This window comes from Aphelocoma coerulescens, unplaced genomic scaffold (genome assembly GCF_041296385.1).
Source record: "Aphelocoma coerulescens isolate FSJ_1873_10779 unplaced genomic scaffold, UR_Acoe_1.0 HiC_scaffold_39, whole genome shotgun sequence".
Classification (NCBI taxonomy): domain Eukaryota; kingdom Metazoa; phylum Chordata; class Aves; order Passeriformes; family Corvidae; genus Aphelocoma; species Aphelocoma coerulescens.
In genome coordinates, this window is record NW_027183733.1 from 253,321 (window position 1) to 391,379 (window position 138,059).

The 138,059-nt window shown below is 53.5% G+C and overlaps 2 protein-coding genes across 2 annotated transcripts in view; both read left to right on the forward strand.

Moving 5' to 3' along the window:
• Positions 1 to 15,461: 15,461 nt before the first annotated feature.
• LOC138101660 (centrosome-associated protein CEP250-like) lies at positions 15,462 to 73,503 on the forward strand. The gene is made up of 34 exons (XM_068999434.1): positions 15,462 to 15,476; positions 16,363 to 16,410; positions 16,557 to 16,804; positions 17,261 to 17,414; positions 27,602 to 27,795; positions 29,091 to 29,218; positions 29,408 to 29,577; positions 30,313 to 30,492; positions 31,102 to 31,236; positions 31,513 to 31,656; positions 32,113 to 32,393; positions 33,592 to 33,751; positions 34,330 to 34,573; positions 35,185 to 35,339; positions 36,272 to 36,610; positions 37,016 to 37,171; positions 52,149 to 52,196; positions 52,343 to 52,590; positions 53,047 to 53,200; positions 55,358 to 55,501; positions 55,958 to 56,238; positions 57,437 to 57,596; positions 58,175 to 58,384; positions 59,295 to 59,382; positions 59,982 to 60,136; positions 61,069 to 61,410; positions 63,388 to 63,581; positions 64,877 to 64,967; positions 67,314 to 67,442; positions 67,899 to 68,179; positions 69,378 to 69,537; positions 70,116 to 70,359; positions 70,971 to 71,125; positions 73,348 to 73,503. Exons 1-34 carry the CDS (start codon positions 15,462 to 15,464, stop codon positions 73,501 to 73,503), a joined length of 5,991 nt encoding a protein of 1,996 aa, XP_068855535.1.
• Positions 73,504 to 86,911: 13,408 nt separating this feature from the next.
• The window catches only part of LOC138101661 (centrosome-associated protein CEP250-like), a 57,800-nt gene continuing 6,652 nt past the window's right edge, over positions 86,912 to 138,059 (forward strand). The window contains exons 1-28 of the mRNA XM_068999435.1: positions 86,912 to 86,926; positions 87,813 to 87,860; positions 88,007 to 88,254; positions 88,711 to 88,864; positions 99,052 to 99,245; positions 100,541 to 100,668; positions 100,858 to 101,027; positions 101,763 to 101,942; positions 102,552 to 102,686; positions 102,963 to 103,106; positions 103,563 to 103,843; positions 105,042 to 105,201; positions 105,780 to 106,023; positions 106,634 to 106,788; positions 107,721 to 108,062; positions 108,468 to 108,623; positions 123,355 to 123,402; positions 123,549 to 123,796; positions 124,253 to 124,406; positions 126,564 to 126,707; positions 127,164 to 127,444; positions 128,643 to 128,802; positions 129,381 to 129,590; positions 130,501 to 130,588; positions 131,188 to 131,342; positions 132,275 to 132,616; positions 134,594 to 134,787; positions 136,083 to 136,173. Coding sequence (XP_068855536.1) covers positions 86,912 to 86,926; positions 87,813 to 87,860; positions 88,007 to 88,254; positions 88,711 to 88,864; positions 99,052 to 99,245; positions 100,541 to 100,668; positions 100,858 to 101,027; positions 101,763 to 101,942; positions 102,552 to 102,686; positions 102,963 to 103,106; positions 103,563 to 103,843; positions 105,042 to 105,201; positions 105,780 to 106,023; positions 106,634 to 106,788; positions 107,721 to 108,062; positions 108,468 to 108,623; positions 123,355 to 123,402; positions 123,549 to 123,796; positions 124,253 to 124,406; positions 126,564 to 126,707; positions 127,164 to 127,444; positions 128,643 to 128,802; positions 129,381 to 129,590; positions 130,501 to 130,588; positions 131,188 to 131,342; positions 132,275 to 132,616; positions 134,594 to 134,787; positions 136,083 to 136,173 — 4,869 coding nt within the window. The remainder of the gene's footprint in view (positions 86,927 to 87,812; positions 87,861 to 88,006; positions 88,255 to 88,710; positions 88,865 to 99,051; positions 99,246 to 100,540; positions 100,669 to 100,857; positions 101,028 to 101,762; positions 101,943 to 102,551; positions 102,687 to 102,962; positions 103,107 to 103,562; positions 103,844 to 105,041; positions 105,202 to 105,779; positions 106,024 to 106,633; positions 106,789 to 107,720; positions 108,063 to 108,467; positions 108,624 to 123,354; positions 123,403 to 123,548; positions 123,797 to 124,252; positions 124,407 to 126,563; positions 126,708 to 127,163; positions 127,445 to 128,642; positions 128,803 to 129,380; positions 129,591 to 130,500; positions 130,589 to 131,187; positions 131,343 to 132,274; positions 132,617 to 134,593; positions 134,788 to 136,082; positions 136,174 to 138,059) is intronic.

A 138,059-nucleotide genomic window follows, 5' to 3' on the forward strand; every position in this document is an offset into this window, starting at 1 on the left:
GCCACATCCCAGAGTAGAGCGGCACCCATGTCCCATTGCGAGCCCAGAGCAGCAGCATCAGTTCCTGCAGCTCCTGGGCCACTGCCACGCAGGGGCCGCAGCTGCAGGGGCTGTTCAGAGGGCTCGCAGGAGCACGTGGCCGCTTGCGAGGGGTCACCCGAGGCCTGGAGGACCTGGGAGCCCCAGGGGCTCCTCGCTTCCTCCGTGAGCCTCTGGGCTCCACCCCGGGGCGCTTGCGCCTCTTCGATGTCCGTGCCTGCCGCCTCCGTGGTTGCCAGTGGCCAACGGCCCACCAGACAGCCACAGTGGCCAGCAGCAGGACAAGCACAATCACCAGGACACCACCGTCACACATGGCTCCGGCGCGTCCCATCGCGACTGCACTGGCAGCTGCAGGTGCTGGCAGTGTTACGTAGCGACTGCGCGGTGATGTCACAGTGCTGTTGGCCAGGACAGCCGGGTGACATCCCAGCCCTGCCTCTCGCCAGCGCTCAGCCCCTTTGTGCCATCACAGCCCTGACTCACCCCAGCGCTCTCCAGTGCCACAGTGGGCACTTGAGGGCCCTCTGGAGCAGAGTGGGTGGAGGATTCTTGTCTAAGTAGGACACGGGGATGAGGAGGGGAACAATGGTGGTGTCACCTCCTTGCTGGCAGAGCATGGGACATGGATTTCCCAATGGGACACTGTAAAGTCCTTGGGGAGAGCAAGCCCTGCTCAGCAACATCCAAACCACCAACATGCTATCCACCGCATTCCCATCCTGAATCCAAATCCAACTCTGTCCCACTTCCTGGGAAGAAAATGGATCCTATCCTATTGAAAACCAGTACATCAACCAGTTCTTCACCCAGCACACCCTGTCCCTGCTCATCTCATCTGGACACCTGCTCCAGAAGGATTCTGTGAGGGACAGGATCAAAACTCCTCTTAAAATCCTGAAATACAACCTGCAATGCCTTCCCATCACCCATGAGACAGGTGACCTTATGGCGGCAGGATAATCAATCAGTTAGACCAGAATTTCCCTCTGTTATCTCACGCTGCCCATGGCTGACACTGGCACTGTCCTCCCATCACTTCCCAGTAGTGCCAAGTATGACCTTCTCCACCATTTTTCCTGCTATCTAGATTAAGAGGGCTGGAGTTTCCTGGAAAGTCCAAGCACTTGCTGTCAAGTCGCATACAGCTGGAGAGCATTGAGCCAGCATGGACCTCCTTAGGCTTTCAGGAGCTTGGGTAGATGATTTAGGGGGTTCCTTCTGGGACATACTGGGATGAATCCCATCCAATGCCACAGCCTCATGGATATTGTTCTGGTCCAAGCTGTCCCCAGCAATCCCAAATGGAAGATCACTGTCCCTCGCACCACTCTGCCTCCCCCGTTGGACACCCTTCAGCACCCAGAGAAGCCGGTGGTACCTAGCAGAGCCAGGGTCTGTGGGACAAGGACACTGGCAACAGCTAAAAGCAGAGAGGATGCCCAGAGAGCCCAATTCCCACAGGATTCTGCCATCCTGAGTGGGTCAGCCTGTCCTGAGAGGATGCTTGCCATGGCTTTGGGCATCGCAGTCCTGCTGGCCCTGGTGGGCTGCACAACCGTGGAGGGCTGAGCTGAGTGTCAGCCACCCACGAAAAGCTGGGAGAAAGACTGCGGACAGGACGTGGGATCCCAGTGACCTCCGGCCCCCAGTGCAAACATGGTGGCCACACCTGTCCTTCCAGTGGCCCCACAACAACTGGTCTTCCAGTTGCTTCAGTGCCTGGAGGGACCCCTCAATCCCGACAAGGTGCCAAACCCCAGCATCCTGCCATGGACCTGTCTGGGGGTCTCCACTGAGAGTCCATCCATAAGTGGCTGCTCCAGGAGGTCAAAGAGGAGGCAGTGAGGAGAGCCCAGCAAGACAGGGAGGGGAGATGAGGGGCTGGGAAGGGAAAGGGAGGACCACGCACTTGGTCTCAGAGGACCAGGCACTGCAGGCTCAGCACTGCTGGCTCTCAGAGTGCCCTGGATGGGCAAGGTGGTGCCAGGTGCCATCCCACCATGTTCCCCGGCTGTCCTCTTGTCCTCACAGCCATGACCTTGGGACAGATGGCTCTGCACATCCTTGTCCTCCTCTTCTGCCAACACAGTTCAGGGAAAATACTTCCACTACTCCACCTCAGTAAGGGTCCCAGGTGGCTCCATGCTGCTCAGGGTGCTGGAGGTGGTGGCAGAGGAGAACCCTGAAACCTTTAGGTGAGAGCCAGAGGGGCTGTGGCAGTGGGGTTGGGCATCCCACCACCCAGCCCGGAGCCCACTCCATCTTCCTGGCAACTTCCTAACATCCTGGGGCCCCATGGTGGTGGTCTCCATCCACGAGCTGGCTTCCAGCATGGATGACAGGACATACTGGCAGTGCCACAGTGCTGGGGACACCCTCGATGAAGATGGGTGGCCGAGGGTGGGGGAGCACCTACAAACCACCAGCTGGGGAGCACATCCAGGCCATCTTCAGCTCCTACTGATGCCACTGAAAGACACTGGGAGCTGCCATGGAGCAAGGAAGTGTCATTCCAGCATGTCCCTGGGTATCTCTGTGTGACCCTGGGAGTGGCAGACAGTGCCACAAAGTAGGAGGTCCGTTGTATCCCCAGCTTCCAGGGCAGGGAAAACAAGGAGGTATTGTTCCTACAGTCCCACCCTGGCATAACTGGAGGGGGAAGCCAGTACAAGACATCAAGAGCCCCTAGGACACAGGTGGCAGGGATCCAGCAGATGACCCTGCACCAGGTTGGCTTGTGGGGCCAGGGTGGAGGATTTGGGTTATAAACCTCAGGGATCAAGAGGACCCCCAGGATCCAGGGGACGGGGTGGGCAGCACAGAGCAGAGCCGATCGAAACCGCGATGGGGAAGGGATCAGTGCCATCTGCAGGGCAGAAGGACACTGGACGCGGGAGTGACCGCAGAGCCACCGTTTGATGGAAATGGATTGGTAGGGGTGTCAGGGGCTCCCATCGTACCAGGGACTCACCACACTGGGGCCCTTGCTAACAGGCAGGGTTGGTGCGGACAGAGAGCAAGTCAGTTCCCTGGGACACACGGGACCTCTCGATCCACTTGCAACTTTAGGCCTAAGGGGGGAAAGTGTCAAGAAGTTCTTTGATTATTCAGGGACCAAGTGGGATAGAGGAGCAGGTGCATTTTATTCAACCACTATTGGTAAATGCAGGGGATAGGTTTGAAAGGCATGAATTTCTGTTTCTACCTGATTGTGATTGTAATTTACTGGGAAGGGATTTGATGGCTAAACTGGGAATGTAAATTAATATTGTGAAAGGTGATAAGGAAGCTACCACTGCTGTAACTGTCTGTCAAATGCCTGAGAAGACCTATGTTGAAGTAGACCCAGAAGTGTGGGTAGTCGCAGGGAAATGTGGAAAATTAGATATGGAACCTCTCCAAATCACTTTGAAGCCACCAGGACAAGTGGTGTTTAAAAAGCAATACCCTCTTTCAGGAGGGAAGGAAGGGGTTACTGAGTCCCTGTTAAAGGCAGGTCTTTTGGAGCCATGGATGGTTCCCTATAACACTGCTATCCTTCAAGGTGAGAACCTGGCAGAATTTTAAAGTGTTAAAAAGCAGATGAACTGAGGCTCCTGCCCTAGCCCTTCCAGACAGGGAAGAAGTATTTGCATTTTATGTGGATGTTGAACAGGACCACGCCAGAGGAGTTCTAGTGCAAGAACACCACGGGGCGGTACTTGAAGACCGATGGCCCGTTCTTCTGAAATGTTAGACCCCTCGGCGAGGGGTGGCCCCATTGTTTGCAAAATTGTGCAGCCACGGTTTTCATGGTAACTGAGGACGGCAGGAGGCTCTCTAACCCTTAAGCTTCACATCAAGTTAAGGCTTTGTTGACCAAAAGAGCCTCTCATGGAACAGGAGGATTTAGAATTAAGTAGGGGGGAAGGGTTTAACCCCACCTCCTGTTTAACTGGTCCCGAGGGAGGAGACCTGAAGGAAACTCCTGACTGGATTCAGGTAATAGATCTCCAGATGCCGAGGAGATATTAAATTATCCCCCTTGGAATTAATGTTTGGGATTTTTCTTTTTCTGGAGCAGTAAATCAGGATGTTGATGGAGGTCTCTGGTTCTGTTCCCAACAGGGCAGCCATTTGGCGCAGCCCAGGAACGCGGCATCGGAGTCCATGGAGGTGTAGGACAGATCTTTCCCTCTCCCACTCCCCACTGCCACCAGCTCCCCCTGGGCAACGAGGGGGCTCCCGGCTGAGCGAGGGCAGCGCGAACGTGCAGCAGCTCAAGGATCCGCTCCCTGCGCACTTCCCGGGACAGGGCTGCCCTGGGCCTTGGCATGGACAGAGGGTCCTCCTCTGCTCGGCGTGACCCTCCTGCCTCAGCCTCGCTCAGTTCGATTCATGTGCCTCCCGTGAGGGACACCCTCCACACAGATCCTGCTTCTGATTCCTTGGATCCACAGCACTGTTTTTCCTGGATTTTAGCCACGGCTTCCCCTGTGTAAAGGATAGGGATACATAGGAGGAGTGTGTTGGGCTCCCCCCCACCACTGTTAGTGGTTTCAGGCCCCCAAGAGCTCTTGTGTCTCCCTTTTTCCCAACAATATCCCTCCATCCCCTCCTTCCCGACGCTGCCCCTCAGCAGCACCGAGCCTTTTCCCCGCCCTTTTTCCCCTCAGCGCTGGCCCCGCCCCCGCTCAGACCACGCCCCCTCGGCGCCGCTGAGGCCTTGGCCACGCCCACCGTCCTGGTGGGACCGGCTCCCCGCCCTCCCTTCCCTAATTAGCGCCCTTAGTTCGTCCCTCGTTAATACGTCCCTAATTAGGCCCCTGGCGGCCAAGAGCAGGGGTTTGGAGGAGCTCTGTGGGACACCCTGGCTGCGTGGGGCAGGCCAGAGACGCCCAGTGTTGTCCCTCCACTCAGGGCAGGGATCCGGGGCACCGCGGCCACCCGGGGAAGATGCTCCGTTGCCAGCCCACACCTCCACGAAAGGGAGAGGAGGAAAGCAGGGTGCCAGAGACACAGAACCCCTCAAGACTTCCCCAGCTGGGTCTTCTCCGCCCCGCCCCTTCCAGCTGTATGCCGTGTTTACAGGAGCTCAGAAAGAGGAAAAAAAAGAGAAACGAGAAAAAGAGAAACTCCACAGTGAATTCCTGAAAGAAAAATCCATCAATGGCCAGGAGACTCCTGTGGCTCCTTCCTGAAAACCAGGGCTGTGGGGAACAGGGTGCAGGGTGTCCCAGGACACAGAGCTGGACACTGATCCCTCCTGGATCTCCTTGGCACCCCTGTCCCAGGCAAGGATGGTCCTGAATATCCTCTTGGAGCTGTCCCAGGAAGGTCCTTGCTCCCTGGTGCAGGATGGGAGGGGTAGAGGTGGTCCTCTCACACACATCCCACTATCCCCCTGCGCTGACTTTGCCCCTGGGGTGCTCACCCCCCTTTTTAGGGTGTCCAGCCCTGTTCTCATGGGGAACCTTGGCAGCACCCATGAGCATAACCAACCTTTCTGGGAGGCTGGGAGCACTGGTGAGGGAGGGGGCTGTTTCTGGTGACCTGGAACTTGGCTCCTGCTGTGAGCCAGCGGCTTTCTGCCTGCTGGGCTGGGGGAACACCCTCTCTGAGCTCTGTGACAGCCCCAGCCCCACACCCACTCCTTGCCACAGCTCATCCCAGACAGCATCTGCTACGGACATGTCCCCTGCTACTGTCCTTTGGCCAGGGGCCTTGTGGCTCATGCCACACCCTTCTTCCTCCCCAGGGAGCCTCCTCCCAGGTAAGGGGGGAGCCCCCCACAGCCCAGGACTCTCCAGCTCAGCCCCCCTGGAGCCAGGCCGCCGTCTGAGTCCCACGTGCCCTGAGCCAAATGGGGACTAGTGGCCGTCTTGGCCACTTGGCCACAGAGATAAATCGACTTTCCAACCTCTGACAAGAGGAAAAGGGCCAGCAAAACCTCAGTTCGGGGCATGAGGAGAGCAGACTTCAGACTGCTCAGGGAACTGGTAAGCAGGGTCTCCAGGGACAATGTTTTTGCAGGTGCTGGGGTCCATCCGTGCTGGTCAATTTTGAAACATCACCTCCTAAGGGCACAGGAGCAGGAGAGTCCCAAATGTTGGAATCCAAGCAGACGAGGCAGAAGGCATCTTCTCTGGGAAAGAGGATGGAAAAGAAAGCTGTGTGCCCAGTGGAAGCAAGGTCAGCAGAAGAATACAGATGTCAGGAAAATTAATCCACAAACACCACAGGTTTATGTCCAAACAAGAGACAGAGCAGTCCTGTTACTTTATTCGAATAAAGGGAGAGGCCATGGGCATTTCCCATGGGATCTCTCAAATTGTTAGAGGACGCAGCTTCCTTTTTCTTCTAATTTCCCGGCTGCATTTTCCTCTCTCCTTCCCCACTGGCTGAGGTACTTGAGAGGTACAGACTTCCCAAATGGCTTAATACAAACCCCCTTTCTAATGTGCACCCCCCACCCTCATTCTTTTCCTTGTGTCTCTGTTCTTTTTCTCTAAATCCAGGGATTAGCAGAGCCTTGAGTGAGTAACAGTCTGTGTCAATTAGTGGAATTCCTATGGAATTTATGGTTCCTCCCTTTGCTTCTTTCACCTATCAGTATCTGGCTTTATCTACCATCATGCCCACAGATAGTTTGTAAAGACACCTCCTTCTCATTCCTTCCACAGAGATGTCTCTTGCCACTGTAGGGAGAACTTTGGTGCAGTGAAAGCTCAGCTGGAGAGGAAGGTGGCCAGAAATGTGGGGCACAATAAAGAGTGGTTTTAAATATATTAATGGAAAAAAACATTGTAGAAATAACATTGTCCCCTTCCAGGATGTGGATGGTCACCTCACAAACAGGGACAGGGACACATCACAGGTGTTTAATGCATTCTTTGCCTCTGTCTTCAACACTCCTCCCTCCCTTCCCAGTGGAAAACATGCACTGTACCAAGGGACACTGCAAAGTCCTTGAAGAGGGCAAGCCCTGCTCAGCAGAAACCAAACCACCCCTGTTTGATCCACAGCATTCCCATCATGAATCTGAACCCAGCGTGTGCCAGCAATTGGGAAAAAAGGAGCCCTATGCCCATCAAAACCAGAGCAGTGGGAGCACCATGAGCACTCCTTGGGAAATCCTGACTTATTTAGAACAGAGGCAACGCAGAAGTCGGTGAGCTGTTACAGAAAACTCTTCCTGCCCTCGACAGCCAGTTCAGGAGAGCTCCCCAGAGACACAGGAACTTCAAATCCCTTTGTCTCTGGAAGATCTTCTCAGGCAGAGAGTGTTTCCAGTTGGTACCGCTGCAGTGTCCTGGGAGCCATGGGCTTGACACTGGTGGCAGCAGCACTTTTCCTGATGTGCCACTTGCTGCAGGGAATGACTCACTGCAGCAGGCTGAGCTGTTCTTACTGCCAGGCTTTTTCTGGCCATGTGCATCTTTAGAGATGAGCTGGTTCTGCTGATCCCTGAGGTGGGCACAGGGCTGTGATGGCACAAAGGGGCTGAGCGCTGGCGAGAGGCAGGGCTGGGATGTCACCCGGCTGTCCTGGCCAACAGCACTGTGACATCACCGCGCAGTCGCTACGTAACACTGCCAGCACCTGCAGCTGCCAGTGCAGTCGCGATGGGACGCGCCGGAGCCATGTGTGACGGTGGTGTCCTGGTGATTGTGCTTGTCCTGCTGCTGGCCACTGTGGCTGTCTGGTGGGCCGTTGGCCACTGGCAACCACGGAGGCGGCAGGCACGGACATCGAAGAGGCGCAAGCGCCCCGGGGTGGAGCCCAGAGGCTCACGGAGGAAGCGAGGAGCCCCTGTGGCTCCCAGGTCCTCCAGGCCTCGGGTGACCCCTCGCAAGCGGCCACGTGCTCCTGCGAGCCCTCTGAACAGCCCCTGCAGCTGCGGCCTCTGCGTGGCAGTGGCCCAGGAGCTTCAGGAACTGATGCTGCTGCTCTGGGCTCGCAATGGGACATGGGTGCCGCTCTACTCTGGGATGTGGCAGGCGTTGTGGAAAGAACTGGAGGAGCTGGTGAAGCGAGGCCACCTGCCCTGCTGTGGCTCGTCCAGCTCCTCCAGGAGCCTCCATCCCTTCAAGAGGCTGCTCCCAGCAAGATTCTCCATCCCTGGGAGAGCCTCAACCCTTGCAAGGACGGCACACCATGAGGGACCCACCATCCAGGCAAGAAGCTCAGGCTGTCAGAGATCCTCCATCCTGCCACGAGCCTCCGCTATCTCTGACAGCCTCTATCCCCCGCAGACGCTCAGTGAGACCTGTCAGCCTGAGGTCCTAGACTCCCCAGGACTCTGTATCCCACATACTCCTCCCATATCTCCCCCTAGATCCCCTCCCAGCCCTTCCCAGTACCCTCCCCAGGCACCCCCCTATATGTGGCAGTAGAGGGCTGGTGCCCCCCCGTAGACGAGGAGGGTTTGGGAGGAGGGTGGAAGACCATGGAGTAGCTGGTGGGGGGGGAGGGGGGGGCTTCCCCCCCACCCCTAAACCCCAACCACTCCCACAGATTCCCTCCCCCCTCCAGCGGGAACTGGAGCAGCTCAGGAGAAAACGTCCTCGGGTGTGCAGCCTGGGGACAGGACCCCCAAATCAGGGGGAAACCCCATGTTATAAACAACCCAGATCCAATATGGAAATGAGTTATTAAAAATTTTATTGAGAACTATAAAATTCAGCAAAGCAAAAGGGATTGTGCTGGGAGCATGGCCAGGGACCAGAGGCTCAATCACAAAATGGTGGTGCTACCTTTTATACCCCTGTGGCTGCATCAGCCTTATGCACACTGATGTACAGTTTTGCATAGTCTCACCCCACGTCACTCTTTTAGGAGCCGGCGCAGTTCTGTTGCTGTGCTCGTCGGGGTCCTCGTTGGATGGAATCCCACTCCTTTTGTGAAAAACGAGGTTCACTCTGCTGTTAGGATTTAAAAGTTTAATAAAGGACAATAGGGGACAAAGACAATAAAGCAAAAGTCACGGCGCTGGGTGCTTTGGCACTCAGCCAAGAGCGCACCTGCTATTGCGGAGACACCCTTTACACACCTGTCCTATTGCATCAGCCTAATGCATATTCATAATCAATCATGCCAATTCAAACTTCCCCCCCAAACTAGTTTACATGTTCCAGGAACTGTTTAGCATGGCTCCTCCTTGGATCTGCCTTTTTAGAGCACGCACATTTCCTGGCTGTGGTTTCAGTCAGTTTTTATTATCACCTCCAGGGTGGGCTTTGGTCGATGGTTTCTGCAGACGGCAGTTGCCGATAGCTGGCATGTCAGTAGCAGGGGTCTTCATCATCCGTTCATTGGATGTTATCCAACCAAGCAGACAGTTCAATTATCGCAAGCATAACTGTATCAGCTATTTCACTGTTATGTCTAAGTTTAGTTAATGGCAGAAATAAAGGCATTAGTTATTGTTGCAAAACTGTATCTTTATAACAACGATACTTTAACATTAAATACTTTAACATTGTTATTTAAATACTTTAACATTATACATATAGCATCCATTTTAACATTTGCGGAAAGCCAATATTATAGTATGTATTTATCACACATTTATGGCTGTGTCTTCGAAGTTTGGCTCGCAACAGCGTGTCCCACTTACAGAACTGACATTACAGCACACAAACTCATGCAGCCCTTATAAAAAAACAACTTTACAACCAGACTATTTTAACAACATTAAACATTTTAACATATACCATTGTCTTAATATTTCCCAAGGAAAATATCATAATATTTAATATTATAACTCATAATGTAATTCATAACCCATAAACATATGGCAAAAGCCAACTCTCAATAAGTTGTTTGTAACACCCCACAAGAGTAGATGGGACCCCCAGATCCCCCAGACCTCCCAAGATGGGAGATCCCCAAGACCTGCCCACCCCCTCAGATGCAAGGAGAACATGTCCTGTGGGGGACCCCAAAATCAGGGGGCTTTAAAATTGGGGGACACCCCAAAATCATGCTGTAAGACCCCAATATCAGGGTGACGCCCCTGCCAAAGAAGCTGGGACCCCCGAGCTCCCCCACATGGGAGGAAAATGTAACTGGGGGAGCATGAAATCAGAGGAAACCCCAAAATCAGGGGAACCCCCCCGAACGCTAGATGGGACCCCAGAACACCAAGACTCCCACAGAGCCTCCCCCCCTACCCCCCCCCCCCCCCCCCGGGTGGAAGGAGAACACGTCCTTGGATGTGTGGCCTGGGGGTGTCACCAAAACTGTGGGAAAAACAAAGCCCTCACACAACATTTTTAATGTTAGAGAGTCAAGGCATTACTTTATTCTGGCCAGGATATTGTTCTGGCCAGGATGTACCCCAGAAATCATCTCATCCACACATAGCCCAGGTGTGCAGAGAGAATCATTCCATGACACATGGCTTCTACTAGATTTTCCAGATCTTTTATACAGTCAAAAGTCATAGAAACAAATTGGGTCAGTGTTCATTGGTCCCAAGTGAGTGTAGTTCTTAGCAATTGCTCTCCTATGGAATCCAGATTTCTTCTCTTCTGATGTTAATTAGATCTTCATTCCTTGATTTTCTTATCAGTCTTTTCTGGAGGAGATGTCTCCAACTCTGCCAGAGGCAGAGTCTGGGGTAGATGTTCATAGATGGCCGCTGATGTTCTGTTGATGTTCCGTCGATGGCCTTCATCTCTTTGGGGCTACTCCCAGTCTGTTGAAATGCTAAGCCCATCTCAGGCCTCACCTAGAGAAACAATGCCCTGGAAAGAAGCTTCAGTTCCCTTCCCCGGGGCAAAGGTGAAGAAACCTGGCTAAAGTTATATAAAAAAAGTGGTTTTAAACTGGTTGGTTTTCCAACAGGGGGGGTCCCTTGGGCGTTTCTAGGGGCTAACAGGGGGGTTTGGGGTGGCTCCGGAGACATTCTGGGAGTCTGTGGGAGGTGAGATGGGAGTTTGGGGGGCTCTAATTAGCTTTTAATCCACCCTAGGCAAAGATATTAATATTCATAATCCTATAAAGTCTTTGTTCTTCTTCCCAAAGTTCAGGACTTCAGCATGACTTTGGCTGAGCAGCAGTCCGTGCCAATTAGTAAAGCTTACTAAAATAGATCATTTGATTTAGCTAATTGTAATGCTCATGGATCGTGTGTTTTACAGGGGGCACATACTAAGGGGGGACACGGATAGGTGGATCGGGAAGTCCCAAGTACCTTCCAAGTACCGCAGCCAACAGGGAAAGGGAAGGAGGAGAAAATGCGGCCAGGAAATGAGGAGAAAAGAAGGCTACTTGCTCCAACTAATTGGGAGAGACCCCGTTGGACACACACCTGACGGACTTTCTCCCTTTCTCCAAATCAAGGCAATTTTACAGGACTCCTCGGTCTCCTTTGTGGACACGAACTTCTAGTGAGGTGAATTTTACCCACTGCGGGGTGGGGGGCACAGGAGCTCCTCTGCCTGGGGAGGGGGGAGTATAAAGCAGTATAAACCAGTCCAGACTGGGGCAGGTGGGGAAAATTCAGAGTCACAAGGGGCCAGTGGCAGCGAGGCAGGGAGGGGCGGGAGTGATCGGCCGGGGAGGGGGAGAGGGGGAAGTTCCAGCCTCAGCCGGACCCCCCTCATTGACTGACAAGTGGGGAGCGGCTCCCGCCCAACCGGCGGGCGGGGAAAAGCGCCCTCAGTCATTGGCTGGGCGGGACAGGGGGCGGGGCGAGAGCTGTTCCCGCCTCAGACCAACTCCCCTCAGTCATTGGCTGGGCGGGACAGGGGGCGGGGCGAGAGCTGTTCCCGCCTCAGCCCAACTCCCCTCAGTCATTGGCTGGGCGGGACAGGGGGCGGGGCGAGAGCTGTTCCCGCCTCAGCCCAACTCCCCTCAGTCATTGGCTGGGCGGGACAGGGGGCGGGGCGAGAGCTGTTCCCGCCTCAGCCCAACTCCCCTCAGTCATTGGCTGGGTGGGTACCGGAAATGACCCAACAAAGCCTCAAAACCTTTTCAAAACTTAACAAAACTGACAAAAATGGAATAAATTTGTATAAGTATAGAAAAATTTAAGGCTATATTTGTTACATTTAAAGAATGGAGGGTTGAAAAGGCGGACTGTGCACAAAAACGTGGCAAAACCAAGAAAACCCCCAAAACCCCTTTAAGAATCCCTCGGGATTAAGTGAGATTAAGTAGAAGCATAATAAATATGAATAAAGAAGTTAAAGCTATACTTAACATATAATTAAAAAATGGGGCGGTGTGAAAGGGGCTTCGGGTGCTAAAATGCTTCAAGAAGGCATCAAAAAACCCCAGGTGTTATAAACGAGGTGGGAAACCTTTTGGCAGGCTAACTTGTTTATTAATTAGCAACTGAGAACGAGGATCCAAGATAAGCTCAGACCCTACACTACAAGCCAGAAAAATGAACAATGTGACACATCGAGTACTCCCTTGGACCACAAGTTTCCACCAGAGAACCTGGTACAGAGCACTTGGTCAGTTTTTATTGTCTCTTGTCACCTCCAGGACTGGTGCGCTTTCAATCTCACTGATTGGCCACTTTCCGGTGTTCTGATTGCCTTTTAACATGGTGCATCCTTGACCAATCATTTCTAATTGGATCCATTCTATTGGTCAGCTCCTTTTCCAGTCAGGGTCTTGGGTACTGATATCGTCTCATGGGGTAATGGTTCTAAAAGGATCCTTCTATAAAGTCCATCAGGTTCCTGTTGTACCTGCCTCTAATGGTTATACCCATGCATTGCTTCCTGTACACACGCGCACTTAACTCATTAGCTTATAACTATTTAAATTCATAGTACATTAATTAGGCACTTTATTTAACAATTCATCAACTAATTATCGATATATAGGTAACCAGCCCGGGAAAGCCAACCTGCTATAACACAAGCACCAAATTCCCCTCCTGCCGGGGCTGGCTGTCCAGCAGCTCAAGTAGGAGAGTCCTCCAGGAGCTCAGGGGAGCTGAGGCCCCCGTGCTGAGGCACAGCCCGTGGAGAAAGGGGTCAGTGGCCCGAATGCGTGCTTTGGGAATCAGAGCTGGGTTCCTAAATCCTGTCGGAACTCTCTCTCCCCGACCTGTGGTGGCTGAGGGTTGTATGAGGGAAGGGTTTGCCAGCCATGAACTGGACTTGTTGATCATCTGAGCTCCGTTCAGGGGCAGTGTGGGAGCCTGTTCCTTTCCCCTTCCCCAAGGGCAGAGTGTTGGTGAGGGCTGGAGTTGGAGGCTGTGTCTGCCCCCACAGCCGGTACCGTGGGGCTGCGGATGCTCCTGCCCACGTGGGCTTGTCTGAGCTGGGCTTTCTGCCTCTTTCAGGTGTCCTTGCTGCAGTCACAGCTGGCCTGAGACCAACAGCACTGGCAGAACTACACTGAGAGCTGTGCAAGGACCAGCCAGGAGCTCAGACCTTCACCGGGAGCTGTCCTGCTCCTTTGCAGCTGTGCTCAAGGAGCCCAAAGCTGCTGTTCTGGAAGCAGAGACTCGAAGCTGCATCGGTCTCTGAAGCTGAACTTGGCAGTGACATCCCTGGGCCGTCAGTCTCTGGAGAGAGTCTGGAGAGGCCCTGGAGAAGGCAGGTGCCGCTCTTCTCTTCCCCAGACGATTTGTACCCTGCCAGAAACCAATTCCTGTCAACTGGGGCACAAAAATTCTCCCTAGGACACAGATGAATGTTCTCAAAGATGAAGGAGTAAAATATCTACCAAAGCTTTTCCAAGCATTTGGTTCTGGAAGGTCTGTTCCTAGCGAGGTGTTCCGGCCAAATTTAGAAATATATCCTCTGAGAGAAGGCACAACCACCCCTCCCCCACCAGGTTTGGGAAAAAATAAATTTTCCTTGAAGGAAAGTGAAGGAGATAAAACTATTTATTGAACAAACACACGGGAAAAGGAAAATAATGCTAAATAATAAAATCTCTCGCTGTGGAGAAAAAACCTGGGAAAGTGTTAGAGTCCTCCTGTTGGTCTCCTCGGAGCTGGGGCTTGGCCCAAGGCCAGGCCCTCTGCGCTCGGTGGAAAGTCCTCCTGATGTGTTCTAATATTGTAGCAGTCCAGTGGAAAAGGGAGAAAGTCCGAAATTCCAGGGAAGGAAAAAAAAATTCACCTCTCTCTCCGGAGAAAAAGAAGCTGAACAACTGGCCAAAAGCTGACCGGGAAGCCGCAAGCCAGGTGCCTCCTCCCTCCCCTGCCGCAGCTGGAAAAAAACCCCGCTATCTGTGTGTGACCTTGAACAAGCTGCAAACTGCTTTGAAAAAGTTGTGCTCAGTTTAGAGGCATAGAAATTAATTTCTGGGCATAGGCAGCGATATGGGCTACACATCATAAGGTCACCCCAAGACACGAGGAATCTTTGAAATAAGCAGCAAGACTTTTCTTCTGCCTAGAAGACCTAGTGATATGTTGCCAAACAGAGAGCAGAGAAAAAAATGCACTCGTGTCTGTCTCGGGATTCTGAATCTCTTTTATGAGCCTTAAACACTGCAACTCCTGGCATTTCTCTGTAGGAATTTGAAAAGACCCTGAAACACCATTTTTCCTCCTCATGTGGCTGTTCTAGATGCAGAGCTTTACTTTCCATGAATATTTGTAAGCACCAAGAACCTTTTGAGGCTTTTTCTTACACCTCCCCTTTGTCAGGGGAGACAGACAAATTCCTGTGACTCAGGAACTAAGCGCATCCCTAAAGAGCATGCGGGTCTCAGGAATGCTGAGCCTTAAAACTGATGCTGTCTGGGCCAGCAACTTTGAACTCATGTTATGAGCCAGGTCCCTGCCCAGCTGCCCAGCTGGGCTGTGGGGATGTGGGGGTGCTGGTGCAGGTGCCGGGCAGCAGTGAGCTGGGATGGGTGGAGAGCCAGGGGAGGGCCTCTCCAACAGCCCCTGGAATGTTGGGGTTTGCAGCCTGGCAACCATCAACAGCCCATGGAATGTTGGGGTTTGGAGCCTGGCAACCATCAACAGCCCATGGAATGTTGGGGTTTTCGCCCTGGCAACTGTCAACAGCTCCTGAACATTGGGGCTTTGACCTTGCAACTGCCAACAGCACTTTGATCTTGTGCTCTTGACCCTGCAAAGGCCAACGACCCTTGGATATTGGGGTTTGACCCTGCAAAGGCCAACGGCCTTTGGACATTGGGGTTTAGACCCTGCGAAGTCAAACAACCTTTGGAGATTGGGGTTTGACCCTACAAAGGCCAACGGCCTTTGGACATTGGGGTTTAGACCCTGCAAAGGCCAACGGCCTTTGGACATTGGGGTTTAGACCCTGCGAAGTCAAACAACCTTTGGAGATTGGGGTTTAGACCCTGCAAAGGCCAAAAGCCTTTGGAGATTGGGGTTTAGACCCTGCAAAGGCCAACGGCCTTTGGAGATTGGGGTTTAGACCCTGCAAAGGCCAACGGCCTTTGGACACTGACATTTGGTCACTGCTCGTGCCAAGGGGCAGATGGAGACCCGGCGGGTGAGTGAGAGAGCTGCTGCCCTCTTTGTGCCAAGCCCAGCAGGGGCCTGGGTGGGCCTGGGCTGTGCCACTGGGAACAGTTCCCTTTGGGAATAGCAAGGGATTAACAGTTGGCTGTTCCAGAGCTAGCAGCAGCTTTGGTGCTGGCCATGGGGACAGGCCTGGGAGGGAATGGGGGGGCTCCTGGCCATCCCAGAGCACACCCACATCTCCTCCTCCGTCCTTGTCCCACTGGAGGGTGTGGGCACAAACAAGGGAGCAGCTTTCACTGCCTTCCCCTCAGCCCAATTCACAGCGCAGCCTGAGCGCTTCCCAGAGACAAGAATGGGTTTCTCCCAGACATCTCCAAGATGATCCCCAGTGGTGCAGAGGAGGCCACGAGGATGATAGGAAGATGCTCCAAGGGCTGAAGCACCTGTGCCAAGGGAAAAGGATGCAAGAGTTGGGGTTGTCCAGCCTGGAGAAGGTTCCAGGGTGACCTTCCAATGCATGAAGGGGCTGGAAGAGAGCTGGAGAGAGTCTTAAGCCAGGGGCCTGCAGGGAAAGGACAGGGTCTAATGGGATATTGGGAGGGAATTCTTCCCTGTGAGGCTGCTGAGGCCCTGGCACAGGTTGCCCACAGAAGCTGTGGCTGCCCCTGGATCCCTGGCAGTGTTCAAGACCAGGTTGGATGGGGCTCTGGGCAATTCCCCTTGTGGTGTTCTAAGAAGTGATGAGACACCTTCCAGCATGTTTGTTTGTGCTGCTGTCAACCTACTGGGCTGAAAATATTCCCAAGGAGGGGAGGAAGGAGCTGAGCTGGAATTCCAGGCTGGGAAGCATTTAGAGGCGACTGCCTCAGGGGCAGCCATGCAGTCTGAGTGTGCTCTTCCCTGTGCTCTTCCAGGGAGCTCGAGGCCTTTCTCACCAGGGACGTTTCTCCAGAGCCCCTGAGGTGAGTAAACTGTGCTGAGCTGGCTCGGATTTGAAACTGGTCCTCCACAAATGGACACTGGTTCTTGTGGAATCAGAAGAGGCATCTCAGTGGTACTTTGGAATAGGAACAGAGTACCTGACTAACAGCTGGATGTGGGCTTTCAGGTGCTGTTAGACGGCAGTGACAGCATGGCCAGTTCCATCACCGGCGCTGACCGTTCCCAGCATGCAGCCTCCAGGAACAGCCTCTCAACTCTGACATCCACTGATGCACAGCATCCCTTGGAATTGGTTTGGGAAGCCACAGAGAATTGTGGGCGCTTACAGCGATGTTTTGAGAAAATGGAGGAGCAATGCAAGAGGCTCAGTAGCCACCGGGAGCACATAGACTCTGTGATGGAAGAAATCAGAAGGTGAGTGTTTCTTCCTCCTCCTCCTGCGTTCCAGAGGCAATCTGCGTCCAGGTCTGGGAGTTCAGAGGTGTTCTGGGCAAAGAACTCACCTGCCCTACCATGTGTAGGCCTCAGTGTGGCTCTTGAGCATCGTCCTGTCAGGGCTTTTCATGCTCTACTGTGACTCCCAAGGCTGCCTGGGAGATGCACAGCGATGTTGGAATAGAAGACTCCTTCCTCTCACCGTGCTGCTTCCCTGAATTCTGTTCTTTGAGAGCCCCTGTCCAGCCACTGCTTCTCACTGAAGGAAGGCAAAATCCTGCCTTCCTTTCCCTTTGCCTCTGGAGGATTTCCTTGGGAGGGAAAGAGCAAGGTCTTCCTTAGCCCACTGCCCCCAGCTCCATTGTGGAGGGCTGAAAATGGGATCGATGGCTCTTCAGGCCTCTTCCTTCTTCTGACTGAGCCTTGTCTCTGCAGTGACTGTGAAAACCTTGAGAAGTCCAAGGAAAAGCTGCAGCAATGCACTGGAATCCCGGAGCCAGGAGCCTTGAGTCTGCGCCAGAAGAACAGCAAGCAGCTGAAGGAAGCGTCAGCCCAGGCGGAAAAGGCGGAGCAGCAGCACAGGATGGAGGTTGGTTTTGGAAATGAGGCTGGTTTTCCGTTGAAAACTTGTCTTGCCCCTTCTTGTACAGTGGAGGACTTGGCTGCACTCGAGGGAGAAGACCCATCACTGCAGAGGGAGCTGGAAGTCAACAGGCAGGCACTGGAGGAATTGCAGCTTCAGAGGGAGCTGCTGGAGCAAGAGGGGCATGATGTTACCGTGGCTCTGGACACCTTATTCCTAGGCAGCACCTGTGGGAGTGGGAGTTGTGCCAGCCAGATCAGGCCAGATGCTGTTTCTGGCAGTAGAAGAGAGGGACACTGCTGTGCACACCTGGCTCAAGATGGCACATGCATTTATTAGCCAGGCATATGCATGTTCATCAGCAAAGGGTTACATGCTTCTGCAAAATTTGTTCCTTTGGGCAGCCCCAGAGCCTCTAAAAGAGGGAACGGAGCTGGGGAAGGGTCTGGAGCACAGGTGTGACAAGGAGTGGCTGAGGGAGCTGGGGGGGCTGAGCCTGGAGAAAAGGAGGCTCAGGGGACACCTTCTCGCTCTCTCCAACTCCCTGTGACAGGAAGGTGCAGCCAGGTGAGGGTTGGTCTTTGCTCCCAGGGAACAAGGGACAGGACAAGAGGAAACGGCCCCAAGTGTGCCGGGGGAGGTTTGGATTGGGTGTTACAGGAGAGCTGTGAGAGAAGGGTTTGTTTCTGATGGTCTCTGTCAGACAGTCTCAGTTCTGGAGTATGTGGTAGGTTTGGCAAATACCCAGCAGAGGTTTTGCTTTTGAAGAGAAAAGCTCAAAACCACAGTGTAGTCTTCAGGCTTGAATACCAGCAAGGGCCATGAGACACCTTCTTTGTGTAAGACAAGTAAATGGTATTGTCGGTGTGAACTGCTGCACAAAGAGAGTCTGCTTTGGCCACATCAGCCAGACTGCCATCAGTCACTAAAGGACTGCTCACCACAAGAGCCGTTTCCCTGCCAGGCATGCCCTCGTTGCAGAGAGCTGCTTTGCACACTGGAGGAGGGGACACTTTGATGTGGGTTTTGTCCGAGAAGGAGAAACCCTGTGAATTTTCACTTGCTTCAGCAAGCAAAATTGCTTTCCTCAACCATCCTGAAAATGTCCAGCACAGGAATAGATCCTGATAGACATTTTGTTGGTAAGGGAGTGTGCAAGGAGAACTGGTGTGATTTTTTGCAAGGCTGGAGCTGTGGGAGATGACAGGCTATGGGGCTGTGTGGAGCATGCCCTCCATGCCTTCTACATTGAATTTGGGGAGGTGAAAGGTGAACAGGGCTATCTTTGGGCCCAGGAATGAGCCCTCTCACAGGAAGCCCGGCAGAAACATCAGCTTTCCGTTGGGATTTTTGTGCTGCTCTTGTGCTCTGTTTTCCTAAGACTTACCTCGGAGGATCTTCACTGTTCTCTTAAGGGTCCTCTTTTGGTGTGTACTGGTCGGTGTCCATAGCCAAACTGAGTTTGTAGGACTTTTCTTTTGTGGGCACAGGGAGGGCGCAGCAGGAACGCTGACAAGAGACAAATCTTTTTAAAGACTCGCCTGGAGTATTTCTGAACAGCAACCCAGAGATGTCTCCTGGGCTGTGTTCTAAGTCACTCTCTGGGAAGCTGTGTCCCCCCCAGGGCAGACAGTGGCCCAGGGGAGCAGCAGCCGAGTGCTCTGAGAGCGCGTGAGCCCATCAGTCTTTGCCTCTTGCCACACAGAGTTTGCAGGGGAAGTGTCAAGCCCTCTGCTCTTTCCTTCTGTGCAGGTCCTGCTGGAAAAGCAGAAGGAGAAGAATTCTTTATCAGAGACACTGCTCCAAACTCGGGGACAGCTAAGCCAAGCCTGCCAGCAGGTGCAGCAGCTCAGGCAGGAGGTGAAAGAGCAGCAAGAGAAGGGGCAGGTAAGTCTGAGCAGGCAGGGAACAGAGTGCAGGGCAGTGGCAAGGGCACAAAAGGCAGGTGCTGGGAGTCAGGAGGCAAGGGCTGCTTCAGGCCCTGGCAGCACAGAGCCTGGCAAGCTCCAGAGCTCAGGCCCGGGAAGCAAGGCTTGCAATGGAAGCAGAGCTGGGTAGAGAAGCCAAAAGAAGTCGCTGAAGGAATGGGATTTTGAGAGAGCAAGTGGGAAAAGCTGAGCCTGAGGGCAGGTCGCAGGAAGTTGCTCTGCATTTTGTTGCCAGACCATCCAGGCAAAGCTGCAAGCTGAGCTGCAGGAAGCTCGGGGGGAGATCCAGGCAGCGCAGAAGAGGCACAAGGAAGAATTACGAGGCATCAAAGAGGAAATGAATCTCCTCCTTGAGCAGAGGGAGGCTCTACAAAAGCAGGTGAGTGAAAGAGCAGTGGCACCGCAGCATCCAGCAGGGGGTCTGTGCCCTTCTTGCTTTTCCATGGCAGAGCAGCAGCTGCTGGGGTGGTCCCTGGGGCTGCCTCGTGCTCTGGGCTCCTTGGCAGCTGCTCTGAAGGACCCTCGGTGCTCTGCTGAATCTCAGCTGCTGCCCTGGACAGCTGGGCTAGTCCTCTGGGCTGTTGGCCAGCAACCATCAGCACGGATTCCTGCTGGCCTCTTCTTGCTGGCCTTGGTGTGGGAGGTGCTTTTTCAGGTGCCCTTGGTGGGCCACGTAGAGATTGAAACAAGTTGTCCGTATGCATTGTGAATCTGGTGCTCTGAGGACAGGGAGAAATGGAAAGTTGGCCTTTGCCTTTTCTCACAGCCTCTGCTGTGGCTGACAGTGACAGGCTGTGGCTGTAGCCTCTGACTGCTTTGTTCTGTTTGACTGGAGGTGGGAGAGTTGACATCTCAGCTGGCAGCCTCCAGAGAGTCCCAGGCAACGATTGTTCAGAGAGCCCGGCAAGATGTGAGGGAGGCCCAGAAGCAGTCAAGGCAGAAGCTGTTGCAGGTTGAGCAGCTCCAGAAGATGCTGGAGGAGGCAGAACATCAGAACAAGGAGCTGCAAGTGCACCTGAAGAACTTGGAGATGGAAAGGAGTCAATGGGAAGAAGTGGCACGCCAAAATTCGGGACTTTGGGCTTCCTTGAACACCCTAGAGAAGGAAAAAGCCAGGTAAATGAAAGCCTGTGGGACTCTGCCTTGTGGGAATGGATTCCCTCTTTGCCATCTTTGCACTGGCCAGGGGCTCTGGCAGCATTTCCTATGTGGCAGAGTTCTGAACTCTCCGTGCAGACGCGTCTCGTTGTCTGGATGTTGTGTTTCATTTTCTTTTCTTTCAAGCCTTCAGTTAGAGTTTTTCTGAAGACAAAGGCTTTTGGAGTAGCTCTTTCCCTCTAGGGGTGTGTTCTGTTGTGAGGTGGGTGTGCTAACACTGCCCAAGCTGCAGTGTAAGGAGCTGGACACATCCAGCAGCTCCGCCTTGGGTCCTGTAACTTGAAGCCTTTGGGATCTGGAGCAGCCTGGCATCCTGATGCCTTTGCTTGGCAGAACCATCTCAAGGCCCTGATTGCTGACCTAGGCCAGATTCCCCTCAAAGGCACCCAAGAACCAAGAATGTCTCTGTTGCATCGTTCCTCAGAAAATGCCCCCAGGTGCCTGGGGGGGCTCAAGCAGGGTCCCTGCCAGCCTCCAGAGTCACAGGCAATACTGACTGTGCAAAGAATGCAAGAGACAAGACCAAGGTTAACGGGGCCCCTCCAGCTGACCAAGTCCTGCCGGTCTTCAGTGCCACAGGATTCTTCTTTCGAGAAGAAGACAAAGAAAGGGCAGGGCCCTCTTGCTTGCCTGCAGGTTTCTGCATCTTCCATCAGGTTGTGCTCCAAGGCTCTGTTGCCACTTCTGCTATCGGCCTTTGTTTCTCCAGCTGGAAGTAGGATGGGTGCTGGTAAATCTTAGGGAACTTCCCCGAGATCCTCTGGCTGTAGGGTGCTGCTCCTCCTACCTGGACATACAAGATGGGGCAAGGAAATGTCTCTTCCATGTTGACCAAACCTTTCCCCCTTGGAGCCTGGGTAGTCAGAAGAAAACTCTTCCTCTCCCCTAATCTCTTCATGGCAAGACTTTGTTAGGTCTATATTCACATTCCCATCTCAAGAAGAAGGTAGGACATGTAGGCAGGAACTCCCCATTCTTTCATGAATAAAAGCAGAGTGGGCACATGCTGGGCTGTGACTGCAGGGGGAACAAACAAACAGCCACGTTGTTTAGACAAACCTCATCAGACAGAGCAGTTTTCCCCGAGGTGGTGCGAGTCCTAAGAGTTCCTAAAATGTGATACCGTGTAGTAATGAGTTGCATGCTTCCCTTTTAGGCTGCTTCTGTCTCTGGAGGAAAAGAACCTGTGCCTCAGAACACTGGAAGAAAAGAACCAGGCACTGAACAATCAGGTGTCTCAATTTCGTTCTGCTCTTCGCGAGGCCGAGCAGCTCTGTGCAAACCGCACAGGACAAGTGCTGAAGCTCAACGCCCAGGTAATCTGTGCCCTGGCGTCCTCTTCTCCAGGGACACACATCATCACCTTTGGCTTGGAGGCCCCAACTGCTTTCTCCTCCCAGCAGCATCCACTGCTGCCGTGTTCTGCCCCGGGGTGCTGCTGCACCCACAGGCCAAGGCTGGATCTGGTGTCTGCTGCCGATGTTTTCCTCCGTTCTCTCTCGGGTCCCAGCAGGAAATGTGGGAGGAGAAGCAGCAGCAGACTCCTTTGGAGCTCCTCCATCCCTCTGTTAGCAGTGTTGTCCCAGATGGAGTTGGTGCCTGTGCTGGGCACCGAGCAATGTGGGCACACAGACGTGGCTATGGCAGGCTGGGGAGGGCACTTCCAGCGCAGCCAGTTCAGCCGGTGTTCAGAGCTGCAGCCTCAAGGATGCCCATTGGCTCCCTTTCCCTATTTTCAGGACACTTGTTTCCATTGGAATCCTTGGCTCTGTGCCTTCTGTTTTGGGCATGTTTTTTTGCCTGAAGTCATTTCTCCTTTGTTGCTTGCTCTACTGCCTGCTCTGCTGCCTCAGGAGCAGCCCTGTCCCTGAGGCTCTGTGCATCCATCTTCCAGATGCGGGCCCTGCAGAAGGCAGTGCTGGAGATGGAGGCTACCCAGGCAACTCGAGAGAAGCAGCTGCTGCAGGAGCTGGAGGAGTCCCGAGCAGGAGAACGGAGCTTGAGGGACTCTGTGCAGGTGCTGGAGGCTGAGGTGTCTGAGCTGCGTAGGAAGCTCCAGAGCTCTGAGAACAGAGCAGAGGCCTTGGCCACAAAGTGTCAGCAGGCCAGTGGTGCTCACCAGGAAACTCAATCCCAGCTGGACAAACTGCTCCTGGTTCTCCACCACGTGATCAGGGATAGCAGAGACTTGGTCACCTGGAGCTCAGGCAAGTGTGGGAGGCTGGGAGAGCAGGTGGAGCGAGGGGGTGGTTCCTGGTCATCCTGGTATGACACACTCACCCTGTCAGTTCAGGCTGACTCAGGCCTTGGGAAGTCTTGTCTCCCTGCAGAGACACAAGTCCATGTTTGTTTGTAGAGAAGTGATTAGAGTCAGAAGGGAGAAGGGCCCAAGTCCTGTCAAGCCACAGGGCCCATGCAGTTGTCTTTGGGGCAGTGCTGACATTAGTGGTCATCAAAATAACGTCAGCCTGTGACACACATCCTGCTGCAAGGCGAGCTCTAGGACAATGACAAAGGCACCTCCTCCTAGGTAGAAAGAGGCCTTGTTTGTTGGAGACTGTTGGATTAAATCTTGAAAGAGAATGTCTTCTCTTTTCAGAAAAGGGTCATGTCTTGGGCCTAAGTGCTTCTCAGGATGGGGATGTCCCCGCAGAGCTCACAGTGGACAGAGTGTCAGCAGCTCTGCAAGACCTGCAGCAGCACCTGGAGCATTCCCAGAAAGATCTGGTAATATGCACCCAGAAATCCTGTCCTGCTGCTGGGCTGCTGGACAAGCAGAGTGCCAAGGCCAGGATGGGTGGAAGTTCTTGTAGGGGGGTTGTCTCACTAGCATGGGGAGGAAGGAGGATCACGATCACATCTACCAGTACGGTCCAGCTGCCCTCTCCCACCTGGGCTATTTCTGCTTTAGTGTTTGTAGCCCTTTGTCTCCTGCCAGCAGTGGCACTGACAGGTGATTCTGTTCCTCTTGCCTCTTCCAGAATGATGCAAGGAAGAAGATACAGGCCTTGGAGCTGGAGCTGGGCATGGGGCAGGCTGAGAGGGACAATCTCAGAGCCAGCAATCAGGAGCTGCTGAAACAGTTGGAAGAAATTCAAGCAGGTACAGCTTCACCTCTCCCACCCGCTGCCCCATCCTGTCCCAGCAGGGATCTCTGATGCCACACAGAGGAAAAGGGCAGTGCCCAGAGATGGCAGAGGGGAAGAACAACCAGCAGGAGATTTCTCCATCCAGTGCCAGTGAAAGCTTTTTCTCGAGGAAGATGCCGTGGCTGGCAGTGCCATCTGGCTGTGCTATGGCTGATCCCGTGCACAGGTGGTGCCTTTCAGGTGCTGTGTCTGTGCTGAGGAGCTGTAGCTGGATGCCTCAGCTCGATTCCCCCCAACTCCAGGCCCTGCCAGAGCCCCCAGGCTATTGGCCTCTCTGGAGCAGGGCTGCACAGGCATCCCCGCTCCTTTGTCTCTCTTGGACTGCTCACTCTGCACAAGCCCAAGAGTAAAGACACTTTCCTATTCCTCTGAACCTTGCCCCTTGGAGTCCTGCTTTTTTCTCCTTCATTTCTGTCAGCTTTGGAAGCCCTTGCGGCCTTAGGGGCTGGCAAACACAGGCAGGCCAAGAAGACAGTGCTGTTGTTCCTGCAGGATGCACATCAGTTTGCCTTTGCTTTGCTGTTCTCATTCTCCTTCTCCTTCCTGCTGCAGCGATGTGGAGGGCAGAACACCAGAAGACCTCTCGAGAAACTGCCCTGGAGAAAGAGGCCATTGCCCTGAAGGAAGAGGGTGTGACTCTTTGTCAGGAGGTGGCATCTCTGCAGAGGAAACTGGAGAGCCTGGAGAAGGAAAGGAAGGATGTGCTGGTGAGAACGGCAGATGCCATGAAGGGCCATTTCCTAGCTATGTTTGGCCCTTGTGTTAATAGTTCTAAGGAGCACCTCTTTCCAGCTGAGCTTTTCAAACTGCATTCTTCTGAATAAGGAGGAAAAGATGTCGTAGTCATGTCAAAGCCAGTTAGTGCTGAGGCTGCTGGTTTTCCTCCATGCTGGAGTTTTGTGCCCTCTAGTTCTCAATGTCCACACTGTCTCTATGGACATTGCATGGTCTGGGCAATTCCTCGTGTCCAAACCCACGTCCAGATTTCAAATACCTGGACCTGGAACGAGAGGTGAGAAGGCCAAGTTTGCTGTTAATAGAAAGGTGTTTGGCCTTGGCCATCAGAGAGCAGCCAGTGGGGAGAAAAGAGAGAAAAGCAAAGTGCTGATGCAGATAAGGACGTGTGCCTGCAAGGGGAGAACTCGTCCTGAGTGGCAGCAGAGAATGACAGACTGATGTGGCCATTGCTGCTCCAAGAGAGGGCAGTGGGGCTCTCGGGGATGGTGCCATGGAAACTCTACACAGGAGAGCTCAAAAACCACTCCTGTCACCCCAGCTGCAGGGAATGAAATGTTGGGGGTGTCTGCTCTTCCCTTTCTCCCTGCTGGAGAGCACATCCTCATGGCACCGCCTAAATCCTGCTTAGCGTGGACTTGGAATCCTGGCTGCAGTTCTGGCAGCTGCTCCCCAAAGGAACACTCGAGTGGAGCTGCAAGAGGTCGGGGAAGGGCAGAAAGGGAGCTGGGATGGGCTGAGTGAGCTGGGAAAGACTCAGCGTCAAGGGCGGTCCCAGCAAAGGTCTGAGGCATCCCGAGAGGCAGAGAGAGAGGGGCAGCCTTTGCCTGCCTGTGGCAGGAGTCCCGATCTGGTATGAAAAGCAAACTGAGAGAGGGAATGAGTGACCTCCCTGTTTTGGCAGCGTGAACGGGAATTGTACGAGGAGCAGATGAGAGATCTGAAAAAGAAGAATGAAATGAAAACACCGGAGATGCGAAGTGTCAAGGAAAACACCCAACAACTGGAAGTGGAGAGGGAAGCCAAGCAGGAACAGTTGGAGCATGGGGCTGCTGCTTTGAAGGAATGGCAAGAGACCGCTCAAGTCCTGAGTGTTGCACTGACCAAGAGTGAAATTTCCAAAGGGGCTCTGAAGAAAGACCTGGACATCTTGAAGGAAAGGCTTTGTCTCCAGGTAGGCACTGGCACTGATCTTCAGTCCACTGCAACGTCTCTCAAAGATTCCAATGAAGTTTCCCATGAAGAGGTGGGATTCTAAATCCCTGTCAGTCTAGGCCTGCTTGGGCAAAGCAGCCCGGGCTGCAGCAGGCAGCCTTGTTTGTCTGCCTGGCTCCAGCCAGAGACCATTGGCTGCCAGATTGTTTGCTGGCATGCCTGGAATGACTGAGGCAGCTCTGGAGCTGCTGTTCAAATCAGCTCCAGGCCAAAAGCTGGGCATGGGGAATTGCTTCTCCCGTGCCCAGGCAAGGGGAGGCAACAAGTGTGGGTTGGATTTGGTGTGGAAAGGAATGGAGCAGGTGAGCAGAGTGATGGACTGAAGTGAGCAGAGTTCTGTAGCGAGGGCTGAAGAGCAGCTGCACTGCTGGAGCTTCGAGGATGCTTCCCGAGATGGAGATTTCTGAGGGACAGCTCTTGTGGTGTTTGAAATAAGGGAATCATCTCCTCTCTGAATACCCAGCAGGCTGTTGGAGCAGAGGGCAAGCGGCTGTCTGAGCACTCCAGGAGGGGTGTGGAATGTGTGCGGGACCAGGTTGCAGCAGCAGCAGCAGACAAGCCAGAGAAGCGTGAGCTCAGGAGAACTTTTGAGGTAAAGTGGGCTTTCACTGCCTCTGCAGAGCCTCAGGCTCCTCTGGATCATGACTCGTGTGCCCAGGCAGTGCTTTGGAGTCCTCTGCTTGTTTCCTTGCCTCTCCCTGTCCCTGCTGTGGGCACACCACTTTGTTTGTTCTCTCTGTTGTGGCAGCCCATGGCTTTCACAAAGGCACCTTCACTCCGCTGCCTCCCTCCCTGGCCCCGTGTCCCCGGACACACACTGGCCTCTCCTGCACAGCCCCCAGCGAGAGCTCTTTGCCCCCAGTGCTGTCTGGTGCAATTGAGGGTCTGTGAGCAGAGATCTCCTTGCCTTGATGTCCAGAGGTCCTTTTGCCCCATGTTTGCTGACAGGTTTCTGTGACCCTTTCTCCCATCCAACCTGCAGGTGGAACCTGAAGGGAGGAGTGTCCAGAGAATCTTTGGGAATGTTTACCTCTCGGATACCATTAGAGTGGATGCTCCCCCGTCTTCCCAGCACAGCAGGTCGACTTCTGGACAGGTGAGAACATCATCTTCCTTGGTGGGAGGAACACAACCCTTGGCAAGGCACATGTCCCTCAGAAAGCAGAGTAGCAGCTGTGAGCTGAGCTGTTTTCCCCAAGCCAGGCAAGCCCTGAGCGCTGCTCCCAGGGCTGGCAGCTCCTCTGCTCCAGAGCAGACAGAGGGCACCGTGCTGGAGCTGCTGTGGCTGCACCCGCTGCAGAGCCAGCAGGAGGTGGGAGCAGCTGGCTCTCTGCTGCCAGCCAGCCCAGCAGCCACAAGCCCGTGGTGTCAGGAAAGAAGAGTTGGAGGAGTTTCGTGGCCTCAGCAGTGCTTGAAGGCTCATTCTCCCCGTGGGCTTCGTTGCCCACATTGCGCTCTGCTCCCATGTGGAATGCTCTGAAGTTTGGGAGAAGGAGAGTTTGCTCCCTGTCCCTGGGCTGGCTGTGCAGGAGCTTGCTGTTCAGATCAGCTCCAGGCCAAAAGCCGGGCATGGGGATCTGCTTCTCCCTTGCCCAGGCAAGGGGAGGCAACACGTGGGGGTGAGCAGTGATGGACTGAAGTGAGCAGAGTTCTGTAGCGAGGGCTGAACAGCAGCTGCACTGCTGGTGCTTAGAGTCAAGTGTATTGGCAGTTGTGGAAGATGCAGTATTTTTGGGTGACAACACAGAATTTGGGGCAGGGATGTTTGTTGGGAAGGAGCAATCTGGTGCCAGGCAAGCCAGCAGGGCCTGACACAGCACTTCCAAGGTAACAGTGCCAGAGGCTTTTGGCAGCCCAGGGTATCGGAGCTGCAGAGGGCAGATGCTGTGAAACTTTGAGCCCAGAGCATGGGAGCTCCCTGTCCTCTGGCTGCCTGCGAGGTGGCACTGGCTGGCTCTGCACAGGGCTCCTGAGGAAGGGCTCGAGCTGTACCTTGTCCTGCTTCCAGGTTTCCCAGGAGCAAGAGTCATTGAGCAGGGCTCTGGAGCAGCTGCACCAGGAGCCCTCTGGCCAAGGGCACGCACTGGCCCAGGTGTGCAGAGAGAAGGAGCTGCTGGGCCGGGAGAAGGCTGCCCTTGAGGGCCGACTGGCAGCCATGGAGCGTCACCAACAAGACCTTTCCAAGCAGCTGGCAGAGACCAGGTAAAGGCAGGGAGGAGACCCTTTCCGGATGCTTTTACCTTGCATGGACAGAAAATGGAAGTCTCAAGAAAAAGAAATATGCCACAATGTGAAGGTTATTTTTCTGACATCTAAAGCCAGCAAAGCTGTTGTGAGCCTTGGGCTCCTGTTTGTGCCGCCAAGCACACTCGTGTGGGAAGTCAAAAGCAAGCCACCCGGCCCTGAATTGAGTAGTACTTAAACCATGCAGCTGTTGAGTGAAACCTCAAGTTTCTCTTGGGTTTAGTTCCTTGTGCTGGGCATTGAACATCCCTCTTTCCTTCCTAAGTAGCTTGACACAATCCTGATCTTCAGAACTGAAGCTTCATCTTCAGAACTCCAGGCTCTGACCTTGGGATGTTGGCAGTAGCATGCTGCCATTCAGGGGGAAGCCAGAGGCTCCTGCTGAAAATGCTGAGGGCCTTCTGCTTCCAAGCACACTCTTGAGAAGTGTGAGGCAGGACCTAGAGCTGCTTAGAGAGCAGCAGGGAAACCTCTTTGGAATTGTTGACAGCCCCTGGGGATTCTTGCTGTGTTGATGGGCACCCACCTGTCAAACCTGCCAAGGTCCTTTTGGATGGTCCCTCTCACTCTCCAAAGAAGGACAAGACTTGGGCTACTGCCTGCTTAGCTGGCAACACTAAAAGAAAGGTGGCAAGTCTATTCCTTGACCGTGCAGGAGCTTAAACTGCAGTCTCTGCATTCAGGTAGTTGTTGTTCAGACAACATGGTGTTCTGAATTTTTACAAGTGCTGCCATGACCATGAGATTTTACTGTATCATGCAAAGTAGTTCTGAAGTCTCTTAAATACAGAGTGTCTGGAAAATTATGTACCTTTATGTCCATGATGAAGAGAGTTAACAAGTCAGGAGTGAGCCAGGACGAGAGTCTGTTCTGTCCCCCTGCAGAGCAGCTTGGAAGTGCTGATGAGAGAAGGGCTGTGAGCAGAGGCTGGGCTTTTGCTCCTTGGCCCAGCCTGTGTGGGCACAGCTAGCCAGGGTCATAGGTCAGGAAGAGCAGCTGAAGGTTCGGCTGTTGAGGTCACGTTGGGCTGGGCTGTCTGTGCTGTGCCAGGCCATAAGGAAGGCCTGGGCACTCCCTCAGAGGGCCCTGCTTTGCTACTGAAATGGCACAAATGGGCCTTCTCTGTACAAGTTTCCATGCGACCCGTTTTGCATTCTCAGGCCTGGGCATCTTGAGCCACGTTGTCCTGGAATAACTGCCCGGGAGTGTCAGGAGCGAGCAGCTCATGTCTCTCCGTATTTGCAACCTGTAGGTCAGCGAAGGAGAGCCTGGAATCCAGCCTGTTTGCTGCTCAGCAGCAGATATCCCAGCTGGAGATCACCAGCAACCATCTGGAGGCTCAAGTGCTCACAGTCACACAGGCCAAGGAGGCGCTACAAGGTGAGAACCTCGTGTGCTTTGTTTGTGGTGCCGCCCCACCTAGAGAAGCTGCTGTAAAGCCTCCTCTGTCTGCAGGGCTTCTGAGGAGCGGTGGCGCTGGAGGCAGGGCCCTCCTACGCTGACACTGAAAGGGCCTGAGTCAGTAAAGGCAGTAAAGACTCTGAATCTTGCTGTTGGTCGTGTTTGCAGGAGAAGTGAAGTGCCTCCAACGTGAGCTGGAAGCAGAGAGAGCTCTCAGGAAGCAGGAGCAGGAAGACACAGCACAACAGCTCTTGCAGGTAGAGCAGCAGTGTCACAAAAGCCTCAGGCTTCAGGGAACTGCTCAGCAGGTGGAAATAAACAAGCTCCTGCAAGACCTGGTAGGTGACAATACGCTTCTGAATTGTCCAAGCTGGCCCTGGGGGCTGGTTTAGCACCAGCAGAGCCTGAGGGTGTGAAAGGGCAGCAGTCCTCTGCCAGAGGCCTCCCGCTGCTGGGCCGGGCAGGAGAGGCGGCGGCTCGGACTTGGAGGCGCGTGAAGACCCACAGGATGGTGCTGGGCCAGTAAATGCAGCCACGGCTTCCGTGAGGGCGTAAGGCGAGTTCCAGAGCAGCTTGGGCAGTGCCCACCCAAAGCGTGGCGGCCCAGGGCAGGATCTTCCCCGAGTCCCACCTGCCACGGAGCAGATGCCAGCGTGGAGCAGATGCCAACAGTGCTGCTGGCTGCAGGCGTGGGAACTCGGTTCCTGTCTTGCTGTGCTCCCACGGTGGACAGAGGGATTAGCTTTGGGCTGGAAGCAAATGGAACAGGCCCCGGTCCTTCAGTCCTTGTGACTGGGGCATCAGGGTGCCAGAAGGTGACACCTCCTTTTCTGAATGGTTGGACTCAATGCTTGTGCAGGTCTTTCCCAACAGAAATGATTCCATGGTTCTGGGATCCTTGCACCTGCTGAGCCTCCTTTTAAATTCCCTGACAGGACACGGTTTCTGGAGAGCAGAGAGCCAGTGCTGTTGTCTTTTCAGGTTGGGGTTTGTGGGAGGGATGAAGCTTCACGTTTTTCAGCGAGGAGCTTGCCTGGGGACTTCAACTTGAAGATTTTTCCTCCCCTCCTCAGGCAATTGAGCGGGAAAGGTACCATGCAGACATACAGGAGATGCTGCAGCAATGGGGAAAAGAGAAGGCAGAGAGAGAGCAGGAGCACCAGAAGGTGCTGTTTGAGATGAGGCAGAAAGTTGCCACCCTGCAGGCTCAAAGACAAGAGGAACAAACTAGATTTGAAAATGCCAAGCGAGAGGTAATGATTGTGCAAGGAGAATTGGTGTGATTTTTTGCAAGGCTGGAGCTGTGGGAGATGGCAGGCTATGGGGCTGTGTGGAGCATGCCCTCCATGTCTTCTACATTGAATTTGGGGAGGTGAAAGGTGAAGAGGGCTATCTTTGGGCCCAGGAATGAGCCCTCTCACAGGAAGCCCGGCAGAAACATCAGCTTTCCGTTGGGATTTTTGTGCTGCTCTTGTGCTCTGTTTTCCTAAGACTTACCTTGGAGGATCTTCACTGTTCTCTTAAGGGTCCTCTTTTGGTGTGTACTGGTCGGTGTCCATAGCCAAACTGAGTTTGTAGGACTTTTCTTTTGTGGGCACAGGGAGGGCGCAGCGGGAACACTGACAAGAGACAAATCTTTTTAAAGACTCGCCTGGAGTATTTCTGAACAGCAACCCAGAGATGTCTCCTGGGCTGTGTTCTAAGTCACTCTCTGGGAAGCTGTGTCCCCCCCAGGGCAGACAGTGGCCCAGGGGAACAGCAGCCGAGTGCTCTGAGAGCGCGTGAGCCCATCAGTCTTTGCCTCTTGCCACACAGAGTTTGCAGGGGAAGTGTCAAGCCCTCTGCTCTTTCCTTCTGTGCAGGTCCTGCTGGAAAAGCAGAAGGAGAAGAATTCTTTATCAGAGACACTGCTCCAAACTCGGGGACAGCTAAGCCAAGCCTGCCAGCAGGTGCAGCAGCTCAGGCAGGAGGTGAAAGAGCAGCAAGAGAAGGGGCAGGTAAGTCTGAGCAGGCAGGGAACAGAGTGCAGGGCAGTGGCAAGGGCACAAAAGGCAGGTGCTGGGAGTCAGGAGGCAAGGGCTGCTTCAGGCCCTGGCAGCACAGAGCCTGGCAAGCTCCAGAGCTCAGGCCCGGGAAGCAAGGCTTACAATGGAAGCAGAGCTGGGTAGAGAAGCCAAAAGAAGTCGCTGAAGGAATGGGATTTTGAGAGAGCAAGTGGGAAAAGCTGAGCCTGAGGGCAGGTCGCAGGAAGTTGCTCTGCATTTTGTTGCCAGACCATCCAGGCAAAGCTGCAAGCTGAGCTGCAGAAAGCTCGGAGGGGAATCCAGGCAGCGCAGAAGAGGCACGAGGAAGAACTACGAGGCATCAAAGAGGAAATGAATCTCCTCCTTGAGCAGAGGGAGGCTCTACAAAAGCAGGTGAGTGAAAGAGCAGTGGCACCGCAGCATCCAGCAGGGGGTCTGTGCCCTTCTTGCTTTTCCATGGCAGAGCAGCAGCTGCTGGGGTGGTCCCTGGGGCTGCCTCGTGCTCTGGGATCCTTGGCAGCTGCTCTGAAGGACCCTCGGTGCTCTGCTGAATCTCAGCTGCTGCCCTGGACAGCTGGGCTAGTCCTCTGGGCTGTTGGCCAGCAACCATCAGCACGGATTCCTGCTGGCCTCTTCTTGCTGGCCTTGGTGTGGGAGGTGCTTTTTCAGGTGCCCTTGGTGGGCCACGTAGAGATTGAAACAAGTTGTCCGTATGCATTGTGAATCTGGTGCTCTGAGGACAGGGAGAAATGGAAAGTTGGCCTTTGCCTTTTCTCACAGCCTCTGCTGTGGCTGACAGTGACAGGCTGTGGCTGTAGCCTCTGACTGCTTTGTTCTGTTTGACTGGAGGTGGGAGAGTTGACATCTCAGCTGGCAGCCTCCAGAGAGTCCCAGGCAACGATTGTTCAGAGAGCCCGGCAAGATGTGAGGGAGGCCCAGAAGCAGTCAAGGCAGAAGCTGTTGCAGGTTGAGCAGCTCCAGAAGATGCTGGAGGAGGCAGAACATCAGAACAAGGAGCTGCAAGTGCACCTGAAGAACTTGGAGATGGAAAGGAGTCAATGGGAAGAAGTGGCACGCCAAAATTCGGGACTTTGGGCTTCCTTGAACACCCTAGAGAAGGAAAAAGCCAGGTAAATGAAAGCCTGTGGGACTCTGCCTTGTGGGAATGGATTCCCTCTTTGCCATCTTTGCACCTGCCAGGGGCTCTGGCAGCATTTCCTATGTGGCAGAGTTCTGAACTCTCCGTGCAGACGCGTCTCGTTGTCTGGATGTTGTGTTTCATTTTCTTTTCTTTCAAGCCTTCAGTTAGAGTTTTTCTGAAGACAAAGGCTTTTGGAGTAGCTCTTTCCCTCTAGGGGTGTGTTCTGTTGTGAGGTGGGTGTGCTAACACTGCCCAAGCTGCAGTGTAAGGAGCTGGACACATCCAGCAGCTCCGCCTTGGGTCCTGTAACTTGAAGCCTTTGGGATCTGGACCAGCCTGGCATCCTGATGCCTTTGCTTGGCAGAACCATCTCAAGGCCCTGATTGCTGACCTAGGCCAGATTCCCCTCAAAGGCACCCAAGAACCAAGAATGTCTCTGTTGCATCGTTCCTCAGAAAATGCCCCCAGGTGCCTGGGGGGGCTCAAGCAGGGTCCCTGCCAGCCTCCAGAGTCACAGGCAATACTGACTGTGCAAAGAATGCAAGAGACAAGACCAAGGTTAGCGGGGCCCCTCCAGCTGACCAAGTCCTGCCGGTCTTCAGTGCCACTGGATTCTTCTTTTGAGAAGAAGACAAAGAAAGGGCAGGGCCCTCTTGCTTGCCTGCAGGTTTCTGCATCTTCCATCAGGTTGTGCTCCAAGGCTCTGTTGCCACTTCTGCTATCGGCCTTTGTTTCTCCAGCTGGAAGTAGGATGGGTGCTGGTAAATCTTAGGGAACTTCCCCGAGATCCTCTGGCTGTAGGGTGCTGCTCCTCCTACCTGGACATACAAGATGGGGCAAGGAAATGTCTCTTCCATGTTGACCAAACCTTTCCCCCTTGGAGCCTGGGTAGTCAGAAGAAAACTCTTCCTCTCCCCTAATCTCTTCATGGCAAGACTTTGTTAGGTCTATATTCACATTCCCATCTCAAGAAGAAGGTAGGACATGTAGGCAGGAACTCCCCATTCTTTCATGAATAAAAGCAGAGTGGGCACATGCTGGGCTGTGACTGCAGGGGGAACAAACAAACAGCCACGTTGTTTAGACAAACCTCATCAGACAGAGCAGTTTTCCCCGAGGTGGTGCGAGTCCTAAGAGTTCCTAAAATGTGATACCGTGTAGTAATGAGTTGCATGCTTCCCTTTTAGGCTGCTTCTGTCTCTGGAGGAAAAGAACCTGTGCCTCAGAACACTGGAAGAAAAGAACCAGGCACTGAACAATCAGGTGTCTCAATTTCGTTCTGCTCTTCGCGAGGCCGAGCAGCTCTGTGCAAACCGCACAGGACAAGTGCTGAAGCTCAACACCCAGGTAATCTGTGCCCTGGCGTCCTCTTCTCCAGGGACACACATCATCACCTTTGGCTTGGAGGCCCCAACTGCTTTCTCCTCCCAGCAGCATCCACTGCTGCCATGTTCTGCCCCGGGGTGCTGCTGCACCCACAGGCCAAGGCTGGATCTGGTGTCTGCTGCCGATGTTTTCCTCCGTTCTCTCCCGGCTCCCAGCAGGAAATGTGGGAGGAGAAGCAGCAGCAGACTCCTTTGGAGCTTCTCCATCCCTCTGTTAGCAGTGTTGTCCCAGATGGAGTTGGTGCCTGTGCTGGGCACCGAGCAATGTGGGCACACAGACGTGGCTATGGCAGGCTGGGGAGGGCACTTCCAGCGCAGCCAGTTCAGCCGGTGTTCAGAGCTGCAGCCTCAAGGATGCCCATTGGCTCCCTTTCCCTATTTTCAGGACACTTGTTTCCACTGGAATCCTTGGCTCTGTGCCTTCTGTTTTGGGCATGTTTTTTTGCCTGAAATCATTTCTCCTTTGTTGCTTGCTCTACTGCCTGCTCTGCTGCCTCAGGAGCAGCCCTGTCCCTGAGGCTCTGTGCATCCATCTTCCAGATGCCGGCCGAGCTGGAAGCAGTGATCGAGAAGGCGGCTCCCCAGCCTACTCAGGAGAAGCAGGAGCTGGAAACTGAGGGGTCTGAGCTGCATGTGAGGCTCCAGAGCTCTGAGGAAAGAGCAGAGGCCATGGCCACGCAGTGTAAGACTTTGGAGCTGGAGCTGAGGGAGGTGCAGGCTCAGATAGACCATCTGAAGGCTCGCAACCAGGAGCTGCAGCAGGAGTTGGAGGAAAGTGAGCAAGGTAGAGCTTCTCCTCTCGCACCCACTGCCCCATCCCGTCTTGCCAGCAGGGCTCTCTGATCCCATGCAGAGGAAAAGTGCCCAGAGATGGCAGAGGGGAAGAACAACCAGCAGGAGATTTCTCCATCCAGTGCCAGTGAAAGCTTTTTCTCGAGGAAGATGCCGTGGCTGGCAGTGCCATCTGGCTGTGCTATGGCTGATCCCGTGCACAGGTGGTGCCTTTCAGGTGCTGTGTCTGTGCTGAGGAGCTGTAGCTGGATGCCTCAGCTCGATTCCCCCCAACTCCAGGCCCTGCCAGAGCCCCCAGGCTATTGGCCTCTCTGGAGCAGGGCTGCACAGGCATCCCCGCTCCTTTGTCTCTCTTGGACTGCTCACTCTGCACAAGCCCAAGAGGAAAGACACTTTCCTATTCCTCTGAACCTTGCCCCTTGGATTCCTGCTTTTTTCTCTGCCTTGAAGTTTCCTTCATTTCTGTCAGCTTTGGAAGCCCTTGCGGCCTTAGGGGCTGGCAAACACAGGCAGGCCAAGAAGACAGTGCTGTTGTCCCTGCAGGATGCACATCAGTTTGCCTTTGCTTTGCTGTTCTCATTCTCCTTCTCCTTCCTGCTGCAGCGATGTGGAGGGCAGAACACCAGAAGACCTCTCGAGAAACTGCCCTGGAGAAAGAGGCCATTGCCCTGAAGGAAGAGGGTGTGACTCTTTGTCAGGAGGTGGCATCTCTGCAGAGGAAACTGGAGAGCCTGGAGAAGGAAAGGAAGGATGTGCTGGTGAGAACGGCAGATGCCATGAAGGGCCATTTCCTAGCTATGTTTGGCCCTTGTGTTAATAGTTCTAAGGAGCACCTCTTTCCAGCTGAGCTTTTCAAACTGCATTCTTCTGAATAAGGAGGAAAAGATGTCGTAGTCATGTCAAAGCCAGTTAGTGCTGAGGCTGCTGGTTTTCCTCCATGCTGGAGTTTTGTGCCCTCTAGTTCTCAATGTCCACACTGTCTCTATGGACATTGCATGGTCTGGGCAATTCCTCGTGTCCAAACCCACGTCCAGATTTCAAATACCTGGACCTGGAACGAGGGGTGAGAAGGCCAAGTTTGCTGTTAATAGAAAGGTGTTTGGCCTTGGCCATCAGAGAGCAGCCAGTGGGGAGAAAAGAGAGAAAAGCAAAGTGCTGATGCAGATAAGGACGTGTGCCTGCAAGGGGAGAACTCGTCCTGAGTGGCAGCAGAGAATGACAGACTGATGTGGCCATTGCTGCTCCAAGAGAGGGCAGTGGGGCTCTCGGGGATGGTGCCATGGAAACTCTACACAGGAGAGCTCAAAAACCACTCCTGTCACCCCAGCTGCAGGGAATGAAATGTTGGGGGTGTTTGCTCTTCCCTTTCTCCCTGCTGGAGAGCACATCCTCATGGCACCGCCTAAATCCTGCTTAGCGTGGACTTGGAATCCTGGCTGCAGTTCTGGCAGCTGCTCCCCAAAGGAACACTCGAGTGGAGCTGCAAGAGGTCGGGGAAGGGCAGAAAGGGAGCTGGGATGGGCTGAGTGAGCTGGGAAAGACTCAGCGTCAAGGGCGGTCCCAGCAAAGGTCTGAGGCATCCCAAGAGGCAGAGAGAGAGGGGCAGCCTTTGCCTGCCTGTGGCAGGAGTCCCGATCTGGTATGAAAAGCAAACCGAGAGAGGGAATGAGTGACCTCCCTGTTTTGGCAGCGTGAACGGGAATTGTACGAGGAGCAGATGAGGGATCTGAAAAAGAAGAATGAAATGAAAACACTTGAAATTTCAAGAAAGGAAACAACGCAACAATTGGACGCTGAAAATGAAAGAAAACAGGAGGAGTTGGAGCATGGGGCTGCTGCTTTGAAGGAAGGCAGAGGAAATGCTCAAGTCCTGTGTGCTCCACTGGCCAAGTGTAAAATTGCCAAAGAGGCTCTGAAGAAACACTCAGCCTTTCTGCAGGGAAAGAGTCATCCCCAGGTAGGCACTGGCACTGATCTTCAGTCCACTGCAACGTCTCTCAAAGATTCCAATGAAGTTTCCCATGAAGAGGTGGGATTCTAAATCCCTGTCAGTCTAGGCCTGCTTGGGCAAAGCAGCCCGGGCTGCAGCAGGCAGCCTTGTGTGTCTGCCTGGCTCCAGCCAGAGACCATTGGCTGCCAGATTGTTTGCTGGCACGCCTGGAATGACTGAGGCAGCTCTGGAGCTGCTGTTCAAATCAGCTCCAGGCCAAAAGCTGGGCATGGGGAATTGCTTCTCCCGTGCCCAGGCAAGGGGAGGCAACAAGTGTGGGTTGGATTTGGTGTGGAAAGGAATGGAGCAGGTGAGCAGAGTGATGGACTGAAGTGAGCAGAGTTCTGTAGCGAGGGCTGAAGAGCAGCTGCACTGCTGGAGCTTCGAGGATGCTTCCCCAGATGGAGATTTCTGAGGGACAGCTCTTGTGGTGTTTGAAATAAGGGAATCATCTCCTCTCTGAACACCCAGCAGGCTGTTGGAGCAGAAGGCAAGCGGCTGTCTGAGCACTCCAGGAGGGGTGTGGAATGTGTGCGGGACCAGGTTGCAGCAGCAGCAAAAGACAAGCCAGAGAAGCGTGAGCTCAGGAGAACTTTTGAGGTAAAGTGGGCTTTCACTGCCTCTGCAGAGCCTCAGGCTCCTCTGGATCATGATTCGTGTGCCCAGGCAGTGCTTTGGAGTCCTCTGCTTGTTTCCTTGCCTCTCCCTGTCCCTGCTGTGGGCACACCCCTTTGTTTGTTCTCTCTGTTGTGGCAGCCCATGGCTTTCACAAAGGCACCTTCACTCCGCTGCCTCCCTCCCTGGCCCCGTGTCCCCGGACACACACTGGCCTCTCCTGCACAGCCCCCAGCGAGAGCTCTTTGCCCCCAGTGCTGTCTGGTGCAATTGAGGGTCTGTGAGCAGAGATCTCCTTGCCTTGATGTCCAGAGGTCCTTTTGCCCCATGTTTGCTGACAGGTTTCTGTGACCCTTTCTCCCATCCAAGGTGCAGGATGAACATGAAGGGAGGAGAATCAGAACTTTTAGGAGAGTGTTCCCCCCAGACTACTTTACATTGCCTGTCTCCCAGTCTGACCAGAAAAATGCATCAACCTCTGAAAGACAAGAGTCCTCCAGTAGCTCAGGGGAGCTGCAGCCCCCGTGCTGAGGCACAGCCTGTGGAGAAAGGGGTCAGTGGCCAGAATGCGTGCTTTGGGAATCAGAGCTGGGTTCCTAAATCCTGTCGGAACTCTCTCTCCCAGACCTGTGGTGGCTGAGGGTTGTATGAGGGAAGGGTTTGCCAGCCATGAACTGGACTTGTTGATCATCTGAGCTCCGTTCAGGGGCAGTGTGGGAGCCTGTTCCTTTCCCCTTCCCCAAGGGCAGAGTGTTGGTGAGGGCTGGAGTTGGAGGCTGTGTCTGCCCCCACAGCCGGTACCGTGGGGCTGCGGATGCTCCTGCCCACGTGGGCTTGTCTGAGCTGGGCTTTCTGCCTCTTTCAGGTGTCCTTGCTGCAGTCACAGCTGGCCCGAGACCGGCAGGAACCCCTGGAGAGCTGTGCAGGGAGCAGGCAGGAGATGCTCTCGTTGAGTCACAAGGACCTCCTTACTTCCTAGGCTTGTCAGAGAGGAGACAGGGTGCAGCTGCATGCAGTCGTAGCCTCAGATTTTGTCCATAGTTTATGTTTAAAGGATTGCAGGTGTAATTGTAGGATTGTAGGATAATAGGTGTAATTGAACCTTTATACAACTGTGTTCCATAGGATGAAGGATATATTTATAGAAAAATAAAGTGTTTATTACGACTACACAAAAAGACCTTTATCAGAGTTATTGACTACCCAGTACAGAGAACTATAACTTCCGGTAGAGTGCATTATATTTGAAGCAACATGGAAGCAGTTATATTCAAGCCAGCAAAACCAATTAATAATTAAAGATTGATGCTTCTCACCCAAACCAATGACCGTGGGCAAATATTTCTGTCAGCCTCAAGGAGTGACCTTGAGGGGCATCCTCACTCCAGGGAGGAATCTGCAGATGGGAGACACGTGACATGAACCACTTTGGTGAGGGCAGGAGAATCCTGCCACATGTGGAGCTTTTGCATTTGTCCTTAGGAAACTGCAACCTGTTTTTTCTCCGAGTCACAGAATCTCAGGCTGGGGGAGGCTGGAGGCACCTCTGGAGGTCACCTTGCCCAGCCCCCTGCTCCATCAGGGCCACCCAGAGCTGGCTGCCCAGGAGGTGTCCAGGCGGCTTTTGAATCTCTCCAGGGATGGAGACTCCACCACCTCCCTGGGCACCTGCACCAGTGCTCGGCCACCCTCCCAGTGGGAGGAATTCTTGATCCTGGAAACACTCAAGAACTGGCTGAGGATGAGAAGGTCAGGGGTTGAGGTCCTAGTTTAGAATAAGGTAACTTAGCAAGGTGAAAAGCAGAATCACAGCCCTGGCTGACAGGAGATCAACTGAGCGGGGAACTTGTGATCAACCTCATCTCAGAAAGGAGGAATGTGGAAGAAAAAATTGTGGAAGAAGAATCAAGTTATCCAGAAGGAGTGAACAGACATTGCTGTGGAAGCAGTAGGGGAGGGGGAGAATAGTCAGGGAGCTCTTGAGCCAGGCATCCACCAGGTCTGAGGACCAGAGGAAGCTACAGGAGCTGTCTGTCATCTTCAAAAAAGCCTGGCCATTGAAGGAGGTTCCTGAGAACAGCAAAGAGTGTTACACCAGTCTTAAAGATGGGCACAGAAGAGGATCTGAAGAACTACAGGCTAATCAGCTCCTTTGGAATCCCTGGGAAGGTGATGGAGCAAATGGTCCTGGACACCCTTTCAAGCAACTGCGAGGGAAGGGCACTGGGAAGAGCCAGCACAGATTTACCACGGGGGAAATCATGGCTGGCCGACCTGATGGACTCTGTGAATAATGGGGGACCAGGGAGGGTTTTGCTGACACTGCAAACCATTCAACAGCCACACAGTCTCCTTACAGCCGGACTGGTGAGGTACGGACCGAGTGAGCGGCCAAGTGAATGGAAAACTGCCCGAGCCAGCAGGCTCAGTACTGCTGGATCAGGTGCAGGAAGTGGCCAGGCTGTGGTGACACCACTCACTGATCCTCCCTGGAGCCGGTATTACTGTTGATTAACGACTAATATTTACATGCAGAGGATGTCTCCTCTAAGCAGATGTGTGTCATGAAACTTTACACCGGGTGTTTATTCCGTCAGGATCATACACATTCATTACAAGGTGCTTCCGGGCTAATACATAAACATTACTTTCCTAGAACTAATTTACCCACCTCTGCCCCTTACTGGAAGTCCTTTTATGGTCTTAGAGGGTTGTCTAAAGGGGTCTCTGGTGGTCGTATTCGCTGAGAGCCCCCAAAATTGGAAGTGACCTTGCCTTGAACTTCTCTTAGGGCATGCACTGGTGTTTCTTGTTACATAACTTTGTCACAAAACCCACTTAGGTTCCTTATTATCTGTTTGTCCACTGCTTTCAGCTCTGTTTAGCATCCTGTGTGTCTACTTTTACATTCTTTTATCTAATTTGCTAGTTAGTCTTTAAGCTCTATTTTGCAACCGAAAATTTCTATTCTCCATGTTGTCTGTCACAGTGAGTGGCAGCGATGCATCTTCTGGAGAAGATGCATCTGGAGCCAGCCCCCATTTCTATGGTCCCTGAGGCTGACGGATGTGTCACGCACTGATGTCACGTCCAGCCTCAGCTCAGCTTGCATCCCTTGCCCAGACAGGGGAGACCCACAGGCAGGAGAGACAGAAGCCGTGTGCTCAGGCTACCCTGCCTTGAAGGCACATAAGCCTCCGCTTTCTACAGCTGCTCAAGGGTCAGGGCACCTGGCAGTGAGCCTTCAGCACCGAGTGATGGCATCCCACTTTTGCAGTCTTGGCCCAACTGGATGACCTGGTCTCCTCAGGAGCTGCCCTTTGGCCTTGTCAGGGACCACCCAATGGACATGATGCCGTGGCAGCTTGGCACTCCCTGGATTCGCCATCCCTAGCGTGATGTTTCTCCTCAGCATAGAATCCCCGACTGGTCTGGGATGGAGGGACCTCAAAGCTCATCCTATGCCACCCCTGGCCGTGGGCAGGGACATCTGCCTCCAGACCAGGTTGCTCCAAGGCCCCTCCAACCTGGCCTTGGACACTTCCAGGCATGGGGCAGCCACAGCTTCTCTGGGCACCCTGTGCCAGGGCCTCCCCACCCTCCCAGGGAAGAACTTCTTCTAACCCTGCCCTCTGGAATGGAAAGCCATTCCCCTTGTCCTGGCATTCCAGGCCCACTCCCCGCTCTCCTGGAGCCCCTTTAGGCACTGGAAATGGCTCTAAGGTCTCCCCGGAGCCTTCTCTTCTCCAGGCTGAACACCCGCAGCTCTCCCAGCCCGGCTCGGAGCAGAGGGGCTCCAGCCCTTGGAGCATCTCTGCAGCCTCTCTGAACTCACTCCAGCAGCTCCACATCCTTCTGATGCTGGACCCCAGGGCTGGAGGCAGCTCTGCAGGTGGGATCTCACCCAAGCAGGGCAGAGGGGCAGAATCCCCCTGTCCCCTGCTGCCCACGCTGTGAGGTCAGTCCAGGACATTGGGGGTTTCTGGGTGACAGTGCAAGGGGCTGGGGCACGTTGAGCTTTTTATGCACCAACACCCCCAAGTCCTTCTCCACAGGGCGACTCTCGATCCATTCTCCGCCCAGCCCGAGTCTGTGCTTGGGATTGCCCTGATCGCTCTGCCCCGCCCCTTTCTTCACCCGCCGGCCAATCAGCGCGCGGCTGCCCTTGGCAACAGAAGAAGCGCGGCAGCAGGGGCGGCTAACGCCAATCAGCGCGTGGCTCGGGAAGGGCTGAACCAATGGGAGCGCAGCGCGCCTCACGGCGACGACCAATCAGAGTGCGGTGGCCGTGAGGGACGGGCTGGGGCGGGGGGGGAATGGCGGCAAGAGAGGGAGAGGGGAGGAACATTGGGCGGCCTGGTGGGGCCCGCCCGCCGTTTCGGAGGCTCCCAAGCGCTTCAGCTGCCGTCGCACGGTCCCCCCTCCGCACCGATTTGCTTGAGAAGGGAGGGGCGGCTCCTGCCGAAACCGCGCTCGGGGAAAACTCCCCACAGGGGTTGGCTGTGCGAGGGGAGGGCGTGGGTGTGCACCAGCCGTCCCCGCCTCAGCAAAACGTCCCCTCAGGGGTTGGCTGGGCGGAGTCACGACAGGACGGGACGCTTCAGAAGGACCCAGAAAAGACCCCAAACCCCTTCGGAATGTCAGGAAAACTGACCCAAAACCACTGGAGGTTTATGTCCAAAAAGGAGACAGAGAAATCCTGTTACTTTATTCACATAAAGGGAGTGATCATGGTCATTTCCTGTGGGGTCTCTCAAATTGTTGGAGGATCCAGCCTTCTTTTTATCCTAATTTCCCGGCCACATTTCCCTCTGTCTTTCCCCGTTGGCTGAGGTACTTGAGAGGTACAGACTTCCCGAATTGCCTAGTAACATACCCCCTTCCAATGTGTACTCTCCCCTTCCCTCTCCCCCCCTCCCCCCTGTTTTCTTTTGCCTTGTGTTTCTGTTCTTTTTCTCTAAGTCCAGGGATTTAAGGCAGTCTTGAGTGAGTAACACTCCCTGTCAATTAGTGGAATTCCTATGGAATTTTTGGTTCCTCTTATTGAAGAAGGGGCAGTCAATAACTACCTCATGTAAGCACAAGTTAACTATTGGGAGACAGCAATGTTAGTTCAGACGGAAGATGTTCATTACAAAGCCTGAGAAGCCGAATTCACCCTAATCTTGTCAAGATAGAGGGGACAAGGATCATCTCAGAGATTGCTGAATCATCCCTCAAAGGACTACGCATGCCCAGGGAGAAAGGTGAAAAAGTTCACTGCGAGGATGACTACTGGCCTCCATCAGAAAGACCCCCGAGGAAGAGGAGAGGCCTTCCTCAGCGCGACCACCAGGACACACAGCGCATGCGTGGCCCATATGCTAATGACTTCCGAGAAATAATTTGTGTAACCACACCTGTCCCAAGGAATGTGATGAATATTCATAATTTAACCCTTAATACTGTGTTGTAGAGAGCACCAGGTGTGTGTGTTTGGAGGAGCGATCCCCACACACCCGGCGCGCCGAATAAAGCAAATACCCGCTTCTCTGACTCTGTCTCTGAAGTGTCTCCTGGCCCGGTTGCGGCACGATTCATTATTGCTTCTTTTACCTCTCAGTATGTGGCTTTATCTACAGCAGGCCCACAGTTTGTAAAGACAACTTCTCATTCTTGTCAGGAATTTAAACAAAACGGACGAAAATGGGAGTAAATGTGAATAAATATGAGTAATTTAGGATGATATTTATGTTGTATTTCAAAAGTGGAGGGTTAAAAGATCATTTGGGCATTAAAACACCTCAAAAAGACACAAAATGCCTCAACCACATTGGAAAATTTTAATAAATGTAACTAAAATAGATCTAAATTGACTGAATTTGAATAAATTCAGGACATGGCATTATTTCTGGAATGTGGAGGATGAAAAGGCAATTTTGGTCCTAAAATGCCTCCAAAAAGCCCTGAAAAAGCACCCAGAAGCCTTAAGAGTCCCGAAGGAGAGCTCAGCTGCTCTCCAAAGGCCACAGGTTTCTGGGGGTTCTTATGGATTTGGGGGTGTCCCGGGGATCTCACCACAGGCCACCATGAGTCCCCAATGCCGGTGGCTCTGGGGAAGGCGCATTCCCGGGGTTCCCGAACCCCCCCACACCCGAACCCTGCAGGGGGGGTCCAGTGGTGCCGATCCACATGGAACAGGTCGGTGCAGTTCACCCGGACACTGAACCTGCACAGGCGAGAGAGCGTGGCAGGGGTGGGGCAGGTGAGGGGCAGAGCAGGGCAGGGGCCAGGCAGGGGTGAGACAGGGTGGGAAGGATGAGGGGAAGGGTGCGGCAGGAATGAGCAAGGGGTGGGGCAGGGGTGGGGCAGGTGAGGGGCAGCCCAATAAGTGCCCCCAGAGACCCCGAGAGCTGTCGCAGGATCCCGTAACTCACCTCATGTCCCCCTGCTGAGGACCACCCAGAGACCTCCGGGACTCTGTACCCCCCATATCTTCCTCCCCAGCGCCCTCAGGACCTCCCAAGAGCCTCCCAGGACCCCCCCAGGATGCCCCGTACCTGTCAGTGGAAGGCTGCTGCCCCCCCTATCTCCCCACCAAAGACCCCCAGGACTCTGTACCCCCCATATCTTCCTCCCAGACCCCTCCAGAGCCCCCTTAAGACACCCCAGAACTTGGCAGATACCCCCCCCAACCTGTCAGTGTAGGGCCCATACCCCCCAAGCCATCCCAGGGCCCCACAAAACTCCCCCCAGACCTCCCCGGACCCTCCACCCGACCATATCTCCCTCCTAGACTCCCCAGGACTCTGTATCCCACATACTCCTCCCATATCTCCCCCTAGATCCCCTCCCAGCCCTTCCCAGTACCCTCCCCAGGCACCCCCCTATATGTGGCGGTAGAGGGCTGGTGCCCCCCCGTAGACGAGGAGGGTTTGGGAGGAGGGTGGAAGACCATGGAGTAGCTGGTGGGGGGGAGGGGGGGGCTTCCCCCCCACCCCTAAACCCCAACCACTCCCACAGATTCCCTCCCCCCTCCAGCGGGAACTGGAGCAGCTCAGGAGAAAACGTCCTCGGGTGTGCAGCCTGGGGACAGGACCCCCAAATCAGGGGGAAACCCCATGTTATAAACAACCCAGATCCAATATGGAAATGAGTTATTAAAAATTTTATTGAGAACTATAAAATTCAGCAAAGCAAAAGGGATTGTGCTGGGAGCATGGCCAGGGGCCAGAGGCTCAATCACAAAATGGTGGTGCTACCTTTTATACCCCTGTGGCTGCATCAGCCTTATGCACACTGATGTACAGTTTTGCATAGTCTCACCCCACGTCACTCTTTTAGGAGCCGGCGCAGTTCTGTTGCTGTGCTCGTCGGGGTCCTCGTTGGATGGAATCCCACTCCTTTTGTGAAAAACGAGGTTCACTCTGCTGTTAGGATTTAAAAGTTTAATAAAGGACAATAGGGGACAAAGACAATAAAGCAAAAGTCACGGCGCTGGGTGCTTTGGCACTCAGCCAAGAGCGCACCTGCTATTGCGGAGACACCCTTTACACACCTGTCCTATTGCATCAGCCTAATGCATATTCATAATCAATCATGCCAATTCAAACTTCCCCCCCAAACTAGTTTACATGTTCCAGGAACTGTTTAGCATGGCTCCTCCTTGGATCTGCCTTTTTAGAGCACGCACATTTCCTGGCTGTGGTTTCAGTCAGTTTTTATTATCACCTCCAGGGTGGGCTTTGGTCGATGGTTTCTGCAGACGGCAGTTGCCGATAGCTGGCATGTCAGTAGCAGGGGTCTTCATCATCCGTTCATTGGATGTTATCCAACCAAGCAGACAGTTCAATTATCGCAAGCATAACTGTATCAGCTATTTCACTGTTATGTCTAAGTTTAGTTAATGGCAGAAATAAAGGCATTAGTTATTGTTGCAAAACTGTATCTTTATAACAACGATACTTTAACATTAAATACTTTAACATTGTTATTTAAATACTTTAACATTATACATATAGCATCCATTTTAACATTTGCGGAAAGCCAATATTATAGTATGTATTTATCACACATTTATGGCTGTGTCTTCGAAGTTTGGCTCGCAACAGCGTGTCCCACTTACAGAACTGACATTACAGCACACAAACTCATGCAGCCCTTATAAAAAAACAACTTTACAACCAGACTATTTTAACAACATTAAACATTTTAACATATACCATTGTCTTAATATTTCCCAAGGAAAATATCATAATATTTAATATTATAACTCATAATGTAATTCATAACCCATAAACATATGGCAAAAGCCAACTCTCAATAAGTTGTTTGTAACACCCCACAAGAGTAGATGGGACCCCCAGATCCCCCAGACCTCCCAAGATGGGAGATCCCCAAGACCTGCCCACCCCCTCAGATGCAAGGAGAACATGTCCTGTGGGGGACCCCAAAATCAGGGGGCTTTAAAATTGGGGGACACCCCAAAATCATGCTGTAAGACCCCAATATCAGGGTGACGCCCCTGCCAAAGAAGCTGGGACCCCCGAGCTCCCCCACATGGGAGGAGAATGTAACTGGGGGAGCATGAAATCAGAGGAAACCCCAAAATCAGGGGAACCCCCCCGAACGCTAGATGGGACCCCAGAACACCAAGACTCCCACAGAGCCTCCCCCCCTACCCCCCCCCCCCCCCCCCCCCCCCCGGGTGGAAGGAGAACACGTCCTTGGATGTGTGGCCTGGGGGTGTCACCAAAACTGTGGGAAAAACAAAGCCCTCACACAACATTTTTAATGTTAGAGAGTCAAGGCATTACTTTATTCTGGCCAGGATATTGTTCTGGCCAGGATGTACCCCAGAAATCATCTCATCCACACATAGCCCAGGTGTGCAGAGAGAATCATTCCATGACACATGGCTTCTACTAGATTTTCCAGATCTTTTATACAGTCAAAAGTCATAGAAACAAATTGGGTCAGTGTTCATTGGTCCCAAGTGAGTGTAGTTCTTAGCAATTGCTCTCCTATGGAATCCAGATTTCTTCTCTTCTGATGTTAATTAGATCTTCATTCCTTGATTTTCTTATCAGTCTTTTCTGGAGGAGATGTCTCCAACTCTGCCAGAGGCAGAGTCTGGGGTAGATGTTCATAGATGGCCGCTGATGTTCTGTTGATGTTCCGTCGATGGCCTTCATCTCTTTGGGGCTACTCCCAGTCTGTTGAAATGCTAAGCCCATCTCAGGCCTCACCTAGAGAAACAATGCCCTGGAAAGAAGCTTCAGTTCCCTTCTCCGGGGCAAAGGTGAAGAAACCTGGCTAAAGTTATATAAAAAAAGTGGTTTTAAACTGGTTGGTTTTCCAACAGGGGGGGTCCCTTGGGCGTTTCTAGGGGCTAACAGGGGGGTTTGGGGTGGCTCTGGAGACATTCTGGGAGTCTGTGGGAGGTGAGATGGGAGTTTGGGGGGCTCTAATTAGCTTTTAATCCACCCTAGGCAAAGATATTAATATTCATAATCCTATAAAGTCTTTGTTCTTCTTCCCAAAGTTCAGGACTTCAGCATGACTTTGGCTGAGCAGCAGTCCGTGCCAATTAGTAAAGCTTACTAAAATAGATCATTTGATTTAGCTAATTGTAATGCTCATGGATCGTGTGTTTTACAGGGGGCACATACTAAGGGGGGACACGGATAGGTGGATCGGGAAGTCCCAAGTACCTTCCAAGTACCGCAGCCAACAGGGAAAGGGAAGGAGGAGAAAATGCGGCCAGGAAATGAGGAGAAAAGAAGGCTACTTGCTCCAACTAATTGGGAGAGACCCCGTTGGACACACACCTGACGGACTTTCTCCCTTTCTCCAAATCAAGGCAATTTTACAGGACTCCTCGGTCTCCTTTGTGGACACGAACTTCTAGTGAGGTGAATTTTACCCACTGCGGGGTGGGGGGCACAGGAGCTCCTCTGCCTGGGGAGGGGGGAGTATAAAGCAGTATAAACCAGTCCAGACTGGGGCAGGTGGGGAAAATTCAGAGTCACAAGGGGCCAGTGGCAGCGAGGCAGGGAGGGGCGGGAGTGATCGGCCGGGGAGGGGGAGAGGGGGAAGTTCCAGCCTCAGCCGGACCCCCCTCATTGACTGACAAGTGGGGAGCGGCTCCCGCCCAACCGGCGGGCGGGGAAAAGCGCCCTCAGTCATTGGCTGGGCGGGACAGGGGGCGGGGCGAGAGCTGTTCCCGCCTCAGCCCAACTCCCCTCAGTCATTGGCTGGGCGGGACAGGGGGCGGGGCGAGAGCTGTTCCCGCCTCAGCCCAACTCCCCTCAGTCATTGGCTGGGCGGGACAGGGGGCGGGGCGAGAGCTGTTCCCGCCTCAGACCAACTCCCCTCAGTCATTGGCTGGGCGGGACAGGGGGCGGGGCGAGAGCTGTTCCCGCCTCAGCCCAACTCCCCTCAGTCATTGGCTGGGCGGGACAGGGGGCGGGGCGAGAGCTGTTCCCGCCTCAGCCCAACTCCCCTCAGTCATTGGCTGGGCGGGACAGGGGGCGGGGCGAGAGCTGTTCCCGCCTCAGCCCAACTCCCCTCAGTCATTGGCTGGGTGGGTACCGGAAATGACCCAACAAAGCCTCAAAACCTTTTCAAAACTTAACAAAACTGACAAAAATGGAATAAATTTGTATAAGTATAGAAAAATTTAAGGCTATATTTGTTACATTTAAAGAATGGAGGGTTGAAAAGGCGGACTGTGCACAAAAACGTGGCAAAACCAAGAAAACCCCCAAAACCCCTTTAAGAATCCCTCGGGATTAAGTGAGATTAAGTGGAAGCATAATAAATATGAATAAAGAAGTTAAAGCTATACTTAACATATAATTAAAAAATGGGGCGGTGTGAAAGGGGCTTCGGGTGCTAAAATGCTTCAAGAAGGCATCAAAAAACCCCAGGTGTTATAAACGAGGTGGGAAACCTTTTGGCAGGCTAACTTGTTTATTAATTAGCAACTGAGAACGAGGATCCAAGATAAGCTCAGACCCTACACTACAAGCCAGAAAAATGAACAATGTGACACATCGAGTACTCCCTTGGACCACAAGTTTCCACCAGAGAACCTGGTACAGAGCACTTGGTCAGTTTTTATTGTCTCTGTCACCTCCAGGACTGGTGCGCTTTCAATCTCACTGATTGGCCACTTTCCGGTGTTCTGATTGCCTTTTAACATGGTGCATCCTTGACCAATCATTTCTAATTGGATCCATTCCATTGGTCAGCTCCTTTTCCAGTCAGGGTCTTGGGTACTGATATCGTCTCATGGGGTAATGGTTCTAAAAGGATCCTTCTATAAAGTCCATCAGGTTCCTGTTGTACCTGCCTCTAATGGTTATACCCATGCATTGCTTCCTGTACACACGCGCACTTAACTCATTAGCTTATAACTATCTAAATTCATAGTACATTAATTAGGCACTTTATTTAACAATTCATCAACTAATTATCGATATATAGGTAACCAGCCCGGGAAAGCCAACCTGCTATAACACAAGCACCAAATTCCCCTCCTGCCGGGGCTGGCTGTCCAGCAGCTCAAGTAGGAGAGTCCTCCAGGAGCTCAGGGGAGCTGAGGCCCTCGTGCTGAGGCACAGCCCGTGGAGAAAGGGGTCAGTGGCCCGAATGCGTGCTTTGGGAATCAGAGCTGGGTTCCTAAATCCTGTCGGAACTCTCTCTCCCCGACCTGTGGTGGCTGAGGGTTGTATGAGGGAAGGGTTTGCCAGCCATGAACTGGACTTGTTGATCATCTGAGCTCCGTTCAGGGGCAGTGTGGGAGCCTGTTCCTTTCCCCTTCCCCAAGGGCAGAGTGTTGGTGAGGGCTGGAGTTGGAGGCTGTGTCTGCCCCCACAGCCGGTACCGTGGGGCTGCGGATGCTCCTGCCCACGTGGGCTTGTCTGAGCTGGGCTTTCTGCCTCTTTCAGGTGTCCTTGCTGCAGTCACAGGTGGCCTGAGACCAACAGCACTGGCAGAACTACACTGAGAGCTGTGCAAGGACCAGCCAGGAGCTCAGACCTTCACCGGGAGCTGTCCTGCTCCTTTGCAGCTGTGCTCAAGGAGCCCAAAGCTGCTGTTCTGGAAGCAGAGACTCGAAGCTGCATCGGTCTCTGAAGCTGAACTTGGCAGTGACATCCCTGGGCCGTCAGTCTCTGGAGAGAGTCTGGAGAGGCCCTGGAGAAGGCAGGTGCCGCTCTTCTCTTCCCCAGACGATTTGTACCCTGCCAGAAACCAATTCCTGTCAACTGGGGCACAAAAATTCTCCCTAGGACACAGATGAATGTTCTCAAAGATGAAGGAGTAAAATATCTACCAAAGCTTTTCCAAGCATTTGGTTCTGGAAGGTCTGTTCCTAGCGAGGTGTTCCGGCCAAATTTAGAAATATATCCTCTGAGAGAAGGCACAACCACCCCTCCCCCACCAGGTTTGGGAAAAAATAAATTTTCCTTGAAGGAAAGTGAAGGAGATAAAACTATTTATTGAACAAACACACGGGAAAAGGAAAATAATGCTAAATAATAAAATCTCTCGCTGTGGAGAAAAAACCTGGGAAAGTGTTAGAGTCCTCCTGTTGGTCTCCTCAGAGCTGGGGCTTGGCCCAAGGCCAGGCCCTCTGCGCTCGGTGGAAAGTCCTCCTGATGTGTTCTAATATTGTAGCAGTCCAGTGGAAAAGGGAGAAAGTCCGAAATTCCAGGGAAGGAAAAAAAAATTCACCTCTCTCTCCGGAGAAAAAGAAGCTGAACAACTGGCCAAAAGCTGACCGGGAAGCCGCAAGCCAGGTGCCTCCTCCCTCCCCTGCCGCAGCTGGAAAAAAACCCCGCTATCTGTGTGTGACCTTGAACAAGCTGCAAACTGCTTTGAAAAAGTTGTGCTCAGTTTAGAGGCATAGAAATTAATTTCTGGGCATAGGCAGCGATATGGGCTACACATCATAAGGTCACCCCAAGACACGAGGAATCTTTGAAATAAGCAGCAAGACTTTTCTTCTGCCTAGAAGACCTAGTGATATGTTGCCAAACAGAGAGCAGAGAAAAAAATGCACTCGTGTCTGTCTCGGGATTCTGAATCTCTTTTATGAGCCTTAAACACTGCAACTCCTGGCATTTCTCTGTAGGAATTTGAAAAGACCCTGAAACACCATTTTTCCTCCTCATGTGGCTGTTCTAGATGCAGAGCTTTACTTTCCATGAATATTTGTAAGCACCAAGAACCTTTTGAGGCTTTTTCTTACACCTCCCCTTTGTCAGGGGAGACAGACAAATTCCTGTGACTCAGGAACTAAGCGCATCCCTAAAGAGCATGCGGGTCTCAGGAATGCTGAGCCTTAAAACTGATGCTGTCTGGGCCAGCAACTTTGAACTCATGTTATGAGCCAGGTCCCTGCCCAGCTGCCCAGCTGGGCTGTGGGGATGTGGGGGTGCTGGTGCAGGTGCCGGGCAGCAGTGAGCTGGGATGGGTGGAGAGCCAGGGGAGGGCCTCTCCAACAGCCCCTGGAATGTTGGGGTTTGCAGCCTGGCAACCATCAACAGCTCATGGAATGTTGGGGTTTGGAGCCTGGCAACCATCAACAGCCCATGGAATGTTGGGGTTTTCGCCCTGGCAACTGTCAACAGCTCCTGAACATTGGGGCTTTGACCTTGCAACTGCCAACAGCACTTTGATCTTGTGCTCTTGACCCTGCAAAGGCCAACGACCCTTGGATATTGGGGTTTGACCCTGCAAAGGCCAACGGCCTTTGGACATTGGGGTTTAGACCCTGCGAAGTCAAACAACCTTTGGAGATTGGGGTTTGACCCTACAAAGGCCAACGGCCTTTGGACATTGGGGTTTAGACCCTGCAAAGGCCAACGGCCTTTGGACATTGGGGTTTAGACCCTGCGAAGTCAAACAACCTTTGGAGATTGGGGTTTAGACCCTGCAAAGGCCAAAAGCCTTTGGAGATTGGGGTTTAGACCCTGCAAAGGCCAACGGCCTTTGGAGATTGGGGTTTAGACCCTGCAAAGGCCAACGGCCTTTGGACACTGACATTTGGTCACTGCTCGTGCCAAGGGGCAGATGGAGACCCGGCGGGTGAGTGAGAGAGCTGCTGCCCTCTTTGTGCCAAGCCCAGCAGGGGCCTGGGTGGGCCTGGGCTGTGCCACTGGGAACAGTTCCCTTTGGGAATAGCAAGGGATTAACAGTTGGCTGTTCCAGAGCTAGCAGCAGCTTTGGTGCTGGCCATGGGGACAGGCCTGGGAGGGAATGGGGGGGCTCCTGGCCATCCCAGAGCACACCCACATCTCCTCCTCCGTCCTTGTCCCACTGGAGGGTGTGGGCACAAACAAGGGAGCAGCTTTCACTGCCTTCCCCTCAGCCCAATTCACAGCGCAGCCTGAGCGCTTCCCAGAGACAAGAATGGGTTTCTCCCAGACATCTCCAAGATGATCCCCAGTGGTGCAGAGGAGGCCACGAGGATGATAGGAAGATGCTCCAAGGGCTGGAGCACCTGTGCCAAGGGAAAAGGATGCAAGAGTTGGGGTTGTCCAGCCTGGAGAAGGTTCCAGGGTGACCTTCCAATGCATGAAGGGGCTGGAAGAGAGCTGGAGAGAGTCTTAAGCCAGGGGCCTGCAGGGAAAGGACAGGGTCTAATGGGATATTGGGAGGGAATTCTTCCCTGTGAGGCTGCTGAGGCCCTGGCACAGGTTGCCCACAGAAGCTGTGGCTGCCCCTGGATCCCTGGCAGTGTTCAAGACCAGGTTGGATGGGGCTCTGGGCAATTCCCCTTGTGGTGTTCTAAGAAGTGATGAGACACCTTCCAGCATGTTTGTTTGTGCTGCTGTCAACCTACTGGGCTGAAAATATTCCCAAGGAGGGGAGGAAGGAGCTGAGCTGGAATTCCAGGCTGGGAAGCATTTAGAGGCGACTGCCTCAGGGGCAGCCATGCAGTCTGAGTGTGCTCTTCCCTGTGCTCTTCCAGGGAGCTCGAGGCCTTTCTCACCAGGGACGTTTCTCCAGAGCCCCTGAGGTGAGTAAACTGTGCTGAGCTGGCTCGGATTTGAAACTGGTCCTCCACAAATGGACACTGGTTCTTGTGGAATCAGAAGAGGCATCTCAGTGGTACTTTGGAATAGGAACAGAGTACCTGACTAACAGCTGGATGTGGGCTTTCAGGTGCTGTTAGACGGCAGTGACAGCATGGCCAGTTCCATCACCGGCGCTGACCGTTCCCAGCATGCAGCCTCCAGGAACAGCCTCTCAACTCTGACATCCACTGATGCACAGCATCCCTTGGAATTGGTTTGGGAAGCCACAGAGAATTGTGGGCGCTTACAGCGATGTTTTGAGAAAATGGAGGAGCGATGCAAGAGGCTCAGTAGCCACCGGGAGCACATAGACTCTGTGATGGAAGAAATCAGAAGGTGAGTGTTTCTTCCTCCTCCTCCTGCGTTCCAGAGGCAATCTGCGTCCAGGTCTGGGAGTTCAGAGGTGTTCTGGGCAAAGAACTCACCTGCCCTACCATGTGTAGGCCTCAGTGTGGCTCTTGAGCATCGTCCTGTCAGGGCTTTTCATGCTCTACTGTGACTCCCAAGGCTGCCTGGGAGATGCACAGCGATGTTGGAATAGAAGACTCCTTCCTCTCACCGTGCTGCTTCCCTGAATTCTGTTCTTTGAGAGCCCCTGTCCAGCCACTGCTTCTCACTGAAGGAAGGCAAAATCCTGCCTTCCTTTCCCTTTGCCTCTGGAGGATTTCCTTGGGAGGGAAAGAGCAAGGTCTTCCTTAGCCCACTGCCCCCAGCTCCATTGTGGAGGGCTGAAAATGGGATCGATGGCTCTTCAGGCCTCTTCCTTCTTCTGACTGAGCCTTGTCTCTGCAGTGACTGTGAAAACCTTGAGAAGTCCAAGGAAAAGCTGCAGCAATGCACTGGAATCCCGGAGCCAGGAGCCTTGAGTCTGCGCCAGAAGAACAGCAAGCAGCTGAAGGAAGCGTCAGCCCAGGCGGAAAAGGCGGAGCAGCAGCACAGGATGGAGGTTGGTTTTGGAAATGAGGCTGGTTTTCCGTTGAAAACTTGTCTTGCCCCTTCTTGTACAGTGGAGGACTTGGCTGCACTTGAGGGAGAAGACCCATCACTGCAGAGGGAGCTGGAAGTCAACAGGCAGGCACTGGAGGAATTGCAGCTTCAGAGGGAGCTGCTGGAGCAAGAGGGGCATGATGTTACCGTGGCTCTGGACACCTTATTCCTAGGCAGCACCTGTGGGAGTGGGAGTTGTGCCAGCCAGATCAGGCCAGATGCTGTTTCTGGCAGTAGAAGAGAGGGACACTGCTGTGCACACCTGGCTCAAGATGGCACATGCATTTATTAGCCAGGCATATGCATGTTCATCAGCAAAGGGTTACATGCTTCTGCAAAATTTGTTCCTTTGGGCAGCCCCAGAGCCTCTAAAAGAGGGAACGGAGCTGGGGAAGGGTCTGGAGCACAGGTGTGACAAGGAGTGGCTGAGGGAGCTGGGGGGGCTGAGCCTGGAGAAAAGGAGGCTCAGGGGACACCTTCTCGCTCTCTCCAACTCCCTGTGACAGGAAGGTGCAGCCAGGTGAGGGTTGGTCTTTGCTCCCAGGGAACAAGGGACAGGACAAGAGGAAACGGCCCCAAGTGTGCCGGGGGAGGTTTGGATTGGGTGTTACAGGAGAGCTGTGAGAGAAGGGTTTGTTTCTGATGGTCTCTGTCAGACAGTCTCAGTTCTGGAGTATGTGGTAGGTTTGGCAAATACCCAGCAGAGGTTTTGCTTTTGAAGAGAAAAGCTCAAAACCACAGTGTAGTCTTCAGGCTTGAATACCAGCAAGGGCCATGAGACACCTTCTTTGTGTAAGACAAGTAAATGGTATTGTCGGTGTGAACTGCTGCACAAAGAGAGTCTGCTTTGGCCACATCAGCCAGACTGCCATCAGTCACTAAAGGACTGCTCACCACAAGAGCCGTTTCCCTGCCAGGCATGCCCTCGTTGCAGAGAGCTGCTTTGCACACTGGAGGAGGGGACACTTTGATGTGGGTTTTGTCCGAGAAGGAGAAACCCTGTGAATTTTCACTTGCTTCAGCAAGCAAAATTGCTTTCCTCAACCATCCTGAAAATGTCCAGCACAGGAATAGATCCTGATAGACATTTTGTTGGTAAGGGAGTGTGAAAGGAGAACTGGTGTGATTTTTTGCAAGGCTGGAGCTGTGGGAGATGACAGGCTATGGGGCTGTGTGGAGCATGCCCTCCATGCCTTCTACATTGAATTTGGGGAGGTGAAAGGTGAACAGGGCTATCTTTGGGCCCAGGAATGAGCCCTCTCACAGGAAGCCCGGCAGAAACATCAGCTTTCCGTTGGGATTTTTGTGCTGCTCTTGTGCTCTGTTTTCCTAAGACTTACCTCGGAGGATCTTCACTGTTCTCTTAAGGGTCGTCTTTTGGTGTGTACTGGTCGGTGTCCATAGCCAAACTGAGTTTGTAGGACTTTTCTTTTGTGGGCACAGGGAGGGCGCAGCGGGAACGCTGACAAGAGACAAATCTTTTTAAAGACTCGCCTGGAGTATTTCTGAACAGCAACCCAGAGATGTCTCCTGGGCTGTGTTCTAAGTCACTCTCTGGGAAGCTGTGTCCCCCCCAGGGCAGACAGTGGCCCAGGGGAGCAGCAGCCGAGTGCTCTGAGAGCGCGTGAGCCCATCAGTCTTTGCCTCTTGCCACACAGAGTTTGCAGGGGAAGTGTCAAGCCCTCTGCTCTTTCCTTCTGTGCAGGTCCTGCTGGAAAAGCAGAAGGAGAAGAATTCTTTATCAGAGACACTGCTCCAAACTCGGGGACAGCTAAGCCAAGCCTGCCAGCAGGTGCAGCAGCTCAGGCAGGAGGTGAAAGAGCAGCAAGAGAAGGGGCAGGTAAGTCTGAGCAGGCAGGGAACAGAGTGCAGGGCAGTGGCAAGGGCACAAAAGGCAGGTGCTGGGAGTCAGGAGGCAAGGGCTGCTTCAGGCCCTGGCAGCACAGAGCCTGGCAAGCTCCAGAGCTCAGGCCCGGGAAGCAAGGCTTGCAATGGAAGCAGAGCTGGGTAGAGAAGCCAAAAGAAGTCGCTGAAGGAATGGGATTTTGAGAGAGCAAGTGGGAAAAGCTGAGCCTGAGGGCAGGTCGCAGGAAGTTGCTCTGCATTTTGTTGCCAGACCATCCAGGCAAAGCTGCAAGCTGAGCTGCAGGAAGCTCGGGGGGAGATCCAGGCAGCGCAGAAGAGGCACAAGGAAGAATTACGAGGCATCAAAGAGGAAATGAATCTCCTCCTTGAGCAGAGGGAGGCTCTACAAAAGCAGGTGAGTGAAAGAGCAGTGGCACCGCAGCATCCAGCAGGGGGTCTGTGCCCTTCTTGCTTTTCCATGGCAGAGCAGCAGCTGCTGGGGTGGTCCCTGGGGCTGCCTCGTGCTCTGGGCTCCTTGGCAGCTGCTCTGAAGGACCCTCGGTGCTCTGCTGAATCTCAGCTGCTGCCCTGGACAGCTGGACTAGTCCTCTGGGCTGTTGGCCAGCAACCATCAGCACGGATTCCTGCTGGCCTCTTCTTGCTGGCCTTGGTGTGGGAGGTGCTTTTTCAGGTGCCCTTGGTGGGCCACGTAGAGATTGAAACAAGTTGTCCGTATGCATTGTGAATCTGGTGCTCTGAGGACAGGGAGAAATGGAAAGTTGGCCTTTGCCTTTTCTCACAGCCTCTGCTGTGGCTGACAGTGACAGGCTGTGGCTGTAGCCTCTGACTGCTTTGTTCTGTTTGACTGGAGGTGGGAGAGTTGACATCTCAGCTGGCAGCCTCCAGAGAGTCCCAGGCAACGATTGTTCAGAGAGCCCGGCAAGATGTGAGGGAGGCCCAGAAGCAGTCAAGGCAGAAGCTGTTGCAGGTTGAGCAGCTCCAGAAGATGCTGGAGGAGGCAGAACATCAGAACAAGGAGCTGCAAGTGCACCTGAAGAACTTGGAGATGGAAAGGAGTCAATGGGAAGAAGTGGCACGCCAAAATTCGGGACTTTGGGCTTCCTTGAACACCCTAGAGAAGGAAAAAGCCAGGTAAATGAAAGCCTGTGGGACTCTGCCTTGTGGGAATGGATTCCCTCTTTGCCATCTTTGCACTGGCCAGGGGCTCTGGCAGCATTTCCTATGTGGCAGAGTTCTGAACTCTCCGTGCAGACGCGTCTCGTTGTCTGGATGTTGTGTTTCATTTTCTTTTCTTTCAAGCCTTCAGTTAGAGTTTTTCTGAAGACAAAGGCTTTTGGAGTAGCTCTTTCCCTCTAGGGGTGTGTTCTGTTGTGAGGTGGGTGTGCTAACACTGCCCAAGCTGCAGTGTAAGGAGCTGGACACATCCAGCAGCTCCGCCTTGGGTCCTGTAACTTGAAGCCTTTGGGATCTGGAGCAGCCTGGCATCCTGATGCCTTTGCTTGGCAGAACCATCTCAAGGCCCTGATTGCTGACCTAGGCCAGATTCCCCTCAAAGGCACCCAAGAACCAAGAATGTCTCTGTTGCATCGTTCCTCAGAAAATGCCCCCAGGTGCCTGGGGGGGCTCAAGCAGGGTCCCTGCCAGCCTCCAGAGTCACAGGCAATACTGACTGTGCAAAGAATGCAAGAGACAAGACCAAGGTTAGCGGGGCCCCTCCAGCTGACCAAGTCCTGCCGGTCTTCAGTGCCACTGGATTCTTCTTTTGAGAAGAAGACAAAGAAAGGGCAGGGCCCTCTTGCTTGCCTGCAGGTTTCTGCATCTTCCATCAGGTTGTGCTCCAAGGCTCTGTTGCCACTTCTGCTATCGGCCTTTGTTTCTCCAGCTGGAAGTAGGATGGGTGCTGGTAAATCTTAGGGAACTTCCCCGAGATCCTCTGGCTGTAGGGTGCTGCTCCTCCTACCTGGACATACAAGATGGGGCAAGGAAATGTCTCTTCCATGTTGACCAAACCTTTCCCCCTTGGAGCCTGGGTAGTCAGAAGAAAACTCTTCCTCTCCCCTAATCTCTTCATGGCAAGACTTTGTTAGGTCTATATTCACATTCCCATCTCAAGAAGAAGGTAGGACATGTAGGCAGGAACTCCCCATTCTTTCATGAATAAAAGCAGAGTGGGCACATGCTGGGCTGTGACTGCAGGGGGAACAAACAAACAGCCACGTTGTTTAGACAAACCTCATCAGACAGAGCAGTTTTCCCCGAGGTGGTGCGAGTCCTAAGAGTTCCTAAAATGTGATACCGTGTAGTAATGAGTTGCATGCTTCCCTTTTAGGCTGCTTCTGTCTCTGGAGGAAAAGAACCTGTGCCTCAGAACACTGGAAGAAAAGAACCAGGCACTGAACAATCAGGTGTCTCAATTTCGTTCTGCTCTTCGCGAGGCCGAGCAGCTCTGTGCAAACCGCACAGGACAAGTGCTGAAGCTCAACGCCCAGGTAATCTGTGCCCTGGCGTCCTCTTCTCCAGGGACACACATCATCACCTTTGGCTTGGAGGCCCCAACTGCTTTCTCCTCCCAGCAGCATCCACTGCTGCCGTGTTCTGCCCCGGGGTGCTGCTGCACCCACAGGCCAAGGCTGGATCTGGTGTCTGCTGCCGATGTTTTCCTCCGTTCTCTCTCGGGTCCCAGCAGGAAATGTGGGAGGAGAAGCAGCAGCAGACTCCTTTGGAGCTCCTCCATCCCTCTGTTAGCAGTGTTGTCCCAGATGGAGTTGGTGCCTGTGCTGGGCACCGAGCAATGTGGGCACACAGACGTGGCTATGGCAGGCTGGGGAGGGCACTTCCAGCGCAGCCAGTTCAGCCGGTGTTCAGAGCTGCAGCCTCAAGGATGCCCATTGGCTCCCTTTCCCTATTTTCAGGACACTTGTTTCCATTGGAATCCTTGGCTCTGTGCCTTCTGTTTTGGGCATGTTTTTTTGCCTGAAGTCATTTCTCCTTTGTTGCTTGCTCTACTGCCTGCTCTGCTGCCTCAGGAGCAGCCCTGTCCCTGAGGCTCTGTGCATCCATCTTCCAGATGCGGGCCCTGCAGAAGGCAGTGCTGGAGATGGAGGCTACCCAGGCAACTCGAGAGAAGCAGCTGCTGCAGGAGCTGGAGGAGTCCCGAGCAGGAGAACGGAGCTTGAGGGACTCTGTGCAGGTGCTGGAGGCTGAGGTGTCTGAGCTGCGTAGGAAGCTCCAGAGCTCTGAGAACAGAGCAGAGGCCTTGGCCACAAAGTGTCAGCAGGCCAGTGGTGCTCACCAGGAAACTCAATCCCAGCTGGACAAACTGCTCCTGGTTCTCCACCACGTGATCAGGGATAGCAGAGACTTGGTCACCTGGAGCTCAGGCAAGTGTGGGAGGCTGGGAGAGCAGGTGGAGCGAGGGGGTGGTTCCTGGTCATCCTGGTATGACACACTCACCCTGTCAGTTCAGGCTGACTCAGGCCTTGGGAAGTCTTGTCTCCCTGCAGAGACACAAGTCCATGTTTGTTTGTAGAGAAGTGATTAGAGTCAGAAGGGAGAAGGGCCCAAGTCCTGTCAAGCCACAGGGCCCATGCAGTTGTCTTTGGGGCAGTGCTGACATTAGTGGTCATCAAAATAACGTCAGCCTGTGACACACATCCTGCTGCAAGGCGAGCTCTAGGACAATGACAAAGGCACCTCCTCCTAGGTAGAAAGAGGCCTTGTTTGTTGGAGACTGTTGGATTAAATCTTGAAAGAGAATGTCTTCTCTTTTCAGAAAAGGGTCATGTCTTGGGCCTAAGTGCTTCTCAGGATGGGGATGTCCCCGCAGAGCTCACAGTGGACAGAGTGTCAGCAGCTCTGCAAGACCTGCAGCAGCACCTGGAGCATTCCCAGAAAGATCTGGTAATATGCACCCAGAAATCCTGTCCTGCTGCTGGGCTGCTGGACAAGCAGAGTGCCAAGGCCAGGATGGGTAGAAGTTCTTGTAGGGGGGTTGTCTCACTAGCATGGGGAGGAAGGAGGATCACGATCACATCTACCAGTACGGTCCAGCTGCCCTCTCCCACCTGGGCTATTTCTGCTTTAGTGTTTGTAGCCCTTTGTCTCCTGCCAGCAGTGGCACTGACAGGTGATTCTGTTCCTCTTGCCTCTTCCAGAATGATGCAAGGAAGAAGATACAGGCCTTGGAGCTGGAGCTGGGCATGGGGCAGGCTGAGAGGGACAATCTCAGAGCCAGCAATCAGGAGCTGCTGAAACAGTTGGAAGAAATTCAAGCAGGTACAGCTTCACCTCTCCCACCCGCTGCCCCATCCTGTCCCAGCAGGGATCTCTGATGCCACACAGAGGAAAAGGGCAGTGCCCAGAGATGGCAGAGGGGAAGAACAACCAGCAGGAGATTTCTCCATCCAGTGCCAGTGAAAGCTTTTTCTCGAGGAAGATGCCGTGGCTGGCAGTGCCATCTGGCTGTGCTATGGCTGATCCCGTGCACAGGTGGTGCCTTTCAGGTGCTGTGTCTGTGCTGAGGAGCTGTAGCTGGATGCCTCAGCTCGATTCCCCCCAACTCCAGGCCCTGCCAGAGCCCCCAGGCTATTGGCCTCTCTGGAGCAGGGCTGCACAGGCATCCCCGCTCCTTTGTCTCTCTTGGACTGCTCACTCTGCACAAGCCCAAGAGGAAAGACACTTTCCTATTCCTCTGAACCTTGCCCCTTGGAGTCCTGCTTTTTTCTCCTTCATTTCTGTCAGCTTTGGAAGCCCTTGCGGCCTTAGGGGCTGGCAAACACAGGCAGGCCAAGAAGACAGTGCTGTTGTCCCTGCAGGATGCACATCAGTTTGCCTTTGCTTTGCTGTTCTCATTCTCCTTCTCCTTCCTGCTGCAGCGATGTGGAGGGCAGAACACCAGAAGACCTCTCGAGAAACTGCCCTGGAGAAAGAGGCCATTGCCCTGAAGGAAGAGGGTGTGACTCTTTGTCAGGAGGTGGCATCTCTGCAGAGGAAACTGGAGAGCCTGGAGAAGGAAAGGAAGGATGTGCTGGTGAGAACGGCAGATGCCATGAAGGGCCATTTCCTAGCTATGTTTGGCCCTTGTGTTAATAGTTCTAAGGAGCACCTCTTTCCAGCTGAGCTTTTCAAACTGCATTCTTCTGAATAAGGAGGAAAAGATGTCGTAGTCATGTCAAAGCCAGTTAGTGCTGAGGCTGCTGGTTTTCCTCCATGCTGGAGTTTTGTGCCCTCTAGTTCTCAATGTCCACACTGTCTCTATGGACATTGCATGGTCTGGGCAATTCCTCGTGTCCAAACCCACGTCCAGATTTCAAATACCTGGACCTGGAACGAGAGGTGAGAAGGCCAAGTTTGCTGTTAATAGAAAGGTGTTTGGCCTTGGCCATCAGAGAGCAGCCAGTGGGGAGAAAAGAGAGAAAAGCAAAGTGCTGATGCAGATAAGGACGTGTGCCTGCAAGGGGAGAACTCGTCCTGAGTGGCAGCAGAGAATGACAGACTGATGTGGCCATTGCTGCTCCAAGAGAGGGCAGTGGGGCTCTCGGGGATGGTGCCATGGAAACTCTACACAGGAGAGCTCAAAAACCACTCCTGTCACCCCAGCTGCAGGGAATGAAATGTTGGGGGTGTCTGCTCTTCCCTTTCTCCCTGCTGGAGAGCACATCCTCATGGCACCGCCTAAATCCTGCTTAGCGTGGACTTGGAATCCTGGCTGCAGTTCTGGCAGCTGCTCCCCAAAGGAACACTCGAGTGGAGCTGCAAGAGGTCGGGGAAGGGCAGAAAGGGAGCTGGGATGGGCTGAGTGAGCTGGGAAAGACTCAGCGTCAAGGGCGGTCCCAGCAAAGGTCTGAGGCATCCCGAGAGGCAGAGAGAGAGGGGCAGCCTTTGCCTGCCTGTGGCAGGAGTCCTGATCTGGTATGAAAAGCAAACTGAGAGAGGGAATGAGTGACCTCCCTGTTTTGGCAGCGTGAACGGGAATTGTACGAGGAGCAGATGAGAGATCTGAAAAAGAAGAATGAAATGAAAACACCGGAGATGCGAAGTGTCAAGGAAAACACCCAACAACTGGAAGTGGAGAGGGAAGCCAAGCAGGAACAGTTGGAGCATGGGGCTGCTGCTTTGAAGGAATGGCAAGAGACCGCTCAAGTCCTGAGTGTTGCACTGACCAAGAGTGAAATTTCCAAAGGGGCTCTGAAGAAAGACCTGGACATCTTGAAGGAAAGGCTTTGTCTCCAGGTAGGCACTGGCACTGATCTTCAGTCCACTGCAACGTCTCTCAAAGATTCCAATGAAGTTTCCCATGAAGAGGTGGGATTCTAAATCCCTGTCAGTCTAGGCCTGCTTGGGCAAAGCAGCCCGGGCTGCAGCAGGCAGCCTTGTGTGTCTGCCTGGCTCCAGCCAGAGACCATTGGCTGCCAGATTGTTTGCTGGCATGCCTGGAATGACTGAGGCAGCTCTGGAGCTGCTGTTCAAATCAGCTCCAGGCCAAAAGCTGGGCATGGGGAATTGCTTCTCCCGTGCCCAGGCAAGGGGAGGCAACATGTGTGGGTTGGATTTGGTGTGGAAAGGAATGGAGCAGGTGAGCAGAGTGATGGACTGAAGTGAGCAGAGTTCTGTAGTGAGGGCTGAAGAGCAGCTGCACTGCTGGAGCTTCGAGGATGCTTCCCGAGATGGAGATTTCTGAGGGACAGCTCTTGTGGTGTTTGAAATAAGGGAATCATCTCCTCTCTGAACACCCAGCAGGCTGTTGGAGCAGAGGGCAAGCGGCTGTCTGAGCACTCCAGGAGGGGTGTGGAATGTGTGCGGGACCAGGTTGCAGCAGCAGCAGCAGACAAGCCAGAGAAGCGTGAGCTCAGGAGAACTTTTGAGGTAAAGTGGGCTTTCACTGCCTCTGCAGAGCCTCAGGCTCCTCTGGATCATGACTCGTGTGCCCAGGCAGTGCTTTGGAGTCCTCTGCTTGTTTCCTTGCCTCTCCCTGTCCCTGCTGTGGGCACACCACTTTGTTTGTTCTCTCTGTTGTGGCAGCCCATGGCTTTCACAAAGGCACCTTCACTCCGCTGCCTCCCTCCCTGGCCCCGTGTCCCCGGACACACACTGGCCTCTCCTGCACAGCCCCCAGCGAGAGCTCTTTGCCCCCAGTGCTGTCTGGTGCAATTGAGGGTCTGTGAGCAGAGATCTCCTTGCCTTGATGTCCAGAGGTCCTTTTGCCCCATGTTTGCTGACAGGTTTCTGTGACCCTTTCTCCCATCCAACCTGCAGGTGGAACCTGAAGGGAGGAGTGTCCAGAGAATCTTTGGGAATGTTTACCTCTCGGATACCATTAGAGTGGATGCTCCCCCGTCTTCCCAGCACAGCAGGTCGACTTCTGGACAGGTGAGAACATCATCTTCCTTGGTGGGAGGAACACAACCCTTGGCAAGGCACATGTCCCTCAGAAAGCAGAGTAGCAGCTGTGAGCTGAGCTGTTTTCCCCAAGCCAGGCAAGCCCTGAGCGCTGCTCCCAGGGCTGGCAGCTCCTCTGCTCCAGAGCAGACAGAGGGCACCGTGCTGGAGCTGCTGTGGCTGCACCCGCTGCAGAGCCAGCAGGAGGTGGGAGCAGCTGGCTCTCTGCTGCCAGCCAGCCCAGCAGCCACAAGCCCGTGGTGTCAGGAAAGAAGAGTTGGAGGAGTTTCGTGGCCTCAGCAGTGCTTGAAGGCTCATTCTCCCCGTGGGCTTCGTTGCCCACATTGTGCTCTGCTCCCATGTGGAATGCTCTGAAGTTTGGGAGAAGGAGAGTTTGCTCCCTGTCCCTGGGCTGGCTGTGCAGGAGCTTGCTGTTCAGATCAGCTCCAGGCCAAAAGCCGGGCATGGGGATCTGCTTCTCCCTTGCCCAGGCAAGGGGAGGCAACACGTGGGGGTGAGCAGTGATGGACTGAAGTGAGCAGAGTTCTGTAGCGAGGGCTGAACAGCAGCTGCACTGCTGGTGCTTAGAGTCAAGTGTATTGGCAGTTGTGGAAGATGCAGTATTTTTGGGTGACAACACAGAATTTGGGGCAGGGATGTTTGTTGGGAAGGAGCAATCTGGTGCCAGGCAAGCCAGCAGGGCCTGACACAGCACTTCCAAGGTAACAGTGCCAGAGGCTTTTGGCAGCCCAGGGTATCGGAGCTGCAGAGGGCAGATGCTGTGAAACTTTGAGCCCAGAGCATGGGAGCTCCCTGTCCTCTGGCTGCCTGCGAGGTGGCACTGGCTGGCTCTGCACAGGGCTCCTGAGGAAGGGCTCGAGCTGTACCTTGTCCTGCTTCCAGGTTTCCCAGGAGCAAGAGTCATTGAGCAGGGCTCTGGAGCAGCTGCACCAGGAGCCCTCTGGCCAAGGGCACGCACTGGCCCAGGTGTGCAGAGAGAAGGAGCTGCTGGGCCGGGAGAAGGCTGCCCTTGAGGGCCGACTGGCAGCCATGGAGCGTCACCAACAAGACCTTTCCAAGCAGCTGGCAGAGACCAGGTAAAGGCAGGGAGGAGACCCTTTCCGGATGCTTTTACCTTGCATGGACAGAAAATGGAAGTCTCAAGAAAAAGAAATATGCCACAATGTGAAGGTTATTTTTCTGACATCTAAAGCCAGCAAAGCTGTTGTGAGCCTTGGGCTCCTGTTTGTGCCGCCAAGCACACTCGTGTGGGAAGTCAAAAGCAAGCCACCCGGCCCTGAATTGAGTAGTACTTAAACCATGCAGCTGTTGAGTGAAACCTCAAGTTTCTCTTGGGTTTAGTTCCTTGTTCTGGGCATTGAACATCCCTCTTTCCTTCCTAAGTAGCTTGACACAATCCTGATCTTCAGAACTGAAGCTTCATCTTCAGAACTCCAGGCTCTGACCTTGGGATGTTGGCAGTAGCATGCTGCCATTCAGGGGGAAGCCAGAGGCTCCTGCTGAAAATGCTGAGGGCCTTCTGCTTCCAAGCACACTCTTGAGAAGTGTGAGGCAGGACCTAGAGCTGCTTAGAGAGCAGCAGGGAAACCTCTTTGGAATTGTTGACAGCCCCTGGGGATTCTTGCTGTGTTGATGGGCACCCACCTGTCAAACCTGCCAAGGTCCTTTTGGATGGTCCCTCTCACTCTCCAAAGAAGGACAAGACTTGGGCTACTGCCTGCTTAGCTGGCAACACTAAAAGAAAGGTGGCAAGTCTATTCCTTGACCGTGCAGGAGCTTAAACTGCAGTCTCTGCATTCAGGTAGTTGTTGTTCAGACAACATGGTGTTCTGAATTTTTACAAGTGCTGCCATGACCATGAGATTTTACTGTATCATGCAAAGTAGTTCTGAAGTCTCTTAAATACAGAGTGTCTGGAAAATTATGTACCTTTATGTCCATGATGAAGAGAGTTAACAAGTCAGGAGTGAGCCAGGACGAGAGTCTGTTCTGTCCCCCTGCAGAGCAGCTTGGAAGTGCTGATGAGAGAAGGGCTGTGAGCAGAGGCTGGGCTTTTGCTCCTCGGCCCAGCCTGTGTGGGCACAGCTAGCCAGGGTCATAGGTCAGGAAGAGCAGCTGAAGGTTCGGCTGTTGAGGTCACGTTGGGCTGGGCTGTCTGTGCTGTGCCAGGCCATAAGGAAGGCCTGGGCACTCCCTCAGAGGGCCCTGCTTTGCTACTGAAATGGCACAAATGGGCCTTCTCTGTACAAGTTTCCATGCGACCCGTTTTGCATTCTCAGGCCTGGGCATCTTGAGCCACGTTGTCCTGGAATAACTGCCCGGGAGTGTCAGGAGCGAGCAGCTCATGTCTCTCCGTATTTGCAACCTGTAGGTCAGCGAAGGAGAGCCTGGAATCCAGCCTGTTTGCTGCTCAGCAGCAGATATCCCTGCTGGAGATCACCAGCAACCATCTGGAGGCTCAAGTGCTCACAGTCACACAGGCCAAGGAGGCGCTACAAGGTGAGAACCTCGTGTGCTTTGTTTGTGGTGCCGCCCCACCTAGAGAAGCTGCTGTAAAGCCTCCTCTGTCTGCAGGGCTTCTGAGGAGCGGTGGCGCTGGAGGCAGGGCCCTCCTACGCTGACACTGAAAGGGCCTGAGTCAGTAAAGGCAGTAAAGACTCTGAATCTTGCTGTTGGTCGTGTTTGCAGGAGAAGTGAAGTGCCTCCAACGTGAGCTGGAAGCAGAGAGAACTCTCAGGAAGCAGGAGCAGGAAGACACAGCACAACAGCTCTTGCAGGCAGAGCAGCAGTGTCACAAAAGCCTCAGGCTTCAGGGAACTGCTCAGCAGGTGGAAATAAACAAGCTCCTGCAAGACCTGGTAGGTGACAATACGCTTCTGAATTGTCCAAGCTGGCCCTGGGGGCTGGTTTAGCACCAGCAGAGCCTGAGGGTGTGAAAGGGCAGCAGTCCTCTGCCAGAGGCCTCCCGCTGCTGGGCCGGGCAGGAGAGGCGGCGGCTCGGACTTGGAGGCGCGTGAAGACCCACAGGATGGTGCTGGGCCAGTAAATGCAGCCACGGCTTCCGTGAGGGCGTAAGGCGAGTTCCAGAGCAGCTTGGGCAGTGCCCACCCAAAGCGTGGCGGCCCAGGGCAGGATCTTCCCCGAGTCCCACCTGCCACGGAGCAGATGCCAGCGTGGAGCAGATGCCAACAGTGCTGCTGGCTGCAGGCGTGGGAACTCGGTTCCTGTCTTGCTGTGCTCCCACGGTGGACAGAGGGATTAGCTTTGGGCTGGAAGCAAATGGAACAGGCCCCGGTCCTTCAGTCCTTGTGACTGGGGCATCAGGGTGCCAGAAGGTGACACCTCCTTTTCTGAATGGTTGGACTCAATGCTTGTGCAGGTCTTTCCCAACAGAAATGATTCCATGGTTCTGGGATCCTTGCACCTGCTGAGCCTCCTTTTAAATTCCCTGACAGGACACGGTTTCTGGAGAGCAGAGAGCCAGTGCTGTTGTCTTTTCAGGTTGGGGTTTGTGGGAGGGATGAAGCTTCACGTTTTTCAGCGAGGAGCTTGCCTGGGGACTTCAACTTGAAGATTTTTCCTCCCCTCCTCAGGCAATTGAGCGGGAAAGGTACCATGCAGACATACAGGAGATGCTGCAGCAATGGGGAAAAGAGAAGGCAGAGAGAGAGCAGGAGCACCAGAAGGTGCTGTTTGAGATGAGGCAGAAAGTTGCCACCCTGCAGGCTCAAAGACAAGAGGAACAAACTAGATTTGAAAATGCCAAGCGAGAGGTAATGATTGTGCAAGGAGAATTGGTGTGATTTTTTGCAAGGCTGGAGCTGTGGGAGATGGCAGGCTATGGGGCTGTGTGGAGCATGCCCTCCATGTCTTCTACATTGAATTTGGGGAGGTGAAAGGTGAAGAGGGCTATCTTTGGGCCCAGGAATGAGCCCTCTCACAGGAAGCCCGGCAGAAACATCAGCTTTCCGTTGGGATTTTTGTGCTGCTCTTGTGCTCTGTTTTCCTAAGACTTACCTCGGAGGATCTTCACTGTTCTCTTAAGGGTCCTCTTTTGGTGTGTACTGGTCGGTGTCCATAGCCAAACTGAGTTTGTAGGACTTTTCTTTTGTGGGCACAGGGAGGGCGCAGCGGGAACGCTGACAAGAGACAAATCTTTTTAAAGACTCGCCTGGAGTATTTCTGAACAGCAACCCAGAGATGTCTCCTGGGCTGTGTTCTAAGTCACTCTCTGGGAAGCTGTGTCCCCCCCAGGGCAGACAGTGGCCCAGGGGAGCAGCAGCCGAGTGCTCTGAGAGCGCGTGAGCCCATCAGTCTTTGCCTCTTGCCACACAGAGTTTGCAGGGGAAGTGTCAAGCCCTCTGCTCTTTCCTTCTGTGCAGGTCCTGCTGGAAAAGCAGAAGGAGAAGAATTCTTTATCAGAGACACTGCTCCAAACTCGGGGACAGCTAAGCCAAGCCTGCCAGCAGGTGCAGCAGCTCAGGCAGGAGGTGAAAGAGCAGCAAGAGAAGGGGCAGGTAAGTCTGAGCAGGCAGGGAACAGAGTGCAGGGCAGTGGCAAGGGCACAAAAGGCAGGTGCTGGGAGTCAGGAGGCAAGGGCTGCTTCAGGCCCTGGCAGCACAGAGCCTGGCAAGCTCCAGAGCTCAGGCCCGGGAAGCAAGGCTTGCAATGGAAGCAGAGCTGGGTAGAGAAGCCAAAAGAAGTCGCTGAAGGAATGGGATTTTGAGAGAGCAAGTGGGAAAAGCTGAGCCTGAGGGCAGGTCGCAGGAAGTTGCTCTGCATTTTGTTGCCAGACCATCCAGGCAAAGCTGCAAGCTGAGCTGCAGGAAGCTCGGAGGGGAATCCAGGCAGCGCAGAAGAGGCACAAGGAAGAACTACGAGGCATCAAAGAGGAAATGAATCTCCTCCTTGAGCAGAGGGAGGCTCTACAAAAGCAGGTGAGTGAAACAGCAGAGGCACCGCAGCATCCAGCAGGGGGTCTGTGCCCTTCTTGCTTTTCCATGGCAGAGCAGCAGCTGCTGGGGTGGTCCCTGGGGCTGCCTCGTGCTCTGGGCTCCTTGGCAGCTGCTCTGAAGGACCCTCGGTGCTCTGCTGAATCTCAGCTGCTGCCCTGGACAGCTGGGCTAGTCCTCTGGGCTGTTGGCCAGCAACCATCAGCACGGATTCCTGCTGGCCTCTTCTTGCTGGCCTTGGTGTGGGAGGTGCTTTTTCAGGTGCCCTTGGTGGGCCACGTAGAGATTGAAACAAGTTGTCCGTATGCATTGTGAATCTGGTGCTCTGAGGACAGGGAGAAATGGAAAGTTGGCCTTTGCCTTTTCTCACAGCCTCTGCTGTGGCTGACAGTGACAGGCTGTGGCTGTAGCCTCTGACTGCTTTGTTCTGTTTGACTGGAGGTGGGAGAGTTGACATCTCAGCTGGCAGCCTCCAGAGAGTCCCAGGCAACGATTGTTCAGAGAGCCCGGCAAGATGTGAGGGAGGCCCAGAAGCAGTCAAGGCAGAAGCTGTTGCAGGTTGAGCAGCTCCAGAAGATGCTGGAGGAGGCAGAACATCAGAACAAGGAGCTGCAAGTGCACCTGAAGAACTTGGAGATGGAAAGGAGTCAATGGGAAGAAGTGGCACGCCAAAATTCGGGACTTTGGGCTTCCTTGAACACCCTAGAGAAGGAAAAAGCCAGGTAAATGAAAGCCTGTGGGACTCTGCCTTGTGGGAATGGATTCCCTCTTTGCCATCTTTGCACTGGCCAGGGGCTCTGGCAGCATTTCCTATGTGGCAGAGTTCTGAACTCTCCGTGCAGACGCGTCTGGTTGTCTGGATGTTGTGTTTCATTTTCTTTTCTTTCAAGCCTTCAGTTAGAGTTTTTCTGAAGACAAAGGCTTTTGGAGTAGCTCTTTCCCTCTAGGGGTGTGTTCTGTTGTGAGGTGGGTGTGCTAACACTGCCCAAGCTGCAGTGTAAGGAGCTGGACACATCCAGCAGCTCCGCCTTGGGTCCTGTAACTTGAAGCCTTTGGGATCTGGAGCAGCCTGGCATCCTGATGCCTTTGCTTGGCAGAACCATCTCAAGGCCCTGATTGCTGACCTAGGCCAGATTCCCCTCAAAGGCACCCAAGAACCAAGAATGTCTCTGTTGCATCGTTCCTCAGAAAATGCCCCCAGGTGCCTGGGGGGGCTCAAGCAGGGTCCCTGCCAGCCTCCAGAGTCACAGGCAATACTGACTGTGCAAAGAATGCAAGAGACAAGACCAAGGTTAGCGGGGCCCCTCCAGCTGACCAAGTCCTGCCGGTCTTCAGTGCCACTGGATTCTTCTTTTGAGAAGAAGACAAAGAAAGGGCAGGGCCCTCTTGCTTGCCTGCAGGTTTCTGCATCTTCCATCAGGTTGTGCTCCAAGGCTCTGTTGCCCCTTCTGCTATCGGCCTTTGTTTCTCCAGCTGGAAGTAGGATGGGTGCTGGTAAATCTTAGGGAACTTCCCCGAGATCCTCTGGCTGTAGGGTGCTGCTCCTCCTACCTGGACATACAAGATGGGGCAAGGAAATGTCTCTTCCATGTTGACCAAACCTTTCCCCCTTGGAGCCTGGGTAGTCAGAAGAAAACTCTTCCTCTCCCCTAATCTCTTCATGGCAAGACTTTGTTAGGTCTATATTCACATTCCCATCTCAAGAAGAAGGTAGGACATGTAGGCAGGAACTCCCCATTCTTTCATGAATAAAAGCAGAGTGGGCACATGCTGGGCTGTGACTGCAGGGGGAACAAACAAACAGCCACGTTGTTTAGACAAACCTCATCAGACAGAGCAGTTTTCCCCGAGGTGGTGCGAGTCCTAAGAGTTCCTAAAATGTGATACCGTGTAGTAATGAGTTGCATGCTTCCCTTTTAGGCTGCTTCTGTCTCTGGAGGAAAAGAACCTGTGCCTCAGAACACTGGAAGAAAAGAACCAGGCACTGAACAATCAGGTGTCTCAATTTCGTTCTGCTCTTCGCGAGGCCGAGCAGCTCTGTGCAAACCGCACAGGACAAGTGCTGAAGCTCAACGCCCAGGTAATCTGTGCCCTGGCGTCCTCTTCTCCAGGGACACACATCATCACCTTTGGCTTGGAGGCCCCAACTGCTTTCCCCTCCCAGCAGCATCCACTGCTGCCGTGTTCTGCCCCGGGGTGCTGCTGCACCCACAGGCCAAGGCTGGATCTGGTGTCTGCTGCCGATGTTTTCCTCCGTTCTCTCCCGGCTCCCAGCAGGAAATGTGGGAGGAGAAGCAGCAGCAGACTCCTTTGGAGCTTCTCCATCCCTCTGTTAGCAGTGTTGTCCCAGATGGAGTTGGTGCCTGTGCTGGGCACCGAGCAATGTGGGCACACAGACGTGGCTATGGCAGGCTGGGGAGGGCACTTCCAGCGCAGCCAGTTCAGCCGGTGTTCAGAGCTGCAGCCTCAAGGATGCCCATTGGCTCCCTTTCCCTATTTTCAGGACACTTGTTTCCACTGGAATCCTTGGCTCTGTGCCTTCTGTTTTGGGCATGTTTTTTTGCCTGAAATCATTTCTCCTTTGTTGCTTGCTCTACTGCCTGCTCTGCTGCCTCAGGAGCAGCCCTGTCCCTGAGGCTCTGTGCATCCATCTTCCAGATGCCGGCCGAGCTGGAAGCAGTGATCGAGAAGGCGGCTCCCCAGCCTACTCAGGAGAAGCAGGAGCTGGAAACTGAGGGGTCTGAGCTGCATGTGAGGCTCCAGAGCTCTGAGGAAAGAGCAGAGGCCATGGCCACGCAGTGTAAGACTTTGGAGCTGGAGCTGAGGGAGGTGCAGGCTCAGATAGACCATCTGAAGGCTCGCAACCAGGAGCTGCAGCAGGAGTTGGAGGAAAGTGAGCAAGGTAGAGCTTCTCCTCTCGCACCCACTGCCCCATCCCGTCTTGCCAGCAGGGCTCTCTGATCCCATGCAGAGGAAAAGTGCCCAGAGATGGCAGAGGGGAAGAACAACCAGCAGGAGATTTCTCCATCCAGTGCCAGTGAAAGCTTTTTCTCGAGGAAGATGCCGTGGCTGGCAGTGCCATCTGGCTGTGCTATGGCTGATCCCGTGCACAGGTGGTGCCTTTCAGGTGCTGTGTCTGTGCTGAGGAGCTGTAGCTGGATGCCTCAGCTCGATTCCCCCCAACTCCAGGCCCTGCCAGAGCCCCCAGGCTATTGGCCTCTCTGGAGCAGGGCTGCACAGGCATCCCCGCTCCTTTGTCTCTCTTGGACTGCTCACTCTGCACAAGCCCAAGAGGAAAGACACTTTCCTATTCCTCTGAACCTTGCCCCTTGGATTCCTGCTTTTTTCTCTGCCTTGAAGTTTCCTTCATTTCTGTCAGCTTTGGAAGCCCTTGCGGCCTTAGGGGCTGGCAAACACAGGCAGGCCAAGAAGACAGTGCTGTTGTCCCTGCAGGATGCACATCAGTTTGCCTTTGCTTTGCTGTTCTCATTCTCCTTCTCCTTCCTGCTGCAGCGATGTGGAGGGCAGAACACCAGAAGACCTCTCGAGAAACTGCCCTGGAGAAAGAGGCCATTGCCCTGAAGGAAGAGGGTGTGACTCTTTGTCAGGAGGTGGCATCTCTGCAGAGGAAACTGGAGAGCCTGGAGAAGGAAAGGAAGGATGTGCTGGTGAGAACGGCAGATGCCATGAAGGGCCATTTCCTAGCTATGTTTGGCCCTTGTGTTAATAGTTCTAAGGAGCACCTCTTTCCAGCTGAGCTTTTCAAACTGCATTCTTCTGAATAAGGAGGAAAAGATGTCGTAGTCATGTCAAAGCCAGTTAGTGCTGAGGCTGCTGGTTTTCCTCCATGCTGGAGTTTTGTGCCCTCTAGTTCTCAATGTCCACACTGTCTCTATGGACATTGCATGGTCTGGGCAATTCCTCGTGTCCAAACCCACGTCCAGATTTCAAATACCTGGACCTGGAACGAGGGGTGAGAAGGCCAAGTTTGCTGTTAATAGAAAGGTGTTTGGCCTTGGCCATCAGAGAGCAGCCAGTGGGGAGAAAAGAGAGAAAAGCAAAGTGCTGATGCAGATAAGGACGTGTGCCTGCAAGGGGAGAACTCGTCCTGAGTGGCAGCAGAGAATGACAGACTGATGTGGCCATTGCTGCTCCAAGAGAGGGCAGTGGGGCTCTCGGGGATGGTGCCATGGAAACTCTACACAGGAGAGCTCAAAAACCACTCCTGTCACCCCAGCTGCAGGGAATGAAATGTTGGGGGTGTTTGCTCTTCCCTTTCTCCCTGCTGGAGAGCACATCCTCATGGCACTGCCTAAATCCTGCTTAGCGTGGACTTGGAATCCTGGCTGCAGTTCTGGCAGCTGCTCCCCAAAGGAACACTCGAGTGGAGCTGCAAGAGGTCGGGGAAGGGCAGAAAGGGAGCTGGGATGGGCTGAGTGAGCTGGGAAAGACTCAGCGTCAAGGGCGGTCCCAGCAAAGGTCTGAGGCATCCCAAGAGGCAGAGAGAGAGGGGCAGCCTTTGCCTGCCTGTGGCAGGAGTCCCGATCTGGTATGAAAAGCAAACCGAGAGAGGGAATGAGTGACCTCCCTGTTTTGGCAGCGTGAACGGGAATTGTACGAGGAGCAGATGAGGGATCTGAAAAAGAAGAATGAAATGAAAACACTTGAAATTTCAAGAAAGGAAACAACGCAACAATTGGACGCTGAAAATGAAAGAAAACAGGAGGAGTTGGAGCATGGGGCTGCTGCTTTGAAGGAAGGCAGAGGAAATGCTCAAGTCCTGTGTGCTCCACTGGCCAAGTGTAAAATTGCCAAAGAGGCTCTGAAGAAACACTCAGCCTTTCTGCAGGGAAAGAGTCATCCCCAGGTAGGCACTGGCACTGATCTTCAGTCCACTGCAACGTCTCTCAAAGATTCCAATGAAGTTTCCCATGAAGAGGTGGGATTCTAAATCCCTGTCAGTCTAGGCCTGCTTGGGCAAAGCAGCCCGGGCTGCAGCAGGCAGCCTTGTGTGTCTGCCTGGCTCCAGCCAGAGACCATTGGCTGCCAGATTGTTTGCTGGCACGCCTGGAATGACTGAGGCAGCTCTGGAGCTGCTGTTCAAATCAGCTCCAGGCCAAAAGCTGGGCATGGGGAATTGCTTCTCCCGTGCCCAGGCAAGGGGAGGCAACATGTGTGGGTTGGATTTGGTGTGGAAAGGAATGGAGCAGGTGAGCAGAGTGATGGACTGAAGTGAGCAGAGTTCTGTAGCGAGGGCTGAAGAGCAGCTGCACTGCTGGAGCTTCGAGGATGCTTCCCCAGATGGAGATTTCTGAGGGACAGCTCTTGTGGTGTTTGAAATAAGGGAATCATCTCCTCTCTGAACACCCAGCAGGCTGTTGGAGCAGAAGGCAAGCGGCTGTCTGAGCACTCCAGGAGGGGTGTGGAATGTGTGCGGGACCAGGTTGCAGCAGCAGCAAAAGACAAGCCAGAGAAGCGTGAGCTCAGGAGAACTTTTGAGGTAAAGTGGGCTTTCACTGCCTCTGCAGAGCCTCAGGCTCCTCTGGATCATGACTCGTGTGCCCAGGCAGTGCTTTGGAGTCCTCTGCTTGTTTCCTTGCCTCTCCCTGTCCCTGCTGTGGGCACACCCCTTTGTTTGTTGTCTCTGTTGTGGCAGCCCATGGCTTTCACAAAGGCACCTTCACTCCGCTGCCTCCCTCCCTGGCCCCGTGTCCCCGGACACACACTGGCCTCTCCTGCACAGCCCCCAGCGAGAGCTCTTTGCCCCCAGTGCTGTCTGGTGCAATTGAGGGTCTGTGAGCAGAGATCTCCTTGCCTTGATGTCCAGAGGTCCTTTTGCCCCATGTTTGCTGACAGGTTTCTGTGACCCTTTCTCCCATCCAACCTGCAGGTGGAACATGAAGGGAGGAGAATCAGAACTTTTTGGAGAGTGTTCCCCCCAGACTACTTTACATTGCCTGTCTCCCAGTCTGACCAGAAAAATGCATCAACCTCTGAAAGACAAGAGTCCTCCAGTAGCTCAGGGGAGCTGCAGCCCCCGTGCTGAGGCACAGCCTGTGGAGAAAGGGGTCAGTGGCCAGAATGCGTGCTTTGGGAATCAGAGCTGGGTTCCTAAATCCTGTCGGAACTCTCTCTCCCCGACCTGTGGTGGCTGAGGGTTGTATGAGGGAAGGGTTTGCCAGCCATGAACTGGACTTGTTGATCATCTGAGCTCCGTTCAGGGGCAGTGTGGGAGCCTGTTCCTTTCCCCTTCCCCAAGGGCAGAGTGTTGGTGAGGGCTGGAGTTGGAGGCTGTGTCTGCCCCCACAGCCGGTACCGTGGGGCTGCGGATGCTCCTGCCCACGTGGGCTTGTCTGAGCTGGGCTTTCTGCCTCTTTCAGGTGTCCTTGCTGCAGTCACAGCTGGCCCGAGACCGGCAGGAACCCCTGGAGAGCTGTGCAGGGAGCAGGCAGGAGATGCTCTCGTTGAGTCACAAGGACCTCCTTACTTCCTAGGCTTGTCAGAGAGGAGACAGGGTGCAGCTGCATGCAGTCGTAGCCTCAGATTTTGTCCATAGTTTATGTTTAAAGGATTGCAGGTGTAATTGTAGGATTGTAGGATAATAGGTGTAATTGAACCTTTATACAACTGTGTTCCATAGGATGAAGGATATATTTATAGAAAAATAAAGTGTTTATTACGACTACACAAAAAGACCTTTATCAGAGTTATTGACTACCCAGTACAGAGAACTATAACTTCCGGTAGAGTGCATTATATTTGAAGCAACATGGAAGCAGTTATATTCAAGCCAGCAAAACCAATTAATAATTAAAGATTGATGCTTCTCACCCAAACCAATGACCGTGGGCAAATATTTCTGTCAGCCTCAAGGAGTGACCTTGAGGGGCATCCTCACTCCAGGGAGGAATCTGCAGATGGGAGACACGTGACATGAACCACTTTGGTGAGGGCAGGAGAATCCTGCCACATGTGGAGCTTTTGCATTTGTCCTTAGGAAACTGCAACCTGTTTTTTCTCCGAGTCACAGAATCTCAGGCTGGGGGAGGCTGGAGGCACCTCTGGAGGTCACCTTGCCCAGCCCCCTGCTCCATCAGGGCCACCCAGAGCTGGCTGCCCAGGAGGTGTCCAGGCGGCTTTTGAATCTCTCCAGGGATGGAGACTCCACCACCTCCCTGGGCACCTGCACCAGTGCTCGGCCACCCTCCCAGTGGGAGGAATTCTTGATCCTGGAAACACTCAAGAACTGGCTGAGGATGAGAAGGTCAGGGGTTGAGGTCCTAGTTTAGAATAAGGTAACTTAGCAAGGTGAAAAGCAGAATCACAGCCCTGGCTGACAGGAGATCAACTGAGCGGGGAACTTGTGATCAACCTCATCTCAGAAAGGAGGAATGTGGAAGAAAAAATTGTGGAAGAAGAATCAAGTTATCCAGAAGGAGTGAACAGACATTGCTGTGGAAGCAGTAGGGGAGGGGGAGAATAGTCAGGGAGCTCTTGAGCCAGGCATCCACCAGGTCTGAGGACCAGAGGAAGCTACAGGAGCTGTCTGTCATCTTCAAAAAAGCCTGGCCATTGAAGGAGGTTCCTGAGAACAGCAAAGAGTGTTACACCAGTCTTAAAGATGGGCACAGAAGAGGATCTGAAGAACTACAGGCTAATCAGCTCCTTTGGAATCCCTGGGAAGGTGATGGAGCAAATGGTCCTGGACACCCTTTCAAGCAACTGCGAGGGAAGGGCACTGGGAAGAGCCAGCACAGATTTACCACGGGGGAAATCATGGCTGGCCGACCTGATGGACTCTGTGAATAATGGGGGACCAGGGAGGGTTTTGCTGACACTGCAAACCATTCAACAGCCACACAGTCTCCTTACAGCCGGACTGGTGAGGTACGGACCGAGTGAGCGGCCAAGTGAATGGAAAACTGCCCGAGCCAGCAGGCTCAGTACTGCTGGATCAGGTGCAGGAAGTGGCCAGGCTGTGGTGACACCACTCACTGATCCTCCCTGGAGCCGGTATTACTGTTGATTAACGACTAATATTTACATGCAGAGGAAGTCTCCTCTAAGCAGATGTGTGTCATGAAACTTTACACCGGGTGTTTATTCCGTCAGGATCATACACATTCATTACAAGGTGCTTCCGGGCTAATACATAAACATTACTTTCCTAGAACTAATTTACCCACCTCTGCCCCTTACTGGAAGTCCTTTTATGGTCTTAGAGGGTTGTCTAAAGGGGTCTCTGGTGGTCGTATTCGCTGAGAGCCCCCAAAATTGGAAGTGACCTTGCCTTGAACTTCTCTTAGGGCATGCACTGGTGTTTCTTGTTACATAACTTTGTCACAAAACCCACTTAGGTTCCTTATTATCTGTTTGTCCACTGCTTTCAGCTCTGTTTAGCATCCTGTGTGTCTACTTTTACATTCTTTTATCTAATTTGCTAGTTAGTCTTTAAGCTCTATTTTGCAACCGAAAATTTCTATTCTCCATGTTGTCTGTCACAGTGAGTGGCAGCGATGCATCTTCTGGAGAAGATGCATCTGGAGCCAGCCCCCATTTCTATGGTCCCTGAGGCTGACGGATGTGTCACGCACTGATGTCATGTCCAGCCTCAGCTCAGCTTGCATCCCTTGCCCAGACAGGGGAGACCCACAGGCAGGAGAGACAGAAGCCGTGTGCTCAGGCTACCCTGCCTTGAAGGCACATAAGCCTCCGCTTTCTACAGCTGCTCAAGGGTCAGGGCACCTGGCAGTGAGCCTTCAGCACCGAGTGATGGCATCCCACTTTTGCAGTCTTGGCCCAACTGGATGACCTGGTCTCCTCAGGAGCTGCCCTTTGGCCTTGTCAGGGACCACCCAATGGACATGATGCCGTGGCAGCTTGGCACTCCCTGGATTCGCCATCCCTAGCGTGATGTTTCTCCTCAGCATAGAATCCCCGACTGGTCTGGGATGGAGGGACCTCAAAGCTCATCCTATGCCACCCCTGGCCGTGGGCAGGGACATCTGCCTCCAGACCAGGTTGCTCCAAGGCTCCTCCAACCTGGCCTTGGACACTTCCAGGCATGGGGCAGCCACAGCTTCTCTGGGCACCCTGTGCCAGGGCCTCCCCACCCTCCCAGGGAAGAACTTCTTCTAACCCTGCCCTCTGGAATGGAAAGCCATTCCCCTTGTCCTGGCATTCCAGGCCCACTCCCCGCTCTCCTGGAGCCCCTTTAGGCACTGGAAATGGCTCTAAGGTCTCCCCGGAGCCTTCTCTTCTCCAGGCTGAACACCCGCAGCTCTCCCAGCCCGGCTCGGAGCAGAGGGGCTCCAGCCCTTGGAGCATCTCTGCAGCCTCTCTGAACTCACTCCAGCAGCTCCACATCCTTCTGATGCTGGACCCCAGGGCTGGAGGCAGCTCTGCAGGTGGGATCTCACCCAAGCAGGGCAGAGGGGCAGAATCCCCCTGTCCCCTGCTGCCCACGCTGTGAGGTCAGTCCAGGACATTGGGGGTTTCTGGGTGACAGTGCAAGGGGCTGGGGCACGTTGAGCTTTTTATGCACCAACACCCCCAAGTCCTTCTCCACAGGGCGACTCTCGATCCATTCTCCGCCCAGCCCGAGTCTGTGCTTGGGATTGCCCTGATCGCTCTGCCCCGCCCCTTTCTTCACCCGCCGGCCAATCAGCGCGCGGCTGCCCTTGGCAACAGAAGAAGCGCGGCAGCAGGGACGGCTAACGCCAATCAGCGCGTGGCTCGGGAAGGGCTGAACCAATGGGAGCGCAGCGCGCCTCACGGCGACGACCAATCAGAATGCGGTGGCCGTGAGGGACGGGCTGGGGCGGGGGGGGGAATGGCGGCAAGAGAGGGAGAGGGGAGGAACATTGGGCGGCCTGGTGGGGCCCGCCCGCCGTTTCGGAGGCTCCCAAGCGCTTCAGCTGCCGTCGCACGGTCCCCCCTCCGCACCGATTTGCTTGAGAAGGGAGGGGCGGCTCCTGCCGAAACCGCGCTCGGGGAAAACTCCCCACAGGGGTTGGCTGTGCGAGGGGAGGGCGTGGGTGTGCAACCAGCCGTTCCCGCCTCAGCAAAACGTCCCCTCAGGGGTTGGCTGGGCGGAGTCACGACAGGACGGGACGCTTCAGAAGGACCCAGAAAAGACCCCAAACCCCTTCGGAATGTCAGGAAAACTAACCCAAAACCACTGGAGGTTTATGTCCAAAAAGGAGACAGAGAAATCCTGTTACTTTATTCACATAAAGGGAGCGATCATGGTCATTTCCTGTGGGGTCTCTCAAGTTGTTGGAGGATCCAGCCTTCTTTTTATCCTAATTTCCCGGCCACATTTCCCTCTGTCTTTCCCCGTTGGCTGAGGTACTTGAGAGGTACAGACTTCCCGAATTGCCTAGTAACATACCCCCTTCCAATGTGTACTCTCCCCTTCCCTCTCCCCCCCTCCCCCCTGTTTTCTTTTGCCTTGTGTTTCTGTTCTTTTTCTCTAAGTCCAGGGATTTAAGGCAGTCTTGAGTGAGTAACACTCCCTGTCAATTAGTGGAATTCCTATGGAATTTTTGGTTCCTCTTATTGAAGAAGGGGCAGTCAATAACTACCTCATGTAAGCACAAGTTAACTATTGGGAGACAGCAATGTTAGTTCAGACGGAAGATGTTCATTACAAAGCCTGAGAAGCCGAATTCACCCTAATCTTGTCAAGATAGAGGGGACAAGGATCATCTCAGAGATTGCTGAATCATCCCTCAAAGGACTACGCATGCCCAGGGAGAAAGGTGAAAAAGTTCACTGCGAGGATGACTACTGGCCTCCATCAGAAAGACCCCCGAGGAAGAGGAGAGGCCTTCCTCAGCGCGACCACCAGGACACACAGCGCATGCGTGGCCCATATGCTAATGACTTCCGAGAAATAATTTGTGTAACCACACCTGTCCCAAGGAATGTGATGAATATTCATAATTTAACCCTTAATACTGTGTTGTAGAGAGCACCAGGTGTGTGTGTTTGGAGGAGCGATCCCCACACACCCGGCGCGCCGAATAAAGCAAATACCCGCTTCTCTGACTCTGTCTCTGAAGTGTCTCCTGGCCCGGTTGCGGCACGATTCATTATTGCTTCTTTTACCTCTCAGTATGTGGCTTTATCTACAGCAGGCCCACAGTTTGTAAAGACAACTTCTCATTCTTGTCAGGAATTTAAACAAAACGGACGAAAATGGGAGTAAATGTGAATAAATATGAGTAATTTAGGATGATATTTATGTTGTATTTCAAAAGTGGAGGGTTAAAAGATCATTTGGGCATTAAAACACCTCAAAAAGACACAAAATGCCTCAACCACATTGGAAAATTTTAATAAATGTAACTAAAATAGATCTAAATTGACTGAATTTGAATAAATTCAGGACATGGCATTATTTCTGGAATGTGGAGGATGAAAAGGCAATTTTGGTCCTAAAATGCCTCCAAAAAGCCCTGAAAAAGCACCCAGAAGCCTTAAGAGTCCCGAAGGAGAGCTCAGCTGCTCTCCAAAGGCCACAGGTTTCTGGGGGTTCTTATGGATTTGGGGGTGTCCCGGGGATCTCACCACAGGCCACCATGAGTCCCCAATGCCGGTGGCTCTGGGGAAGGCGCATTCCCGGGGTTCCCGAACCCCCCCACACCCGAACCCTGCAGGGGGGGTCCAGTGGTGCCGATCCACATGGAACAGGTCGGTGCAGTTCACCCGGACACTGAACCTGCACAGGCGAGAGAGCGTGGCAGGGGTGGGGCAGGTGAGGGGCAGAGCAGGGCAGGGGCCAGGCAGGGGTGAGACAGGGTGGGAAGGATGAGGGGAAGGGTGCGGCAGGAATGAGCAAGGGGTGGGGCAGGGGTGGGGCAGGTGAGGGGCAGCCCAATAAGTGCCCCCAGAGACCCCGAGAGCTGTCGCAGGATCCCGTAACTCACCTCATGTCCCCCTGCTGAGGACCACCCAGAGACCTCCGGGACTCTGTACCCCCCATATCTTCCTCCCCAGCGCCCTCAGGACCTCCCAAGAGCCTCCCAGGACCCCCCCAGGATGCCCCGTACCTGTCAGTGGAAGGCTGCTGCCCCCCCTATCTCCCCACCAAAGACCCCCAGGACTCTGTACCCCCCATATCTTCCTCCCAGACCCCTCCAGAGCCCCCTTAAGACACCCCAGAACTTGGCAGATACCCCCCCAACCTGTCAGTGTAGGGCCCATACCCCCCAAGCCATCCCAGGGCCCCACAAAACTCCCCCCAGACCTCCCCGGACCCTCTACCCGACCATATCTCCCTCCTAGACTCCCCAGGACTCTGTATCCCACATACTCCTCCCATATCTCCCCCTAGATCCCCTCCCAGCCCTTCCCAGTACCCTCCCCAGGCACCCCCCTATATGTGGCAGTAGAGGGCTGGTGCCCCCCCGTAGACGAGGAGGGTTTGGGAGGAGGGTGGAAGACCATGGAGTAGCTGGTGGGGGGGGAGGGGGGGGCTTCCCCCCCACCCCTAAACCCCAACCACTCCCACAGATTCCCTCCCCCCTCCAGCGGGAACTGGAGCAGCTCAGGAGAAAACGTCCTCGGGTGTGCAGCCTGGGGACAGGACCCCCAAATCAGGGGGAAACCCCATGTTATAAACAACCCAGATCCAATATGGAAATGAGTTATTAAAAATTTTATTGAGAACTATAAAATTCAGCAAAGCAAAAAGGGATTGTGCTGGGAGCATGGCCAGGGGCCAGAGGCTCAATCACAAAATGGTGGTGCTACCTTTTATACCCCTGTGGCTGCATCAGCCTTATGCACACTGATGTACAGTTTTGCATAGTCTCACCCCACGTCACTCTTTTAGGAGCCGGCGCAGTTCTGTTGCTGTGCTCGTCGGGGTCCTCGTTGGATGGAATCCCACTCCTTTTGTGAAAAACGAGGTTCACTCTGCTGTTAGGATTTAAAAGTTTAATAAAGGACAATAGGGGACAAAGACAATAAAGCAAAAGTCACGGCGCTGGGTGCTTTGGCACTCAGCCAAGAGCGCACCTGCTATTGCGGAGACACCCTTTACACACCTGTCCTATTGCATCAGCCTAATGCATATTCATAATCAATCATGCCAATTCAAACTTCCCCCCCAAACTAGTTTACATGTTCCAGGAACTGTTTAGCATGGCTCCTCCTTGGATCTGCCTTTTTAGAGCACGCGCATTTCCTGGCTGTGGTTTCAGTCAGTTTTTATTATCACCTCCAGGGTGGGCTTTGGTCGATGGTTTCTGCAGACGGCAGTTGCCGATAGCTGGCATGTCAGTAGCAGGGGTCTTCATCATCCGTTCATTGGATGTTATCCAACCAAGCAGACAGTTCAATTATCGCAAGCATAACTGTATCAGCTATTTCACTGTTATGTCTAAGTTTAGTTAATGGCAGAAATAAAGGCATTAGTTATTGTTGCAAAACTGTATCTTTATAACAACGATACTTTAACATTAAATACTTTAACATTGTTATTTAAATACTTTAACATTATACATATAGCATCCATTTTAACATTTGCGGAAAGCCAATATTATAGTATGTATTTATCACACATTTATGGCTGTGTCTTCGAAGTTTGGCTCGCAACAGCGTGTCCCACTTACAGAACTGACATTACAGCACACAAACTCATGCAGCCCTTATAAAAAAACAACTTTACAACCAGACTATTTTAACAACATTAAACATTTTAACATATACCATTGTCTTAATATTTCCCAAGGAAAATATCATAATATTTAATATTATAACTCATAATGTAATTCATAACCCATAAACATATGGCAAAAGCCAACTCTCAATAAGTTGTTTGTAACACCCCACAAGAGTAGATGGGACCCCCAGATCCCCCAGACCTCCCAAGATGGGAGATCCCCAAGACCTGCCCACCCCCTCAGATGCAAGGAGAACATGTCCTGTGGGGGACCCCAAAATCAGGGGGCTTTAAAATTGGGGGACACCCCAAAATCATGCTGTAAGACCCCAATATCAGGGTGACGCCCCTGCCAAAGAAGCTGGGACCCCCGAGCTCCCCCACATGGGAAGAAAATGTAACTGGGGGAGCATGAAATCAGAGGAAACCCCAAAATCAGGGGAACCCCCCCGAACGCTAGATGGGACCCCAGAACACCAAGACTCCCACAGAGCCTCCCCCCCTACCCCCCCCCCCCCCCCCCCCCCGGGTGGAAGGAGAACACGTCCTTGGATGTGTGGCCTGGGGGTGTCACCAAAACTGTGGGAAAAACAAAGCCCTCACACAACATTTTTAATGTTAGAGAGTCAAGGCATTACTTTATTCTGGCCAGGATATTGTTCTGGCCAGGATGTACCCCAGAAATCATCTCATCCACACATAGCCCAGGTGTGCAGAGAGAATCATTCCATGACACATGGCTTCTACTAGATTTTCCAGATCTTTTATACAGTCAAAAGTCATAGAAACAAATTGGGTCAGTGTTCATTGGTCCCAAGTGAGTGTAGTTCTTAGCAATTGCTCTCCTATGGAATCCAGATTTCTTCTCTTCTGATGTTAATTAGATCTTCATTCCTTGATTTTCTTATCAGTCTTTTCTGGAGGAGATGTCTCCAACTCTGCCAGAGGCAGAGTCTGGGGTAGATGTTCATAGATGGCCGCTGATGTTCTGTTGATGTTCCGTCGATGGCCTTCATCTCTTTGGGGCTACTCCCAGTCTGTTGAAATGCTAAGCCCATCTCAGGCCTCACCTAGAGAAACAATGCCCTGGAAAGAAGCTTCAGTTCCCTTCTCCGGGGCAAAGGTGAAGAAACCTGGCTAAAGTTATATAAAAAAAGTGGTTTTAAACTGGTTGGTTTTCCAACAGGGGGGGTCCCTTGGGCGTTTCTAGGGGCTAACAGGGGGGTTTGGGGTGGCTCCGGAGACATTCTGGGAGTCTGTGGGAGGTGAGATGGGAGTTTGGGGGGCTCTAATTAGCTTTTAATCCACCCTAGGCAAAGATATTAATATTCATAATCCTATAAAGTCTTTGTTCTTCTTCCCAAAGTTCAGGACTTCAGCATGACTTTGGCTGAGCAGCAGTCCGTGCCAATTAGTAAAGCTTACTAAAATAGATCATTTGATTTAGCTAATTGTAATGCTCATGGATCGTGTGTTTTACAGGGGGCACATACTAAGGGGGGACACGGATAGGTGGATCGGGAAGTCCCAAGTACCTTCCAAGTACCGCAGCCAACAGGGAAAGGGAAGGAGGAGAAAATGCGGCCAGGAAATGAGGAGAAAAGAAGGCTACTTGCTCCAACTAATTGGGAGAGACCCCGTTGGACACACACCTGACGGACTTTCTCCCTTTCTCCAAATCAAGGCAATTTTACAGGACTCCTCGGTCTCCTTTGTGGACACGAACTTCTAGTGAGGTGAATTTTACCCACTGCGGGGTGGGGGGCACAGGAGCTCCTCTGCCTGGGGAGGGGGGAGTATAAAGCAGTATAAACCAGTCCAGACTGGGGCAGGTGGGGAAAATTCAGAGTCACAAGGGGCCAGTGGCAGCGAGGCAGGGAGGGGCGGGAGTGATCGGCCGGGGAGGGGGAGAGGGGGAAGTTCCAGCCTCAGCCGGACCCCCCTCATTGACTGACAAGTGGGGAGCGGCTCCCGCCCAACCGGCGGGCGGGGAAAAGCGCCCTCAGTCATTGGCTGGGCGGGACAGGGGGCGGGGCGAGAGCTGTTCCCGCCTCAGACCAACTCCCCTCAGTCATTGGCTGGGCGGGACAGGGGGCGGGGCGAGAGCTGTTCCCGCCTCAGCCCAACTCCCCTCAGTCATTGGCTGGGCGGGACAGGGGGCGGGGCGAGAGCTGTTCCCGCCTCAGCCCAACTCCCCTCAGTCATTGGCTGGGCGGGACAGGGGGCGGGGCGAGAGCTGTTCCCGCCTCAGCCCAACTCCCCTCAGTCATTGGCTGGGTGGGTACCGGAAATGACCCAACAAAGCCTCAAAACCTTTTCAAAACTTAACAAAACTGACAAAAATGGAATAAATTTGTATAAGTATAGAAAAATTTAAGGCTATATTTGTTACATTTAAAGAATGGAGGGTTGAAAAGGCGGACTGTGCACAAAAACGTGGCAAAACCAAGAAAACCCCCAAAACCCCTTTAAGAATCCCTCGGGATTAAGTGAGATTAAGTAGAAGCATAATAAATATGAATAAAGAAGTTAAAGCTATACTTAACATATAATTAAAAAATGGGGCGGTGTGAAAGGGGCTTCGGGTGCTAAAATGCTTCAAGAAGGCATCAAAAAACCCCAGGTGTTATAAACGAGGTGGGAAACCTTTTGGCAGGCTAACTTGTTTATTAATTAGCAACTGAGAACGAGGATCCAAGATAAGCTCAGACCCTACACTACAAGCCAGAAAAATGAACAATGTGACACATCGAGTACTCCCTTGGACCACAAGTTTCCACCAGAGAACCTGGTACAGAGCACTTGGTCAGTTTTTATTGTCTCTGTCACCTCCAGGACTGGTGCGCTTTCAATCTCACTGATTGGCCACTTTCCGGTGTTCTGATTGCCTTTTAACATGGTGCATCCTTGACCAATCATTTCTAATTGGATCCATTCCATTGGTCAGCTCCTTTTCCAGTCAGGGTCTTGGGTACTGATATCGTCTCATGGGGTAATGGTTCTAAAAGGATCCTTCTATAAAGTCCATCAGGTTCCTGTTGTACCTGCCTCTAATGGTTATACCCATGCATTGCTTCCTGTACACACGCGCACTTAACTCATTAGCTTATAACTATTTAAATTCATAGTACATTAATTAGGCACTTTATTTAACAATTCATCAACTAATTATCGATATATAGGTAACCAGCCCGGGAAAGCCAACCTGCTATAACACAAGCACCAAATTCCCCTCCTGCCGGGGCTGGCTGTCCAGCAGCTCAAGTAGGAGAGTCCTCCAGGAGCTCAGGGGAGCTGAGGCCCCCGTGCTGAGGCACAGCCCGTGGAGAAAGGGGTCAGTGGCCCGAATGCGTGCTTTGGGAATCAGAGCTGGGTTCCTAAATCCTGTCGGAACTCTCTCTCCCCGACCTGTGGTGGCTGAGGGTTGTATGAGGGAAGGGTTTGCCAGCCATGAACTGGACTTGTTGATCATCTGAGCTCCGTTCAGGGGCAGTGTGGGAGCCTGTTCCTTTCCCCTTCCCCAAGGGCAGAGTGTTGGTGAGGGCTGGAGTTGGAGGCTGTGTCTGCCCCCACAGCCGGTACCGTGGGGCTGCGGATGCTCCTGCCCACGTGGGCTTGTCTGAGCTGGGCTTTCTGCCTCTTTCAGGTGTCCTTGCTGCAGTCACAGCTGGCCTGAGACCAACAGCACTGGCAGAACTACACTGAGAGCTGTGCAAGGACCAGCCAGGAGCTCAGACCTTCACCGGGAGCTGTCCTGCTCCTTTGCAGCTGTGCTCAAGGAGCCCAAAGCTGCTGTTCTGGAAGCAGAGACTCGAAGCTGCATCGGTCTCTGAAGCTGAACTTGGCAGTGACATCCCTGGGCCGTCAGTCTCTGGAGAGAGTCTGGAGAGGCCCTGGAGAAGGCAGGTGCCGCTCTTCTCTTCCCCAGACGATTTGTACCCTGCCAGAAACCAATTCCTGTCAACTGGGGCACAAAAATTCTCCCTAGGACACAGATGAATGTTCTCAAAGATGAAGGAGTAAAATATCTACCAAAGCTTTTCCAAGCATTTGGTTCTGGAAGGTCTGTTCCTAGCGAGGTGTTCCGGTTTGGCCAAATTTAGAAATATATCCTCTGAGAGAAGGCACAACCACCCCTCCCCCACCAGGTTTGGGAAAAAATAAATTTTCCTTGAAGGAAAGTGAAGGAGATAAAACTATTTATTGAACAAACACACGGGAAAAGGAAAATAATGCTAAACAATAAAATCTCTCGCTGTGGAGAAAAAACCTGGGAAAGTGTTAGAGTCCTCCTGTTGGTCTCCTCAGAGCTGGGGCTTGGCCCAAGGCCAGGCCCTCTGCGCTCGGTGGAAAGTCCTCCTGATGTGTTCTAATATTGTAGCAGTCCAGTGGAAAAGGGAGAAAGTCCGAAATTCCAGGGAAGGAAAAAAAAATTCACCTCTCTCTCCGGAGAAAAAGAAGCTGAACAACTGGCCAAAAGCTGACCGGGAAGCCGCAAGCCAGGTGCCTCCTCCCTCCCCTGCCGCAGCTGGAAAAAAAACCCCGCTATCTGTGTGTGACCTTGAACAAGCTGCAAACTGCTTTGAAAAAGTTGTGCTCAGTTTAGAGGCATAGAAATTAATTTCTGGGCATAGGCAGCGATATGGGCTACACATCATAAGGTCACCCCAAGACACGAGGAATCTTTGAAATAAGCAGCAAGACTTTTCTTCTGCCTAGAAGACCTAGTGATATGTTGCCAAACAGAGAGCAGAGAAAAAAATGCACTCGTGTCTGTCTCGGGATTCTGAATCTCTTTTATGAGCCTTAAACACTGCAACTCCTGGCATTTCTCTGTAGGAATTTGAAAAGACCCTGAAACACCATTTTTCCTCCTCATGTGGCTGTTCTAGATGCAGAGCTTTACTTTCCATGAATATTTGTAAGCACCAAGAACCTTTTGAGGCTTTTTCTTACACCTCCCCTTTGTCAGGGGAGACAGACAAATTCCTGTGACTCAGGAACTAAGCGCATCCCTAAAGAGCATGCGGGTCTCAGGAATGCTGAGCCTTAAAACTGATGCTGTCTGGGCCAGCAACTTTGAACTCATGTTATGAGCCAGGTCCCTGCCCAGCTGCCCAGCTGGGCTGTGGGGATGTGGGGGTGCTGGTGCAGGTGCCGGGCAGCAGTGAGCTGGGATGGGTGGAGAGCCAGGGGAGGGCCTCTCCAACAGCCCCTGGAATGTTGGGGTTTGCAGCCTGGCAACCATCAACAGCCCATGGAATGTTGGGGTTTGGAGCCTGGCAACCATCAACAGCCCATGGAATGTTGGGGTTTGGAGCCTGGCAACCATCAACAGCCCATGGAATGTTGGGGTTTTCGCCCTGGCAACTGTCAACAGCTCCTGAACATTGGGGCTTTGACCTTGCAACTGCCAACAGCACTTTGATCTTGTGCTCTTGACCCTGCAAAGGCCAACGACCCTTGGATATTGGGGTTTGACCCTGCAAAGGCCAACGGCCTTTGGACATTGGGGTTTAGACCCTGCGAAGTCAAACAACCTTTGGAGATTGGGGTTTGACCCTACAAAGGCCAACGGCCTTTGGACATTGGGGTTTAGACCCTGCAAAGGCCAACGGCCTTTGGACATTGGGGTTTAGACCCTGCGAAGTCAAACAACCTTTGGAGATTGGGGTTTAGACCCTGCAAAGGCCAAAAGCCTTTGGAGATTGGGGTTTAGACCCTGCAAAGGCCAACGGCCTTTGGACACTGACATTTGGTCACTGCTCGTGCCAAGGGGCAGATGGAGACCCGGCGGGTGAGTGAGAGAGCTGCTGCCCTCTTTGTGCCAAGCCCAGCAGGGGCCTGGGTGGGCCTGGGCTGTGCCACTGGGAACAGTTCCCTTTGGGAATAGCAAGGGATTAACAGTTGGCTGTTCCAGAGCTAGCAGCAGCTTTGGTGCTGGCCATGGGGACAGGCCTGGGAGGGAATGGGGGGGCTCCTGGCCATCCCAGAGCACACCCACATCTCCTCCTCCGTCCTTGTCCCACTGGAGGGTGTGGGCACAAACAAGGGAGCAGCTTTCACTGCCTTCCCCTCAGCCCAATTCACAGCGCAGCCTGAGCGCTTCCCAGAGACAAGAATGGGTTTCTCCCAGACATCTCCAAGATGATCCCCAGTGGTGCAGAGGAGGCCACGAGGATGATAGGAAGATGCTCCAAGGGCTGGAGCACCTGTGCCAAGGGAAAAGGATGCAAGAGTTGGGGTTGTCCAGCCTGGAGAAGGTTCCAGGGTGACCTTCCAATGCATGAAGGGGCTGGAAGAGAGCTGGAGAGAGTCTTAAGCCAGGGGCCTGCAGGGAAAGGACAGGGTCTAATGGGATATTGGGAGGGAATTCTTCCCTGTGAGGCTGCTGAGGCCCTGGCACAGGTTGCCCACAGAAGCTGTGGCTGCCCCTGGATCCCTGGCAGTGTTCAAGACCAGGTTGGATGGGGCTCTGGGCAATTCCCCTTGTGGTGTTCTAAGAAGTGATGAGACACCTTCCAGCATGTTTGTTTGTGCTGCTGTCAACCTACTGGGCTGAAAATATTCCCAAGGAGGGGAGGAAGGAGCTGAGCTGGAATTCCAGGCTGGGAAGCATTTAGAGGCGACTGCCTCAGGGGCAGCCATGCAGTCTGAGTGTGCTCTTCCCTGTGCTCTTCCAGGGAGCTCGAGGCCTTTCTCACCAGGGACGTTTCTCCAGAGCCCCTGAGGTGAGTAAACTGTGCTGAGCTGGCTCGGATTTGAAACTGGTCCTCCACAAATGGACACTGGTTCTTGTGGAATCAGAAGAGGCATCTCAGTGGTACTTTGGAATAGGAACAGAGTACCTGACTAACAGCTGGATGTGGGCTTTCAGGTGCTGTTAGACGGCAGTGACAGCATGGCCAGTTCCATCACCGGCGCTGACCGTTCCCAGCATGCAGCCTCCAGGAACAGCCTCTCAACTCTGACATCCACTGATGCACAGCATCCCTTGGAATTGGTTTGGGAAGCCACAGAGAATTGTGGGCGCTTGCAGCGATGTTTTGAGAAAATGGAGGAGCGATGCAAGAGGCTCAGTAGCCACCGGGAGCACATAGACTCTGTGATGGAAGAAATCAGAAGGTGAGTGTTTCTTCCTCCTCCTCCTGCGTTCCAGAGGCAATCTGCGTCCAGGTCTGGGAGTTCAGAGGTGTTCTGGGCAAAGAACTCACCTGCCCTACCATGTGTAGGCCTCAGTGTGGCTCTTGAGCATCGTCCTGTCAGGGCTTTTCATGCTCTACTGTGACTCCCAAGGCTGCCTGGGAGATGCACAGCGATGTTGGAATAGAAGACTCCTTCCTCTCACCGTGCTGCTTCCCTGAATTCTGTTCTTTGAGAGCCCCTGTCCAGCCACTGCTTCTCACTGAAGGAAGGCAAAATCCTGCCTTCCTTTCCCTTTGCCTCTGGAGGATTTCCTTGGGAGGGAAAGAGCAAGGTCTTCCTTAGCCCACTGCCCCCAGCTCCATTGTGGAGGGCTGAAAATGGGATCGATGGCTCTTCAGGCCTCTTCCTTCTTCTGACTGAGCCTTGTCTCTGCAGTGACTGTGAAAACCTTGAGAAGTCCAAGGAAAAGCTGCAGCAATGCACTGGAATCCCGGAGCCAGGAGCCTTGAGTCTGCGCCAGAAGAACAGCAAGCAGCTGAAGGAAGCGTCAGCCCAGGCGGAAAAGGCGGAGCAGCAGCACAGGATGGAGGTTGGTTTTGGAAATGAGGCTGGTTTTCCGTTGAAAACTTGTCTTGCCCCTTCTTGTACAGTGGAGGACTTGGCTGCACTCGAGGGAGAAGACCCATCACTGCAGAGGGAGCTGGAAGTCAACAGGCAGGCACTGGAGGAATTGCAGCTTCAGAGGGAGCTGCTGGAGCAAGAGGGGCATGATGTTACCGTGGCTCTGGACACCTTATTCCTAGGCAGCACCTGTGGGAGTGGGAGTTGTGCCAGCCAGATCAGGCCAGATGCTGTTTCTGGCAGTAGAAGAGAGGGACACTGCTGTGCACACCTGGCTCAAGATGGCACATGCATTTATTAGCCAGGCATATGCATGTTCATCAGCAAAGGGTTACATGCTTCTGCAAAATTTGTTCCTTTGGGCAGCCCCAGAGCCTCTAAAAGAGGGAACGGAGCTGGGGAAGGGTCTGGAGCACAGGTGTGACAAGGAGTGGCTGAGGGAGCTGGGGGGGCTGAGCCTGGAGAAAAGGAGGCTCAGGGGACACCTTCTCGCTCTCTCCAACTCCCTGTGACAGGAAGGTGCAGCCAGGTGAGGGTTGGTCTTTGCTCCCAGGGAACAAGGGACAGGACAAGAGGAAACGGCCCCAAGTGTGCCGGGGGAGGTTTGGATTGGGTGTTACAGGAGAGCTGTGAGAGAAGGGTTTGTTTCTGATGGTCTCTGTCAGACAGTCTCAGTTCTGGAGTATGTGGTAGGTTTGGCAAATACCCAGCAGAGGTTTTGCTTTTGAAGAGAAAAGCTCAAAACCACAGTGTAGTCTTCAGGCTTGAATACCAGCAAGGGCCATGAGACACCTTCTTTGTGTAAGACAAGTAAATGGTATTGTCGGTGTGAACTGCTGCACAAAGAGAGTCTGCTTTGGCCACATCAGCCAGACTGCCATCAGTCACTAAAGGACTGCTCACCACAAGAGCCGTTTCCCTGCCAGGCATGCCCTCGTTGCAGAGAGCTGCTTTGCACACTGGAGGAGGGGACACTTTGATGTGGGTTTTGTCCGAGAAGGAGAAACCCTGTGAATTTTCACTTGCTTCAGCAAGCAAAATTGCTTTCCTCAACCATCCTGAAAATGTCCAGCACAGGAATAGATCCTGATAGACATTTTGTTGGTAAGGGAGTGTGAAAGGAGAACTGGTGTGATTTTTTGCAAGGCTGGAGCTGTGGGAGATGACAGGCTATGGGGCTGTGTGGAGCATGCCCTCCATGCCTTCTACATTGAATTTGGGGAGGTGAAAGGTGAACAGGGCTATCTTTGGGCCCAGGAATGAGCCCTCTCACAGGAAGCCCGGCAGAAACATCAGCTTTCCGTTGGGATTTTTGTGCTGCTCTTGTGCTCTGTTTTCCTAAGACTTACCTCGGAGGATCTTCACTGTTCTCTTAAGGGTCCTCTTTTGGTGTGTACTGGTCGGTGTCCATAGCCAAACTGAGTTTGTAGGACTTTTCTTTTGTGGGCACAGGGAGGGCGCAGCAGGAACGCTGACAAGAGACAAATCTTTTTAAAGACTCGCCTGGAGTATTTCTGAACAGCAACCCAGAGATGTCTCCTGGGCTGTGTTCTAAGTCACTTCCTGGGAAGCTGTGTCCCCCCCAGGGCAGACAGTGGCCCAGGGGAGCAGCAGCCGAGTGCTCTGAGAGCGCGTGAGCCCATCAGTCTTTGCCTCTTGCCACACAGAGTTTGCAGGGGAAGTGTCAAGCCCTCTGCTCTTTCCTTCTGTGCAGGTCCTGCTGGAAAAGCAGAAGGAGAAGAATTCTTTATCAGAGACACTGCTCCAAACTCGGGGACAGCTAAGCCAAGCCTGCCAGCAGGTGCAGCAGCTCAGGCAGGAGGTGAAAGAGCAGCAAGAGAAGGGGCAGGTAAGTCTGAGCAGGCAGGGAACAGAGTGCAGGGCAGTGGCAAGGGCACAAAAGGCAGGTGCTGGGAGTCAGGAGGCAAGGGCTGCTTCAGGCCCTGGCAGCACAGAGCCTGGCAAGCTCCAGAGCTCAGGCCCGGGAAGCAAGGCTTGCAATGGAAGCAGAGCTGGGTAGAGAAGCCAAAAGAAGTCGCTGAAGGAATGGGATTTTGAGAGAGCAAGTGGGAAAAGCTGAGCCTGAGGGCAGGTCGCAGGAAGTTGCTCTGCATTTTGTTGCCAGACCATCCAGGCAAAGCTGCAAGCTGAGCTGCAGGAAGCTCGGGGGGAGATCCAGGCAGCGCAGAAGAGGCACAAGGAAGAATTACGAGGCATCAAAGAGGAAATGAATCTCCTCCTTGAGCAGAGGGAGGCTCTACAAAAGCAGGTGAGTGAAAGAGCAGTGGCACCGCAGCATCCAGCAGGGGGTCTGTGCCCTTCTTGCTTTTCCATGGCAGAGCAGCAGCTGCTGGGGTGGTCCCTGGGGCTGCCTCGTGCTCTGGGCTCCTTGGCAGCTGCTCTGAAGGACCCTCGGTGCTCTGCTGAATCTCAGCTGCTGCCCTGGACAGCTGGACTAGTCCTCTGGGCTGTTGGCCAGCAACCATCAGCACGGATTCCTGCTGGCCTCTTCTTGCTGGCCTTGGTGTGGGAGGTGCTTTTTCAGGTGCCCTTGGTGGGCCACGTAGAGATTGAAACAAGTTGTCCGTATGCATTGTGAATCTGGTGCTCTGAGGACAGGGAGAAATGGAAAGTTGGCCTTTGCCTTTTCTCACAGCCTCTGCTGTGGCTGACAGTGACAGGCTGTGGCTGTAGCCTCTGACTGCTTTGTTCTGTTTGACTGGAGGTGGGAGAGTTGACATCTCAGCTGGCAGCCTCCAGAGAGTCCCAGGCAACGATTGTTCAGAGAGCCCAGCAAGATGTGAGGGAGGCCCAGAAGCAGTCAAGGCAGAAGCTGTTGCAGGTTGAGCAGCTCCAGAAGATGCTGGAGGAGGCAGAACATCAGAACAAGGAGCTGCAAGTGCACCTGAAGAACTTGGAGATGGAAAGGAGTCAATGGGAAGAAGTGGCACGCCAAAATTCGGGACTTTGGGCTTCCTTGAACACCCTAGAGAAGGAAAAAGCCAGGTAAATGAAAGCCTGTGGGACTCTGCCTTGTGGGAATGGATTCCCTCTTTGCCATCTTTGCACTGGCCAGGGGCTCTGGCAGCATTTCCTATGTGGCAGAGTTCTGAACTCTCCGTGCAGACGCGTCTGGTTGTCTGGATGTTGTGTTTCATTTTCTTTTCTTTCAAGCCTTCAGTTAGAGTTTTTCTGAAGACAAAGGCTTTTGGAGTAGCTCTTTCCCTCTAGGGGTGTGTTCTGTTGTGAGGTGGGTGTGCTAACACTGCCCAAGCTGCAGTGTAAGGAGCTGGACACATCCAGCAGCTCCGCCTTGGGTCCTGTAACTTGAAGCCTTTGGGATCTGGAGCAGCCTGGCATCCTGATGCCTTTGCTTGGCAGAACCATCTCAAGGCCCTGATTGCTGACCTAGGCCAGATTCCCCTCAAAGGCACCCAAGAACCAAGAATGTCTCTGTTGCATCGTTCCTCAGAAAATGCCCCCAGGTGCCTGGGGGGGCTCAAGCAGGGTCCCTGCCAGCCTCCAGAGTCACAGGCAATACTGACTGTGCAAAGAATGCAAGAGACAAGACCAAGGTTAGCGGGGCCCCTCCAGCTGACCAAGTCCTGCCGGTCTTCAGTGCCACAGGATTCTTCTTTCGAGAAGAAGACAAAGAAAGGGCAGGGCCCTCTTGCTTGCCTGCAGGTTTCTGCATCTTCCATCAGGTTGTGCTCCAAGGCTCTGTTGCCACTTCTGCTATCGGCCTTTGTTTCTCCAGCTGGAAGTAGGATGGGTGCTGGTAAATCTTAGGGAACTTCCCCGAGATCCTCTGGCTGTAGGGTGCTGCTCCTCCTACCTGGACATACAAGATGGGGCAAGGAAATGTCTCTTCCATGTTGACCAAACCTTTCCCCCTTGGAGCCTGGGTAGTCAGAAGAAAACTCTTCCTCTCCCCTAATCTCTTCATGGCAAGACTTTGTTAGGTCTATATTCACATTCCCATCTCAAGAAGAAGGTAGGACATGTAGGCAGGAACTCCCCATTCTTTCATGAATAAAAGCAGAGTGGGCACATGCTGGGCTGTGACTGCAGGGGGAACAAACAAACAGCCACGTTGTTTAGACAAACCTCATCAGACAGAGCAGTTTTCCCCGAGGTGGTGCGAGTCCTAAGAGTTCCTAAAATGTGATACCGTGTAGTAATGAGTTGCATGCTTCCCTTTTAGGCTGCTTCTGTCTCTGGAGGAAAAGAACCTGTGCCTCAGAACACTGGAAGAAAAGAACCAGGCACTGAACAATCAGGTGTCTCAATTTCGTTCTGCTCTTCGCGAGGCCGAGCAGCTCTGTGCAAACCGCACAGGACAAGTGCTGAAGCTCAACGCCCAGGTAATCTGTGCCCTGGCGTCCTCTTCTCCAGGGACACACATCATCACCTTTGGCTTGGAGGCCCCAACTGCTTTCTCCTCCCAGCAGCATCCACTGCTGCCGTGTTCTGCCCCGGGGTGCTGCTGCACCCACAGGCCAAGGCTGGATCTGGTGTCTGCTGCCGATGTTTTCCTCCGTTCTCTCTCGGGTCCCAGCAGGAAATGTGGGAGGAGAAGCAGCAGCAGACTCCTTTGGAGCTTCTCCATCCCTCTGTTAGCAGTGTTGTCCCAGATGGAGTTGGTGCCTGTGCTGGGCACCGAGCAATGTGGGCACACAGACGTGGCTATGGCAGGCTGGGGAGGGCACTTCCAGCGCAGCCAGTTCAGCCGGTGTTCAGAGCTGCAGCCTCAAGGATGCCCATTGGCTCCCTTTCCCTATTTTCAGGACACTTGTTTCCATTGGAATCCTTGGCTCTGTGCCTTCTGTTTTGGGCATGTTTTTTTGCCTGAAGTCATTTCTCCTTTGTTGCTTGCTCTACTGCCTGCTCTGCTGCCTCAGGAGCAGCCCTGTCCCTGAGGCTCTGTGCATCCATCTTCCAGATGCGGGCCCTGCAGAAGGCAGTGCTGGAGATGGAGGCTACCCAGGCAACTCGAGAGAAGCAGCTGCTGCAGGAGCTGGAGGAGTCCCGAGCAGGAGAACGGAGCTTGAGGGACTCTGTGCAGGTGCTGGAGGCTGAGGTGTCTGAGCTGCGTAGGAAGCTCCAGAGCTCTGAGAACAGAGCAGAGGCCTTGGCCACAAAGTGTCAGCAGGCCAGTGGTGCTCACCAGGAAACTCAATCCCAGCTGGACAAACTGCTCCTGGTTCTCCACCACGTGATCAGGGATAGCAGAGACTTGGTCACCTGGAGCTCAGGCAAGTGTGGGAGGCTGGGAGAGCAGGTGGAGCGAGGGGGTGGTTCCTGGTCATCCTGGTATGACACACTCACCCTGTCAGTTCAGGCTGACTCAGGCCTTGGGAAGTCTTGTCTCCCTGCAGAGACACAAGTCCATGTTTGTTTGTAGAGAAGTGATTAGAGTCAGAAGGGAGAAGGGCCCAAGTCCTGTCAAGCCACAGGGCCCATGCAGTTGTCTTTGGGGCAGTGCTGACATTAGTGGTCATCAAAATAACGTCAGCCTGTGACACACATCCTGCTGCAAGGCGAGCTCTAGGACAATGACAAAGGCACCTCCTCCTAGGTAGAAAGAGGCCTTGTTTGTTGGAGACTGTTGGATTAAATCTTGAAAGAGAATGTCTTCTCTTTTCAGAAAAGGGTCATGTCTTGGGCCTAAGTGCTTCTCAGGATGGGGATGTCCCCGCAGAGCTCACAGTGGACAGAGTGTCAGCAGCTCTGCAAGACCTGCAGCAGCACCTGGAGCATTCCCAGAAAGATCTGGTAATATGCACCCAGAAATCCTGTCCTGCTGCTGGGCTGCTGGACAAGCAGAGTGCCAAGGCCAGGATGGGTGGAAGTTCTTGTAGGGGGGTTGTCTCACTAGCATGGGGAGGAAGGAGGATCACGATCACATCTACCAGTACGGTCCAGCTGCCCTCTCCCACCTGGGCTATTTCTGCTTTAGTGTTTGTAGCCCTTTGTCTCCTGCCAGCAGTGGCACTGACAGGTGATTCTGTTCCTCTTGCCTCTTCCAGAATGATGCAAGGAAGAAGATACAGGCCTTGGAGCTGGAGCTGGGCATGGGGCAGGCTGAGAGGGACAATCTCAGAGCCAGCAATCAGGAGCTGCTGAAACAGTTGGAAGAAATTCAAGCAGGTACAGCTTCACCTCTCCCACCCGCTGCCCCATCCTGTCCCAGCAGGGATCTCTGATGCCACACAGAGGAAAAGGGCAGTGCCCAGAGATGGCAGAGGGGAAGAACAACCAGCAGGAGATTTCTCCATCCAGTGCCAGTGAAAGCTTTTTCTCGAGGAAGATGCCGTGGCTGGCAGTGCCATCTGGCTGTGCTATGGCTGATCCCGTGCACAGGTGGTGCCTTTCAGGTGCTGTGTCTGTGCTGAGGAGCTGTAGCTGGATGCCTCAGCTCGATTCCCCCCAACTCCAGGCCCTGCCAGAGCCCCCAGGCTATTGGCCTCTCTGGAGCAGGGCTGCACAGGCATCCCCGCTCCTTTGTCTCTCTTGGACTGCTCACTCTGCACAAGCCCAAGAGTAAAGACACTTTCCTATTCCTCTGAACCTTGCCCCTTGGAGTCCTGCTTTTTTCTCCTTCATTTCTGTCAGCTTTGGAAGCCCTTGCGGCCTTAGGGGCTGGCAAACACAGGCAGGCCAAGAAGACAGTGCTGTTGTCCCTGCAGGATGCACATCAGTTTGCCTTTGCTTTGCTGTTCTCATTCTCCTTCTCCTTCCTGCTGCAGCGATGTGGAGGGCAGAACACCAGAAGACCTCTCGAGAAACTGCCCTGGAGAAAGAGGCCATTGCCCTGAAGGAAGAGGGTGTGACTCTTTGTCAGGAGGTGGCATCTCTGCAGAGGAAACTGGAGAGCCTGGAGAAGGAAAGGAAGGATGTGCTGGTGAGAACGGCAGATGCCATGAAGGGCCATTTCCTAGCTATGTTTGGCCCTTGTGTTAATAGTTCTAAGGAGCACCTCTTTCCAGCTGAGCTTTTCAAACTGCATTCTTCTGAATAAGGAGGAAAAGATGTCGTAGTCATGTCAAAGCCAGTTAGTGCTGAGGCTGCTGGTTTTCCTCCATGCTGGAGTTTTGTGCCCTCTAGTTCTCAATGTCCACACTGTCTCTATGGACATTGCATGGTCTGGGCAATTCCTCGTGTCCAAACCCACGTCCAGATTTCAAATACCTGGACCTGGAACGAGAGGTGAGAAGGCCAAGTTTGCTGTTAATAGAAAGGTGTTTGGCCTTGGCCATCAGAGAGCAGCCAGTGGGGAGAAAAGAGAGAAAAGCAAAGTGCTGATGCAGATAAGGACGTGTGCCTGCAAGGGGAGAACTCGTCCTGAGTGGCAGCAGAGAATGACAGACTGATGTGGCCATTGCTGCTCCAAGAGAGGGCAGTGGGGCTCTCGGGGATGGTGCCATGGAAACTCTACACAGGAGAGCTCAAAAACCACTCCTGTCACCCCAGCTGCAGGGAATGAAATGTTGGGGGTGTCTGCTCTTCCCTTTCTCCCTGCTGGAGAGCACATCCTCATGGCACCGCCTAAATCCTGCTTAGCGTGAACTTGGAATCCTGGCTGCAGTTCTGGCAGCTGCTCCCCAAAGGAACACTCGAGTGGAGCTGCAAGAGGTCGGGGAAGGGCAGAAAGGGAGCTGGGATGGGCTGAGTGAGCTGGGAAAGACTCAGCGTCAAGGGCGGTCCCAGCAAAGGTCTGAGGCATCCCGAGAGGCAGAGAGAGAGGGGCAGCCTTTGCCTGCCTGTGGCAGGAGTCCTGATCTGGTATGAAAAGCAAACTGAGAGAGGGAATGAGTGACCTCCCTGTTTTGGCAGCGTGAACGGGAATTGTACGAGGAGCAGATGAGAGATCTGAAAAAGAAGAATGAAATGAAAACACCGGAGATGCGAAGTGTCAAGGAAAACACCCAACAACTGGAAGTGGAGAGGGAAGCCAAGCAGGAACAGTTGGAGCATGGGGCTGCTGCTTTGAAGGAATGGCAAGAGACCGCTCAAGTCCTGAGTGTTGCACTGACCAAGAGTGAAATTTCCAAAGGGGCTCTGAAGAAAGACCTGGACATCTTGAAGGAAAGGCTTTGTCTCCAGGTAGGCACTGGCACTGATCTTCAGTCCACTGCAACGTCTCTCAAAGATTCCAATGAAGTTTCCCATGAAGAGGTGGGATTCTAAATCCCTGTCAGTCTAGGCCTGCTTGGGCAAAGCAGCCCGGGCTGCAGCAGGCAGCCTTGTGTGTCTGCCTGGCTCCAGCCAGAGACCATTGGCTGCCAGATTGTTTGCTGGCATGCCTGGAATGACTGAGGCAGCTCTGGAGCTGCTGTTCAAATCAGCTCCAGGCCAAAAGCTGGGCATGGGGAATTGCTTCTCCCGTGCCCAGGCAAGGGGAGGCAACATGTGTGGGTTGGATTTGGTGTGGAAAGGAATGGAGCAGGTGAGCAGAGTGATGGACTGAAGTGAGCAGAGTTCTGTAGTGAGGGCTGAAGAGCAGCTGCACTGCTGGAGCTTCGAGGATGCTTCCCGAGATGGAGATTTCTGAGGGACAGCTCTTGTGGTGTTTGAAATAAGGGAATCATCTCCTCTCTGAACACCCAGCAGGCTGTTGGAGCAGAGGGCAAGCGGCTGTCTGAGCACTCCAGGAGGGGTGTGGAATGTGTGCGGGACCAGGTTGCAGCAGCAGCAGCAGACAAGCCAGAGAAGCGTGAGCTCAGGAGAACTTTTGAGGTAAAGTGGGCTTTCACTGCCTCTGCAGAGCCTCAGGCTCCTCTGGATCATGACTCGTGTGCCCAGGCAGTGCTTTGGAGTCCTCTGCTTGTTTCCTTGCCTCTCCCTGTCCCTGCTGTGGGCACACCACTTTGTTTGTTCTCTCTGTTGTGGCAGCCCATGGCTTTCACAAAGGCACCTTCACTCCGCTGCCTCCCTCCCTGGCCCCGTGTCCCCGGACACACACTGGCCTCTCCTGCACAGCCCCCAGCGAGAGCTCTTTGCCCCCAGTGCTGTCTGGTGCAATTGAGGGTCTGTGAGCAGAGATCTCCTTGCCTTGATGTCCAGAGGTCCTTTTGCCCCATGTTTGCTGACAGGTTTCTGTGACCCTTTCTCCCATCCAACCTGCAGGTGGAACCTGAAGGGAGGAGTGTCCAGAGAATCTTTGGGAATGTTTACCTCTCGGATACCATTAGAGTGGATGCTCCCCCGTCTTCCCAGCACAGCAGGTCGACTTCTGGACAGGTGAGAACATCATCTTCCTTGGTGGGAGGAACACAACCCTTGGCAAGGCACATGTCCCTCAGAAAGCAGAGTAGCAGCTGTGAGCTGAGCTGTTTTCCCCAAGCCAGGCAAGCCCTGAGCGCTGCTCCCAGGGCTGGCAGCTCCTCTGCTCCAGAGCAGACAGAGGGCACCGTGCTGGAGCTGCTGTGGCTGCACCCGCTGCAGAGCCAGCAGGAGGTGGGAGCAGCTGGCTCTCTGCTGCCAGCCAGCCCAGCAGCCACAAGCCCGTGGTGTCAGGAAAGAAGAGTTGGAGGAGTTTCGTGGCCTCAGCAGTGCTTGAAGGCTCATTCTCCCCGTGGGCTTCGTTGCCCACATTGTGCTCTGCTCCCATGTGGAATGCTCTGAAGTTTGGGAGAAGGAGAGTTTGCTCCCTGTCCCTGGGCTGGCTGTGCAGGAGCTTGCTGTTCAGATCAGCTCCAGGCCAAAAGCCGGGCATGGGGATCTGCTTCTCCCTTGCCCAGGCAAGGGGAGGCAACACGTGGGGGTGAGCAGTGATGGACTGAAGTGAGCAGAGTTCTGTAGCGAGGGCTGAACAGCAGCTGCACTGCTGGTGCTTAGAGTCAAGTGTATTGGCAGTTGTGGAAGATGCAGTATTTTTGGGTGACAACACAGAATTTGGGGCAGGGATGTTTGTTGGGAAGGAGCAATCTGGTGCCAGGCAAGCCAGCAGGGCCTGACACAGCACTTCCAAGGTAACAGTGCCAGAGGCTTTTGGCAGCCCAGGGTATCGGAGCTGCAGAGGGCAGATGCTGTGAAACTTTGAGCCCAGAGCATGGGAGCTCCCTGTCCTCTGGCTGCCTGCGAGGTGGCACTGGCTGGCTCTGCACAGGGCTCCTGAGGAAGGGCTCGAGCTGTACCTTGTCCTGCTTCCAGGTTTCCCAGGAGCAAGAGTCATTGAGCAGGGCTCTGGAGCAGCTGCACCAGGAGCCCTCTGGCCAAGGGCACGCACTGGCCCAGGTGTGCAGAGAGAAGGAGCTGCTGGGCCGGGAGAAGGCTGCCCTTGAGGGCCGACTGGCAGCCATGGAGCGTCACCAACAAGACCTTTCCAAGCAGCTGGCAGAGACCAGGTAAAGGCAGGGAGGAGACCCTTTCCGGATGCTTTTACCTTGCATGGACAGAAAATGGAAGTCTCAAGAAAAAGAAATATGCCACAATGTGAAGGTTATTTTTCTGACATCTAAAGCCAGCAAAGCTGTTGTGAGCCTTGGGCTCCTGTTTGTGCCGCCAAGCACACTCGTGTGGGAAGTCAAAAGCAAGCCACCCGGCCCTGAATTGAGTAGTACTTAAACCATGCAGCTGTTGAGTGAAACCTCAAGTTTCTCTTGGGTTTAGTTCCTTGTTCTGGGCATTGAACATCCCTCTTTCCTTCCTAAGTAGCTTGACACAATCCTGATCTTCAGAACTGAAGCTTCATCTTCAGAACTCCAGGCTCTGACCTTGGGATGTTGGCAGTAGCATGCTGCCATTCAGGGGGAAGCCAGAGGCTCCTGCTGAAAATGCTGAGGGCCTTCTGCTTCCAAGCACACTCTTGAGAAGTGTGAGGCAGGACCTAGAGCTGCTTAGAGAGCAGCAGGGAAACCTCTTTGGAATTGTTGACAGCCCCTGGGGATTCTTGCTGTGTTGATGGGCACCCACCTGTCAAACCTGCCAAGGTCCTTTTGGATGGTCCCTCTCACTCTCCAAAGAAGGACAAGACTTGGGCTACTGCCTGCTTAGCTGGCAACACTAAAAGAAAGGTGGCAAGTCTATTCCTTGACCGTGCAGGAGCTTAAACTGCAGTCTCTGCATTCAGGTAGTTGTTGTTCAGACAACATGGTGTTCTGAATTTTTACAAGTGCTGCCATGACCATGAGATTTTACTGTATCATGCAAAGTAGTTCTGAAGTCTCTTAAATACAGAGTGTCTGGAAAATTATGTACCTTTATGTCCATGATGAAGAGAGTTAACAAGTCAGGAGTGAGCCAGGACGAGAGTCTGTTCTGTCCCCCTGCAGAGCAGCTTGGAAGTGCTGATGAGAGAAGGGCTGTGAGCAGAGGCTGGGCTTTTGCTCCTTGGCCCAGCCTGTGTGGGCACAGCTAGCCAGGGTCATAGGTCAGGAAGAGCAGCTGAAGGTTCGGCTGTTGAGGTCACGTTGGGCTGGGCTGTCTGTGCTGTGCCAGGCCATAAGGAAGGCCTGGGCACTCCCTCAGAGGGCCCTGCTTTGCTACTGAAATGGCACAAATGGGCCTTCTCTGTACAAGTTTCCATGCGACCCGTTTTGCATTCTCAGGCCTGGGCATCTTGAGCCACGTTGTCCTGGAATAACTGCCCGGGAGTGTCAGGAGCGAGCAGCTCATGTCTCTCCGTATTTGCAACCTGTAGGTCAGCGAAGGAGAGCCTGGAATCCAGCCTGTTTGCTGCTCAGCAGCAGATATCCCTGCTGGAGATCACCAGCAACCATCTGGAGGCTCAAGTGCTCACAGTCACACAGGCCAAGGAGGCGCTACAAGGTGAGAACCTCGTGTGCTTTGTTTGTGGTGCCGCCCCACCTAGAGAAGCTGCTGTAAAGCCTCCTCTGTCTGCAGGGCTTCTGAGGAGCGGTGGCGCTGGAGGCAGGGCCCTCCTACGCTGACACTGAAAGGGCCTGAGTCAGTAAAGGCAGTAAAGACTCTGAATCTTGCTGTTGGTCGTGTTTGCAGGAGAAGTGAAGTGCCTCCAACGTGAGCTGGAAGCAGAGAGAACTCTCAGGAAGCAGGAGCAGGAAGACACAGCACAACAGCTCTTGCAGGCAGAGCAGCAGTGTCACAAAAGCCTCAGGCTTCAGGGAACTGCTCAGCAGGTGGAAATAAACAAGCTCCTGCAAGACCTGGTAGGTGACAATACGCTTCTGAATTGTCCAAGCTGGCCCTGGGGGCTGGTTTAGCACCAGCAGAGCCTGAGGGTGTGAAAGGGCAGCAGTCCTCTGCCAGAGGCCTCCCGCTGCTGGGCCGGGCAGGAGAGGCGGCGGCTCGGACTTGGAGGCGCGTGAAGACCCACAGGATGGTGCTGGGCCAGTAAATGCAGCCACGGCTTCCGTGAGGGCGTAAGGCGAGTTCCAGAGCAGCTTGGGCAGTGCCCACCCAAAGCGTGGCGGCCCAGGGCAGGATCTTCCCCGAGTCCCACCTGCCACGGAGCAGATGCCAGCGTGGAGCAGATGCCAACAGTGCTGCTGGCTGCAGGCGTGGGAACTCGGTTCCTGTCTTGCTGTGCTCCCACGGTGGACAGAGGGATTAGCTTTGGGCTGGAAGCAAATGGAACAGGCCCCGGTCCTTCAGTCCTTGTGACTGGGGCATCAGGGTGCCAGAAGGTGACACCTCCTTTTCTGAATGGTTGGACTCAATGCTTGTGCAGGTCTTTCCCAACAGAAATGATTCCATGGTTCTGGGATCCTTGCACCTGCTGAGCCTCCTTTTAAATTCCCTGACAGGACACGGTTTCTGGAGAGCAGAGAGCCAGTGCTGTTGTCTTTTCAGGTTGGGGTTTGTGGGAGGGATGAAGCTTCACGTTTTTCAGCGAGGAGCTTGCCTGGGGACTTCAACTTGAAGATTTTTCCTCCCCTCCTCAGGCAATTGAGCGGGAAAGGTACCATGCAGACATACAGGAGATGCTGCAGCAATGGGGAAAAGAGAAGGCAGAGAGAGAGCAGGAGCACCAGAAGGTGCTGTTTGAGATGAGGCAGAAAGTTGCCACCCTGCAGGCTCAAAGACAAGAGGAACAAACTAGATTTGAAAATGCCAAGCGAGAGGTAATGATTGTGCAAGGAGAATTGGTGTGATTTTTTGCAAGGCTGGAGCTGTGGGAGATGGCAGGCTATGGGGCTGTGTGGAGCATGCCCTCCATGTCTTCTACATTGAATTTGGGGAGGTGAAAGGTGAAGAGGGCTATCTTTGGGCCCAGGAATGAGCCCTCTCACAGGAAGCCCGGCAGAAACATCAGCTTTCCGTTGGGATTTTTGTGCTGCTCTTGTGCTCTGTTTTCCTAAGACTTACCTTGGAGGATCTTCACTGTTCTCTTAAGGGTCCTCTTTTGGTGTGTACTGGTCGGTGTCCATAGCCAAACTGAGTTTGTAGGACTTTTCTTTTGTGGGCACAGGGAGGGCGCAGCGGGAACGCTGACAAGAGACAAATCTTTTTAAAGACTCGCCTGGAGTATTTCTGAACAGCAACCCAGAGATGTCTCCTGGGCTGTGTTCTAAGTCACTCTCTGGGAAGCTGTGTCCCCCCCAGGGCAGACAGTGGCCCAGGGGAGCAGCAGCCGAGTGCTCTGAGAGCGCGTGAGCCCATCAGTCTTTGCCTCTTGCCACACAGAGTTTGCAGGGGAAGTGTCAAGCCCTCTGCTCTTTCCTTCTGTGCAGGTCCTGCTGGAAAAGCAGAAGGAGAAGAATTCTTTATCAGAGACACTGCTCCAAACTCGGGGACAGCTAAGCCAAGCCTGCCAGCAGGTGCAGCAGCTCAGGCAGGAGGTGAAAGAGCAGCAAGAGAAGGGGCAGGTAAGTCTGAGCAGGCAGGGAACAGAGTGCAGGGCAGTGGCAAGGGCACAAAAGGCAGGTGCTGGGAGTCAGGAGGCAAGGGCTGCTTCAGGCCCTGGCAGCACAGAGCCTGGCAAGCTCCAGAGCTCAGGCCCGGGAAGCAAGGCTTGCAATGGAAGCAGAGCTGGGTAGAGAAGCCAAAAGAAGTCGCTGAAGGAATGGGATTTTGAGAGAGCAAGTGGGAAAAGCTGAGCCTGAGGGCAGGTCGCAGGAAGTTGCTCTGCATTTTGTTGCCAGACCATCCAGGCAAAGCTGCAAGCTGAGCTGCAGGAAGCTCGGAGGGGAATCCAGGCAGCGCAGAAGAGGCACAAGGAAGAACTACGAGGCATCAAAGAGGAAATGAATCTCCTCCTTGAGCAGAGGGAGGCTCTACAAAAGCAGGTGAGTGAAACAGCAGAGGCACCGCAGCATCCAGCAGGGGGTCTGTGCCCTTCTTGCTTTTCCATGGCAGAGCAGCAGCTGCTGGGGTGGTCCCTGGGGCTGCCTCGTGCTCTGGGCTCCTTGGCAGCTGCTCTGAAGGACCCTCGGTGCTCTGCTGAATCTCAGCTGCTGCCCTGGACAGCTGGGCTAGTCCTCTGGGCTGTTGGCCAGCAACCATCAGCACGGATTCCTGCTGGCCTCTTCTTGCTGGCCTTGGTGTGGGAGGTGCTTTTTCAGGTGCCCTTGGTGGGCCACGTAGAGATTGAAACAAGTTGTCCGTATGCATTGTGAATCTGGTGCTCTGAGGACAGGGAGAAATGGAAAGTTGGCCTTTGCCTTTTCTCACAGCCTCTGCTGTGGCTGACAGTGACAGGCTGTGGCTGTAGCCTCTGACTGCTTTGTTCTGTTTGACTGGAGGTGGGAGAGCTGACATCTCAGCTGGCAGCCTCCAGAGAGTCCCAGGCAACGATTGTTCAGAGAGCCCAGCAAGATGTGAGGGAGGCCCAGAAGCAGTCAAGGCAGAAGCTGTTGCAGGTTGAGCAGCTCCAGAAGATGCTGGAGGAGGCAGAACATCAGAACAAGGAGCTGCAAGTGCACCTGAAGAACTTGGAGATGGAAAGGAGTCAATGGGAAGAAGTGGCACGCCAAAATTCGGGACTTTGGGCTTCCTTGAACACCCTAGAGAAGGAAAAAGCCAGGTAAATGAAAGCCTGTGGGACTCTGCCTTGTGGGAATGGATTCCCTCTTTGCCATCTTTGCACCTGCCAGGGGCTCTGGCAGCATTTCCTACGTGGCAGAGTTCTGAACTCTCCGTGCAGACGCGTCTGGTTGTCTGGATGTTGTGTTTCATTTTCTTTTCTTTCAAGCCTTCAGTTAGAGTTTTTCTGAAGACAAAGGCTTTTGGAGTAGCTCTTTCCCTCTAGGGGTGTGTTCTGTTGTGAGGTGGGTGTGCTAACACTGCCCAAGCTGCAGTGTAAGGAGCTGGACACATCCAGCAGCTCCGCCTTGGGTCCTGTAACTTGAAGCCTTTGGGATCTGGAGCAGCCTGGCATCCTGATGCCTTTGCTTGGCAGAACCATCTCAAGGCCCTGATTTCTGACCTAGGCCAGATTCCCCTCAAAGGCACCCAAGAACCAAGAATGTCTCTGTTGCATCGTTCCTCAGAAAATGCCCCCAGGTGCCTGGGGGGGCTCAAGCAGGGTCCCTGCCAGCCTCCAGAGTCACAGGCAATACTGACTGTGCAAAGAATGCAAGAGACAAGACCAAGGTTAGCGGGGCCCCTCCAGCTGACCAAGTCCTGCCGGTCTTCAGTGCCACTGGATTCTTCTTTTGAGAAGAAGACAAAGAAAGGGCAGGGCCCTCTTGCTTGCCTGCAGGTTTCTGCATCTTCCATCAGGTTGTGCTCCAAGGCTCTGTTGCCACTTCTGCTATCGGCCTTTGTTTCTCCAGCTGGAAGTAGGATGGGTGCTGGTAAATCTTAGGGAACTTCCCCGAGATCCTCTGGCTGTAGGGTGCTGCTCCTCCTACCTGGACATACAAGATGGGGCAAGGAAATGTCTCTTCCATGTTGACCAAACCTTTCCCCCTTGGAGCCTGGGTAGTCAGAAGAAAACTCTTCCTCTCCCCTAATCTCTTCATGGCAAGACTTTGTTAGGTCTATATTCACATTCCCATCTCAAGAAGAAGGTAGGACATGTAGGCAGGAACTCCCCATTCTTTCATGAATAAAAGCAGAGTGGGCACATGCTGGGCTGTGACTGCAGGGGGAACAAACAAACAGCCACGTTGTTTAGACAAACCTCATCAGACAGAGCAGTTTTCCCCGAGGTGGTGCGAGTCCTAAGAGTTCCTAAAATGTGATACCGTGTAGTAATGAGTTGCATGCTTCCCTTTTAGGCTGCTTCTGTCTCTGGAGGAAAAGAACCTGTGCCTCAGAACACTGGAAGAAAAGAACCAGGCACTGAACAATCAGGTGTCTCAATTTCGTTCTGCTCTTCGCGAGGCCGAGCAGCTCTGTGCAAACCGCACAGGACAAGTGCTGAAGCTCAACGCCCAGGTAATCTGTGCCCTGGCGTCCTCTTCTCCAGGGACACACATCATCACCTTTGGCTTGGAGGCCCCAACTGCTTTCTCCTCCCAGCAGCATCCACTGCTGCCGTGTTCTGCCCCGGGGTGCTGCTGCACCCACAGGCCAAGGCTGGATCTGGTGTCTGCTGCCGATGTTTTCCTCCGTTCTCTCTCGGGTCCCAGCAGGAAATGTGGGAGGAGAAGCAGCAGCAGACTCCTTTGGAGCTTCTCCATCCCTCTGTTAGCAGTGTTGTCCCAGATGGAGTTGGTGCCTGTGCTGGGCACCGAGCAATGTGGGCACACAGACGTGGCTATGGCAGGCTGGGGAGGGCACTTCCAGCGCAGCCAGTTCAGCCGGTGTTCAGAGCTGCAGCCTCAAGGATGCCCATTGGCTCCCTTTCCCTATTTTCAGGACACTTGTTTCCACTGGAATCCTTGGCTCTGTGCCTTCTGTTTTGGGCATGTTTTTTTGCCTGAAATCATTTCTCCTTTGTTGCTTGCTCTACTGCCTGCTCTGCTGCCTCAGGAGCAGCCCTGTCCCTGAGGCTCTGTGCATCCATCTTCCAGATGCCGGCCGAGCTGGAAGCAGTGATCGAGAAGGCGGCTCCCCAGCCTACTCAGGAGAAGCAGGAGCTGGAAACTGAGGGGTCTGAGCTGCATGTGAGGCTCCAGAGCTCTGAGGAAAGAGCAGAGGCCATGGCCACACAGTGTAAGACTTTGGAGCTGGAGCTGAGGGAGGTGCAGGCTCAGATAGACCATCTGAAGGCTCGCAACCAGGAGCTGCAGCAGGAGTTGGAGGAAAGTGAGCAAGGTAGAGCTTCTCCTCTCGCACCCACTGCCCCATCCTGTCTTGCCAGCAGGGCTCTCTGATCCCATGCAGAGGAAAAGTGCCCTAGATGGCAGAGGGGAAGAACAACCAGCAGGAGATTTCTCCATCCAGTGCCAGTGAAAGCTTTTTCTCGAGAAAGATGCTGTGGCTGGCAGTGCCATCTGGCTGTGCTATGGCTGATCCCGTGCACAGGTGGTGCCTTTCAGGTGCTGTGTCTGTGCTGAGGAGCTGTAGCTGGATGCCTCAGCTCGATTCCCCCCAACTCCAGGCCCTGCCAGAGCCCCCAGGCTATTGGCCTCTCTGGAGCAGGGCTGCACAGGCATCCCCGCTCCTTTGTCTCTCTTGGACTGCTCACTCTGCACAAGCCCAAGAGTAAAGACACTTTCCTATTCCTCTGAACCTTGCCCCTTGGATTCCTGCTTTTTTCTCTGCCTTGAAGTTTCCTTCATTTCTGTCAGCTTTGGAAGCCCTTGTGGCCTTAGGGGCTGGCAAACACAGGCAGGCCAAGAAGACAGTGCTGTTGTCCCTGCAGGATGCACATCAGTTTGCCTTTGCTTTGCTGTTCTCATTCTCCTTCTCCTTCCTGCCGCAGCGATGTGGAGGGCAGAACACCAGAAGACCTCTCGAGAAACTGCCCTGGAGAAAGAGGCCATTGCCCTGAAGGAAGAGGGTGTGACTCTTTGTCAGGAGGTGGCATCTCTGCAGAGGAAACTGGAGAGCCTGGAGAAGGAAAGGAAGGATGTGCTGGTGAGAACGGCAGATGCCATGAAGGGCCATTTCCTAGCTATGTTTGGCCCTTGTGTTAATAGTTCTAAGGAGCACCTCTTTCCAGCTGAGCTTTTCAAACTGCATTCTTCTGAATAAGGAGGAAAAGATGTCGTAGTCATGTCAAAGCCAGTTAGTGCTGAGGCTGCTGGTTTTCCTCCATGCTGGAGTTTTGTGCCCTCTAGTTCTCAATGTCCACACTGTCTCTATGGACATTGCATGGTCTGGGCAATTCCTCGTGTCCAAACCCACGTCCAGATTTCAAATACCTGGACCTGGAACGAGGGGTGAGAAGGCCAAGTTTGCTGTTAATAGAAAGGTGTTTGGCCTTGGCCATCAGAGAGCAGCCAGTGGGGAGAAAAGAGAGAAAAGCAAAGTGCTGATGCAGATAAGGACGTGTGCCTGCAAGGGGAGAACTCGTCCTGAGTGGCAGCAGAGAATGACAGACTGATGTGGCCATTGCTGCTCCAAGAGAGGGCAGTGGGGCTCTCGGGGATGGTGCCATGGAAACTCTACACAGGAGAGCTCAAAAACCACTCCTGTCACCCCAGCTGCAGGGAATGAAATGTTGGGGGTGTTTGCTCTTCCCTTTCTCCCTGCTGGAGAGCACATCCTCATGGCACCGCCTAAATCCTGCTTAGCATGGACTTGGAATCCTGGCTGCAGTTCTGGCAGCTGCTCCCCAAAGGAACACTCGAGTGGAGCTGCAAGAGGTCGGGGAAGGGCAGAAAGGGAGCTGGGATGGGCTGAGTGAGCTGGGAAAGACTCAGCGTCAAGGGCGGTCCCAGCAAAGGTCTGAGGCATCCCGAGAGGCAGAGAGAGAGGGGCAGCCTTTGCCTGCCTGTGGCAGGAGTCCCGATCTGGTATGAAAAGCAAACTGAGAGAGGGAATGAGTGACCTCCCTGTTTTGGCAGCGTGAACGGGAATTGTACGAGGAGCAGATGAGAGATCTGAAAAAGAAGAATGAAATGAAAACACCGGAGATGCGAAGTGTCAAGGAAAACACCCAACAACTGGAAGTGGAGAGGGAAGCCAAGCAGGAACAGTTGGAGCATGGGGCTGCTGCTTTGAAGGAATGGCAAGAGACCGCTCAAGTCCTGAGTGTTGCACTGACCAAGAGTGAAATTTCCAAAGGGGCTCTGAAGAAAGACCTGGACATCTTGAAGGAAAGGCTTTGTCTCCAGGTAGGCACTGGCACTGATCTTCAGTCCACTGCAACGTCTCTCAAAGATTCCAATGAAGTTTCCCATGAAGAGGTGGGATTCTAAATCCCTGTCAGTCTAGGCCTGCTTGGGCAAAGCAGCCCGGGCTGCAGCAGGCAGCCTTGTGTGTCTGCCTGGCTCCAGCCAGAGACCATTGGCTGCCAGATTGTTTGCTGGCATGCCTGGAATGACTGAGGCAGCTCTGGAGCTGCTGTTCAAATCAGCTCCAGGCCAAAAGCTGGGCATGGGGAATTGCTTCTCCCGTGCCCAGGCAAGGGGAGGCAACATGTGTGGGTTGGATTTGGTGTGGAAAGGAATGGAGCAGGTGAGCAGAGTGATGGACTGAAGTGAGCAGAGTTCTGTAGCGAGGGCTGAAGAGCAGCTGCACTGCTGGAGCTTCGAGGATGCTTCCCGAGATGGAGATTTCTGAGGGACAGCTCTTGTGGTGTTTGAAATAAGGGAATCATCTCCTCTCTGAACACCCAGCAGGCTGTTGGAGCAGAGGGCAAGCGGCTGTCTGAGCACTCCAGGAGGGGTGTGGAATGTGTGCGGGACCAGGTTGCAGCAGCAGCAGCAGACAAGCCAGAGAAGCGTGAGCTCAGGAGAACTTTTGAGGTAAAGTGGGCTTTCACTGCCTCTGCAGAGCCTCAGGCTCCTCTGGATCATGATTCGTGTGCCCAGGCAGTGCTTTGGAGTCCTCTGCTTGTTTCCTTGCCTCTCCCTGTCCCTGCTGTGGGCACACCCCTTTGTTTGTTCTCTCTGTTGTGGCAGCCCATGGCTTTCACAAAGGCACCTTCACTCCGCTGCCTCCCTCCCTGGCCCCGTGTCCCCGGACACACACTGGCCTCTCCTGCACAGCCCCCAGCGAGAGCTCTTTGCCCCCAGTGCTGTCTGGTGCAATTGAGGGTCTGTGAGCAGAGATCTCCTTGCCTTGATGTCCAGAGGTCCTTTTGCCCCATGGTTGCTGACAGGTTTCTGTGACCCTTTCTCCCATCCAAGGTGCAGGATGAACACGAAGGGAGGAGAATCAGAACTTTTAGGAGAGTGTTCCCCCCAGACTACTTTACATTGCCTGTCTCCCAGTCTGACCAGAAAAATGCATCAACCTCTGAAAGACAAGAGTCCTCCAGTAGCTCAGGGGAGCTGCAGCCCCCGTGCTGAGGCACAGCCTGTGGAGAAAGGGGTCAGTGGCCCGAATGCGTGCTTTGGGAATCAGAGCTGGGTTCCTAAATCCTGTCGGAACTCTCTCTCCCCGACCTGTGGTGGCTGAGGGTTGTATGAGGGAAGGGTTTGCCAGCCATGAACTGGACTTGTTGATCATCTGAGCTCCGTTCAGGGGCAGTGTGGGAGCCTGTTCCTTTCCCCTTCCCCAAGGGCAGAGTGTTGGTGAGGGCTGGAGTTGGAGGCTGTGTCTGCCCCCACAGCCGGTACCGTGGGGCTGCGGATACTCCTGCCCACGTGGGCTTGTCTGAGCTGGGCTTTCTGCCTCTTTCAGGTGTCCTTGCTGCAGTCACAGCTGGCCCGAGACCGGCAGGAACCCCTGGAGAGCTGTGCAGGGAGCAGGCAGGAGATGCTCTCGTTGAGTCACAAGGACCTCCTTACTTCCTAGGCTTGTCAGAGAGGAGACAGGGTGCAGCTGCATGCAGTCGTAGCCTCAGATTTTGTCCATAGTTTATGTTTAAAGGATTGCAGGTGTAATTGTAGGATTGTAGGATAATAGGTGTAATTGAACCTTTATACAACTGTGTTCCATAGGATGAAGGATATATTTATAGAAAAATAAAGTGTTTATTACGACTACACAAAAAGACCTTTATCAGAGTTATTGACTACCCAGTACAGAGAACTATAACTTCCAGTAGAGTGCATTATATTTGAAGCAACATGGAAGCAGTTATATTCAAGCCAGCAAAACCAATTAATAATTAAAGATTGATGCTTCTCACCCAAACCAATGACCGTGGGCAAATATTTCTGTCAGCCTCAAGGAGTGACCTTGAGGGGCATCCTCACTCCAGGGAGGAATCTGCAGATGGGAGACACGTGACATGAACCACTTTGGTGAGGGCAGGAGAATCCTGCCACATGTGGAGCTTTTGCATTTGTCCTTAGGAAACTGCAACCTGTTTTTTCTCCGAGTCACAGAATCTCAGGCTGGGGGAGGCTGGAGGCACCTCTGGAGGTCACCTTGCCCAGCCCCCTGCTCCATCAGGGCCACCCAGAGCTGGCTGCCCAGGATGTGTCCAGGCGGCTTTTGAATCTCTCCAGGGATGGAGACTCCACCACCTCCCTGGGCACCTGCACCAGTGCTCGGCCACCCTCCCAGTGGGAGGAATTCTTGATCCTGGAAACACTCAAGAACTGGCTGAGGATGAGAAGGTCAGGGGTTGAGGTCCTAGTTTAGAATAAGGTAACTTAGCAAGGTGAAAAGCAGAATCACAGCCCTGGCTGACAGGAGATCAACTGAGCGGGGAACTTGTGATCAACCTCATCTCAGAAAGGAGGAATGTGGAAGAAAAAATTGTGGAAGAAGAATCAAGTTATCCAGAAGGAGTGAACAGACATTGCTGTGGAAGCAGTAGGGGAGGGGGAGAATAGTCAGGGAGCTCTTGAGCCAGGCATCCACCAGGTCTGAGGACCAGAGGAAGCTACAGGAGCTGTCTGTCATCTTCAAAAAAGCCTGGCCATTGAAGGAGGTTCCTGAGAACAGCAAAGAGTGTTACACCAGTCTTAAAGATGGGCACAGAAGAGGATCTGAAGAACTACAGGCTAATCAGCTCCTTTGGAATCCCTGGGAAGGTGATGGAGCAAATGGTCCTGGACACCCTTTCAAGCAACTGCGAGGGAAGGGCACTGGGAAGAGCCAGCACAGATTTACCACGGGGGAAATCATGGCTGGCCGACCTGATGGACTCTGTGAATAATGGGGGACCAGGGAGGGTTTTGCTGACACTGCAAACCATTCAACAGCCACACAGTCTCCTTACAGCCGGACTGGTGAGGTACGGACCGAGTGAGCGGCCAAGTGAATGGAAAACTGCCCGAGCCAGCAGGCTCAGTACTGCTGGATCAGGTGCAGGAAGTGGCCAGGCTGTGGTGACACCACTCACTGATCCTCCCTGGAGCCGGTATTACTGTTGATTAACGACTAATATTTACATGCAGAGGAAGTCTCCTCTAAGCAGATGTGTGTCATGAAACTTTACACCGGGTGTTTATTCCGTCAGGATCATACACATTCATTACAAGGTGCTTCCGGGCTAATACATAAACATTACTTTCCTAGAACTAATTTACCCACCTCTGCCCCTTACTGGAAGTCCTTTTATGGTCTTAGAGGGTTGTCTAAAGGGGTCTCTGGTGGTCGTATTCGCTGAGAGCCCCCAAAATTGGAAGTGACCTTGCCTTGAACTTCTCTTAGGGCATGCACTGGTGTTTCTTGTTACATAACTTTGTCACAAAACCCACTTAGGTTCCTTATTATCTGTTTGTCCACTGCTTTCAGCTCTGTTTAGCATCCTGTGTGTCTACTTTTACATTCTTTTATCTAATTTGCTAGTTAGTCTTTAAGCTCTATTTTGCAACCGAAAATTTCTATTCTCCATGTTGTCTGTCACAGTGAGTGGCAGCGATGCATCTTCTGGAGAAGATGCATCTGGAGCCAGCCCCCATTTCTATGGTCCCTGAGGCTGACGGATGTGTCACGCACTGATGTCATGTCCAGCCTCAGCTCAGCTTGCATCCCTTGCCCAGACAGGGGAGACCCACAGGCAGGAGAGACAGAAGCCGTGTGCTCAGGCTACCCTGCCTTGAAGGCACATAAGCCTCCGCTTTCTACAGCTGCTCAAGGGTCAGGGCACCTGGCAGTGAGCCTTCAGCACCGAGTGATGGCATCCCACTTTTGCAGTCTTGGCCCAACTGGATGACCTGGTCTCCTCAGGAGCTGCCCTTTGGCCTTGTCAGGGACCACCCAATGGACATGATGCCGTGGCAGCTTGGCACCCCCTGGATTAGCCATCCCTAGCGTGATGTTTCTCCTCAGCATAGAATCCCCAACTGGTCTGGGATGGAGGGACCTCAAAGCTCATCCTATGCCACCCCTGGCCGTGGGCAGGGACATCTGCCTCCAAACCAGGTTGCTCCAAGGCCCCTCCAACCTGGCCTTGGACACTTCCAGGCATGGGGCAGCCACAGCTTCTCTGGGCACCCTGTGCCAGGGCCTCCCCACCCTCCCAGGGAAGAACTTCTTCTAACCCTGCCCTCTGGAATGGAAAGCCATTCCCCTTGTCCTGGCATTCCAGGCCCACTCCCCGCTCTCCTGGAGCCCCTTTAGGCACTGGAAATGGCTCTAAGGTCTCCCCGGAGCCTTCTCTTCTCCAGGCTGAACACCCGCAGCTCTCCCAGCCCGGCTCGGAGCAGAGGGGCTCCAGCCCTTGGAGCATCTCTGCAGCCTCTCTGAACTCACTCCAGCAGCTCCACATCCTTCTGATGCTGGACCCCAGGGCTGGAGGCAGCTCTGCAGGTGGGATCTCACCCAAGCAGGGCAGAGGGGCAGAATCCCCCTGTCCCCTGCTGCCCACGCTGTGAGGTCAGTCCAGGACATTGGGGGTTTCTGGGTGACAGTGCAAGGGGCTGGGGCACGTTGAGCTTTTTATGCACCAACACCCCCAAGTCCTTCTCCACAGGGCGACTCTCGATCCATTCTCCGCCCAGCCCGAGTCTGTGCTTGGGATTGCCCTGATCGCTCTGCCCCGCCCCTTTCTTCACCCGCCGGCCAATCAGCGCGCGGCTGCCCTTGGCAACAGAAGAAGCGCGGCAGCAGGGGCGGCTAACGCCAATCAGCGCGTGGCTCGGGAAGGGCTGAACCAATGGGAGCGCAGCGCGCCTCACGGCGACGACCAATCAGAGTGCGGTGGCCGTGAGGGACGGGCTGGGGCGGGGGGGGAATGGCGGCAAGAGAGGGAGAGGGGAGGAACATTGGGCGGCCTGGTGGGGCCCGCCCGCCGTTTCGGAGGCTCCCAAGCGCTTCAGCTGCCGTCGCACGGTCCCCCCTCCGCACCGATTTGCTTGAGAAGGGAGGGGCGGCTCCTGCCGAAACCGCGCTCGGGGAAAACTCCCCACAGGGGTTGGCTGTGCGAGGGGAGGGCGTGGGTGTGCACCAGCCGTCCCCGCCTCAGCAAAACGTCCCCTCAGGGGTTGGCTGGGCGGAGTCACGACAGGACGGGACGCTTCAGAAGGACCCAGAAAAGACCCCAAACCCCTTCGGAATGTCAGGAAAACTGACCCAAAACCACTGGAGGTTTATGTCCAAAAAGGAGACAGAGAAATCCTGTTACTTTATTCACATAAAGGGAGTGATCATGGTCATTTCCTGTGGGGTCTCTCAAATTGTTGGAGGATCCAGCCTTCTTTTTATCCTAATTTCCCGGCCACATTTCCCTCTGTCTTTCCCCGTTGGCTGAGGTACTTGAGAGGTACAGACTTCCCGAATTGCCTAGTAACATACCCCCTTCCAATGTGTACTCTCCCCTTCCCTCTCCCCCCCTCCCCCCTGTTTTCTTTTGCCTTGTGTTTCTGTTCTTTTTCTCTAAGTCCAGGGATTTAAGGCAGTCTTGAGTGAGTAACACTCCCTGTCAATTAGTGGAATTCCTATGGAATTTTTGGTTCCTCTTATTGAAGAAGGGGCAGTCAATAACTACCTCATGTAAGCACAAGTTAACTATTGGGAGACAGCAATGTTAGTTCAGACAGAAGATGTTCATTACAAAGCCTGAGAAGCCGAATTCACCCTAATCTTGTCAAGATAGAGGGGACAAGGATCATCTCAGAGATTGCTGAATCATCCCTCAAAGGACTACGCATGCCCAGGGAGAAAGGTGAAAAAGTTCACTGCGAGGATGACTACTGGCCTCCATCAGAAAGACCCCCGAGGAAGAGGAGAGGCCTTCCTCAGCGCGACCACCAGGACACACAGCGCATGCGTGGCCCATATGCTAATGACTTCCGAGAAATAATTTGTGTAACCACACCTGTCCCAAGGAATGTGATGAATATTCATAATTTAACCCTTAATACTGTGTTGTAGAGAGCACCAGGTGTGTGTGTTTGGAGGAGCGATCCCCACACACCCGGCGCGCCGAATAAAGCAAATACCCGCTTCTCTGACTCTGTCTCTGAAGTGTCTCCTGGCCCGGTTGCGGCACGATTCATTATTGCTTCTTTTACCTCTCAGTATGTGGCTTTATCTACAGCAGGCCCACAGTTTGTAAAGACAACTTCTCATTCTTGTCAGGAATTTAAACAAAACGGATGAAAATGGGAGTAAATGTGAATAAATATGAGTAATTTAGGATGATATTTATGTTGTATTTCAAAAGTGGAGGGTTAAAAGATCATTTGGGCATTAAAACACCTCAAAAAGACACAAAATGCCTCAACCACATTGGAAAATTTTAATAAATGTAACTAAAATAGATCTAAATTGACTGAATTTGAATAAATTCAGGACATGGCATTATTTCTGGAATGTGGAGGATGAAAAGGCAATTTTGGTCCTAAAATGCCTCCAAAAAGCCCTGAAAAAGCACCCAGAAGCCTTAAGAGTCCCGAAGGAGAGCTCAGCTGCTCTCCAAAGGCCACAGGTTTCTGGGGGTTCTTATGGATTTGGGGGTGTCCCGGGGATCTCACCACAGGCCACCATGAGTCCCCAATGCCGGTGGCTCTGGGGAAGGCGCATTCCCGGGGTTCCCGAACCCCCCCACACCCGAACCCTGCAGGGGGGGTCCAGTGGTGCCGATCCACATGGAACAGGTCGGTGCAGTTCACCCGGACACTGAACCTGCACAGGCGAGAGAGCGTGGCAGGGGTGGGGCAGGTGAGGGGCAGAGCAGGGCAGGGGCCAGGCAGGGGTGAGACAGGGTGGGAAGGATGAGGGGAAGGGTGCGGCAGGAATGAGCAAGGGGTGGGGCAGGGGTGGGGCAGGTGAGGGGCAGCCCAATAAGTGCCCCCAGAGACCCCGAGAGCTGTCGCAGGATCCCGTAACTCACCTCATGTCCCCCTGCTGAGGACCACCCAGAGACCTCCGGGACTCTGTACCCCCCATATCTTCCTCCCCAGCGCCCTCAGGACCTCCCAAGAGCCTCCCAGGACCCCCCCAGGATGCCCCGTACCTGTCAGTGGAAGGCTGCTGCCCCCCCTATCTCCCCACCAAAGACCCCCAGGACTCTGTACCCCCCATATCTTCCTCCCAGACCCCTCCAGAGCCCCCTTAAGACACCCCAGAACTTGGCAGATACCCCCCCAACCTGTCAGTGTAGGGCCCATACCCCCCAAGCCATCCCAGGGCCCCACAAAACTCCCCCCAGACCTCCCCGGACCCTCTACCCGACCATATCTCCCTCCTAGACTCCCCAGGACTCTGTATCCCACATACTCCTCCCATATCTCCCCCTAGATCCCCTCCCAGCCCTTCCCAGTACCCTCCCCAGGCACCCCCCTATATGTGGCAGTAGAGGGCTGGTGCCCCCCCGTAGACGAGGAGGGTTTGGGAGGAGGGTGGAAGACCATGGAGTAGCTGGTGGGGGGGGAGGGGGGGGCTTCCCCCCCACCCCTAAACCCCAACCACTCCCACAGATTCCCTCCCCCCTCCAGCGGGAACTGGAGCAGCTCAGGAGAAAACGTCCTCGGGTGTGCAGCCTGGGGACAGGACCCCCAAATCAGGGGGAAACCCCATGTTATAAACAACCCAGATCCAATATGGAAATGAGTTATTAAAAATTTTATTGAGAACTATAAAATTCAGCAAAGCAAAAGGGATTGTGCTGGGAGCATGGCCAGGGGCCAGAGGCTCAATCACAAAATGGTGGTGCTACCTTTTATACCCCTGTGGCTGCATCAGCCTTATGCACACTGATGTACAGTTTTGCATAGTCTCACCCCACGTCACTCTTTTAGGAGCCGGCGCAGTTCTGTTGCTGTGCTCGTCGGGGTCCTCGTTGGATGGAATCCCACTCCTTTTGTGAAAAACGAGGTTCACTCTGCTGTTAGGATTTAAAAGTTTAATAAAGGACAATAGGGGACAAAGACAATAAAGCAAAAGTCACGGCGCTGGGTGCTTTGGCACTCAGCCAAGAGCGCACCTGCTATTGCGGAGACACCCTTTACACACCTGTCCTATTGCATCAGCCTAATGCATATTCATAATCAATCATGCCAATTCAAACTTCCCCCCCAAACTAGTTTACATGTTCCAGGAACTGTTTAGCATGGCTCCTCCTTGGATCTGCCTTTTTAGAGCACGCGCATTTCCTGGCTGTGGTTTCAGTCAGTTTTTATTATCACCTCCAGGGTGGGCTTTGGTCGATGGTTTCTGCAGACGGCAGTTGCCGATAGCTGGCATGTCAGTAGCAGGGGTCTTCATCATCCGTTCATTGGATGTTATCCAACCAAGCAGACAGTTCAATTATCGCAAGCATAACTGTATCAGCTATTTCACTGTTATGTCTAAGTTTAGTTAATGGCAGAAATAAAGGCATTAGTTATTGTTGCAAAACTGTATCTTTATAACAACGATACTTTAACATTAAATACTTTAACATTGTTATTTAAATACTTTAACATTATACATATAGCATCCATTTTAACATTTGCGGAAAGCCAATATTATAGTATGTATTTATCACACATTTATGGCTGTGTCTTCGAAGTTTGGCTCGCAACAGCGTGTCCCACTTACAGAACTGACATTACAGCACACAAACTCATGCAGCCCTTATAAAAAAACAACTTTACAACCAGACTATTTTAACAACATTAAACATTTTAACATATACCATTGTCTTAATATTTCCCAAGGAAAATATCATAATATTTAATATTATAACTCATAATGTAATTCATAACCCATAAACATATGGCAAAAGCCAACTCTCAATAAGTTGTTTGTAACACCCCACAAGAGTAGATGGGACCCCCAGATCCCCCAGACCTCCCAAGATGGGAGATCCCCAAGACCTGCCCACCCCCTCAGATGCAAGGAGAACATGTCCTGTGGGGGACCCCAAAATCAGGGGGCTTTAAAATTGGGGGACACCCCAAAATCATGCTGTAAGACCCCAATATCAGGGTGACGCCCCTGCCAAAGAAGCTGGGACCCCCGAGCTCCCCCACATGGGAGGAAAATGTAACTGGGGGAGCATGAAATCAGAGGAAACCCCAAAATCAGGGGAACCCCCCCGAACGCTAGATGGGACCCCAGAACACCAAGACTCCCACAGAGCCTCCCCCCCTACCCCCCCCCCCCCCCCCCCCCGGGTGGAAGGAGAACACGTCCTTGGATGTGTGGCCTGGGGGTGTCACCAAAACTGTGGGAAAAACAAAGCCCTCACACAACATTTTTAATGTTAGAGAGTCAAGGCATTACTTTATTCTGGCCAGGATATTGTTCTGGCCAGGATGTACCCCAGAAATCATCTCATCCACACATAGCCCAGGTGTGCAGAGAGAATCATTCCATGACACATGGCTTCTACTAGATTTTCCAGATCTTTTATACAGTCAAAAGTCATAGAAACAAATTGGGTCAGTGTTCATTGGTCCCAAGTGAGTGTAGTTCTTAGCAATTGCTCTCCTATGGAATCCAGATTTCTTCTCTTCTGATGTTAATTAGATCTTCATTCCTTGATTTTCTTATCAGTCTTTTCTGGAGGAGATGTCTCCAACTCTGCCAGAGGCAGAGTCTGGGGTAGATGTTCATAGATGGCCGCTGATGTTCTGTTGATGTTCCGTCGATGGCCTTCATCTCTTTGGGGCTACTCCCAGTCTGTTGAAATGCTAAGCCCATCTCAGGCCTCACCTAGAGAAACAATGCCCTGGAAAGAAGCTTCAGTTCCCTTCTCCGGGGCAAAGGTGAAGAAACCTGGCTAAAGTTATATAAAAAAAGTGGTTTTAAACTGGTTGGTTTTCCAACAGGGGGGGTCCCTTGGGCGTTTCTAGGGGCTAACAGGGGGGTTTGGGGTGGCTCCGGAGACATTCTGGGAGTCTGTGGGAGGTGAGATGGGAGTTTGGGGGGCTCTAATTAGCTTTTAATCCACCCTAGGCAAAGATATTAATATTCATAATCCTATAAAGTCTTTGTTCTTCTTCCCAAAGTTCAGGACTTCAGCATGACTTTGGCTGAGCAGCAGTCCGTGCCAATTAGTAAAGCTTACTAAAATAGATCATTTGATTTAGCTAATTGTAATGCTCATGGATCGTGTGTTTTACAGGGGGCACATACTAAGGGGGGACACGGATAGGTGGATCGGGAAGTCCCAAGTACCTTCCAAGTACCGCAGCCAACAGGGAAAGGGAAGGAGGAGAAAATGCGGCCAGGAAATGAGGAGAAAAGAAGGCTACTTGCTCCAACTAATTGGGAGAGACCCCGTTGGACACACACCTGACGGACTTTCTCCCTTTCTCCAAATCAAGGCAATTTTACAGGACTCCTCGGTCTCCTTTGTGGACACGAACTTCTAGTGAGGTGAATTTTACCCACTGCGGGGTGGGGGGCACAGGAGCTCCTCTGCCTGGGGAGGGGGGAGTATAAAGCAGTATAAACCAGTCCAGACTGGGGCAGGTGGGGAAAATTCAGAGTCACAAGGGGCCAGTGGCAGCGAGGCAGGGAGGGGCGGGAGTGATCGGCCGGGGAGGGGGAGAGGGGGAAGTTCCAGCCTCAGCCGGACCCCCCTCATTGACTGACAAGTGGGGAGCGGCTCCCGCCCAACCGGCGGGCGGGGAAAAGCGCCCTCAGTCATTGGCTGGGCGGGACAGGGGGCGGGGCGAGAGCTGTTCCCGCCTCAGCCCAACTCCCCTCAGTCATTGGCTGGGCGGGACAGGGGGCGGGGCGAGAGCTGTTCCCGCCTCAGCCCAACTCCCCTCAGTCATTGGCTGGGCGGGACAGGGGGCGGGGCGAGAGCTGTTCCCGCCTCAGCCCAACTCCCCTCAGTCATTGGCTGGGCGGGACAGGGGGCGGGGCGAGAGCTGTTCCCGCCTCAGCCCAACTCCCCTCAGTCATTGGCTGGGTGGGTACCGGAAATGACCCAACAAAGCCTCAAAACCTTTTCAAAACTTAACAAAACTGACAAAAATGGAATAAATTTGTATAAGTATAGAAAAATTTAAGGCTATATTTGTTACATTTAAAGAATGGAGGGTTGAAAAGGCGGACTGTGCACAAAAACGTGGCAAAACCAAGAAAACCCCCAAAACCCCTTTAAGAATCCCTCGGGATTAAGTGAGATTAAGTGGAAGCATAATAAATATGAATAAAGAAGTTAAAGCTATACTTAACATATAATTAAAAAATGGGGCGGTGTGAAAGGGGCTTCGGGTGCTAAAATGCCTCAAGAAGGCATCAAAAAACCCCAGGTGTTATAAACGAGGTGGGAAACCTTTTGGCAGGCTAACTTGTTTATTAATTAGCAACTTAGAACGAGGATCCAAGATAAGCTCAGACCCTACACTACAAGCCAGAAAAATGAACAATGTGACACATCGAGTACTCCCTTGGACCACAAGTTTCCACCAGAGAACCTGGTACAGAGCACTTGGTCAGTTTTTATTGTCTCTGTCACCTCCAGGACTGGTGCGCTTTCAATCTCACTGATTGGCCACTTTCCGGTGTTCTGATTGCCTTTTAACATGGTGCATCCTTGACCAATCATTTCTAATTGGATCCATTCCATTGGTCAGCTCCTTTTCCAGTCAGGGTCTTGGGTACTGATATCGTCTCATGGGGTAATGGTTCTAAAAGGATCCTTCTATAAAGTCCATCAGGTTCCTGTTGTACCTGCCTCTAATGGTTATACCCATGCATTGCTTCCTGTACACACGCACACTTAACTCATTAGCTTATAACTATTTAAATTCATAGTACATTAATTAGGCACTTTATTTAACAATTCATCAACTAATTATCGATATATAGGTAACCAGCCCGGGAAAGCCAACCTGCTATAACACAAGCACCAAATTCCCCTCCTGCCGGGGCTGGCTGTCCAGCAGCTCAAGTAGGAGAGTCCTCCAGGAGCTCAGGGGAGCTGAGGCCCTCGTGCTGAGGCACAGCCCGTGGAGAAAGGGGTCAGTGGCCAGAATGCGTGCTTTGGGAATCAGAGCTGGGTTCCTAAATCCTGTCGGAACTCTCTCTCCCCGACCTGTGGTGGCTGAGGGTTGTATGAGGGAAGGGTTTGCCAGCCATGAACTGGACTTGTTGATCATCTGAGCTCCGTTCAGGGGCAGTTAGTGGGAGCCTGTTCCTTTCCCCTTCCCCAAGGGCAGAGTGTTGGTGAGGGCTGGAGTTGGAGGCTGTGTCTGCCCCCACAGCCGGTACCGTGGGGCTGCGGATGCTCCTGCCCACGTGGGCTTGTCTGAGCTGGGCTTTCTGCCTCTTTCAGGTGTCCTTGCTGCAGTCACAGGTGGCCTGAGACCAACAGCACTGGCAGAACTACACTGAGAGCTGTGCAAGGACCAGCCAGGAGCTCAGACCTTCACCGGGAGCTGTCCTGCTCCTTTGCAGCTGTGCTCAAGGAGCCCAAAGCTGCTGTTCTGGAAGCAGAGACTCGAAGCTGCATCGGTCTCTGAAGCTGAACTTGGCAGTGACATCCCTGGGCCGTCAGTCTCTGGAGAGAGTCTGGAGAGGCCCTGGAGAAGGCAGGTGCCGCTCTTCTCTTCCCCAGACGATTTGTACCCTGCCAGAAACCAATTCCTGTCAACTGGGGCACAAAAATTCTCCCTAGGACACAGATGAATGTTCTCAAAGATGAAGGAGTAAAATATCTACCAAAGCTTTTCCAAGCATTTGGTTCTGGAAGGTCTGTTCCTAGCGAGGTGTTCCGGTTTGGCCAAATTTAGAAATATATCCTCTGAGAGAAGGCACAACCACCCCTCCCCCACCAGGTTTGGGAAAAAATAAATTTTCCTTGAAGGAAAGTGAAGGAGATAAAACTATTTATTGAACAAACACACGGGAAAAGGAAAATAATGCTAAACAATAAAATCTCTCGCTGTGGAGAAAAAACCTGGGAAAGTGTTAGAGTCCTCCTGTTGGTCTCCTCGGAGCTGGGGCTTGGCCCAAGGCCAGGCCCTCTGCGCTCGGTGGAAAGTCCTCCTGATGTGTTCTAATATTGTAGCAGTCCAGTGGAAAAGGGAGAAAGTCCGAAATTCCAGGGAAGGAAAAAAAAATTCACCTCTCTCTCCGGAGAAAAAGAAGCTGAACAACTGGCCAAAAGCTGACCGGGAAGCCGCAAGCCAGGTGCCTCCTCCCTCCCCTGCCGCAGCTGGAAAAAAACCCCGCTATCTGTGTGTGACCTTGAACAAGCTGCAAACTGCTTTGAAAAAGTTGTGCTCAGTTTAGAGGCATAGAAATTAATTTCTGGGCATAGGCAGCGATATGGGCTACACATCATAAGGTCACCCCAAGACACGAGGAATCTTTGAAATAAGCAGCAAGACTTTTCTTCTGCCTAGAAGACCTAGTGATATGTTGCCAAACAGAGAGCAGAGAAAAAAATGCACTCGTGTCTGTCTCGGGATTCTGAATCTCTTTTATGAGCCTTAAACACTGCAACTCCTGGCATTTCTCTGTAGGAATTTGAAAAGACCCTGAAACACCATTTTTCCTCCTCATGTGGCTGTTCTAGATGCAGAGCTTTACTTTCCATGAATATTTGTAAGCACCAAGAACCTTTTGAGGCTTTTTCTTACACCTCCCCTTTGTCAGGGGAGACAGACAAATTCCTGTGACTCAGGAACTAAGCGCATCCCTAAAGAGCATGCGGGTCTCTGGAATGCTGAGCCTTAAAACTGATGCTGTCTGGGCCAGCAACTTTGAACTCATGTTATGAGCCAGGTCCCTGCCCAGCTGCCCAGCTGGGCTGTGGGGATGTGGGGGTGCTGGTGCAGGTGCCGGGCAGCAGTGAGCTGGGATGGGTGGAGAGCCAGGGGAGGGCCTCTCCAACAGCCCCTGGAATGTTGGGGTTTGCAGCCTGGCAACCATCAACAGCCCATGGAATGTTGGGGTTTGGAGCCTGGCAACCATCAACAGCCCATGGAATGTTGGGGTTTGGAGCCTGGCAACTGTCAACAGCTCCTGAACATTGGGGCTTTGACCTTGCAACTGCCAACAGCACTTTGATTTTGTGCTCTTGACCCTGCAAAGGCCAACGACCCTTGGATATTGGGGTTTGACCCTGCAAAGGCCAACGGCCTTTGGAGATTGGGGTTTAGACCCTGCGAAGTCAAACAACCTTTGGAGATTGGGGTTTAGACCCTGCAAAGGCCAAAAGCCTTTGGAGATTGGGGTTTAGACCCTGCAAAGGCCAACGGCCTTTGGAGATTGGGGTTTAGACCCTGCAAAGGCCAACGGCCTTTGGACACTGACATTTGGTCACTGCTCGTGCCAAGGGGCAGATGGAGACCCGGCGGGTGAGTGAGAGAGCTGCTGCCCTCTTTGTGCCAAGCCCAGCAGGGGCCTGGGTGGGCCTGGGCTGTGCCACTGGGAACAGTTCCCTTTGGGAATAGCAAGGGATTAACAGTTGGCTGTTCCAGAGCTAGCAGCAGCTTTGGTGCTGGCCATGGGGACAGGCCTGGGAGGGAATGGGGGGGCTCCTGGCCATCCCAGAGCACACCCACATCTCCTCCTCCGTCCTTGTCCCACTGGAGGGTGTGGGCACAAACAAGGGAGCAGCTTTCACTGCCTTCCCCTCAGCCCAATTCACAGCGCAGCCTGAGCGCTTCCCAGAGACAAGAATGGGTTTCTCCTAGACATCTCCAAGATGATCCCCAGTGGTGCAGAGGAGGCCACGAGGATGATAGGAAGATGCTCCAAGGGCTGGAGCACCTGTGCCAAGGGAAAAGGATGCAAGAGTTGGGGTTGTCCAGCCTGGAGAAGGTTCCAGGGTGACCTTCCAATGCATGAAGGGGCTGGAAGAGAGCTGGAGAGAGACTTAAGCCAGGGGCCTGCAGGGAAAGGACAGGGTCTAATGGGATATTGGGAGGGAATTCTTCCCTGTGAGGCTGCTGAGGCCCTGGCACAGGTTGCCCACAGAAGCTGTGGCTGCCCCTGGATCCCTGGCAGTGTTCAAGACCAGGTTGGATGGGGCTCTGGGCAATTCCCCTTGTGGTGTTCTAAGAAGTGATGAGACACCTTCCAGCATGTTTGTTTGTGCTGCTGTCAACCTACTGGGCTGAAAATATTCCCAAGGAGGGGAGGAAGGAGCTGAGCTGGAATTCCAGGCTGGGAAGCATTTAGAGGCGACTGCCTCAGGGGCAGCCATGCAGTCTGAGTGTGCTCTTCCCTGTGCTCTTCCAGGGAGCTCGAGGCCTTTCTCACCAGGGACGTTTCTCCAGAGCCCCTGAGGTGAGTAAACTGTGCTGAGCTGGCTCGGATTTGAAACTGGTCCTCCACAAATGGACACTGGTTCTTGTGGAATCAGAAGAGGCATCTCAGTGGTACTTTGGAATAGGAACAGAGTACCTGACTAACAGCTGGATGTGGGCTTTCAGGTGCTGTTAGACGGCAGTGACAGCATGGCCAGTTCCATCACCGGCGCTGACCGTTCCCAGCATGCAGCCTCCAGGAACAGCCTCTCAACTCCGACATCCACTGCTGCACAGCATCCCTTGGAATTGGTTTGGGAAGCCACAGAGAATTGTGGGCGCTTGCAGCGATGTTTTGAGAAAATGGAGGAGCGATGCAAGAGGCTCAGTAGCCACCGGGAGCACATAGACTCTGTGATGGAAGAAATCAGAAGGTGAGTGTTTCTTCCTCCTCCTCCTGCGTTCCAGAGGCAATCTGCGTCCAGGTCTGGGAGTTCAGAGGTGTTCTGGGCAAAGAACTCACCTGCCCTACCATGTGTAGGCCTCAGTGTGGCTCTTGAGCATCGTCCTGTCAGGGCTTTTCATGCTCTACTGTGACTCCCAAGGCTGCCTGGGAGATGCACAGCGATGTTGGAATAGAAGACTCCTTCCTCTCACCGTGCTGCTTCCCTGAATTCTGTTCTTTGAGAGCCCCTGTCCAGCCACTGCTTCTCACTGAAGGAAGGCAAAATCCTGCCTTCCTTTCCCTTTGCCTCTGGAGGATTTCCTTGGGAGGGAAAGAGCAAGGTCTTCCTTAGCCCACTGCCCCCAGCTCCATTGTGGAGGGCTGAAAATGGGATCGATGGCTCTTCAGGCCTCTTCCTTCTTCTGACTGAGCCTTGTCTCTGCAGTGACTGTGAAAACCTTGAGAAGTCCAAGGAAAAGCTGCAGCAATGCACTGGAATCCCGGAGCCAGGAGCCTTGAGTCTGCGCCAGAAGAACAGCAAGCAGCTGAAGGAAGCGTCAGCCCAGGCGGAAAAGGCGGAGCAGCAGCACAGGATGGAGGTTGGTTTTGGAAATGAGGCTGGTTTTCCGTTGAAAACTTGTCTTGCCCCTTCTTGTACAGTGGAGGACTTGGCTGCACTCGAGGGAGAAGACCCATCACTGCAGAGGGAGCTGGAAGTCAACAGGCAGGCACTGGAGGAATTGCAGCTTCAGAGGGAGCTGCTGGAGCAAGAGGGGCATGATGTTACCGTGGCTCTGGACACCTTATTCCTAGGCAGCACCTGTGGGAGTGGGAGTTGTGCCAGCCAGATCAGGCCAGATGCTGTTTCTGGCAGTAGAAGAGAGGGACACTGCTGTGCACACCTGGCTCAAGATGGCACACGCATTTATTAGCCAGGCATATGCATGTTCATCAGCAAAGGGTTACATGCTTCTGCAAAATTTGTTCCTTTGGGCAGCCCCAGAGCCTCTAAAAGAGGGAACGGAGCTGGGGAAGGGTCTGGAGCACAGGTGTGACAAGGAGTGGCTGAGGGAGCTGGGGGGGCTGAGCCTGGAGAAAAGGAGGCTCAGGGGACACCTTCTCGCTCTCTCCAACTCCCTGTGACAGGAAGGTGCAGCCAGGTGAGGGTTGGTCTTTGCTCCCAGGGAACAAGGGACAGGACAAGAGGAAACGGCCCCAAGTGTGCCGGGGGAGGTTTGGATTGGGTGTTACAGGAGAGCTGTGAGAGAAGGGTTTGTTTCTGATGGTCTCTGTCAGACAGTCTCAGTTCTGGAGTATGTGGTAGGTTTGGCAAATACCCAGCAGAGGTTTTGCTTTTGAAGAGAAAAGCTCAAAACCACAGTGTAGTCTTCAGGCTTGAATACCAGCAAGGGCCATGAGACACCTTCTTTGTGTAAGACAAGTAAATGGTATTGTCGGTGTGAACTGCTGCACAAAGAGAGTCTGCTTTGGCCACATCAGCCAGACTGCCATCAGTCACTAAAGGACTGCTCACCACAAGAGCCGTTTCCCTGCCAGGCATGCCCTCGTTGCAGAGAGCTGCTTTGCACACTGGAGGAGGGGACACTTTGATGTGGGTTTTGTCCGAGAAGGAGAAACCCTGTGAATTTTCACTTGCTTCAGCAAGCAAAATTGCTTTCCTCAACCATCCTGAAAATGTCCAGCACTGGAATAGATCCTGATAGACATTTTGTTGGTAAGGGAGTGTGCAAGGAGAACTGGTGTGATTTTTTGCAAGGCTGGAGCTGTGGGAGATGGCAGGCTATGGGGCTGTGTGGAGCATGCCCTCCATGTCTTCTACATTGAATTTGGGGAGGTGAAAGGTGAAGAGGGCTATCTTTGGGCCCAGGAATGAGCCCTCTCACAGGAAGCCCGGCAGAAACATCAGCTTTCCGTTGGGATTTTTGTGCTGCTCTTGTGCTCTGTTTTCCTAAGACTTACCTTGGAGGATCTTCACTGTTCTCTTAAGGGTCCTCTTTTGGTGTGTACTGGTCGGTGTCCATAGCCAAACTGAGTTTGTAGGACTTTTCTTTTGTGGGCACAGGGAGGGCGCAGCAGGAACGCTGACAAGAGACAAATCTTTTTAAAGACTCGCCTGGAGTATTTCTGAACAGCAACCCAGAGATGTCTCCTGGGCTGTGTTCTAAGTCACTCTCTGGGAAGCTGTGTCCCCCCCAGGGCAGACAGTGGCCCAGGGGAGCAGCAGCCGAGTGCTCTGAGAGCGCGTGAGCCCATCAGTCTTTGCCTCTTGCCACACAGAGTTTGCAGGGGAAGTGTCAAGCCCTCTGCTCTTTCCTTCTGTGCAGGTCCTGCTGGAAAAGCAGAAGGAGAAGAATTCTTTATCAGAGACACTGCTCCAAACTCGGGGACAGCTAAGCCAAGCCTGCCAGCAGGTGCAGCAGCTCAGGCAGGAGGTGAAAGAGCAGCAAGAGAAGGGGCAGGTAAGTCTGAGCAGGCAGGGAACAGAGTGCAGGGCAGTGGCAAGGGCACAAAAGGCAGGTGCTGGGAGTCAGGAGGCAAGGGCTGCTTCAGGCCCTGGCAGCACAGAGCCTGGCAAGCTCCAGAGCTCAGGCCCGGGAAGCAAGGCTTACAATGGAAGCAGAGCTGGGTAGAGAAGCCAAAAGAAGTCGCTGAAGGAATGGGATTTTGAGAGAGCAAGTGGGAAAAGCTGAGCCTGAGGGCAGGTCGCAGGAAGTTGCTCTGCATTTTGTTGCCAGACCATCCAGGCAAAGCTGCAAGCTGAGCTGCAGAAAGCTCGGAGGGGAATCCAGGCAGCGCAGAAGAGGCACAAGGAAGAACTACGAGGCATCAAAGAGGAAATGAATCTCCTCCTTGAGCAGAGGGAGGCTCTACAAAAGCAGGTGAGTGAAACAGCAGAGGCACCGCAGCATCCAGCAGGGGGTCTGTGCCCTTCTTGCTTTTCCATGGCAGAGCAGCAGCTGCTGGGGTGGTCCCTGGGGCTGCCTCGTGCTCTGGGCTCCTTGGCAGCTGCTCTGAAGGACCCTCGGTGCTCTGCTGAATCTCAGCTGCTGCCCTGGACAGCTGGGCTAGTCCTCTGGGCTGTTGGCCAGCAACCATCAGCACGGATTCCTGCTGGCCTCTTCTTGCTGGCCTTGGTGTGGGAGGTGCTTTTTCAGGTGCCCTTGGTGGGCCACGTAGAGATTGAAACAAGTTGTCCGTATGCATTGTGAATCTGGTGCTCTGAGGACAGGGAGAAATGGAAAGTTGGCCTTTGCCTTTTCTCACAGCCTCTGCTGTGGCTGACAGTGACAGGCTGTGGCTGTAGCCTCTGACTGCTTTGTTCTGTTTGACTGGAGGTGGGAGAGTTGACATCTCAGCTGGCAGCCTCCAGAGAGTCCCAGGCAACGATTGTTCAGAGAGCCCGGCAAGATGTGAGGGAGGCCCAGAAGCAGTCAAGGCAGAAGCTGTTGCAGGTTGAGCAGCTCCAGAAGATGCTGGAGGAGGCAGAACATCAGAACAAGGAGCTGCAAGTGCACCTGAAGAACTTGGAGATGGAAAGGAGTCAATGGGAAGAAGTGGCACGCCAAAATTCGGGACTTTGGGCTTCCTTGAACACCCTAGAGAAGGAAAAAGCCAGGTAAATGAAAGCCTGTGGGACTCTGCCTTGTGGGAATGGATTCCCTCTTTGCCATCTTTGCACCTGCCAGGGGCTCTGGCAGCATTTCCTACGTGGCAGAGTTCTGAACTCTCCGTGCAGACGCGTCTGGTTGTCTGGATGTTGTGTTTCATTTTCTTTTCTTTCAAGCCTTCAGTTAGAGTTTTTCTGAAGACAAAGGCTTTTGGAGTAGCTCTTTCCCTCTAGGGGTGTGTTCTGTTGTGAGGTGGGTGTGCTAACACTGCCCAAGCTGCAGTGTAAGGAGCTGGACACATCCAGCAGCTCCGCCTTGGGTCCTGTAACTTGAAGCCTTTGGGATCTGGACCAGCCTGGCATGCTGATGCCTTTGCTTGGCAGAACCATCTCAAGGCCCTGATTGCTGACCTAGGCCAGATTCCCCTCAAAGGCACCCAAGAACCAAGAATGTCTCTGTTGCATCGTTCCTCAGAAAATGCCCCCAGGTGCCTGGGGGGGCTCAAGCAGGGTCCCTGCCAGCCTCCAGAGTCACAGGCAATACTGACTGTGCAAAGAATGCAAGAGACAAGACCAAGGTTAGCGGGGCCCCTCCAGCTGACCAAGTCCTGCCAGTCTTCATTGCCACAGGATTCTTCTTTCGAGAAGAAGACAAAGAAAGGGCAGGGCCCTCTTGCTTGCCTGCAGGTTTCTGCATCTTCCATCAGATTGTGCTCCAAGGCTCTGTTGCCACTTCTGCTATCGGCCTTTGTTTCTCCAGCTGGAAGTAGGATGGGTGCTGGTAGATCTTAGGGAACTTCCCCGAGATCCTCTGGCTGTAGGGTGCTGCTCCTCCTACCTGGACATACAAGATGGGGCAAGGAAATGTCTCTTCCATGTTGACCAAACCTTTCCCCCTTGGAGCCTGGGTAGTCAGAAGAAAACTCTTCCTCTCCCCTAATCTCTTCATGGCAAGACTTTGTTAGGTCTATATTCACATTCCCATCTCAAGAAGAAGGTAGGACATGTAGGCAGGAACTCCTCATTCTTTCATGAATAAAAGCAGAGTGGGCACATGCTGGGCTGTGACTGCAGGGGGAACAAACAAACAGCCACGTTGTTTAGACAAACCTCATCAGACAGAGCAGTTTTCCCCGAGGTGGTGCGAGTCCTAAGAGTTCCTAAAATGTGATACCGTGTAGTAATGAGTTGCATGCTTCCCTTTTAGGCTGCTTCTGTCTCTGGAGGAAAAGAACCTGTGCCTCAGAACACTGGAAGAAAAGAACCAGGCACTGAACAATCAGGTGTCTCAATTTCGTTCTGCTCTTCGCGAGGCCGAGCAGCTCTGTGCAAACCGCACAGGACAAGTGCTGAAGCTCAACGCCCAGGTAATCTGTGCCCTGGCGTCCTCTTCTCCAGGGACACACATCATCACCTTTGGCTTGGAGGCCCCAACTGCTTTCCCCTCCCAGCAGCATCCACTGCTGCCGTGTTCTGCCCCGGGGTGCTGCTGCACCCACAGGCCAAGGCTGGATCTGGTGTCTGCTGCCGATGTTTTCCTCCGTTCTCTCCCGGCTCCCAGCAGGAAATGTGGGAGGAGAAGCAGCAGCAGACTCCTTTGGAGCTTCTCCATCCCTCTGTTAGCAGTGTTGTCCCAGATGGAGTTGGTGCCTGTGCTGGGCACCGAGCAATGTGGGCACACAGACGTGGCTATGGCAGGCTGGGGAGGGCACTTCCAGCGCAGCCAGTTCAGCCGGTGTTCAGAGCTGCAGCCTCAAGGATGCCCATTGGCTCCCTTTCCCTATTTTCAGGACACTTGTTTCCATTGGAATCCTTGGCTCTGTGCCTTCTGTTTTGGGCATGTTTTTTTGCCTGAAGTCATTTCTCCTTTGTTACTTGCTCTACTGCCTGCTCTGCTGCCTCAGGAGCAGCCCTGTCCCTGAGGCTCTGTGCATCCATCTTCCAGATGCGGGCCCTGCAGAAGGCAGTGCTGGAGATGGAGGCTACCCAGGCAACTCGAGAGAAGCAGCTGCTGCAGGAGCTGGAGGAGTCCCGAGCAGGAGAACGGAGCTTGAGGGACTCTGTGCAGGTGCTGGAGGCTGAGGTGTCTGAGCTGCGTAGGAAGCTCCAGAGCTCTGAGAACAGAGCAGAGGCCTTGGCCACAAAGTGTCAGCAGGCCAGTGGTGCTCACCAGGAAACTCAATCCCAGCTGGACAAACTGCTCCTGGTTCTCCACCACGTGATCAGGGATAGCAGAGACTTGGTCACCTGGAGCTCAGGCAAGTGTGGGAGGCTGGGAGAGCAGGTGGAGCGAGGGGGTGGTTCCTGGTCATCCTGGTATGACACACTCACCCTGTCAGTTCAGGCTGACTCAGGCCTTGGGAAGTCTTGTCTCCCTGCAGAGACACAAGTCCATGTTTGTTTGTAGAGAAGTGATTAGAGTCAGAAGGGAGAAGGGCCCAAGTCCTGTCAAGCCACAGGGCCCATGCAGTTGTCTTTGGGGCAGTGCTGACATTAGTGGTCATCAAAATAACGTCAGCCTGTGACACACATCCTGCTGCAAGGCGAGCTCTAGGACAATGACAAAGGCACCTCCTCCTAGGTAGAAAGAGGCCTTGTTTGTTGGAGACTGTTGGATTAAATCTTGAAAGAGAATGTCTTCTCTTTTCAGAAAAGGGTCATGTCTTGGGCCTAAGTGCTTCTCAGGATGGGGATGTCCCCGCAGAGCTCACAGTGGACAGAGTGTCAGCAGCTCTGCAAGACCTGCAGCAGCACCTGGAGCATTCCCAGAAAGATCTGGTAATATGCACCCAGAAATCCTGTCCTGCTGCTGGGCTGCTGGACAAGCAGAGTGCCAAGGCCAGGATGGGTGGAAGTTCTTGTAGGGGGGTTGTCTCACTAGCATGGGGAGGAAGGAGGATCACGATCACATCTACCAGTACGGTCCAGCTGCCCTCTCCCACCTGGGCTATTTCTGCTTTAGTGTTTGTAGCCCTTTGTCTCCTGCCAGCAGTGGCACTGACAGGTGATTCTGTTCCTCTTGCCTCTTCCAGAATGATGCAAGGAAGAAGATACAGGCCTTGGAGCTGGAGCTGGGCATGGGGCAGGCTGAGAGGGACAATCTCAGAGCCAGCAATCAGGAGCTGCTGAAACAGTTGGAAGAAATTCAAGCAGGTACAGCTTCACCTCTCCCACCCGCTGCCCCATCCTGTCCCAGCAGGGATCTCTGATGCCACACAGAGGAAAAGGGCAGTGCCCAGAGATGGCAGAGGGGAAGAACAACCAGCAGGAGATTTCTCCATCCAGTGCCAGTGAAAGCTTTTTCTCGAGGAAGATGCCGTGGCTGGCAGTGCCATCTGGCTGTGCTATGGCTGATCCCGTGCACAGGTGGTGCCTTTCAGGTGCTGTGTCTGTGCTGAGGAGCTGTAGCTGGATGCCTCAGCTCGATTCCCCCCAACTCCAGGCCCTGCCAGAGCCCCCAGGCTATTGGCCTCTCTGGAGCAGGGCTGCACAGGCATCCCCGCTCCTTTGTCTCTCTTGGACTGCTCACTCTGCACAAGCCCAAGAGTAAAGACACTTTCCTATTCCTCTGAACCTTGCCCCTTGGAGTCCTGCTTTTTTCTCCTTCATTTCTGTCAGCTTTGGAAGCCCTTGCGGCCTTAGGGGCTGGCAAACACAGGCAGGCCAAGAAGACAGTGCTGTTGTCCCTGCAGGATGCACATCAGTTTGCCTTTGCTTTGCTGTTCTCATTCTCCTTCTCCTTCCTGCCGCAGCGATGTGGAGGGCAGAACACCAGAAGACCTCTCGAGAAACTGCCCTGGAGAAAGAGGCCATTGCCCTGAAGGAAGAGGGTGTGACTCTTTGTCAGGAGGTGGCATCTCTGCAGAGGAAACTGGAGAGCCTGGAGAAGGAAAGGAAGGATGTGCTGGTGAGAACGGCAGATGCCATGAAGGGCCATTTCCTAGCTATGTTTGGCCCTTGTGTTAATAGTTCTAAGGAGCACCTCTTTCCAGCTGAGCTTTTCAAACTGCATTCTTCTGAATAAGGAGGAAAAGATGTCGTAGTCATGTCAAAGCCAGTTAGTGCTGAGGCTGCTGGTTTTCCTCCATGCTGGAGTTTTGTGCCCTCTAGTTCTCAATGTCCACACTGTCTCTATGGACATTGCATGGTCTGGGCAATTCCTCGTGTCCAAACCCACGTCCAGATTTCAAATACCTGGACCTGGAACGAGAGGTGAGAAGGCCAAGTTTGCTGTTAATAGAAAGGTGTTTGGCCTTGGCCATCAGAGAGCAGCCAGTGGGGAGAAAAGAGAGAAAAGCAAAGTGCTGATGCAGATAAGGACGTGTGCCTGCAAGGGGAGAACTCGTCCTGAGTGGCAGCAGAGAATGACAGACTGATGTGGCCATTGCTGCTCCAAGAGAGGGCAGTGGGGCTCTCGGGGATGGTGCCATGGAAACTCTACACAGGAGAGCTCAAAAACCACTCCTGTCACCCCAGCTGCAGGGAATGAAATGTTGGGGGTGTTTGCTCTTCCCTTTCTCCCTGCTGGAGAGCACATCCTCATGGCACCGCCTAAATCCTGCTTAGCGTGGACTTGGAATCCTGGCTGCAGTTCTGGCAGCTGCTCCCCAAAGGAACACTCGAGTGGAGCTGCAAGAGGTCGGGGAAGGGCAGAAAGGGAGCTGGGATGGGCTGAGTGAGCTGGGAAAGACTCAGCGTCAAGGGCGGTCCCAGCAAAGGTCTGAGGCATCCCGAGAGGCAGAGAGAGAGGGGCAGCCTTTGCCTGCCTGTGGCAGGAGTCCTGATCTGGTATGAAAAGCAAACTGAGAGAGGGAATGAGTGACCTCCCTGTTTTGGCAGCGTGAACGGGAATTGTACGAGGAGCAGATGAGAGATCTGAAAAAGAAGAATGAAATGAAAACACCGGAGATGCGAAGTGTCAAGGAAAACACCCAACAACTGGAAGTGGAGAGGGAAGCCAAGCAGGAACAGTTGGAGCATGGGGCTGCTGCTTTGAAGGAATGGCAAGAGACCGCTCAAGTCCTGAGTGTTGCACTGACCAAGAGTGAAATTTCCAAAGGGGCTCTGAAGAAAGACCTGGACATCTTGAAGGAAAGGCTTTGTCTCCAGGTAGGCACTGGCACTGATCTTCAGTCCACTGCAACGTCTCTCAAAGATTCCAATGAAGTTTCCCATGAAGAGGTGGGATTCTAAATCCCTGTCAGTCTAGGCCTGCTTGGGCAAAGCAGCCCGGGCTGCAGCAGGCAGCCTTGTGTGTCTGCCTGGCTCCAGCCAGAGACCATTGGCTGCCAGATTGTTTGCTGGCATGCCTGGAATGACTGAGGCAGCTCTGGAGCTGCTGTTCAAATCAGCTCCAGGCCAAAAGCTGGGCATGGGGAATTGCTTCTCCCGTGCCCAGGCAAGGGGAGGCAACATGTGTGGGTTGGATTTGGTGTGGAAAGGAATGGAGCAGGTGAGCAGAGTGATGGACTGAAGTGAGCAGAGTTCTGTAGCGAGGGCTGAAGAGCAGCTGCACTGCTGGAGCTTCGAGGATGCTTCCCGAGATGGAGATTTCTGAGGGACAGCTCTTGTGGTGTTTGAAATAAGGGAATCATCTCCTCTCTGAATACCCAGCAGGCTGTTGGAGCAGAGGGCAAGCGGCTGTCTGAGCACTCCAGGAGGGGTGTGGAATGTGTGCGGGACCAGGTTGCAGCAGCAGCAGCAGACAAGCCAGAGAAGCGTGAGCTCAGGAGAACTTTTGAGGTAAAGTGGGCTTTCACTGCCTCTGCAGAGCCTCAGGCTCCTCTGGATCATGACTCGTGTGCCCAGGCAGTGCTTTGGAGTCCTCTGCTTGTTTCCTTGCCTCTCCCTGTCCCTGCTGTGGGCACACCACTTTGTTTGTTCTCTCTGTTGTGGCAGCCCATGGCTTTCACAAAGGCACCTTCACTCCGCTGCCTCCCTCCCTGGCCCCGTGTCCCCGGACACACACTGGCCTCTCCTGCACAGCCCCCAGCGAGAGCTCTTTGCCCCCAGTGCTGTCTGGTGCAATTGAGGGTCTGTGAGCAGAGATCTCCTTGCCTTGATGTCCAGAGGTCCTTTTGCCCCATGTTTGCTGACAGGTTTCTGTGACCCTTTCTCCCATCCAACCTGCAGGTGGAACCTGAAGGGAGGAGTGTCCAGAGAATCTTTGGGAATGTTTACCTCTCGGATACCATTAGAGTGGATGCTCCCCCGTCTTCCCAGCACAGCAGGTCGACTTCTGGACAGGTGAGAACATCATCTTCCTTGGTGGGAGGAACACAACCCTTGGCAAGGCACATGTCCCTCAGAAAGCAGAGTAGCAGCTGTGAGCTGAGCTGTTTTCCCCAAGCCAGGCAAGCCCTGAGCGCTGCTCCCAGGGCTGGCAGCTCCTCTGCTCCAGAGCAGACAGAGGGCACCGTGCTGGAGCTGCTGTGGCTGCACCCGCTGCAGAGCCAGCAGGAGGTGGGAGCAGCTGGCTCTCTGCTGCCAGCCAGCCCAGCAGCCACAAGCCCGTGGTGTCAGGAAAGAAGAGTTGGAGGAGTTTCGTGGCCTCAGCAGTGCTTGAAGGCTCATTCTCCCCGTGGGCTTCGTTGCCCACATTGTGCTCTGCTCCCATGTGGAATGCTCTGAAGTTTGGGAGAAGGAGAGTTTGCTCCCTGTCCCTGGGCTGGCTGTGCAGGAGCTTGCTGTTCAGATCAGCTCCAGGCCAAAAGCCGGGCATGGGGATCTGCTTCTCCCTTGCCCAGGCAAGGGGAGGCAACACGTGGGGGTGAGCAGTGATGGACTGAAGTGAGCAGAGTTCTGTAGCGAGGGCTGAACAGCAGCTGCACTGCTGGTGCTTAGAGTCAAGTGTATTGGCAGTTGTGGAAGATGCAGTATTTTTGGGTGACAACACAGAATTTGGGGCAGGGATGTTTGTTGGGAAGGAGCAATCTGGTGCCAGGCAAGCCAGCAGGGCCTGACACAGCACTTCCAAGGTAACAGTGCCAGAGGCTTTTGGCAGCCCAGGGTATCGGAGCTGCAGAGGGCAGATGCTGTGAAACTTTGAGCCCAGAGCATGGGAGCTCCCTGTCCTCTGGCTGCCTGCGAGGTGGCACTGGCTGGCTCTGCACAGGGCTCCTGAGGAAGGGCTCGAGCTGTACCTTGTCCTGCTTCCAGGTTTCCCAGGAGCAAGAGTCATTGAGCAGGGCTCTGGAGCAGCTGCACCAGGAGCCCTCTGGCCAAGGGCACGCACTGGCCCAGGTGTGCAGAGAGAAGGAGCTGCTGGGCCGGGAGAAGGCTGCCCTTGAGGGCCGACTGGCAGCCATGGAGCGTCACCAACAAGACCTTTCCAAGCAGCTGGCAGAGACCAGGTAAAGGCAGGGAGGAGACCCTTTCCGGATGCTTTTACCTTGCATGGACAGAAAATGGAAGTCTCAAGAAAAAGAAATATGCCACAATGTGAAGGTTATTTTTCTGACATCTAAAGCCAGCAAAGCTGTTGTGAGCCTTGGGCTCCTGTTTGTGCCGCCAAGCACACTCGTGTGGGAAGTCAAAAGCAAGCCACCCGGCCCTGAATTGAGTAGTACTTAAACCATGCAGCTGTTGAGTGAAACCTCAAGTTTCTCTTGGGTTTAGTTCCTTGTGCTGGGCATTGAACATCCCTCTTTCCTTCCTAAGTAGCTTGACACAATCCTGATCTTCAGAACTGAAGCTTCATCTTCAGAACTCCAGGCTCTGACCTTGGGATGTTGGCAGTAGCATGCTGCCATTCAGGGGGAAGCCAGAGGCTCCTGCTGAAAATGCTGAGGGCCTTCTGCTTCCAAGCACACTCTTGAGAAGTGTGAGGCAGGACCTAGAGCTGCTTAGAGAGCAGCAGGGAAACCTCTTTGGAATTGTTGACAGCCCCTGGGGATTCTTGCTGTGTTGATGGGCACCCACCTGTCAAACCTGCCAAGGTCCTTTTGGATGGTCCCTCTCACTCTCCAAAGAAGGACAAGACTTGGGCTACTGCCTGCTTAGCTGGCAACACTAAAAGAAAGGTGGCAAGTCTATTCCTTGACCGTGCAGGAGCTTAAACTGCAGTCTCTGCATTCAGGTAGTTGTTGTTCAGACAACATGGTGTTCTGAATTTTTACAAGTGCTGCCATGACCATGAGATTTTACTGTATCATGCAAAGTAGTTCTGAAGTCTCTTAAATACAGAGTGTCTGGAAAATTATGTACCTTTATGTCCATGATGAAGAGAGTTAACAAGTCAGGAGTGAGCCAGGACGAGAGTCTGTTCTGTCCCCCTGCAGAGCAGCTTGGAAGTGCTGATGAGAGAAGGGCTGTGAGCAGAGGCTGGGCTTTTGCTCCTCGGCCCAGCCTGTGTGGGCACAGCTAGCCAGGGTCATAGGTCAGGAAGAGCAGCTGAAGGTTCGGCTGTTGAGGTCACGTTGGGCTGGGCTGTCTGTGCTGTGCCAGGCCATAAGGAAGGCCTGGGCACTCCCTCAGAGGGCCCTGCTTTGCTACTGAAATGGCACAAATGGGCCTTCTCTGTACAAGTTTCCATGCGACCCGTTTTGCATTCTCAGGCCTGGGCATCTTGAGCCACGTTGTCCTGGAATAACTGCCCGGGAGTGTCAGGAGCGAGCAGCTCATGTCTCTCCGTATTTGCAACCTGTAGGTCAGCGAAGGAGAACCTGGAATCCAGCCTGTTTGCTGCTCAGCAGCAGATATCCCAGCTGGAGATCACCAGCAACCATCTGGAGGCTCAAGTGCTCACAGTCACACAGGCCAAGGAGGCGCTACAAGGTGAGAACCTCGTGTGCTTTGTTTGTGGTGCCGCCCCACCTAGAGAAGCTGCTGTAAAGCCTCCTCTGTCTGCAGGGCTTCTGAGGAGCGGTGGCGCTGGAGGCAGGGCCCTCCTACGCTGACACTGAAAGGGCCTGAGTCAGTAAAGGCAGTAAAGACTCTGAATCTTGCTGTTGGTCGTGTTTGCAGGAGAAGTGAAGTGCCTCCAACGTGAGCTGGAAGCAGAGAGAGCTCTCAGGAAGCAGGAGCAGGAAGACACAGCACAACAGCTCTTGCAGGTAGAGCAGCAGTGTCACAAAAGCCTCAGGCTTCAGGGAACTGCTCAGCAGGTGGAAATAAACAAGCTCCTGCAAGACCTGGTAGGTGACAATACGCTTCTGAATTGTCCAAGCTGGCCCTGGGGGCTGGTTTAGCACCAGCAGAGCCTGAGGGTGTGAAAGGGCAGCAGTCCTCTGCCAGAGGCCTCCCGCTGCTGGGCCGGGCAGGAGAGGCGGCGGCTCGGACTTGGAGGCGCGTGAAGACCCACAGGATGGTGCTGGGCCAGTAAATGCAGCCACGGCTTCCGTGAGGGCGTAAGGCGAGTTCCAGAGCAGCTTGGGCAGTGCCCACCCAAAGCGTGGCGGCCCAGGGCAGGATCTTCCCCGAGTCCCACCTGCCACGGAGCAGATGCCAGCGTGGAGCAGATGCCAACAGTGCTGCTGGCTGCAGGCGTGGGAACTCGGTTCCTGTCTTGCTGTGCTCCCACGGTGGACAGAGGGATTAGCTTTGGGCTGGAAGCAAATGGAACAGGCCCCGGTCCTTCAGTCCTTGTGACTGGGGCATCAGGGTGCCAGAAGGTGACACCTCCTTTTCTGAATGGTTGGACTCAATGCTTGTGCAGGTCTTTCCCAACAGAAATGATTCCATGGTTCTGGGATCCTTGCACCTGCTGAGCCTCCTTTTAAATTCCCTGACAGGACACGGTTTCTGGAGAGCAGAGAGCCAGTGCTGTTGTCTTTTCAGGTTGGGGTTTGTGGGAGGGATGAAGCTTCACGTTTTTCAGCGAGGAGCTTGCCTGGGGACTTCAACTTGAAGATTTTTCCTCCCCTCCTCAGGCAATTGAGCGGGAAAGGTACCATGCAGACATACAGGAGATGCTGCAGCAACGGGGAAAAGAGAAGGCAGAGAGAGAGCAGGAGCACCAGAAGGTGCTGTTTGAGATGAGGCAGAAAGTTGCCACCCTGCAGGCTCAAAGACAAGAGGAACAAACTAGATTTGAAAATGCCAAGCGAGAGGTAATGATTGTGCAAGGAGAATTGGTGTGATTTTTTGCAAGGCTGGAGCTGTGGGAGATGGCAGGCTATGGGGCTGTGTGGAGCATGCCCTCCATGTCTTCTACATTGAATTTGGGGAGGTGAAAGGTGAAGAGGGCTATCTTTGGGCCCAGGAATGAGCCCTCTCACAGGAAGCCCGGCAGAAACATCAGCTTTCCGTTGGGATTTTTGTGCTGCTCTTGTGCTCTGTTTTCCTAAGACTTACCTTGGAGGATCTTCACTGTTCTCTTAAGGGTCCTCTTTTGTGTGTACTGGTCGGTGTCCATAGCCAAACTGAGTTTGTAGGACTTTTCTTTTGTGGGCACAGGGAGGGCGCAGCGGGAACACTGACAAGAGACAAATCTTTTTAAAGACTCGCCTGGAGTATTTCTGAACAGCAACCCAGAGATGTCTCCTGGGCTGTGTTCTAAGTCACTCTCTGGGAAGCTGTGTCCCCCCCAGGGCAGACAGTGGCCCAGGGGAACAGCAGCCGAGTGCTCTGAGAGCGCGTGAGCCCATCAGTCTTTGCCTCTTGCCACACAGAGTTTGCAGGGGAA

Bases quoted from the DNA above. Each gene is read 5' to 3' on its own strand.
- LOC138101660 (XM_068999434.1), top strand. The intron at 31,237-31,512 runs GTAAGTCTGAGC...TTTTGTTGCCAG, and splicing joins AGCAGCAAGAGAAGGGGCAG to ACCATCCAGGCAAAGCTGCA. The intron at 57,597-58,174 runs GTAATCTGTGCC...TCCATCTTCCAG, and splicing joins TGCTGAAGCTCAACGCCCAG to ATGCGGGCCCTGCAGAAGGC.